General features: G+C 38.5%; 9 protein-coding genes across 10 annotated transcripts; 6 read left to right on the forward strand and 3 right to left on the reverse strand.

Annotated features, from left to right (window-relative positions):
• The first annotated feature begins 7,176 nt into the window (after positions 1–7,176).
• On the forward strand, positions 7,177–11,047 carry grk1b (G protein-coupled receptor kinase 1 b). The gene is made up of 7 exons (XM_054625954.1): positions 7,177–7,875; positions 8,729–8,856; positions 9,103–9,260; positions 9,681–9,764; positions 10,216–10,340; positions 10,465–10,666; positions 10,764–11,047. The coding sequence occupies exons 1-7, from the start codon at positions 7,177–7,179 to the stop codon at positions 11,045–11,047; spliced, it is 1,680 nt and encodes a 559-aa protein (XP_054481929.1).
• Positions 11,048–16,121: 5,074 nt separating this feature from the next.
• Positions 16,122–21,395, forward strand: LOC129113855 (claudin-15-like). 2 transcript variants are annotated; one of them, XM_054626337.1, is made up of 5 exons: positions 16,122–16,408; positions 19,906–20,070; positions 20,723–20,804; positions 20,924–21,034; positions 21,124–21,395. In XM_054626337.1, the coding sequence occupies exons 1-5, from the start codon at positions 16,192–16,194 to the stop codon at positions 21,221–21,223; spliced, it is 675 nt and encodes a 224-aa protein (XP_054482312.1). In that variant the 5' UTR covers positions 16,122–16,191; the 3' UTR covers positions 21,224–21,395. The 2 variants fall into 2 exon arrangements, with proteins under 2 accessions (XP_054482312.1, XP_054482313.1); XM_054626338.1 differs by lacking the exon at positions 16,122–16,408 and adding an exon at positions 17,979–18,195.
• A 117-nt stretch (positions 21,396–21,512) lies between these two features.
• On the reverse strand, positions 21,513–25,656 carry sat2b (spermidine/spermine N1-acetyltransferase family member 2b). Its single transcript, XM_054625986.1, has 6 exons — positions 25,506–25,656; positions 25,275–25,326; positions 23,777–23,860; positions 23,423–23,524; positions 23,245–23,285; positions 21,513–23,158 (listed from the first exon to the last, which is right to left on the reverse strand). Exons 1-6 carry the CDS (start codon positions 25,566–25,568, stop codon positions 22,979–22,981), a joined length of 522 nt encoding a protein of 173 aa, XP_054481961.1. The 5' UTR covers positions 25,569–25,656; the 3' UTR covers positions 21,513–22,978.
• A 752-nt stretch (positions 25,657–26,408) lies between these two features.
• taf6 (TAF6 RNA polymerase II, TATA box binding protein (TBP)-associated factor) lies at positions 26,409–32,019 on the reverse strand. Its single transcript, XM_054625549.1, has 15 exons — positions 31,815–32,019; positions 30,301–30,458; positions 30,067–30,153; positions 29,778–29,931; positions 29,622–29,678; positions 29,409–29,528; positions 29,146–29,267; positions 28,914–28,991; positions 28,705–28,806; positions 28,420–28,602; positions 28,242–28,316; positions 28,023–28,148; positions 27,665–27,838; positions 27,292–27,483; positions 26,409–26,972 (listed from the first exon to the last, which is right to left on the reverse strand). Exons 2-15 carry the CDS (start codon positions 30,454–30,456, stop codon positions 26,682–26,684), a joined length of 1,917 nt encoding a protein of 638 aa, XP_054481524.1. The 5' UTR covers positions 30,457–30,458; positions 31,815–32,019; the 3' UTR covers positions 26,409–26,681.
• A 104-nt stretch (positions 32,020–32,123) lies between these two features.
• Positions 32,124–37,251, forward strand: mrps31 (mitochondrial ribosomal protein S31). Its single transcript, XM_054625550.1, has 7 exons — positions 32,124–32,458; positions 33,065–33,559; positions 33,816–33,968; positions 34,125–34,268; positions 35,966–36,042; positions 36,297–36,437; positions 36,522–37,251. Exons 1-7 carry the CDS (start codon positions 32,346–32,348, stop codon positions 36,755–36,757), a joined length of 1,359 nt encoding a protein of 452 aa, XP_054481525.1. The 5' UTR covers positions 32,124–32,345; the 3' UTR covers positions 36,758–37,251.
• A 1,570-nt stretch (positions 37,252–38,821) lies between these two features.
• Positions 38,822–54,943, forward strand: LOC129113667 (forkhead box protein O1-A-like). The gene is made up of 4 exons (XM_054626089.1): positions 38,822–39,629; positions 49,751–49,942; positions 50,267–51,455; positions 51,574–54,943. The coding sequence occupies exons 1-3, from the start codon at positions 39,036–39,038 to the stop codon at positions 51,431–51,433; spliced, it is 1,953 nt and encodes a 650-aa protein (XP_054482064.1). The 5' UTR covers positions 38,822–39,035; the 3' UTR covers positions 51,434–51,455; positions 51,574–54,943.
• Positions 54,944–62,908: 7,965 nt separating this feature from the next.
• On the reverse strand, positions 62,909–63,334 carry si:ch211-215c18.3 (uncharacterized). Its single transcript, XM_054625180.1, has 2 exons — positions 63,207–63,334; positions 62,909–63,106 (listed from the first exon to the last, which is right to left on the reverse strand). The coding sequence occupies exons 1-2, from the start codon at positions 63,322–63,324 to the stop codon at positions 63,000–63,002; spliced, it is 225 nt and encodes a 74-aa protein (XP_054481155.1). The 5' UTR covers positions 63,325–63,334; the 3' UTR covers positions 62,909–62,999.
• A 9,549-nt stretch (positions 63,335–72,883) lies between these two features.
• f11r.1 (F11 receptor, tandem duplicate 1) lies at positions 72,884–83,050 on the forward strand. The gene is made up of 12 exons (XM_054625925.1): positions 72,884–72,932; positions 75,495–75,558; positions 75,685–75,797; positions 78,931–78,990; positions 79,689–79,805; positions 80,317–80,460; positions 80,612–80,814; positions 80,913–81,015; positions 81,317–81,424; positions 81,891–81,903; positions 82,047–82,113; positions 82,285–83,050. The coding sequence occupies exons 3-12, from the start codon at positions 75,746–75,748 to the stop codon at positions 82,318–82,320; spliced, it is 903 nt and encodes a 300-aa protein (XP_054481900.1). The 5' UTR covers positions 72,884–72,932; positions 75,495–75,558; positions 75,685–75,745; the 3' UTR covers positions 82,321–83,050.
• Positions 83,051–84,099: 1,049 nt separating this feature from the next.
• ubash3ba (ubiquitin associated and SH3 domain containing Ba) lies at positions 84,100–103,689 on the forward strand. Its single transcript, XM_054626177.1, has 14 exons — positions 84,100–84,909; positions 97,279–97,332; positions 97,552–97,738; positions 97,834–98,032; positions 98,274–98,443; positions 98,646–98,854; positions 99,505–99,658; positions 99,855–99,975; positions 100,094–100,216; positions 100,380–100,472; positions 100,968–101,112; positions 101,207–101,313; positions 101,782–101,891; positions 101,973–103,689. The coding sequence occupies exons 1-14, from the start codon at positions 84,782–84,784 to the stop codon at positions 102,108–102,110; spliced, it is 1,938 nt and encodes a 645-aa protein (XP_054482152.1). The 5' UTR covers positions 84,100–84,781; the 3' UTR covers positions 102,111–103,689.
• The last annotated feature ends 20,987 nt before the right edge of the window (positions 103,690–124,676 follow it).

A 124,676-nucleotide genomic window follows, 5' to 3' on the forward strand; every position in this document is an offset into this window, starting at 1 on the left:
CAATACTTTTTCTTTGGCATTCCATACTACAACATAGTATACCATGACTTTTATTTGACATCCTATACTATGACTTTTTTTTACAAGCCATACTATAACATTTTAGGACTTTTTTCGACTAATAAACAATTGGGTTTTTTAGACAATATTCTTTGACTGTTTACTACTGTTTTTTAAATGCCATATTCCGAATTTGTTTGGATAAACTATTTTATGATTTTTTTTCGACATCCTATACTATGACTTGTTTATGACTTTTTTGGACTTACCATACTATTATTGTTTTATGACTTTTTACGACCTTATTTTCAAATTATCATTTCTTTTCAACATGCTATACTATGACTTTTTCATGACGTACAATACGATGAGTTATTTATCACTTTTTTCGAGGAATGCTATACGATGACTTTTTTCGACATACTTTACTAAGACTTTTTTAATCTCATTCACATGTCTATCATATTGTACTTAAAGTTGACAAACCAGTTTCTGCCATGGTTTCCTTAAGCCAATCACATCGTTGCTGACAAACTTTAAAAATATGCTCTGCTGCTGCTGTCAGTTGTCATTTCAGCATAATTCAGATATGACCCTCCTTCAAACCCAGTCATCACAGGCAAGCTCGTCAGGCAGCATAAGGATTGCAGGAGGTCCCTTCATCACCACCAATGATGGTCACTTTTCCAACATACTATATTATGACTTTTTTCGACATATTATACTATGACTTTTTTTTTAACATACTATACTATGACTTCTGTTCGACTTTTTCCAACATACTAAACTATGAATTTTTTGACATGCTATACTATGACTTTTTTCCTTTTCTTTGACAAACTATACTATGACCTTTTTTTTTTCTAATAACTACGCTATGACTTTTTTTGACAGACTATATCATGACTTTTTGAGTCTACAGATTAGACTTGCTTTAAAAAAAAGAAACTAGTCAGTCCTAATCCTTAGGAATAAAGTGGCATAAAAGATACAGGTTTTGTCTTACTATACTATGACTTTTTTTCCGACTTTTTTTGACATACTATACTATGACTTTTTTTATTTTTATTACTACACCAATTTTTTATTTTTTTGACATACTATATTATTACTTTTTTCGACATACTCTACATAGTTTTTTCACTTTCTTTGACATACTATGACTATTTTTTTCAACATAATATACCATGACCTTTTTTCGAAATGCTGTACTACGTCTTTTTTTTTTTTTATTCTATGACTTGTTTTCTATTCTATACTTTTACTTTTTCATGACTTTTGACATGCTATACTATGAGTTATTCATGACTTTTTCAGCATGCTATACTATTACTTTTTCTAACTTTTTTCAATAAACTATACTATGACTTTTTAAATCATACATTTAAAAAAATGTTCAAACATTCTATACTCAATACTTATTTCAGACAAGCTATACTATGAGCTATTTGTGACTTTTTTCAACATTTTATACAATGTATTTTTCAGATTCTTTTCAAACTACCACAACCATGACTTTTTCATAACTTCTTTCAACATGTTATACTATATATACTATAATATGTCTTATTTTGGACATGCTCCCTGATGTCATTTTATAACTTTTTTCGACCTGCTATACTATGACTTTTTATGACTTTTTTCAATAAAATACTCTGACTTTAATCGACATGCTATCCTATGACTTTTAAAAAAACATTTTTTATGGCATCCTAAACAATATTTTTTTTAGGGATATGACTTTACTTCTTACTTCATCTATTCACCCTTTCGCATGGAAATATTTAACTCACATGTTTTATCGTTTTTACGACATTTTATGCTTTGACTTTTTTACATTTGTATGGTACACTATATTATGACTTGTACAGCATACTTAACGATGACATTTTCAGGACTTACTATAATCGGACTTTCTTGTGATAAACTATACTATGACCATTACTATAACATTTAAATTAACTTTGTATTACTTTTACTTTTATTTTTTAGAACTTTTTCAATGCTTATAATACCATAAATTGTTCTTGGCTGTTTAACGATATACAAGTCTATGTTGGGTTTTTTTACATGCTATTCTGACGTTTTTTTCATGGTATACTGTACTATAACTTTTTGATGATTTGTATACATACATACATGACATTTCAGACATTCAGATATAGATATACTATACTATGAACCTTTTTGAGTTTTTATGGCATACATTTCAATTACTTTGTATGACATATAACACTGTGATTTCTTGTGAAATACTATACTATTAGTCTTTAAGACTATTTTACAAAACACCTGACTATAACTTTTTTGTACTTATTGTAAGCAGTGGCATATGTGTGTGACATACAGAGTGCTTCATGACATTTTTCAGGCATAGGATATTCTTCTCTATATTACATACTATACTTCTATTCACATTCTATTCACAAAAGACTTTACTTTTACTTTTCATAACATACTATAAATGACTATTTATGACTTTTTTACGACATATGCTGTGACTTTTTTACTACTTTTCATGAAATTCTAAACTAAGACTTCTAACGACATACTCTACTATGAATACATTTTCTGACGTACAACACTATGACACTGTCATGACTTATTACTATGAGATTTTTCTAGACTTTTCAGGAGATACTATACTATGACTTTTTATGATTTTTTTTATTTTATTCTATACAATGACCTTTTATGACTTTTCCATGACATACCACGCAATTACTTTTGTAAAGAAATGTATTGCATACTATATCATTACTTTTTATAACTTTATGTCATGCTGTACAAATACTTCTGAACACCTTTTTTCTTACATGCCATACTATGACTTTTTATTTCATTTTTCATGACCTTCTCAATTAGAGATTATTGTCTGTGGGAGAACAGTGACTTCTAGTTATTTCACTAGCAGGGACCACGCCACAATAATGATAGTTAAGTGATTTTATTATGAGAAGAATTATTGAATAATGTAGATGAGTAATGGCAGAGAAGGAGAAGATGAGGGTAGAGGTCCTGTGATCAGGCAAGTCCAGGTGTCTGACGTAGTCAGCGGGGGAGAAGGGAGACTCAGGATGGGGGTTCCGTCTCGGGTTTAAGTAGGCCGAGCCAGCTACGGACCCCGGGTGGTGCCTGAAAAGAGGAGCGAAGGAGATAGGGCGAGAGGGGAGAAGAGGGAATGGTTAAGGTGGGTCAGGAAGGAGGATGAATGGATGGGAGGGAGGAAAAGGGTGGGATCGAGAAGATGGAAACGAACAGTGCTTGGTGGGATGACTAGGTATAAGTAGACTTGTCAGGTGATTAGAGGAGTGGTTGAGGCGTGGCCCTGCTCCCGAACCTTAGTTAACAAGTTGTTTTTTTTCATTTCGAACCGCATCTCTGTTTAATCAGCTGATGCACACATACGTAGGCCTTCAACTCAGGATCACAGGCATATTGACAACTCCAATGTTTGTCCACATGTAATGGGGATTTTACACATCATTTTTAGAACCCAGACAATTTTTGATATTGATGTCTTTCCAGGTGTGTAAAAGTGTGGTGATGCAATTTCTGTGGTTCTCGTCTTACACTTGACAAATGAAAGGGCAGTGGTTAGATCTATGCAGGTGTACGTGTCTTAGACTGAACTCTTTGTCTGGGTGGGTAGGTTTGTTCTTCGTCACTGAGCTGGATTAGACATAAACATAAAATCTGTTTCACCTCTACTCCCTTTTAAATAGGATGTGTGCTCAGTGTTAGTGGTACTGCTCCAGCCTGAAGCACAATACAGGAAGTGGGTTTAAACGGACCTAAATAGAACTACATGTAATGTTTGGAGTTCAATGTTTCCTGTATTAATCCACCTATTTGTTTTGCATTGTCTTACTGTCCTTCAACCTGTTTTCTTTCCAAAATGTTGATTCAGGTCTGATAGTGAACTGTTCTTTTTGAAAATGCGTTATTGACTATTTTAACAAAAAAAAACGTATCTCTTTCCAGATTCCTTTTACAGCATCATTATTTTCTTTAACTTTTGAAAATCTGCACACATCAACAATTGTTACCGTGTTTTACGATTGTTTGTCCTATGTTCCCACAACCAAGTTTCTATGTGCCAAAATCGTCATGCAAAGAGCCAAAGTGAGTTGCTAAATTCTCACATTTAAAAACAAAATTCTGAATTTAAATACAAAAATTAAAAAACCATAATCCCATGCTCAGTCTTTAAGAATACAGACATCTCATATTACCAGAACTGTCAAGAGTTAAGATTGTGGTCGATGCAGAACTGAAAAATCAACTGATGCAGTGAATCACAGTCCAATATTTTTACCTTGTAATAATGTAAGAGCTGCTATAAAAGTATACTTTCTGGTGTTATGCAAATTGAAACAGGAAGCTGGCTCATTATGTGTTAATCTGCAATCACAGTGCAGCTGCTTACGCTTGCCAGTTTATGTGCATTTCAGCCCCTATCGCATAATTAAATGGCCTACTTTCACGGCTACATTAATGCAAGCAGCTTTGTGTTTGTAATCATAATTAGCTGCATGATCTAAACCCCTCTTCTCTGTTTCCTCAACCACCCTAAATCCTCTTACCCACATCATTTCTCTCTCACCTGCTCGAATAGTATGAATACTTTTGTAAAGATCTGGATTCACATGGAGCATCTACAATGAATAGAAACAGTATGTTCTCATACAGTGAATCTCGTACAGGCTAAGAGTAGAGCAAAGATTATGAAAAGACTTGCAGCATTGTTGTGCTCTTAGAGACATACAGGCTTTAATCCACTTACAATCTGCAGTCTGCGTCTGTGACAGACTGTCACTCAACCGATTGTGTGGCAAAATAAATTAGAATGTATTGATTTTACTTTGTAGTCATCTCAGCCTTCATTATTCCTAATAGGAATGATTCAAAACATAGATTGGACAAGGAAAATAGGACACGTATCAATCAATCCTTAAAACCAAGCATGAACTCTTTTTTGAACAGTCCAGTAATGCCTATATTGAGTGAGTCATCAGTAATCACTCCTTCTGCTGAGTTACACTAATAGCTTCTACCAAGTTGCTCCCTCTAATAATGTCAGGGTGTAATCCTGACCAGCTAATGAACAATCAAGTAGGATTTCAGGTGCAGAGTAAACCTCGAACTGATGCCCCAACCTTTTCACCACACCACACTGTAGGTGAAAGAGGGTGAGAAAAGAAGAGTCAGAGACAGAGATGATTTCTATTTGTTCTGGTTGATGGAAGAAAAGAGGAAGAAAGGAAAATATATGTTGGATGCTAACCGGCTGGATAAAATCTTTCGCCCTCAAGTCCTCATTTGATTCCCTGCTACTGCAAAAAAAGTATACGGTGAGTGCTGTAATATCAGTATGAATTGTGTAACTATGATGTAAAATACTGTCTTTCTTAAATAAAAAAAGTTATTGTTATGGCATTATTAGTTGGTTTTGTCATAAAACACTACACATAAAATGTTCGCTAAATAAATATTTTTTATGATCAATAATATTTCATAATTCAAATTTGAAAGCTTAACCCTGACATCTACAAAATTTGGGCAAAATGTCCTTTTTTCTAAATATTTATCAGTGTTGGAATTTACTCAGGTACTGTAGTGAAGTACAAATTTGAGGTTCTTGTACTTTACGTGGCTATAGATTACAATTTCTCACACACTTTCACTTCAGTGATACCCACGTTTCTCAAAATTTGGGGATTTTGAATTTTTCTGATGAACTGAAGGATGAAATGTTCCTTAATAGGTCGAGAAAGTTGTCCTTCATCTTAAACTAAATGAACTAATTATAAACATCTTGGACTATAACGCCTGATTTAATAAAGCAGTAACATATTTATGTCAAGAGCATAACTATACTTGTATTTTCCTCCAAGTGGGGAAGTGCTGAATGTGTAGCAGTAATAATAATCCAAAAACACAACACTTGCAAAATAAGAACTTTTACTAGTGATACTTTAAGTGAAGTTTGTTGGTAATATTAACTTACTTTTACTCGGACCAACAATAACATTTTATCTGTGTTAAGGTCCTCACATCTGTTAAGTCTTCCACCTGTTTAAACACTTTTAGAAACATGTAAAAGTAGGTTAATTAACAAGGAGGTCAATTATCTGTATTGTAAATCAGCAGTCATTCTTAATTGGATTATGTAGAGGCAGGAAAGCACCACAGCCAACAGTATCACTTTGGTACTACATGTACCAGGTCAAGACAGACAAGCTTATACACATGAAATATACACCCACAAAGACTTAACACAGTGATACAGTGATCCACTTTAGATTTCCTGTCTCATTTTGTTGCAGAGAGATGTATTTTTTTAGCGTTTACACCAGCGTTCAATAATACAGGAAGAATCTGATGAGAATTCCTCTAACTGTGCAACAAAAGCAGGCCAAGAAATCAACATTTCTTCTGTTCATGATATATATGCAGCATTGGACATGCACTCTCTAGTTCAAATTACAACATCAGGGTGGTAATCTGCAGAATGGAAAAGACAGAGAGGATCAAAACTGAGGAAGTGAAAGACTTTGGGCTACTCATCATGAGCTAAAGCTCTCCTACCTCACAGCACCCCAAATCCTTGTGCTTGCTTGAGCTCGTTCACAAGCAAGTGCAAACAAAGCTTTATTTCCTGGCCTTTGTGTAGCATCTAAAATAGAAAGCTCTCTTCTGTGACATTTGTCTTTCCAACAGCAGGGTGCAGCATATCACAACAAGTTACTTACTGAAAAACTACATGATCAAACAAAGTAACCCAAGGTATAGACTAACTATTGAGTACTGGACTATAATACTTTAACGTAATAATTAACTAAGAAAAAAACAAAAAAAATCAGTGTAATTTCTTATATGGCATTTTGTACAAAAGGTCAAGATTATTAACTTTGGTTTTGGTGCAAATGAAGTCAATTTGGAAACAGGACCAAAATACTTTTAACTGTACACGACAGATAAAGTTAAATCAGAGTAGCAACATCTTGAATAGAATATGATAGCAGATTTAATAAAAAATCCCTTTTTTCATGTCTTAAAAATGTCATGGCTCTGCTGTAATGTTGAGTCCCCAGGATCATAATGATTGAAAAGGCATTTTTCAGCACTTTCATTAACTTCTTGGATTTGTGTGTACCAGACAAAGGAGCAGCCATGGACATCGGTGGTTTGGAGACAGTGGTGGCAAACTCTGCCTACGTTTCGGCTCGTGGCAGTATGGACGGAGCAGCGGCAGCATCCATGCGTGACAAGAAGTTGCGTGCCAAGCTGAAGCTGCCACACATCAGAGATTGTGAACACATGAAAACATCTGTTGACACCGCTTTTGATAGCATGTGTGTCAAACAGCCCATCGGCAAGCGCCTGTTCCAACAGTTTCTGGGGAGTGAAACAGCCCATAAAAATGCGGTAGAGTTGTGGAAAGACATTGAAGACTACACCATATGTCAAGAAACAGAGAGAGTGCAGAAGGCTCAAAACATCGTCAACAAATACTATAAGTCAGCTTCAAAGAGTTTTTGCAGCTTCCTGGAAGAGAAGGCCGTCACTCGAGTTGTCGAAGACTTCAAGAACGCCCGTGGTGACCTGTTTAAAGAGAGCGAGCAGCAGCTTCTCAAACACCTGGAGAAGATGGCTGTAGATGGCTTCAAGAACAGCATGTACTTTCTGCGTTTTGTTCAGTTCAAATGGCTGGAGGGCCAGCCTTTTGACGAGGAGTGGTTCATGGACTTCAGGGTCCTTGGTAAAGGAGGTTTTGGGGAAGTGTTTGCTTGTCAGTCTAAGGCAACGGGCAAAATGTACGCCAACAAGAAGCTGGAGAAAAAGAGGCTGAAGAAACGCAAAGGCTACGAGGTAAAGCAATGATATGGCATCTATGTCCCACCTATATCCATTCTTAGTATGACAACTCAAAGTGAAATCATTCCATTGGCAACCTCATTCAGTACTACAGCAGGAAATAAGAAATAACAGGTTGTGAGAGAATATACAACCCAGTGAGTGCAGAGGTTAAGTTGTTGCATTAAGCTAAATGCAAAGAAGCTTGTGAGTCTCTTTAAGACTTCACAAAGCAGCTCAGGTACAGTACACACCCAAGCCTTATGCTTTAAAAAAAGATCTTCAAATTAATCCACTTAATTAAACATGCTACAGTATATTAAAGTCTACTCAAACAGTTACTTTTCAGTTATGGCTGATTAGACCTCTGCTTAGGTTGCGTTATGTACTTGATGTACTAATAAAGTAGATAATTTCTTATAGCACAGATGTAACTAATAGCATCAGTAATGTCTCTGTTTTCTTTGGGTCTGTCAGTAAACTAGGATAGACACCTTTTAAAAACAGGTTATTAAACGGGACATGTTAACTTGTTAAAGAAAGAGAAGCACAGGTGTAATTACTAATTAATTAGTTAATCCTGTTAAACTACAATTTAAGACACAAGATTAGCTTTGCTTCAAGTACAGCTGAAGAAGTCATCTGCTATCACCTGCTGAGGTAAATGGTTGGAATGAAAACCTGCACATGGCACATGGTTGGCCAAGCCTTGAATGAGCCCTGTCACAGAGCCAGCATTTAAAATACAAAGACATTATAAGACAATGTGAGGACATCAGAAGAGGTGAGAGAATATTCCTAATAGTTGACATTGTTAATTCTTCCTTTTGTTGGACTGATCATATTCTGATGTTTGATTTGTGTTTAGGGAGCAATTGTGGAGAAGCGCATCCTTGCAAAAGTTCACAGCCGCTTTATTGTGACGCTGGGTTACGCCTTCCAGACCAAGACTGACCTCTGCCTAGTCATGACCATCATGAATGGTGGAGACCTCAGGTGCTCTATATGAATACAGCTTTATATACACTCACACTGACATAAGCACAATGCCTCTAAATCACATGCTACATACTTGTGTAGTGTTTTACTCCTCTCATCTCTACTAATCAGCCTAAAGTAGATAAACCTCAACGTTGACATGCAGCCCTCAGGGGCATCATTATTTAAGATATTATAGTTATAGTTATACTTCTTGATTTCACAGAGACTTCAGAAAATCCTATAACATACTCTCTCTTACAGGTTTCATATGTATAACGTGGATGAAAAGAATCCTGGTTTTGATGAGAAGAGAACATGTTTCTATGCAGCTCAGATCATCTGTGGGCTGGAGCACCTTCACCAGCACAGGATAGTCTACAGAGACCTGAAACCAGAGAACGTACTGCTGGATGATGCAGGTGAGCCATTACCTCTATTGTCATTGTATGACATACCATACTATGACTCTTTTTACTAAACTTTTTTATGGTATACTATATTATTACTTTTTATGACATATTCTCACTTTTTTTTTACATTCTATGCAGGTACTTTTTATTATATACTATACTGGGACTTTTTTATACTATGACATTTTTATTACTTTTTATGACATACTATACATAAAATGACTTTCTTTAGACATAGTATATCATAACTTTTTATTTACTTTGTTTTTACATACTGTGAGTATTTTTCAAAACGTACCATACTTTGACTTTTTTAAAATACTTTTTTATGACTTTTTAAAACTTACTATACTATGACATGTTTTCGACATATTGGTTGTCTGTTTAATAGCCACATGCCACTGATGTAATCAAAGCCTTTTCACTCAGGACACGTCCGCCTGTCAGATTTGGGTCTGGCTGTTGAACTTCCACCAGGACAAGACACAACTACTGGATATGCAGGAACTCCAGGTAGGTAAAAATACAATATATTAATATTAAGTTAAACAAAGGCACAGGGGAGAGGAAATACTTTTATCCATGTCAATATTACAGTGAAAAAAAACCTGTTCCACATTGAAGAGCATGTTTTCTCTCATCGGTCTATTTTGTGTCGGGGCGACTGTGGCGTAGTGGAGAGCAGGGTAGTTCTCCAATCAGAGGGTCGGTGGTTCGATACCCGGCTTCGGCAGTCGATGTGTCCTTGGGCAAGACACTTAACCCCAAGTTGCTCCCGAAGGCTTGCCATCGGTGTGGACTGGATGATGAATGTTAGTTAGAGTCTGATGGTGGCACCTTGCATGGTAGCCCTGTCATCAGTGTGTGAATGGGTGAATGATATGTAATATGCTACTGATTGTAAGTCGCTTTGGATAAAAGCGTCTGCTAAATGACTGTAATGTCCTATTCACCATAATTATAGGTTTCATGGCTCCTGAGCTGCTGCAGAAAAAGCAGTACGACTACTCTGTGGACTATTTTACGCTGGGAGTCACCCTTTATGAGATGATTGCTGCCAAAGGGCCCTTTAGAGTCAGAGGAGAGAAGGTACTAAACATGCGTAGAACACATACACACATTGGGTGACTTTTATGGAAAATAATTGTTTGCTCTGGTCCAGTGCCAATTCTCTGATGCCAAACCAAACATATATATTCTTCTTTTTCTTCAGGTTGAGAATGACGAGGTAGCTCGCAGAATCTTGAACGATCCAGTTTCATATCCACCAAACTTTAGCAATGGATGCAAGGATCTTTGTGAAGGCCTGATGCAAAAGGACCCATCAAAACGCCTCGGGTTCAAAAATAACGATTGCGAAGAGCTCAAGAATCAGCCATTCTTTAAAGAGATTAACTGGGGCCGTCTGGAAGCAGGTACAGAGGGAAGATAAGGATATAGATGGCATAAACCGTGATGAATCTAAAAAGAATAGGTATTGAATTTGTTTATTCTTCTTTGTTCCATCTAAAGGTATGCTACCTCCACCATTTGTCCCTGATCCTAAGATGGTGTACGCCAAAGATATTGGCGATGTGGGCGCCTTCAGTTCAATCAAAGGTGTGGTCCTGGATAACAAGGACACAGAGTTCTACAATGACTTTGCTTCTGGCAATGTCCCGATTCCTTGGCAGGATGAGATGATCGAGACCGGTGTGTTTGGAGAGATGAATATCTGGGCAGAGAACGGCAAGCTGCCCAATGACCTTGATCCAAACTACGTGGAAGCCAAAGGTGGAGGATGTGTGCTCCTTTGAGCAGAAACAGATGGAAACAGTGCAAAGGGAAGAATATCTACAATTAAACTCATTTGTATACAGTTTTTGCTCACTTTGTGCCACTTAATTATAATTTGTATTATCTGTCATTTGTACAATAATCTGTCTATGTGGTAATAAATTCATACTATTTGCATATTTAAATATCATTATTATGTACTTATATTGTAATATTTATAGTGTTAAAGTAAAAGTGGAAGCATGGTAAATATATATTATAAATGAAATGTATAATAATATATCTAATAAAAAATGTAAACACAAATTATGACGTACCACATATGTCAATATTTTTGTTAGTAATTACAGACAAATTAAATAAAGTTATATTGTATAGAAACTTTATTCAATGTTGATATAACATACATTATTTGGAAAGAGTATTGACATTATAACATTATTCTTTATTTATTCCTTATATAACAAATTGTATTTAAAGACGTTATTATTACGGCAAACATTGTAGAAGAAGGAGGTAAAGCAATCAATAAAATCTTGCAAAGCACAAACATATGTGTTCTGTCTCCTTTCCATGGCTTTACTGACTGCATCAGTGTGTTTATACGATGCTTTCGACAAATGACGACAAGACAAGAGAGAAGAAATATTAAAATAATAAATTCGACTCGCATTGACTCACAAACATTTTTGAAATTAAAATATCTATATCTGGACATTATTATTAAATAGACCTTCTAAATGTTACTTCTACTTGACCAATCAATATATTGTCCATTAATGTATATAAGAATAGTGGTAAATGGTAAATGGACTTTACTTTTATATAGTGCCTTTCTAGTTCTCTGACTACTCAACGTGCAGTTCACTACAAGTAAACATTAACCCATCCACACACACATTTACAAAACTAATGCACATTCATGCAAACCTCACACACCGATGGCACAGCATTTGGGAGCATTTTTGGGGTTCACCATCTTGCCCAAGGAAAGTTCAACATGTGGACTAAAGGAGACGGGGATTGTACCGCCGATCTTCTGATTAGCAGATAACCCGCTCTCCCTCGCCGAAGTGCTTGTTTGTCTTGTGTTTTACGTGTTTTCCATGACAAGACCATGATATTGGACTGTCAGTCAAATCCAGCCATGTTAAAACTTTCAATTAACTCCCATTTATATGATAAAATGTTCAAGTAAACGTAATTTTCCAGTTTGAAATAGTGATCAGCAATAACAATTTAATGAAAAAAAACAACAAGGCTCTGGTCACACACTGTACCAATAGGTTTTAAGGAAAGAGCAGTTAAAATTTTACAGTAAACAATTCTGCCTCCTTTTTAAACAGGAAAATGTCCTATAGTTTCCATTAAAAATTAAACAATCAGACAGACAACCTATTTTTTAATTTAGGTATAAGGAATGCAGTTAGAAATGCAAACAGGCAGAGTGCTAATTAAACCTCCTGAATAAAACATCAAGGATCTGACACATATCATGTATTTCTATCTTTTGTATTTTATACAGATGTTTTATTGTTTCTAAATATCCTAATTAGTATAGATGGTAAAAATATTTAGCAAAAGCTTAGTTTAGAAAAATATTTTCCTGATGCCACTATTATATATCTATAAACCTTATGTTATATAAATAACTGGATAGCAATGACGGGAACTTTGGTAAATTTAAAAATGTATTCTGCATTTGAGAGTGACACAAAAATGTGAATCGGGCACTTTTTGGAGGATCTACCATATATGTTCTTAATATTAACCATTATGTGTTGAACAAACAACACTGACTTCTATGTCGGATTACATATCAAGTTTGTACATGAAACCACCTTTTAAAATCTGTATGCAAAAGCGATTTTGTGGTTTAAGTCTAAGATGCTCTATTTTAGATAACAATACACTAGTGTTTCAGTTTTGGTCAAACAATAACTGAAATCACCAGCATACTTGTTTATTTAAATTGTCTCCGTCTCCTAGGTTACCTTAGGGGTAAATTATTAAACCACAGAGCTTTTCAGGTCTTACTTTACAAGTTAATCTTAAATTAACACTTTGAGTGATGCAGCAGTAAAAGTGACTGTAGGATAACATTTTATTACATACCATTGTCAGGTATACTCTGAAGAATGGTCATACTTTAACACAATTTCACAAATAATTATGCTCTAATTACTGCGAGCACATATTTATTTATGAAGATTGAAATAGTACAGTAAAAAGCATCAATCATCACATTACTATTAACTGTGACTTCAGACTTATTAAAACAGTTGTGAAAAGAAACTGTTGCTTAACAAGACTTTGAGTCTACAGCCATGCACAGCTTTGCTTTGAGCTAAAAGCTTACATCAGGAGGCAAACATGCCCCCAATGATAATGCTAACATGCTGATGAAGGTGTGAAATGTTAAGCATTCTCACCACATTAGTTTAGCAAACTAACACTTGTTTTGCAAGTATTTGTTCTTGAACACACACAAAAAACAAATGTAAACCTGGTAGAACTAGAGGAAAAATCAAGATATAAGTTAAGTCAAAAGGGTTTATCCTCTGAGCACCATGAATGTCCGTACAAAATTACATGAAAATCCATCTAATAGTTGTTGAGATATAAAAAATAAAAAAATCTGAAGCAAAGTGATCATCATCAGACCAACCAAGAGACAGACCAACATTTACATTCATATCCAAGATGAGGCTAAAAGCTATTCTTGTAAATCAGATTAAATGTTGCATTACACCAGCCCAGCCACTATGTGGTGTGTGTTTGAGAGAGAGAGACAGAGACACAGAGTTCATGATCATATTAATCAATAAGACCAGGTATTGAAACAGTGACTTTACCCAAACAGTACACAAATATTGACTGTTCAAAGTTTGCCAATGTCCCATTATTCAAACAGCTTTTACATATAGCACATTAATGAACCAACTCATGAGTCATAATCTAAACTTAGTTTAGTGGAGAAATGCAAGGTTGTTCAAAGTCATCGTAATGGCCGTAGAGCTTACTTTATTTACAGATCAATATCATTTTGTGCAACATCATGGTTAAATGGACAACTATAGCGGCTGCTGTTAAAGTCACTTCTCCTATATAGATTGAATAGATTTAAGAAGAATTTAAGTAATTTAAGTAAAAATATAAGATTTCAAATGTTAAAGCACAGCACTAGTGTTTCTGTGCTTGGGGAAAATGTAAGTCTTCTCTGTCTCTGCCTCATACAGAAAAAACTGAAAATGTAAGGATTTTTTTTGTTTTGTGAGTATTGGTGGGAACTGTTGATTGTTCACCTGCAAACACTAAATCAAATCATAGTGACAAGTTTGCTATTCAAGGAAGATTACTACAACTACTACTAATAATAATAATTTTACATCACATTTTTCTGTTAAATGGGACCGATTCAAACTTTTTCCAAGATCAAAGATCTCTGTAACAATACAGAAGATGTTTACAACCAGGGAATTCACAGCAGAACAAGAATAAAGATGATGGATTCAAAGTTAAAAGTGTTATAACAAATGGTAATTATTTTTAAAGCAGGTTAGCATTTCAAACTGAAAAGTTAGCAACAACAATTTTCTTCTAAAGTATGCGGTCATGGATTAACTTAATGTTTAGAATCAAATCATCCTAATCACAATAAAAGCATGTATTTGTTCCTGATCAAGTAGTTGATGTGACCTTAATAAAGGGTGCTGACTGGTCACAGCCAGTGTCAGAGCCTGACAAGCCTTCAGGTTTGAGTGAACTTTCCCTTTAAGCAGTGAGGTCAATGCGGTTAGATCGAAATAAATCATTCAGCTGACTGAGTGAAGGGCAAGGAAATAAAATATTAACAGATATAAGATTATGACTTAAAGGCTGGATGTCTACTCAATACTGTAAGTATATGACGGTACTTTGAACTTTGCTTCTGATTACTGGTCGACAAAAGAGAATTCACTTTTGATAAGATACTGACTGTTAATTGTGAAGTTTCTAATAAACAAAGAGTAGCACGACTCAGACAAACGGCAAACATCTGTGTTTACTTTTAAAGTCATCTTCAAAGAGTATTTAGGACGTTTTAACAAAGGTTTTGTAAAGACTGAACATAAGTACATCAGTTCTTCTAGATCTTGAATTTTTCCATATGTTGCTTAATGTATAGACACAATCAACATAATATAAGGGTGTGTTACACCTTTGGTTTAACCCACCTTAACAGCCTGGTTTGGTATTCTAGGTGACAGCACTATACTATGTCAACACAACATTTCATCAGAGTTAAATCTTTATGCTACAGCACAAAAAATGTACTTACAAATAGCAAGAATGGCAACGCATCTTTTGTCCTGCAGCAGACTCGTTAATGCTTAACCAGAACTAAAATAGACACTTTCTGCCTTCAATAAATCACCCACCTTACCCAGCTTTCATTGTTTGCTTTGCCCTCTATTCAGTATGTCCCATTAGTATTTGCTTATAGAACTTTAAAATGAGCTCCTTAAAATCACAAGCTACCAATTCCTCAAAAGGGAATACAGGCAGGAGGACAAGATGATGTGAGCAAACAAAAAAAGAAGAAGAATGGTACCCACAGAGTAAACCTTCAGCACAATAAAAATATCAACTCACAGATCACATCATTAAACTGTTCTCTTATCACCCTGATTATATAGTTATAATATGTTTTACAGTTATGACTACAGTGCTTCTTAAAACACTGATAAAACAATGAATTGTCATGTTAACTGCCTCCTGAAGACACTTCAACGGCACATCAAAGCAATCAGTGCCAAATGATTCCAACCATTTGGCTCATGGATTTGAAGCCGTGATAACTATTTTACACGAGAGTATCTATAACTCCACAGCCAATCAAAAGAGAAAAAAAAATCATTGTATACTTACATTTCTATGGTAACATATCAGGCATGTGAAATGTCATGAATTTTGGGCGGGAATAGCAGACTTATAATGTAGGTACAGCCAACAAATCAATGTTCAAATTAGTCCAGGTTTGACTGCATGAGGGGGGGGAAAAAAAATCAGTTCAGTTCTCACACTCCCAAAATGTATATCAGGTACAGAAGTTGGGAATAGAGCTCCTCACAGAGGTATTATCTATAAGTTTTGCTAATTATTAATAGGATATTATTTCAAGATGAAAGAGATCATCGAGGTTATAGCACTTTTCCTAGGTTTTGCAGGATGGATAATGATTTTCATATCACTATATGACCAGTATTGGAAAGAATCCACCACAGACGGCAGCGTAATTACAACCTCCACACTCTATGAGAACCTCTGGATGTCTTGTGCAAGTGATTCAACAGGGATTTATAACTGTCGTGACTTTCCATCCCTTTTTGCTCTCCCAGGTAAGTTAAAGTAAAAGTAGCATTTGTTACAATTCAAGATATTAGAAAAGTCACTTTTTTTGTATATGCTGTAAAAAATGTAAATGTTACTGTTACTGGTAATTAAAAAAACGATTTACTTGGTCTTCTATTTATATTTTTTACATTTCCATATATGCTTTCAGATTTTCTCTGAGGATATAGCTTCATGTAACAGATGACTATATATTTTATATAAATAGAAATTTACATCTGATTAGAGCTTTGTCTTTTTTCTTCTTAGAAACTAATTATGACCTACACATACATAATCAGATAGCCAAACAAAAGAAAATAAACATATGTAATGCAATGCCTGTGCTATAATCAGCAACAGCAGCTGTGCAATCCAACACAATAGCTCGGTAAAGTTTGTGAAGCTTGTAAAGTTAATTGTTGTTAAGGTTGTATAAGAGGAATTCACATCCACTTTATGAGCATTTCTAACAACATAGATTGTACTGGATTACATAATAGTTTTGGTGAACACAGTCTCAATAAAACAAAATAACCTCATTAACCTTACAAGCAGTACTGTAGCGCTATAACAGTATCCTTACATTGTACAGGCGCTTCTTTTTACACCATTCTTAATTGTACCGATTGTATTTAATGCAATACATATTTTGGACATCCAGTGAGCACTGACAATTACAAGTGGGGACTGCATACTGTATTTCATAAGCAGTAAAGCCAAGCTGTTCTTAGTTCTTGTCAAATGGTACTTTGTTCTTGTTGAGACAGTGTTCTCCTAATGATATAATGGCATTCATTAGAAAAACACTGACACTATGTCTTTAGAAGTGTGCAGAAAGTTAACTTTGACGTAAAGAAGTTCTTGTGTTTAGGTTTTAAAAATCTGAAATTTAGTCTAGTAAAATGTTTTTTGCATATGTGGCCAAAAGGCTGCAGGGGTGCTTCATCCCCATGATGTTAACACCTGATAACGAATGACACTACATTTGTAAAGCAAATGTAAACAAGTCTTTTAAGCTCAGTTGTCAGACAAGCAAACAGGTCAATCTGCTGGCCAACAAATCCTGGTCATCTACGGGTCGGTATGTTGTGATGCACCCTCACCCCGCAATGCCTCTAACATACCCATCATCCACCAAACACAGGGTGAAGTGAGGAGCCAAACGTGACTCAAACCCCATCAATAATGGTTTGATATTATTGACACAGTGTTCAAAGCAAATGTCAAAAGGTGACAAATAGCTTTAAGTCTATAGTCGTTAATAAACAGGCTTGAAGTTTTGACTTCACCCCGTTTTGTCCCTTAAGTTGGGTAAACATTTGGAGTCTTTGAAAAGGTTCAATAGAGTTGAGAATAAAAGGTGCAATCATAAGTGGGCTATTTGGAATTAATTATTAATTTGTGGTTTTCTGTAACGTTTTAGCTCGGGGGTTGGTGGGATTTAGTCTGGCAAACTGAGAATTTGGGGATACGAATCCACACGTTTGTGCAGGAAGATAGCTTGGAGTCAACGTCTGAATTAAGTGTTTCTCTCTCTGGATAACTACACGGGTTGGAAAGAAGAAACAAGGGAGTATGAATGCATTAGTGGAAGCTGTGGCCTTCCTACTGGGGTTTCTGGCCTGGCTGATGGTTGGGATCGCCCTTCCAAATCGATACTGGAAGGTTTCTACAGTGGACGGTAACGTTATCACCACATCAACCATCTATGAAAACCTATGGATGTCCTGTGCAACTGACTCTACAGGAGTTCACAACTGCCGGGATTTTCCATCTTTGCTCGCACTTAATGGTATGTGGCCAACACAGAAATAGTTTTATTTGTGTTGATTACTTCTTATCTGGCTTAAATGATAATCCACCCACTCAAGGACGTAGCAAACTAGAAAAACTTTCCTACTCAAGCAGTATGGTATGAAAGTTATGTAGGGGGGAAAAGAATCATTGTAATTCATCTCCAATGTCTAAAAGGGTGAGCATGTTATGTACAATAATAATAATTATTAACTGTTTGACTCTAAAAGATTATTATTGAATTCAGCTGAATCTTCTACCACTGGAACAAGCACAAAAGTGGAGAAATGGCTGTCCTTATTTGCCATCATTTACTTTGACTTAGACAGGATCTTCATGTACTTTTAAAAGCATATCAGGAGCAATTTACTGTACAGGCTATAATCTGTATTAAAGGCGGGTAATATAAGATATGATAAGCACAACAACGGTGAACCCAGACAAACACAATACCCATAAATTAAAATAAAAAACATTTCTAAGAATATTCATTTCAATATGTTGTCGACTGTTAACTACTTTGGTCAAAGCTACCTGTTAAGGCATCAATTTAAGTGCTGTATCAAACATGAAACACATGAAACACATGAAACCTTATGCCTAGCCCTAGTCTTGATCCCTGAGGTATAACATTTTCATCTCATCTCAGCATAAACATGCTTTACAGTTCACACACATATATATATTTCTGTTTATTCAAGAGGGGATTTAAAAGGTTTCTGTATTAGTTAGGAATCAAACCTTTGTGGCATCCCTTCAGCCAACTGAGAATTCTCTCAGTGAAACTACAGAGGTATCTACAACTACGACTATAATTCATATGTTGGAAAATACTGGACGTATGGATCGTTTGAAGAAAATATCTTTGTTAAGTGTTGTGGCTGAAGTTCTATTTAGTACAGGTTTTGCCCTCTAACATTGTCTGTTAAATGGCTCTGCCTGTGCTCATAGGACAAGGGTTACTATCAGCGAGCCTCAAGGGGGCTCCCACCTGCATCAACAATGGTCTTGTCCTGCTATAACAGTGAATGTCATCTCGGTTGCTAAAGCATGCATTTCTAACACAGTAACAAAATGTGATACTTCCTTTAATAATGCAACTATACATTTTATTTGTTTCAATGTTTATCTTGTACATATATAGATTTATGCGTAACATGTTCTTACAAGTGGGCATGGGACCATTTGAAAATTTTATGTCACAATTACCCTGTTCAAAATACTTAAGATTCACAGGATTACTCCAATTATCATAGAAATATGCTTAAGACTTCAGAAATGGCACTAAAACATACTGGAACCAATTTACCTTACATTTCTATTAAGTAACTAATATTTTGATTGTATTACAAATTGGACACAAATCGATATTTTGTGAATATTGTTTTTAGTGAAAATGTTAAATAAGATAATCATAAATGATAATGTTCCCCTGCATACATAAAGAAAAACAATAGCAACAAGTCTGGTCTTTTTACATAACTCTTGATTTTTTTTAATCAAATTATATTTTTCAATTCACCAATTCACCACCATGTGACAATTTTCAGGATTTTCAGGATTAACCTAATTATCCCGCTAATGGAAATTCCCCACGTTCAATTTATTGTGAGTTTTCTTTTATTGCGATCCGCAATATAATCCTGTATTGTCCCATCTCTAATTACAAGTGCATATATCAACATGTTTTTTTCATGTGTGCACACAGGGTACATTCAGGCCTCCCGGGCACTCATGATCGCTGCCATTGTGTTTGGGACGTTCGGGCTCGTGGCTACTCTTGCTGGAATGAAGTGCTCAAAAATAGGAGGAGAAAACTACATCCTGAAGGGAAGGATCGCTGCGATTGGAGGAGTGTTCTTTTTACTGCAGGGTAAAGACCTGGGGATGGATGTCATGGCCATGTAACAAAAATACGCATGAGAAAATGTTTGGTTAGAAGTTCATTAAATCTGTTGTGCTTAATGTAGAAAGGTTCCTGCGTTTATAGTACTTTAAAATAACTAAGGAAAATTTCTAGTTCTCAGGAGGACACTCACAGTCACACAACACAAAAAAAGCTAGAAAGGAAAGTCATGTCTGGCATTCCAAGCTATCAGAAAACTAGTCATCAGTTCAAAAGGTTATCTTTTTGTCCACAAACAAAATACTTTTGCTATTATTATGGTTTAATTTGAAAGGCTTTTAAATGTTAGAACTATATTGTTTTTTGTATCCACAAAGGAATCTTATAAGATATATGTTGTAGAGTGGATATAAAGGAGTAGTCCTTCATTTCAACAAGCTTCATAATTAACTAATTATTAGCTTCATATGACTGGCTTCATAAATAAAGTCATAATATTGTATGAAATGGTTTTAGCCCAATTAGGACTGACAATCCTGACATGGCTAACGTCATGTTACTAAGTATAAAACCCCAGTTTGACCGTGTTCGTGTTATCTTAGCTTGTCACTGTGTTCGTTGTTTGCATTGAAAAAACATCCCACTTTGTCTTAAGTAAACAATGTTTTGTGTTTTGTAGGGATTTCCACCATGATTGCTATATCTTGGTATGCAGCCAACATCACACAGCAGTTCTTTGACCAGTTTTATCCAGGGACAAAGTAAGTCAATAGTCTCTGCACCAGTATGTCACTAAGTTGAATGGCACAAAGCGTCGTTGCTGTTGATCAATTCAATAATAAAATAGTAAAAATGCATGTTCAATGTTATTGTATCACAGGTATGAGATCGGAGAGGGCTTGTATATCGGCTGGTCTTCAGCCACACTTGCCATTTGTGGAGGTGCATGCCTGATGTGTGCTTGCAAAGTCAACACACCCAAGGAAAAAATGTGAGTATGTTTTACTGAAACGTTTGATTATTGGGTATAGTAAAATTGGTCCATAATCTCTTAACTAAGAGTGCTCTTTTGTTTTCCAGTCCATATCCATACCAACCATCCTCCAGAGGACATGTGCTGTCGAATGCGGCAATGTCTCAGTCTGTCCCCAGCAACTATGGTAGAAACGCATATGTCTGAGAGGTGACTGTGTGGAAATGAAAGCCAGCTTCCAGTCAATTCACTAGATTGATGAACTATGAGAGGCAGGATTTACAATGGAAAACATCATTGTAAAGCATCATGATCACTGTATAGTAGTTTAAGATCAGCAACCTCGATTTGAAATATTAGCTTTATCCAATCTAAACCCTATATATATATATATATATATATATATATATATAGATATAGATATAGATATGCAATTTACCTGCTTGCTGTGGCCTCACCAAGAGAAACTGAAAAAAATATAAACTGTGACAGGGTAAACATTTGTTACAGTGTTGATCACTGCTAGTCTACAGAATATGAACATATTATATGCTTGACTACATCTCCAGAATGTGGTGGTGATACCAATATTTTAAAAACTGCCTTATACAAGCACAGAATTTAACCAAATTACCTTTCCTTTCTTTTATTTTAATGATTGCTATAAGATGACTCCGATCCTCTGACAATGGAGGATTGTGCTACTTTGACATTATTTTGAAGGTTTTCAGATTATTAAAAAAAAAACTTCCCTATCACTCTTACTAGGACTATGAATAAAACAATCATATATATTTAATCCTCAGATCACCTTAACCTTTTTTAGAATTGTGTTCAAGTCTATGAAGTTTGTGTTAGTATATAAAGTGTTGTAATCTTTTGTAATATCTGTGTATCCGCAAACATGCTAGAAGTTTTAATGGTCAAGAAATATGAGATGCACACACCTTCCACAAAACCCAACATGTCTTGTGGCTGTGCTACAAATTCAGGATAATTTCTCTGCAAAAATGTTAAATGCTCAAGAGCCCATTCTGAAATTCTATTGCAAACCTACCTGATCAATAATCTGCCTGGTTTTACAACTATTAGTAGAATTGTCTTATCAAAATATATCAGTAATAGAAAGTAAATCTGATTATGTAATTTGACTGTTCAAAAGTCACGGAGGAAATGTGTTACTCTAACTTTCAACAAAGGCTTTCACACAGTGTGATTCTATTTTGACTCTTTTAAACCAGAACACCTGACTAACAAGGTAAAACACATATCACCATAGCCTTTGTACGTTTTGTGCATTATAATCTTGTTTAGCTCCAAGTGTATATTTCAAATGTAATATCATAGTTTCTCTTTTGGCTGATTTTACTTGTGTTCCTTTGGATTTCAGTATGTTTTATACAAAAAATAAACATAATTTCCAGTGACTGATTGTAAAAAAACAATGAAATGTTAACGAGAGGTTTTGACATAGGGCTGAAAGTATGATGCATTTAGCCTCAGCATTGCCACCTACTGGAAATATATGGTATTACATCTGAGATTGGATTAAATTGTGTTGCTGGTAAATTTGCCAAAATCTTCACCAAGCATCATCAGATCCTACAAAGATTAAAATCATCAAGGGCTGGACTAATAAAGGCAAACTTTCTTTACAGATTCACAAAAATTGATATACAAGATGAAATGATGTCCACAAACTGTTTTTGCATGCTGCACTGAAAGATGAAGAAATTAATGATGGTCAAATGTACTTTAATGGATAAAAGAGTATTTAAAATCATATTTCTAAAGTATATATAGGTCCTTTCAAATAGAATGAAACAAGATTTTGTTAAACTAGGAGAACGACAAGGTAGTGACGAATTGAGTACAGTTTAGCATTTTCTGGCACTGTCTTCAGGGTTAATGTTTAACAGCCAAATTTTTTCACAGCAAGATACACAGTTTCATGGCAAATTTCTAATCCTTAGGAGCTTCATTTGCTAAATTGTCCAGGTCTTGTCCGTCAAAACGTAGAAAGTGCCAGCCTTCGCTGACGGTGAGGTCCTGAGCTCCTTTAGCAGCGTAGAAGTCTCGAGAGGGAGTATTCCAGTCCAACACAGACAACTGCAGCCGCACACACTGCATCTTCTTCCCCACCTGAAGAAAAAACAGTCATGCACTGATAGGCAGGACAGATTCCTCCTAGAAAACCGTGATTTAGGGGTAAACAAAGACATTCTTACCTCAGCAACTTTGCTCAGTAAACCCTTGCCAATGCCTTTTCCTGTAAAGGGAATCAATTAAAGAAATATTTTTACTTGGGGACAAACATTTACAGATATGCATGTAAGAGAAAGTTAAGAAATTATGATTTGCACAAATAGCAAGTGCTTCGTTGATAAGAATTAATACATATTTTACCCCTGAATTCTGGCATCACGTACAGGTCCTCCAGATACACTGACCGCCCTTTCCATGTACTGTAAGTGTAAAAGTAAAGGGCGTATCCGACAATTGTGAATCCTACATGGACAAAAAGTACAAGCAATCAAAAAGATGAGCAGGAATAATACCAGAAATATGACAATATGAAGGAATATTTAATTTAATGTCTTGCATAAACAAATGGTAAAATGGATTTCAAGTTAGTAGATGCTCAGTTACTGTGCAACGCCGCTTACCTACCTTCAGTTTCAACTCTGCATAAGATGCCGACAAGTTTAAAGCTATCTGACAGGGAAACATACAATAATAAAGGCCTTGATCAACACTTACCTTCTTTAGATTTATGCTCCTCAGGCACTTCTGCAACGAGGCATTCAAAGAAGGGATTCTGGCAGAAACCGTCCCGCTCCAGTTCTAAAGTAAATCAAGTCAGATAATTTACCCAAATGGTAACATTTTATCTTCACATTACAAGTAATATTATAATTAATCAGCACCTAAGTTCAAGAAACATTTGAAGATAAATTCATTACTTTTTTCAACTCTGCTCTTATTTGATATTAACAGCCAAGATCAAGCTCATGGAGACATTGACAAAGAATGTTCATAAGGCAAGAAGCAAGTAATAAAAAAAATCACATCCTACATCTGAAAATGTTACATCTAAATCTGCAGGTTTGATCCGGACTAAGTTGTTTACTCATAAACATTTTGAAAACATTTACTAGTTCATTGAACCATTGCATAGTAATATCCTGAATGTTTCAAACCTGCATGCATGTCTTCTTCAATTCCTCTTTTACGGGCGCATTGCTTTCCAACACTACACCACCACTTGTTGGTACGTATTATCTTCAGATAGCAAAAATGTCTTTCGCATCATCCATGTGCTTGTGGTGTGTGGCATACTTGTGAAGGTAGAACACGAGATACAAACAATTCGGGGACCTGCTCTGAAAATTGTTGCTGTAGAGCGCCACGAAAAAAAACCTCAACCAGGCTCCTTTAAAAGTACTGTTTGTATGTAGCACATCAAAGTCTTACTTTGTATTATTATCATCTGGCTGCTACAGACACTCAATGAAACAACTTTCAATGAATGATACAATTGTATGGGAGACTGCTTGTAGTAATTCCCAGTAAGGCTCACATTGCAAGACAAATGATTTTAAAAAAGAGCAGGAAGAAGAATGGTCCCTGCCCACACCTATACAACCACATTGTTGATTTGATTTGACTTCAGATTCAGTACTGCTGAACTTACCCTCACTCCTACTTAAACTAAAATATCATTAGAGTTGCATATTAGTACACTCAATTTACTTTGTCTGGTTGTAAAGTTTCCCACTGCTTACTCTATCCCACACTGCTAATTGTACACTCAATGTCGCACACATTTATGCAAATCCAGTTCAGCTTCTGTCATGGAGTTAACGTTACTATACAGTACCAGTCAAAAGTTTGGACACACCTTCTCATTCAATGGTTTTTCTTTATTTTTATTTTTTTCTACATTGTAGATTAATATTTAAGACATCCAAACTATGAAGGAACACATATGGAATTATGTGGTAAACAAACAAATGCTCAACAAACCAGAATATGTTTTATATTTTAGATTCTTCAAAGTAGTTGAATGAGAAGGTGTGTCCAAACTTTTGACTGGTACTGTATATTAGACCTTTTAAACAGCTGACATTGATTTCCCCTAGCAGGAAAAACACAGATGTAACTGTTCAAAACATTATCTTTGCATATCGACTCTTTGGTGTGGCTTTCAAGGACACTTAAAAAGTTGGATTTTCTATCATATTAAGAACAGAATTACCTTCATGAGTAAGCTTCACTTGGTCGGGCATTTTCTCAAAAACTGCCAACTCCTGAGGAAAGGGGGGTTTTAAAACGTCATGTGTGAATGTATTTTGTAAACTGTGTAATTTGACAAAGTGCATTCAAACACTACTCACAACATAACGTTAAAGTAAGGTGCATTTCATTCTGCATGGTGAAGCGGAACACGTTTTTGTTAGTGGCATTAAAAGGAGGGACTGAGCCTCACCAATATCATTCTCGATATTTCTTTGCAGTCTTCTTTTGTTGAAGCCCGGACTTTGAAATGCATGTTTGTTTTATTCTACCAGTCCTCACTTAACACTGATTTACCGGCTCCCTCTGCATAGAGAAGTGAAATACTGCAAACCTTAACCGCGTTGCTGACGACAATGAACACACAGGAAATGATTCCGGTGTTACAATTTTGTCTTCAAAATAAAAGATAGATCATTCAAAAACGAGCACGTTTTAAAAAAGCGAGGAAATCTACTCTACAGCAAGTCCATCTAAAATAAGCTTTTAATATTGGCCGAAATGCTCAGTTAGATTTGTAGTTCATTATTGTGGTCTTGAACTTGGAAAAACTTTTAGTTCATTTACTTCTGGAGCTCTGGCCTGCCTACTGACCGGAAGCAGGGCTGACATGCAACCAATTACATTTACTCATGTACTTTGAAGGATTTAAAATGTTTACATTTGTTGCCAGGTATTCCTTTTTACTCCGCTACATAGATCTAATAGCCATAGTTAGTGGTTTATTTTCATCCACTGGTCCTTAATATACAAAAAAATGGAAACCTGGAAATATATGTACTTTTACTCATGTGCAATTATGCAAGTAGGATTATATTTCTGTTACTCAAGTAAAACCATACCACCGACAGGAAGTCCGTAATAGTTTTTTATTTAAATTTTTCTTCTTTTTGCTGATTTTTTAGTCATGTGGTTTAAACTGGCTTGTGATCCGTGATGACAACAAGCCAGTTGCAGAATAATAGCAGTTTGTTTAAACAGTTGGTTGTGATAAACCGGGATTTTTTTTTTTTTGAATGGCAAACTGTACACAATATCATTTTTCTTAAATATCATAATAGAAATATTAAAAAACACATCCAGACAAGGATTTCATACAAAATCTGATTTATTTTAGAGTAAAAAAAAGAACATGGAATCAATTAGAATATAAGCTGAAACATTACAGATCTCACAGCTGGACCTGAGTTTTCATTGGGCATTAACATATTTACAATGTCTAGTCACATTTGCTCTTCATCAGTCAAGCGTTCAGATATTCCCCTTCATACCATGTCAGAGTTTAACCCCTTTATGTTCAACCCAAACAAACCACTTTGTGTGTTCAGCTGCGTCAACATGGTAAAAATCTCCACAGCCTATACGAGTCTCAGTGTGGCGACTGTGTGCTGGCTCCAGGAGACTCAGACCGGTCTAGCTTCATCGCTGCTTCGAGCGGGTTTGAGGAAATTGAGGTTGGTAGCACAGAGCTCTTAGTCTCCAAAGAGGACGAGGCAGACGAGGGCAGAGATACAACTATGTACTTCTGCATAGGTCGTGAACCGGTCAGTCCAGGGCCACTGCCAGACTCCAGTTTTACCAAAGGCTGCAAGGTCGAAGTGGCACTGGGAACAGTGCTGGTGACTGGTGAGGCTGACTGGGAAGAGCTGAGGGTGATGACCTAAACGCAAGACAAAAAGCCAGATGTAAATTCATACTCTTATGATTTTAATGAGATGGGTTTCAGTAAATCCCCTTAAATTTGAGACCTGTTACGTTTCACACCAATCACATTAGTTGTTAATGAAAATATATAAATGTTTCATGGCTGTATTCAAGTTTTAGTACTACTTTTGTTTGTTGTTTTCATATTGTACAGTCGATATATGTTGTTATAAAATGTCATCACTCATGATGCTTACATTGTTATTGCAGCTATTTCTTATCAATATAAGAGCAACGTTGTGATGAGTGTAAAACTGAATCAGATATCAAAGTACCTGCTGAGTTGAGGCGGTTCCAGCACTGGTTGCCATGACGATGTATTTTGTTGCCGGGGGAGATGGCTGTGATGGGGTCCCTGGTCGAGGAGACATCAGGGTGAGGGAGCTTGGAACTTTAATGATGCTGGGAGTGCGCGGTCCTGCCGACCCACTTAACCCACTTTGTGACACAGTAAGGGTCGGACGAGGCTGCAAGAAAAGGATTCATCATTCATAATTAAACAGCAGTGTGATGGTTTAGTTACATGTCATTCTGCAATGGTTCACATTAACTCTGGACTGTGAGTGCAATGCCGAAATGATACATAATATATCAATGTTTTTATGGCATAATATAAACATAATATATTTATATCAATATTAAATCTACCTGTGTGATTGTTAATGTGGTTCTGTTGACTTGTTGAGCTTGCAGTGCTGCTTGAGTCCTGGCCTTCATTACGTGGGAGCAAAGCATTGGTCCAAGGTAACCATAGTCGGTCCGATACTGTTCCACGTTGTCAGGCTGAGGTCGGATCTTGGCAATAACACTTGCACAGTGTTTCTTTGGAAACAAAACACAATTTGTTAATAGTGAACATAACTACTGGTCTAATACAAAGTAAGAAACTATTACTGATGAACGTCATGTTGTTTTAGTGAAATGCTTTGACTGTTAAAGTATACAACTGTATTAATCTGTGGGAAGCCTTCTACTTTTCAGTGCAAAATATCAAAAAACTTTTTACCAGTAAGAGGCTTTGGACATGGTCAGCTCCTATCTTATCAATATTGGAGACCACTGGTCCTTCCATCACTGATTTGATGCGAGCACCCTCTACAGTAAGCCGAGGAAGGATCAACGTCTTAATCACCTGCAGGGGGGGAAAAAAAATCAGGAGGTTGGTGCTGATTGAAAAGAGTAAAAATTATAAAGACCTACTTAAATAAAACAGATTCATAGTCACATCAGGTCCTAGTTCAGAAAGTCCAGCGATGCAGCCGTAACGTGTGGTCCACTGCGTTTTTTCATCCAGCCAACTCTGAGGAAACATGTCAGTCTGGTTTAGTATGTGAAGTGTTTTCAAAATAGATGTAATGTTAAACTCAATGAGGGTAACAGTTATCTATCAAAAAGATGATCACCTTAGTAAAGGTCTTGGTAATACGGGACTGGATGTTGTTGGTCGTAGTACTGAAGGTTTTACAACTTTGGGCCATGAGGCGAGCAGCAAAGTCTCGTAGAGCCCAGTGGTTGTCAACATCTGGTCGCAAACACAGCTGCTTACTCACAATACAAGTCACCACAGCTGGGATGAGCTCATGCAGCTGCAAATACAGATAGAACAATTAAAACATGAGCATAAAAGTAAACATTGAGATTATACCCTTAAAAAAATAATATAACATCTGCTGGTTTTCTGCACTCACGTATTTCTCCAAATACAGGGTGGGGTTGTCCATAAGAGCTTTGACCATCCGCATTAAATAAATCAGCAGGGCCAAGTTGTTTTGCACCACATTCACACGAACCTTTGAGGAAAACATAAAGTCAGTACTTTTAGCACAGATATGCTTGGTTAATTTATATTAGGTGAGTAATGTTTCAGAACATTAGGGAAGATGGAAAAGATGCTCACTCCTTCAGAAATGAATGTGCTGAATCTTGGAAGCATCTGATACAGTCCAGGATCTGTGGCAATACTCTGTAGAGCTTCCTGAATGAGACAAGAGGAAACATTTATCTAAAAAAAAAGTGATTTGATCATTTTTTGATCATTAATAGCCAATTAATGAAACACACAATATCATTTCAAGTCAAAATTATTTACGAAAATGAACCATATATACAGACAGACAGGCAAGACTTACAGCTCTTTTAGCCTCACAGGAGCCAACACACGCTTCTGTGATTTCCTTGTAGTAGAGCTGCTGTTCGACAGACAGCTCATGAGTGCTGCGCGGCTTCAACCTTATTAGACCCTTATCCTTTCCTGAAAGAGAAGAATGTTAACATGTTATGGTGGAGGCAAATATAATAATAAAGGATTAGGAAGGAAGGAAGGAAGGAACGCAGAGGGACAGGAGAAGAAAATAGAGAAATGTTTAATTTTGAAATAACACAAGACACTGACCTTTGGCATCAGCAGAAGTTGCCCCCTGACCTTTGCCCTGAATCGTACCTTCCTCCTCCTGACCAGGTTTGACAACTTTGAGCGGCTCTGTAGATTCCACCTTTTGCTGCTCTTTTGGTGCTGAAAAAACGTAAATAAAACCCAATATTAAGTTTTTCCTGCAAATGTAAAAAATGTTTGGACTTTCAAGAGAAAAACATTTAAACAGGTCACCTGGTGGTGGATTTTCTGGAATAGAAGGCTGCACCCCCTCAATGCTTAACCAATGGGCTGTGGATTTAAACAAGCATGGTGTGTTAGCTTACAGTAAAAACATGACCATACAATATCCTTGAGTGTAACGACATGTAATACTGGTCATCCGCGTACCTTTGAGAGACACATCTAGTGGAACTCTTGGGAGAGGTGTGTTAATAATGTCACTGAGGTCGACTTCCTTTTCCTCATAGAAATGAAGCTCTCTTCCACCACCACTTGCAAAGCGAAAAGGGATGAAGTCTTGCGACTGGAACCCATACAGTGGCTATAACGAGAGGAAATTTACTTAGAACACAGAAGTTAAAAAGAAACCAGAGCAAAATACCCACTTCAAGCTTCCTTTAAATAACATCTATCAAGTGCTCTAATAGAAGTTAAAAGTACAGAAGTTCTCCCTTACCTCCACGTTTTTTAGTTTGAGAGCACTATCTATGTCACTGGTGGTTAATTTACGTCTCTTCCCATGATGCATAAATTTGAGAGCATCCTAAGCAAAAGGGAGAAAGAAAAGAGACCAAAAAGAATTAAAAATATAAAGATAATGTATCAGATATGTCAAAGACAATCAAGCACGTAGTTTGAGAAATTTACAGACCCACAAAGAAATTATCTACATCTATCATTCATGATTTACCTGTGCAATTTCTTTTATTCTGTAGCTGACTTCTTCACTTAGGGCTGCACAGCTTTCCTCCTGTAACTGCCCCACTCCCACAGACTCTGCCATGGCCTTCATGGACTCTGTGGGCAGGGAGACCGAACACTGCTTCTGTCGACGTTCCTCCGCCATGGCTACGAAAGAACACAGGTCTGTGAATATCACACCTCAAATGTACACAAAATAATCAAATTCAAACAGATGTGCTTATTCGGGACACTCCAGTTTTGCATCCTTATTTTTGGCGGTAAAAACTTTCAGTTGTACAATATTTAAGATGTTCACAGACAGTATTACCCACTAAATGGGTCTGAAGCCACAAACACAGCATGTTGGCATTTTATTTGACAAGCAGTCTTGATATAGTTAAGTTATGTATTTTACTTCTATTCCATCATTACTCCAATTCCCAAAATGCAAATATTAGGATGCGTGTCTTATTGCATCTCATCATTTATATATTTGGGCAGGCCATCATTAAAAACATAGTGTTCATGCATGGAGTATATGCAACTTTATAGGCCAATCACACCACTCAAGAAGTTATGGGTATCCAAGACAATGTGCATACACCTGAGTGTTTCGATGCAGCTTTGAGGGATGATGACAAAAAGGAAGTCTATGTTGAATATGAAGGATTTATGACATCTCAGCTAGTGTTTGCCAGAGAGCACACTTGAAACTAAATACATAAAGTGCAAGAAGGCTCTCTGGTCTATGAGACCAAACTACACTTTTTAAACTAATTTTACATTTGCCATAAGCCCAACAACTCTTTAACATGGTAACGCCAATGCAACAACAAAACAAGCTCAAACATAAAGCAAAAGCTATACATAAAGTCAAAACAATAATGTTTATGTCTTGAGCGGTCCAGCCCAGGAATGTAACGTGAATCGGTTTTGACATTGTAAATGAATTTGTGGCAGACATTGAAAAGCGCAGTTACTTATGCTTATGCAAATGATCAAACATGTCTATAATACAACAGGAGTGTTGGGATAAGCATGCAGATGTCTCATCAGCATGGACGGAGGCGGTCGTTTCTAATGCAGAGGCATCGGGGGAATAACGTTATCGACTTGATGGATACGTTACGTTACGATATTTCACATCTTACTAATAATCCTGGACACCTCCACTTTGATTCTACGTTGAGTCTTGTTTACAATGCACACGTGAAAAAGTTCATGGAATAAATACTTTTTAAAAGGTTTTATACTTCATGTGTGTAAATAAACACAGTGAGCTCGCGGAGAGCGGGCTATCCACTCTGACGGGAAACAATCAACGAGCCGCGAACGAAACTCCAGTCACTCCTAAAGTAGCGATGTCTCCATGCAGATGCAACGACCTCACATACTAAATAAAAACAGCGATTTTTTAAGCCACTTAAAGACTGCATACTTCTTTAATATAAACTTACAGTGAGCGAAATGTGATGTGTTTTAGCTTGCATGCTAGTAACTTAGCTTCCGATGACATTTTACCTGTGTGAAGTTGTCCTCTCCTTTCTGAGTTTAAGCAGGAACTTAGACGAATAAAAACAGTCAATGTTGAGATTTGCAACAGTAATTATTCCGCAAAGCTAATTCATCTCTGTGAATATCCATCTTTCGATAATATAACTAACTAATTCACGGATTGCAGCTGGGACCTCCTTTCGTGAAATTAGCGCTTATGTTCAATCGCCATTTTGAGTCACGTTCAGTTGTGATATCGCGAGACTATGATTGAGGCAGTTGGACAGTTAGGGCAGCCGTTCATCGAAAGGCAACTTATTCAAAATCCGTTACGGAAAGTGTGTTTTAAATGGCAAAATAACCAATACCATAATTAAAATAGTTTGAATGTATAACTTAATTAAATGCCCCTTCCTCTAGGGAAATAACCTTTTACACCATGGATGTATGAATACGGTGGCCGGAACCAATGACATCCTCGAGTTCACGTCGGTGACCTTATGATGTAGCAACGCAGACAAATGTCAGGAGCGTGGAAGGACATCACAAGAGGCAATCATGTATAGATTTATAATCCGGACAGTGTGCGCGTCTCGACATTCGTCGGTCAGTGTATTTGAGTCGTGCGTGTCGCCAGCTAAATGTGACAAGGCTGCAGCTCCAGGTTTAAGGTGAGTTTGGCTGCGAGCGAACGGGACATATAACTAAAGCACAGGCTAACGTCAGCTACTCACTGGGCTGTTATCTGGGAGTCATTTTGGTGAATAAGAAGTTTGTATAGTGACAACAATGTACATTCGAGATGTCTCAAAAAAATGAGTTCTTGCCATGAAAGCTACGGACAGCTAGCTAATGTTAGCTGTTAGCTTACCTTACCTGCACTTATGGGGGCGGGACATTTTGATTGACGTTTCTTTGAGAGGTTCCGGTGCATCACCATCAGGTAGTTCCCATGGTAACGTGTAGATGAAGTTACAACTGCAAAATGATATTCATCTGGAGGAGATGGTACCAGCAGTCACCATGTGACAGGAGAACTTAACATCTCGCTGACACTGCTACTATTCATTTAAAAAGTCTCTATCTCCCACCATGCACCGGCTCACACACTTTGCTATTATATAGAGTGATGTATATAAAAGAGCCAATTTAATTAATTATTAATTATTTAAAAAAGAAGCCCTGCTTTATCATGTTATTTTAAGACGGCATTGCTCACCCCTAATACTAATTCCTGTGTATTTTGTTTTTACCTCTGTTTTATTCTCGTAACACAGGTTTGCAAATGGAGTTGGAGTCAAAGCTCTCAGCACAAGTTCAATCAGACTCTGTGAAAAGAAAGATGAAGTTGCCAACTCTAATCAAGTTGAGAAAAGAAATGCAGATAAAGACACTGAGCCAACAGAACCTCCAGCTGTGGTTACGCAGAAACCTGAAGATGACAGCAACATTATCAAGATTTCTGAAAGTAGGGAGGAGGAGCCAGTGTTGTTAAAGACAGATGAGGGAAGTACCACGCAGCGGCAGGTGGATGTTAAAATTGAGGAGGTCGTGGAAACGCCAAAACAAGTGAAGACTCATGCAGCTAAGAGTGGGAAAGAGAGTCTCCTAGACCTTCTTGGAGCCATGAAGGTGGAAGTAACTAATAAGAGGAAACTCAAAAACATGATCGTGAAGCCAAGTTATGAGTCTGAACCGAAGTCAAAGCCAGCAGCTATGGAGAGCACTATCAGTATGTTTCAGAAGGCTACAGTGGAGGCTTCATTGCAGAGGTGAGAGGGGTTTTGAAGTTATTCATCAGCTTGTATTGTTAAAGTCGAAGTTTGTTTGAGTTGTATGCTGTATCACAACATTAGCAAAGACATTACTTTTGTCTCAACGTGATGAGATGACCACACAGTCACTGCTGCCATTCATTCTGTTTGTTGCCTGTAGTTTGTGCCTGTACACCCGTTAGTTACTTTGCAACCTATCCTTGTGAGGATAATCTGAAGCCCTGGTCTCTCTTCCTCCACTGTGTTTTTTTAGAGAGACACTGGATCCTGAACTGGTTGCAGCTGCATCTGCTGCTGCCTCCACTCTGCCTGACCGCAGCCAGGCAGAGTCCGAGCTGCTCAGGCAACTGAGGCAGCATGAGACCATAACTGATGCCCAGAAGAAAGGGGACACGAACAACCTCGGGTATGTGTCTAGTATAGTTCTCCAGTACAGAAATATTAATGGACTGAATATTTAAATGAGACTAATATTTGATCTGCTTTTTCATTCTGTATAATAGAAAAGTGAAAAAAAATCATTCACATGCAATAAACGTTAATCCAACAATTTTCTTCTCAGAGTTTTAATTGCTGACATGAAAGTAGGAAAGAATCCCAACCGACATAATGTTCGGCCATCTAATCAGATCCGTTTTGATGATGACGGGCGAGGATACACACATGACAGAGGAATCACTGCTGAGCTCGACAGTGTTCGGAGGAGGTAAATACTTTCTTCATGTTTTTACTGATATAAGTTTTGAGATGGACCTTGTATTTACATAGGTGCAAACTCGTCACCTTTCGGCGAAATTCGCCGTTTTTGATCCAAAATAGGTCATTTGTGTGATTCGTGTAGATCTGCAATAAAACGTTTTTTTGGGGGGGGGTCCTCCAAGTAATCTGCGAACGCAAGCTGTCATGAATCTAATATTTTTTTCAAGCTTGTTCGTTTGGCCAACCCATGTCATCATGACACATTTTTCCGAGTCTTCGGGTCTGTTCGAAATGGAAGGTAGCTGCCTCGATGCCGTAATAGACAGGTGTATTACAGGTGACGTAATAGACAGGTGTATTACAAGACATGATGCCGTAATAGACAGGTGTATTACAGTGACGTAATAGACAGGTGTATTACAAGACATGATGCCGTAATAGACAGGTGTATTACAAGACATGATGCCGTAATAGACAGGTGTATTACAGGTGACGTAATAGACAGGTGTATTACAGGTGACGTAATAGACAGGTGTATTACAGGTGACGTAATAGACAGGTGTATTACAGGTGACGTAATAGACAGGTGTATTACAGGTGACGTAATAGACAGGTGTATTACAAGACATGTCTTTCGGGTGAAGGCATTTTCATAAACCGTTGGTTTCGAGCGGCCTTTTTAAGATAGCATTGACGGCAACGTGTGACGTTGGTACGCTGCAAGAACGTTAGGCTCTCTAACGTAGGCCAACGTGCTAATGTTAGACAGTTGGCTGACAGACGCCTCGCAAATCACATCAACCATTATTGCTGGTTACAATAACGGTGTTATCGGATAGTACAGTGTCTATTTCTCGGTAACTTTTGAAAAATCTAAGCGAAAAATGTACATTTACATAAAAGACACGGCCGTCAGCGGAGTTTGGTCCGGAGTTGAGCTGCTAATAAGTTACATATAACGTTAACATGCTGATATGAATTATATGGTGTGTCTGTAGAACATGAGTTGTTGTCAACATAAACAATTGATTGTTGTTTACTTTGCACATGAACATATTTGGGCCAAATAACCCACTGTGTATGTAGTGACGTGCGGTGAGGTTCGTGGCTGGTGAGGCACTGACTCTTTCAGAGTCAGATTTACAAATATATAAACCTCTAAGTAGCTATAGAGTAGCTATATATATATATCTATATATATAAAAATATAAACCCAATAGAGTAGCTTAAATCACCATTAAATTGGCAGCTTGCACATTGACAGCACCCTGAGGGTTTCTACCTTTTCCCATTATAATTTTATGAGTTAAATCGCAGAGACTATAACATCAGCTAGATAACTAGCTATCATTTCATGCAAATTGAACTCTTCCATTTAAATTGTTTAAGGTTATTAAAAGTATACTTAGCTAGCTAATTAGCTAGCATAGCAACTAGATAACCATAGCAACCAGGAAACACAACTTTAGCTGCAATTTCAGTTTAATTTCTCAAAATCAGCTCACCAATAAAAAGCAGTCTTGTGTGATGTTAAATGGCTTCACATTAAACAATCCATAATCCATAATCAATATATATATATTTAAAAAAATATATTCCCCGGGGAGCATGCCCCGGACCCCCCTAGGGGGTTCGGATCCTTGTCACCTTTTTCATCCCTGATGAGTTTGCACCCCTGATTTAATGTGCCTTTCCTTTTTTAAGGAGGAGCTTGTTCTTGGGAAAAAGACTTAACATCTTCTCTCCCACTACTGATGAACATGGAGTTGACTCAACAGTTGGTAATAAGGAATTTTGAATTTGTAATATTCCTTCTTTTATTTATTGACTATTTTTGCTTACAGTGGATGATTTATGGTGGTATTTGTATAGATACTTTTTAGAAATAACTGTTGCACTAGAATTGAACCTTCATTAATGCTTATTGTCATGAATTGTTGTCAAGTAGGCGGACACTGTATCTACTTAATGTGACATTGCAAAAGCTCTTGGTTCATCAGAACATCTGCCCATAATGCTGCTGTCGTATTTTCAGAACGGCCAACTCTGTGGGACGTGGACTTTGCTAATCAGTTGTCTCAGTCGACCAACCACACACCCCGCAACGGGCTTGAGGAAATGATCCAGTGGACAAAAGAGGGGAAAATGTGGCAATACCCAATCAACAATGAAGCTGGTGAGTAATGAATGCTGTATTCTAGCTAAATGCACAGAGAATAACAAAAACACAATCTGACAGAGTCTTCTTTCTCTATGTTAGGCCTTGAGGAGGAAACCAGTGTCCCGTTCCACGAGCACATCTTCTTAGAGAAACACTTGGAGGAGGGTTTTCCCCGTCAGGGACCAGTGCGTCACTTCATGGAGCTCGTGGTGGCCGGTCTGTCCAGAAACCCCTATGTGACAGTCCAACAGAAGAGGGAACACATTTCCTGGTTCAGAGACTACTTCCACCAAAAAGAGGAAGTGCTGAAGGAGGCTGATGTTTACCTCAACTGAGCTTAAGACAATTGCATACATGTTAAACATTTGTTGAGTGTGGACACATTAACTTAAGTTTGCATATATGATCATCTTCACTTATACAGGTTTGATTTCTTAACTCTTCCAGGAGGCCTGTTAGAGTGGACTGGCATCAAGTTTGTGTCCTGGTGTCACACATTGAACAGTATGTACTGTCTCTAAAATGTTGATCAGACTATAGAACAACTGTTTCAATGTTGCTTATACAGGTGCTTGTACAAAGTATACAAACAATATAAAGAAAAAAAAAAGTACAGGGATTTTTGCTTATTTCATTCATTGCGTAATCCAATGCCAATGCAGATGTCAATAGTGACACAAATACATGAAAAGGCATTTGGATATCGGTCTGGATTTTTTTTGTCATATCAATCCAATTTTTTGTGTGATATGCAGATGGTATTAAGTGATATGCAAGCTATGTTGTGTTGAACTATACTATAATTATAAATAAAAGGTTTAGTTTTTGAAAGAGGAAGGTTTGGAGATTTGGTTGCATTAAAAAACAATGGTGGACTGTTTGGTTGGATGAATGGTTAAAGACCTTCACATTCAAAGAAAACAGGTTGATAAAGACATTTTAGTATTCTTTTGTGTAAAAGGTCATTCAAACACCTGTGCTCATGATTAATAGTGTTTTCCCAGGCAGGTCGAAAAACAAGTGTAACTTATTTGCAGCATCTAGGGCCTCAGATCAGGTTTACAGTAGTAGAGGAATAAGACCTTGAACCTTGTGCCCTTTGTAAGGGAAGTGCTTTTAAAGTTACAAGAAAACATGGTAACAATGTACCACTCGGATTCCTTCTGGTCTAAAAACACTTGGCAAGCTATTGTCTGAGAAAGTGTGGAAAATGAGAGCTTGGCAGTTGAGAGTGCCTCATTTCCACATTTTGTTCACTTTTCCTTAAACACATGATTGCCATGATAAGATTTTGGCAACACTTCCCTACGTGTAGGAGTATGAAGTACAAAAAAAAATTGTTTTTGTGGTGGAAGGCACCTGGTTCTGCTCTTGTATGCAAATAACCCACTAGATGGCACTACTCACATCTATGGCTAATATAAGAGAGGATGTATAAGAATTTTACAATAAGACCTGGACCTAGATATTTCAACAAAAAGCTGACTGCAGTGTAGTACATGTGTTGGAGTGACTATATTTACAAGTATGATAAAACTGGATATGGTGTCAAAACATTTTGTGAAATAATGGCAATGTTTTGATGTAAGAATTAAAGGTATCTGGCCAAACATACCAACTGATGGTTGGACTCTTAAGGAAAACAAGTCAATTTGTTGGAAAATACCAACTACACAATAAATATATGTCACTATTCCTTAACTAGGACATACAAAATAATAATAGTTTAGGACCAAGGGTGCTATTCAGGAAAAAAAAACAGTTCCCTGTGATCAGGTGGGCACAATATCTCTCAAAGAAAACTTTATGGTGCATTTAGGTGCCGTCAAAATGTGTAAGTATATAATCCAAGAATTTGACAGCGACACAGAGACAATGACAGATATGTATTAAGATTTAGTGACTGGAAAAGCAGCTATAATGATTGATCACTTTTATTCTACGGTTCAAATCTGGCGTTATTAATAAGGAAGCCAACTGTATTTTCACACGCTGCTGTGCCGATACAATACAATACATTTTTGATATGGTTGTCATGCATGACACCATGGCTAAAAAATGAATCTCCTGTTTCTCCTGAATCCATAGCTTCTAATCAGTCTGAGAAGCCATTAAGACTAATGTGCTAATTAATAATTGTCTACTTAATTATCTAAGCTAAACTTAAAAATAAAGAAATACATTGCATATAAAATGCACTTTTCATTTGAAACCGGGTCCATTTAGGAATTTCCAACCAAAGAGCACTTGAACAACGAGTCAATATAAGTCATTGACCTTGAACGCCCCGTCAAATTGTACAACCCAGAAGACCGAGTCTGTTCGTAGGCCTTGAAAGCAGCATCAGACTCTGGACGATTGTCATTATTGACAGAGCGGCAGACTTGAGAGTTGCAACCAGTCGGTGCAGGATGGTGTGAACTTCAGTGAAGACCTTGAACGGAACACTTCTCTTGACTTCTGAATTACAAACCTCTCTTTATATTGACTGCCTTAGAACTGCAATCTGGTGCGTGAACGCATCATTTTACCTGTTGATTTTACACAAATTATTTTTATTATTATTATTATTTTTTATGTGAGTGTCTGTGTGACAGTGATAACGACTCAGACATGGCTGAGGCACCGCCACAACAGCCGGTCGAAATAGACCCGGAATTTGAGCCTCTCTCCCGCCCGCGGTCCTGCACCTGGCCGCTCCCCCGGCCGGAGCTCAACGACCCGGCCAGCTCCAACACATCGTCCCCGGCACCGTCGGTTCAGCCGGAGCCGGGAGGAAACCCCGAGTTCATCAGCAACCTCGGCTTGTTAGAGGAGGACTATGAAGAGTATGCAGAGCAGAAACCTCCCGTGCCCTGCAATGATTTTCAGTGTCGGGAGGCAAACTGTGTGCATCCACACCACCGCCACCACCCCCATCACCATCATCATCGTCCTCTCCAGCAGCAGCTCCCCGGTCCGCAGCTGCCGCCTCAGCAACAGGTGCCTCCTCCGGGCGTCGCACCCCTGGGCAGCTCCGGCCAGAGGAAGAGCAGCTCGTCCCGTCGTAACGCCTGGGGGAACATGTCGTACGCAGACCTGATCACCAAAGCGATAGACAGCTCACCCGAGAAGAGGCTGACCCTGTCTCAGATTTACGACTGGATGGTGAAGAATGTGCCTTACTTCAAGGATAAAGGAGACAGTAACAGCTCCGCCGGCTGGAAGGTGAGTGTCTGTGTGCATGTGTACTTAAGCATCAAGATGAGTAGGATGAACTTGAGATGGGTTTGATGTCGAGATGTGACCATTAACTCCTTTAACGCTAATCCACAAATATAAACATTCAACATAAAAGTAAAGACAAGTGTAATTTAATGCTGCAATTAGCAGCAGCAAGATATTGTCCAAACCCTAATCTGAATGTGCAGAAACCAGCAGGCAAACATTCTGATGATGTTTTCTTTTGTGTCTGACTGCATCGATGCACATTTAACATTTTTTTATTGAAGTGAACAGAGAGAGCAAAGTTCTAAAGAATCTTCTGCCTTTTTCAGTCTTTGGTTCATTGAATACCATGCAGATTAATAACAACATAAGGCCTCTTAAATCACTGCAATCTTCAACACAGCAGTATAAAAACGAGCTCCATCACATTCTGCTGAATATTGTTGTATAATAGGAAATATAGGGAGGCATGTCACAATAGGAAAGTCACAAATATTAAAATGAATAATGGCTGAACTCCATTTGTTATATTTCACTTGTGTTATACCTACTTCCCAAGCAACTGTTTTCTGTCAGCTACCATCAGCAAGATATACCTGTTGTGACATCACTGACTGTAATGTGGTCATGACTGAGTGATTGAACCCACAGAGAGAAAAAGTGCACCAACTGTACAATATTGAGTGCACATTCAGTGGTGGTGGTGGTAATTCATTAGAAAAGATTAAAAATAGGGAAACAGTATTTTTTCTCCCATCTACCAGGGTATAATATATGTTGCTTTTGTAAAAAAGTTTATAAAATGTAGTTTTTGCCAGATCCATGAACATGGTTTCAAATTGTCAATAGTTAAATTGAATTCTTGCTGCTGAACTTTGTTACGTCGCTAACCTTTGAAGTTTTGGAGTGGTTTCCTCTGTCAGTGGTTGCACATGCCTCTCTGCTGTGTCAGTGAGGAAACATACAGCTCTGAAGCAGCAGAGGACCAGCCAGCAAGTCTGACTGTAAACATCCCATACATGAGCTTAAGAACATTTCTCTCTGTGCAACGCTGGAGTCCAACACTGCAAAAATAATGGACATGTTCAGTATGGAGAATACTGAGGACTTCAGAAAAATCTTATGCTTTATTGTACACCTGTTGACTAGATGTCTGAGACTAGATGCTGGTTTAACTGAGCAATGGTGGAAATCTGGTTTGACTAAGCACAACAACTATGTGGTTCAACACAGATTCCAGATTTTTCTTTGCTATTCCAGAGAAAATCTATCCAGTATAACCACAAAACATACTGACTCATGGTCTATGCAGCATTTCCACATCCATGGAAAAACTAGTACAGTCCTGAAAGTTTACAAAGTTGTTCTCTCTGGCCTGGAAATGTAATGGAAATATTTAGCACAAGGCAAAAGCAGTAGCCTAATGCCTGTGCAAACATGCTAATCCAGGTCTTAATATTGTCTCGCCGGTTGAGGAAGTCACTCAGCCATGAGGGATAGAAATTAACTCAGGGCAAAAGCAGAGAGGGAAAGAAAAGAAGACGCTAATTAGAACCTGCACACCATAACAACATTTGAGTCCAATTCATATTTCATCTTTGCAGCCCTTCCTGTAACCCCTGCATTCTCATGAGAGGTAATTTTTAAGATATGTCAGGAAATGCCTTTGTTAACCTCAATCAAATATAGATTCCATTGTCTAACACCCTCCTAGTGAAAAGCTTGATCACAGCTTTTATCATGAATTATGGCTCTGCTAAACCTCCCTTTCCTCCTTTTCTGAGTCTTTCTGCAGTTCTTTCTCGACACATTGTTACATATACAGTAGGTGCACTGGCTGGTGGGAATGTAGTCAGGTTTTTGGGAATCAGCGTGGAGTAAAGTGTTCGACAATAACAGGAGGCGACACAAACAGCTCAATCAGTGTTGGGGAGTGTGTTGGAGGGGAAGGGGCTTGAGAGAAGGGAATGCTGGGAACAACGTCAAACATCCTCCATTCCTGAGCTGTGTGCTCATATCTTTGTGTCCCTGTCTTCTAGAGTTTCCTCAGCGGATGCTGCAGCTTGGAGAAAGGGATTGCTGCTCTTTATCCGTACACTTCCTCCTCTGCCCCCTTTCAGGCCTATTGCTGAAGGGGCTCATAGAGTTTTTCATAGGCCAACTGTCCTTTCAGCACCAATATCTGTAAATAATGGCCTGTTCTTTCTTACTTTTTTATTTTTTATTGATTGATTGACAGCAATCAATGACATCTAACCGAAAGTTTATCCAACCTCAGCCATCATGCCAGTGTCTGACTCGTCATACTGTCATTTTTTACTCCACTTCACCCTGCTGCCCCTGATGTTTGGTTTTAATTTTTTCCCCTCACTTTATAAGCCTTTTCCTCACAGGGTTAGACAGAAAGGTTTTACTGTAGCCCCTGTTTTCATTGTGTGACGTTCATAGAAGCCTCAATAACAATAGCACCAGCCTGCTTATCTTTGATATTAAATCAACACATCACCACTTCAACCTCTGCATTCCTAAATGTTGGCATGCTCGGCTGGGCCTTGGAACCACCGGCTTATAGTTATTTTTACACTTTCCTGTTAAAAAAACACGACGGTCCCCTCACAATGAACTATGATGCATTTCCTGCAGAGTGGATGGAAAACAGTGCCATGTGTTAACATTAACCCGCCTTGCAAAACATGAGGGTCAGGGCTGGAAAAAGAGGAGGAACCCATAGGAGAGACCATACATGGATCATGTTTGTGCTTCTAATTCTATGTGAAGTGTTTTTATTACATTTCAACGTTCCTGCCGCATGCTGAAATAAATCATTAGCTTGCCTTTTGTTGTGATTTATGTCACATCCTGGCCCATGTATTGACTTTATGGTCCACATGCATGAGGTTCCCTGACTGTAATGACAGATAGCGGAGACCCCATGGTGGGTGGAGGGCGTTGTGTTTGAACCTCAGTGATTATACAGCTCCACCTAGAAAACTGAAGGTGGGTGGAGGGCAGGGCGAGGGCGACGCTTCTGCTGCTGCAGCTAGAGCTTCCTGTCTCCCTCATGTCATGGGGATTTTTTTTGTTTTCCCTCTAAAAATTGTGTGGTGATCATCAGGCCTTTACCACAAGAGAGGGCCCCCCTTCCAACTGGTAGAACTGGTTCCCCTGGGATATTGGTGGGTCTATGAGTGGCAGTGTGCAGCACACAAGGTACTTTACCATCTTACTGGTAGTGCCACTGTTTTTCTCAGTGAACTGTGACCTTAAATAATGGGACAGGACATATTTCTCTGAACTGAGGATGTATTTCTCTTTACTGATGCAGAGGTTCTGAAGTGTTCATTTCAAAACATGTAAATTGCAAGAAAGTATTTTACCAGTGTGTAAAAGACATTGGTTTGTAGTGCTACACATATACTGTATAAGGCGGTTGGGGTATTAATGGACCAGTGCTTTTTGGCTTGCAGTAATGTGTGCATCACTGTGCCGTTGTTTTTCTTTCTGTGTTTTGACACGGATGTCGAAAGTGCCTTTCCAATACAAATCAGTAGCCTTTCGAATGTGCTGTCTGGCGCCTGATGTTTGCATATGACCAAAACTAAGGACAGACAACACTGAGGGTATTTAATCAAGATGATCTGAGTGTAAAAACTCACTGTACCTACATTTGAACATCAACCTCCAGATCAAATGACAGCTGGTCAAAGTGCCTGCTAGTGAAAATGCAAGTTAGATGTACGATATTAGTTTCATGACTTAAAATTTCAATCAGAAGGGACAAGTAATTGAAGAAAAGATAATTGTTTATTATTATTAGTATATATATAATAAAAATGATGAGTGATAATGGCAGAGTCTTTGGCGTTTGCACTCTACAGGGAGATTTGTAAAAGAGGGGGGCCTGCCCTGAGCAGCAGCAACATCCATCCCCTCTTGGAGTCCATACACAGGTGGTGGTGGTTGATGATTTTACTGACAATTGAAGGCTGATGAAGCAGATCTCTTTGTAAATACGAGCGGTGGAGGCCTGAAAGTGCTAAAGGCGGAGAGACAATAATATTTAAAAAGCAACAAAAGCATGATAGGATTACAATGTAGGTGTGTCACTGTGCTATTGGATAGACAAGCACGTTTGATGATGAAGTTTAATTAGATAACCCCAGTAAAAATGCATTAGTCATGCTATTATGAAGTCAAAATGTCTTGTGAGCAAATATATACTGTGGCAACTGTTAGTATTCTTATGCGGTAATTTAAGATATCTAACACGGTTACCATACTTGGGAAACATGAACAAGTTTGAATTGATGTCAGCATGCTGACCTGTGCCTTTAAGTACGGCTGTAAATTATGCGTAACGGTCTATAAAATCAGGGAAAAGTTAAATTTTTTGTTGATTAAAGGGTAAAAATGTTTCATTTAATTGTTGGTCTTTGAGCTATGTTTAAGGACACATGCCTGAAAAGCTGCCAGCTATTTGTATTGGGATCACAAGGTTAAAAGCTTCAAGTAACCCCATGAAGAAAGGGAGGCTTGGGGCAGGGGCTTTCAAAGAGGAACGACCGTGGCTTAAGGGAAGGAGGCGAGCAGTCAGCTGACTGGCTGGCTGTGGGCTGAGGCCTGTGTACAGTCTGCTGTCTACACGTGTTTGAGCCTGTGGAATCTGTGGCATGTCGATTTCTGCATTGTCTTCCAGTCCTGTGCAGGGTAATATTCCCCCTCTTTATTATGTTCACAGAAAAAACATGGCCTCAAATCCATTATGCAAAATATAAAGGACATGGGTGCAGAGGGAGGCGGAGAAATATGGTGTGAAGAAAGAGAAACAGGATCAGAGGTGACTGAGATTAGTGTCAAATCCTGTCGGAAAAAAAAAATCTATTTGGCCTTTTTACACTGTAAAGTGTGCAAAGAATGTGTGTCACTCTCAAGATTAGGCTGAGAAAGATTAGAGATCAAGTTTCTAATCAGCTTAGTGTGTCTGAATATTTAGTATCACTGATTGTTTTTTTAATCAATGGCGCATCACGTGAGGATGTTTAAATGTTGCTTTCATTTTCATGTGCCCCCTACTTGTTTATTTAAAGCTGAGCTTGTAACACAAAGCTCCCCATTCCTTTTCATGGTCCCAGTTTGAAGCCATTGCAGAAGTAGGTCACTCAGTTTGATGCTCAGTGTTAATGAAGTAGCCTGCATTGTGCTAGGAGCCGCGAAGAGGCGACATGGTCTCCACACTGAGCTGGATGGCTCTTCTCCTTCTGCAGCGGCACTCGCCTTTTTACCGCCCTGTAACAGAAAACTCAGGTCCCGCACACTCATTTTAAACTTCCTGGGTCAGAGGAGAAAGGGGGAGGGGTGCACAGGAAGACAGTGTCAGGAAGTGGCTTGTCCTTTTTACTGCAATCTCTGCAAGTTCTGTGCTCTCTTATTCTCTTATTTACACCACCTAAATGCTTTGAGGAGGGAGGGCTATGACATCAGTTATTAAAGATAACAGCCATTATTGATTGTCATCTGCAATTGTATTTTTGCACCCATAAGATTATTTTTTCCTTTTTTATTTAGCAGCTGGAAACATAGCTATGGTCAATAAAATACCTCATGTGCCTGTCTTGCATTTAAATTTGACAGAAAAAAGAAAAATGGCTGCAGAATTGTATCGTTATGATATCAACATATTGTTTTATAATCCTGCAAAAGTAATGAGATGGACCAATTTAGAATAACAATTAACATTTTAGATATTCATGTTTTGCATATGTGAAGGGATGTAATGTTCATCAGTGGATCACACTGAACATCAGCTTCATTTTATATATGTGATGGTATACTTTTGCCATAATGTGATATATATTACCATAAAAAATTTTTTTATTGTGATACTGATTTCAGATATATCACCCATATATTACTAATAGGAAGTCAGTCTTGGCATTGGCATTGTGAGCTACACAATCAACTAGTAAAAAGTCTCAGCCAACAAACTGGTCATGAAGTGTACCACAGCTGAACTCCTTTAAGTCAATGGCAGCCAAACAGATATGCATACTTCCTTATTTCACTGTTAATGTGTTGTTGATTTATGGGCAATTGTTTCATGTGTTACCTCATTCACTACAACTTTTGTTTAAAAACCCTTAGGCAGAATCAACCACTAAAACAATGCATTGAGGGTGATTGCACCCGTCGCCGAGGTCACTGAAGCTCTGGTTAGAAGTAAGAAAAATGTATGTCGCTTTGGATAAAAGCGTCTGCTAAATGACTGTAATGTAATGTAATGTGTGTCATGTTGGTATATCAAAGTGAAATAGTCTACATGATGCAGATGCATGTATGTAAGTTTAAAGGGGTTCTCCTTTTCCCTCCAGTTTTTAATCTCCAACTCAATATCAGGCCTCATCATTGATATAAAACTGAGTAACTGATTTGAGTAGCAGTTAATCTCCAGCAGTGGGTCTCCTGGGGGATCCTCTCTCCTGTCTGTGGTTGTTTCTATTGCAGTACTGTATGTAAAACGTTGGGACAGTTGCAAGTGAGGCCACTTTCACTGTGGCTGCACCTGTCCCTGCAACTGGCCCTTGTTTGTTTACTTACCCTGCGACCGTTACTGCAAGCCTCATGCTTCACTTCACAAGAAACAGCAGCTGTGTCAATTTGATTGTTTTGAAGTCCAGGAGGAGGAGTTGCTTCATGCTGCAGCAGCTTGTCTCGATGACATTGATCACAGATGATTTAGAGTACATTGGGTGCATTTGAAGTGTTGTACGATGGTGGATGATTCTCCATGACACTGAGTGCAACCATGTATTTGAACTGGTAACAGCAGGTGGACTAAGAGTCTGTAGAGAGACAACTGCTTTCTGCTGCACTGCACTTACAGCTTGCTTTTAAACATGTTGCATTTCTGAGGGCAAACTGAAAATAGATTTCTGTCAGAAGCAAAAAGACCATTCATGTCAGGCTTCCCTGCAGCAGCTGACATAGGATCAGTGTGATGTTAAAATGCACATATTCTTCAGTCTAAGGCCAGTTTGTGTCAGATGCAGCAATACATCTTGTTCCCTTACAAAGTTTGATATAAACTAATATATTTTATAATATATTTCTTCTTAGCACATAAGATTAATACAAGCGCAATAGCATGACTCTGGAAAGATTTTTGGTAGCTACAAAGCTACAATAGGAATGATTAGCACACAAAAAAATCTAATGATACCACCCCACACACAAACATAATACAATATATTTTATCCTCAAGTCAAGATCGGCTAATGCTAAATAAGCATTATATTGCAATATTTTGTAATGAGATACTGTATGTAATGCATCTAAACTTGTACCGAAGCTTGTGTTGGATCCCTGCTCACACTACTCAATATATCTCCTCTCTCACACATTTATTTCACTTAGAGGCCTACATAATCTGTCCCTGGGAACTCCCCTGGTTGCCATGAAAGGTCAATAGAGAGCATATATATTTCTGAATGCCTCACATTCACATGAGCTGCCATGCAGCTACAGGTGCACATATGTCACTGCTTCAAAGTCAGTTAAAAGACAATATGTTTTATAAGGAACTTCAGCAACAATGAAACTTATAGGCCACCTTGGGTTGGGCTTTCAGAGACATAATGTGTGAATGGGGCACCTCCTGAACTAGTGAGGCAGGGATGTCTTTTGTTCTCTTTGGGCTGAGGTGAGGTCTGTCTCAGACAAGGATTATCCCTGGCGGAGTAGAGAATTCCCCTTCCCAGGGCCCAGTCATGCAGCCCATGATCTATTGTGGGCACTAATCAGAGGCTGCAGATATTTGCATATCACTAGTGATCTCAGCCGTGTCTGAGCAAGATATGTCCTCTTGGTTGGTGCAATATAAGTTAGTTCACAGACAGAGTCTGTGCATCACACTGCTTAGATCTCAGGTCTTCTGCTAATGACTCATTTCCTGTCTTCCTGTTACAGATTGAGATCATGTAAAAAGAGAGAAAACGGGGGAGAAAGGTTAATGAATCAAATGAACACGAGTCAGATTGAGCCTTGCATTTTGAGGCTGTGCAGTGAGATTCAGTCTGCATGTGCAGGATGCAGGAAGCCTTATTTTAAAAAGTCAGTGGAGGGGAAGGGAGGAGTCCGGTTCACAAGGGGAGGCGGGGGGCAGACAGTCCGACCCGGCAGCACGTCACATCTGATGCTTCTCCTCCTCTCTCTGTTCTTGCTCCATCCAACCTGTTTGCATGTCTCTGTCAGCGCCAGCTGAAGAGCTCGTGTTCAGCACACAGTGAACTCATTGACCCCTGCTCTGCCGGCAAAAACATCTCACTCTGTTCCCCTCCCCATCCTCACTTCGAACCCTGTAACCTCCCCCCTGCTTTCTTTTTCAGTAAAAATTTCTCATTCATGCACAGCCTGCTGCCTCCACTCTGAGGATCAGGCTTCACAAGTTGATGTATAGTTTGAGGTTGGACTTGCTGTGGTTCAGTGCCTTCGTATGGGGACAGTTAGACAAACAATACTCTTATTCTTAGGCTTGTTCTATTTATACAATTATTTGAAGTGTAATTTCGGTCTAAGTCTTGGTTATGCAGCTACATGAGATTCAAATTACTTTATTTTGATCACTTATAGAGCCATTTTCAATATGAAATAAATCATATTCATATACTAAAATATGAGTTACATTCTGATGATTAATATGCACTGAATGCCCAAAACCCAAGACCAACATTTTATGTCCAGAGGGACCAGGCTATACAGTACATCTGTGTCCTGTGTGACCGTCTATCTGTTCCCCGCCATACTTGTTTTTCTTCCTGAGAGAACTACCGCAGGAGGCGCCTATGCGTCCTTTTTAGAGTTCATAACATAGCATTAGACAAAATGGACTGAATGAGGCTTTAGGTGTATACATGTTGGCACAAGGACAAATATGACCGCATACAAGAGTTGGTTAAACCCAAAGTAATATAGCCTGTCTTATTTAGGAGTTTTTTTTAAATCTGTTCTTTCAATAAAAATAATCTGCTGTACAGATCAAACATGTTGTAAATCACAGGAAACCTGTGATTATGGCCTACAGTGAGGAGGGAGTAGGATGACCACTAAAAATATAACATCTAGGAGTTTTCTAGGCAAGTGCTCAATTCATAGCTTCAACTACAAGTAATTAAAGGACAACAGCTAAACAACATCGACTTAAAAAGTTAAAATACTTCAATGTGATAGAAATGCGTCTTGACATCATACAAGAAGAAGCTAAGTTGCACAATCATGCATAAGACTCATACAAGTCCTGTGAAAATATCAGTATAGTTTTATGTCCACAAACATGATCCATATGTTGTAATCAGGCTAAATAGTCAAAATGCGCTAAAGTGCTTACTTTAAATCGTGATCGTGGCACTTGTATATACTGTTTGTACATTTTGTTAACACTTCTTTCATCATAGGTTCTTTAAATTGGAGAAACATCTTTTCAGTTATGTCATTGTGCATTAAGTCTGTTTGATGCCATGTTTTATTTTGTTGTTCGCCGTCATATTCAGAAACAGATATATTATACTCTAGCTGTACTGACTTCTGTCTTACAAGGGTAACACGTGTTTATTTTGTGTAAAATAAACGACACCACATGTCCTGTCCATCCCTCGCTCCCTCATGCCAAAGTAACTAATGTCTTTTGCTGGAGAGCGTGAAGAGTGATTGGAAAATGCTTAGTAGACATAATATTTTTGACGGAGGATATGGACATATGCATACTTCCTGTTCATCTGCTGGCTTTGACATCACACACAACTACCAGCTTCTTCTCCATTCAGTATGAAAAATGACAAACATTTCCTCTGCAGCAATACACCTTCTTATGTAATTCTCAGGGATCCCTCACAGTTGCTTCATTTAGCACCAGAGAGTCAGTAGTATTTAAACAACATTTATAAATGCACTACAATAATTACTGAGAAACAAATGGACTTTTGAAAATGTTGAGACTTTGCATACCAACATAACAACATCTTTGGAAAATAAACCTTGTTGTTATTTGGATTCTTCTAGCTGCATTGTGGCATCCACATAACTGTAAATCCACAGATTACTTACTAATGATTCACTTGTTTCCCATCCAGAACTCCATCAGACACAACCTTTCCTTGCACAGCCGCTTTGTGCGCATACAAAACGAGGGAACGGGTAAAAGCTCCTGGTGGATGCTCAACCCAGAGGGGGGAAAGAGTGGAAAGTCACCCCGACGCAGAGCTGCCTCCATGGACAACAACAGTAAGTTCACCAAGAGCAGAGGAAGGGCCACAAAGAAAAAGGTAAAGTCTCCCTTTTACACTCAAGTTTTAGAAAAAAAAGATATTTGCTATCTTCCAAACAGTTACAGCAGACATTTTGTCACCATTGGACAGAGCTAGGCTATCCAGGATATTCCCAGTGTAATGTTAAGCTAAGCTAACCAATTGGTGGTGGGAACTTCAGATATGAGAGTGGTGTTGATATTCTAATCTAACTCTTGGCAAGTGAGCGAAGAGTGCATTACCCAAAACATTGTACTATTTCTATCATTCTATTGTAAGGTAATAATACATTAGTAATTCTTATGATATCCTGTGTAACCTTTAATGTGTTTCTGTCCTTAGATGTCTCTACAGGAAGCAGCTGAGGGAGGAGCAGGCAGCCCTGGTTCCCAGTACTCTAACTGGCTGGGAAGCCCAAACTCCCACAGTAACGAGGACTTTGAAGCCTGGAGCTCCTTTAGGACGCGCACCAGCTCTGACGCCAGCACCCTGAGTGGCTGCCACTCACCTTTTCCTTCTGAACAGGATGACCTGGGGGAGTCTGATGGCCACATGATGTACCCTGGAGCAGCGGGAAGCAAGATAACCTCCACCCTACCCAGCCTGTCCGAGGTAGCTGGATCCATGGGCCAACATGGCTCAGAGGGCGTCATGGAGAGTCTGCTGGATAACCTGAGTGTGCTGTCTCCTAAAACCCAGCTAGGTTCTGACTCCTCACATTCATCAAATGCTGCCATGCTTCAGAGTAGCCCCTACAGCTCCACTGGCCTGACCTCCCACCCACAGAAGGACTACCATAAGTGCATGTACAGCCAGGTGAGGATGAACTCCATGCCCCCCGCTCCCATGCAGACGCTTCCAGAGTCCAAGCCGGGCTTTAGGGCTTATGAGAACCAGTATATTTGCCCTGCTGGCCTCCTCAAAGAGCTGCTGACGTCAGATGCAGAGGCCAGTAGGGATATACAGGTGTCTCAGGTGGGGAGGGGAGGTTGTCTAATGCCCACTTACAGCCGCCAGAGCCACATGGGGGGTCATAATGGAGTAAAAATGATGACTCCTCCTCAAAGTCACCTAGTTCATCATGTAAATCCACAAGATATACATAGACAGGGTCCTTCAACCTCACAAGATTTGAATAGCTGTAACATGATCCCCCTGACTAGCCTGACTAGTCTTTCAGGGGGCCCTCCTCGAATGACCAGCCTGAGGACATGCGTGCAGTTGCCCCGTGGACACCCAGCACACACTAATGCTGTTTCGGCAACCTACGGCAACAACAACGGCTACAGGGAACTCAACTTGATTCACCCGCACAGTCATCACCAGGAGCGGCTGCCCAGTGACCTGGACAACGTGTCCATTGAGAGGTTTGAATGTGACATGGAGACGGTCCTCCATGACACCCTCATGGATGGCGGGGCACTGGACTTTAACTTTGACCCCACAACTGGGCCTCTAGGGTTTCCCCAGAGGGTGAAAACCACCACACATAGCTGGGTGTCAGGCTAGGACGCATGGTAGATCACAACAGGTGAGACTCACAGGTAGTCTGGCAGTAAGTACATGTATTAAAATCTGTAACAGATACAATTTACCTGTTTTCTTGTCTATATTTTTCATCCCTGAACATTTTCCATTCTCGCTCACAGGTTTTTCTCAGCATCCCGCCACTGCTCTACTCCATTCAGAGACTGGAAAATGTAAATCAGCCACCGCCGTAACTCTCCACAGAGCATTTGGCAAAAACTCATTTACAGAAAATGTACATGTCTTGAGTTGCAGCTCCTTTATACTTTATATGTAATAGACAAAACTCAATAAGATCCAGATACTTAAATAGACACAAAACTGTTAATTCATAACCGCATTGAAGCTCTGCAGAGAGAAAATGAATGAGAGACAAGCCAGCATTTGCAAAAAAAGACTTGTTTACAATTCCCTGTCCAGAACTGGAAACATGTGTATATTTGATATTTTTGCTGATTTTTGTTCATATAAACATATACATTACAGTATATTACATAATACAGAACATAGAATCAGAGTGCCTTTGTGGCCAGTCCGACATTAGGCCAACATTGCAAATTCATCTTTTGATTTAAGAATGAACTTTGCAGCAGTCAATAGGCCCAGTTGAGCCCTTTTGAGCCTACTTATAGGACTCGAAATTGCAGTAGGGACACAACAAGACAGTTATAGTAATTTAGGGTGTGACCACACTGCTCTGTAAGTGCTGTAAGAAGTTTTAAAGTCAGTTCTTTACTAACTACCATCCAGTGAAATTTGTCAGTTTTTGAGTCATTTGGGGCCAACGGAGCAGGATATATTGAGTTAAACCATTTAGCTGTGTTTTTTTCCAGTGCTTAATATGTAAAGTATGAGTCTAAAATGGCACCCATATTTTAAGGGATAACTTGATATTACATTCTGGTGGAGCAAAAACCTGCTAATATGTTCTATATAGTCTGATCAGTTAGTTTATAAGGGTTGGATGAAAAGCTCATGATGGCAAATGAGTGTTCATCCAATCATTTGGATCATTTGGCTGGAATATTAGATAAACCGGTGTATCATCTGCATATTGATACATATACATTTATTACTTTATTATCTCCAACAGGCGTGAGCCTGTGTGTGTGTGTGTGTGTGTGTGTGTGTGTGTGTGTGTGTGTGTGCGTGTCCACGGCTGATCTCGTATACTACTGGACCAATCAGCCTAAAAGTTTTGGTGCTTATTTATGACTGTATGCTCAAGGACCTCCCATGAATTGTGGTTATTCACGCTTTTTGACAAACATAATTTATTGACTGTTTTATACAGTTTATCTACTGCTGACCCCTCACTCTTAACCGGATGATAGGGGTCGCAAGTGATCAACAACTGCTTTAGTAGCAAAAGGCATTTCCAGCCATTAGCTAGAATAAAAAACCAAGCCTTACCTTATCTGTTTTAGGCCACGTTTTGTCCTTTGTCGAGGCTCAATATATGACATCCATTGAAAAGTTTGGTCTAATTTTAACTGGAAAGGTTATGATCCTCTCAAGTCAGGCATGAGACAAGATGAATAACTCCATGATTTTGTTATCTTCACTGCCATCTTGACTCTTAGGCAGCTGTGAGGGACAATTGTGTAATATTCAACGTTTTTTTGTTTGAGAGGTTAGGGTATACCTGGAGGAGATCTGCACTCTACTGAGGGCACTTTTCTAGCTAAAATGGTGAATTAAAATGACCCAGACAAAATTTTCTGTGAGTGAGAACAGGAAATGTCTAGGAATAGACCTCTGGACAACATCACATAACAGATTATTAAACAAACACCAATAAATAACAGATGAAATCTTAGTACAGTGCTATCAAATTCAGCACTCAAATTGAACATTAGCCATATCTGCTCACCATTAGATTTCATTAGAGATTGTGAGACAAGCTGCATCTCTGACTGAAATCATTCATATACTGTATGAAGGTATTTATTTATGTTTTTGTTTTAATTGTAGCTTATAATTGGATTATTGCTTTGTACTTTCTATGCTTGTACAAAATGTGTGCCTATGCTGCGTACAATGTATATACTCTGTTTGAATTGCATGATTTGCTGTATTTTCTTTGTTACATCAAGGTAACATTGAAGAAGTAAATTAAAGATTCATTAGAGACGTTGCCTTCTAAAAGCTGTTCACTGAAAGTCCATATCAATGTAAATTATTGTAGATAAGGGCACTGTGGGAATGCTCCCTGATACATTAATAGTGTTAACATGTAATATTTAAAAGTTTAGAAAATTTGGCTGTTTGGGAACACTGATCAAGAATAAACATCTTAATTTGCATTTTGGGACTCAACTTTGCTGTAAGGGGAAAACTTCCTAAATCTAGTCTAGGCTCAAATGAACGTCTGTGACATTAGGACATTCTCCCACGCTTGAAGTTTTAAAAAAAAAAACGATGGCATGGCAATCAAGTTGAAATCAAAGTTGTTTTTTGTCACATTCTGAAAAAGGGACATTTTTTGTAGAGTTTAGAGATTTTCACCTGAATTAACATGTATGATACAGTGAAAGAAGCAGTAGATAGAGAGGCTGATGACAGACTCACTAAACACACTGGAAATGGATGATGGCCTTCAAAGTTTATTTGAAACAGCACATGATTTGATGCTGTTTACCTCCCAGCAGCTACAGTTTTATGCACCAAAGAGTTTCCACTCTACCACACATCAAAGAAAGAGTGCCAATTCAATGTGCCTACATGGTCTCACAGACGAATAATTCTGTACATATTATATTCCTTAGTAATACATTTTTGTATATGAGGGGTTTAAATGGTTTGGTAGGATTATATTGAAGTATTTCACTGTATGTATTATTGTGTTAAAATTGTTGTTTACATATCTGAGTCCAAACCATATCAATAAATTTATGAACACTCATACCTCAAAATATTTACCTCTGAAGTGTTGAAGGAATTATTCCTGCCATTCTCCTCAGTAAGTAATGTTGAAGTAATTGAATTTGTCTTCATTTTTGACAATTGTTATTTGTAAATAGATTTTGTTTTCTTTTTATGAATTTGATTAATACTGTTAAGACCTTTTCAGAATTATGCAACATCTGCCTTTGTATTTTTAACGTGTTGAAGGATTATAGCCATTAGTTTCTAGTAAATATTTTGTGATAGCACAAAGTAAGTAATTTTAAATCTGTATTGTATTTGTGTGAAATTATACATTATGAAAGGTTTTCTTAAAAAACGTTAATTCATCTGTTCAGACAAACCTCAAAGAAAGGAATTCAGTAAACAGAAACAAATTATACTTTAGAATAATGCTACTACTTCTGTAGTTGTGAAAGGTTATCAGAAATAAATGTGTGATGGGAGCATTTTTATAATGGGTCAAATTGCTACCTTGAACAAATGAGATCTTTGATAAAATAATCTGTTAACTTTTGTTTTAAAAAAGAGAGTATATTGCATTTTTATATGTAATTGTTGACATTAAACAAATGATGCAACCCACTTATGTGCACACATCTTTGATATCCACATCCGGGTATTTTTGAAATAATGCAGTAATCTATGTAATCCATTCAGTGCATAAATCACCATGTGCACATGCAAATAAAGGAAGAAAAACAAAACATTAAATGTGTGTCTTCATCATAGTAGTATTTTAAGGCAATATGATGACACCCTAATGCTATAAACACATCAGTGGCATCTAGCACATTTTCTGTATTCTCTTCAAGTTGAATTGATTGATTTTTTCCTCAGTTCTGACTGCCTGTTGTCAGTGTTTACTTAGCCACACAGGTTGTTAGCTAAAAAAAAAAATTTCAATTTCACCTTCCCCACTAGCTGTGCTACCATATCTACATTTGTTAGTTTATGTTGCAGTCAACAGACATCAACTCTTACTTCAGTCTGAGTGTTTTGGATGATCTTTACTTCATTGTTTAGTGGTTAAGGGAAGACAAGGACTTTTGACACCTTGACCTAGCGTGACTTGAAGTTATTCTGCAACTCCAGAGCATCTTGAACAGTGAAGCTGGCTGTAAGGAATGAGACTCGTGATGGATGGACACCCGTCATTAAGCACACATGCAGCCCACATGCTCTTATCCAGATAGTCAGGGGTCATGCCAGGTCACACAGGTCAGTAAGGTCTTCAAGTGAAGGTTGCTTCCATTTGGGATTTTTAGGATGTGAAATGACAAAACAATATATATAGAATCGTCAAATATTAATAATTTGAAAGAAGTTTATCTAGAATATGTCCCATGGTTATTCAGCTGTCCTTAAAAAGCCTTTAGAAAATGTTTCCTACAATGTGCGAGACAGTAATGAGTCACCAATGAAGATGTGGCCTCTCACTACAGGCTTCAATAAGTGTATTATCCAGCTCATTAAGGCAGGTGATTTGATTAGTGTTTATTCCCTAAAATTGCAAGCATAATTTTCTTTCATTGCTTGAATAAATATATGTGTGTGTTTGTGTGTGTGTGTGTGTCTGCGTGTGTGTGTGCAAGTCTTACAGCAATAAAAGCACACCATTGAGTCATGCGGCCATTCGCTATCCTAAAGGACATCTATGCATTTACTATTAGGAAGTAGAATAAATGAATGAAACGAGTTATTGTAAAATCAAATTATGTTGGGTAACAAAAAAATTGCTGTACCTCTAACACACCGCCTACAAATAGTTTCCAGGTTATCAGCCCAGGGCAGGCCCCCAAATAAAAGCTCTTTGGTTCCTCCACGACTTTTGATTACTATCAGGGCAAATTTCCAATCCTTCCTAATGTGACTTACTCAGTCCCAAATGAGTCTTGACTAACATTGAATGAGCAGTTACCTTGGTTCTTGCTGTAAGTGCCCTAACTGAAGGTTTCTGGCAGTATATAAACATTTAGCATTTAACACAATCGGAAACCATTAGTTTGAAAAGATTGGGCTTCCCTTAAGGCCTAGGTACTGTACGCTTCAAACATAAAGTCTCTTTGCAGTCTTGATCCAATGGACAGTCCTCCTTCGGAAATAGTCAAAGTGATGCACTTAGTTGTGCAAAAAAAGTGATGGAAGTAAGAGAAAGAAAAAGTTAAAATCCAACGTACTTTGCCAGCTCACCTTGCCAATCTGGGCATGAAGGGGTTGTGATTGTTGGAATATAACTTTCTGAAAGTACACTTTTTACAGTGACATTGTTTGACGAGGGACATTTTTATCTGGTCGGTGTGTGGTTTGTAATATATATTTTTCACAGGTCTCTCAGTGCTCAGTGGTGACTGTCCTCTAACTAAGTTTTAGTATGTTCTTAATAAATAACTAGTTATGGCAGGTGACCTAATCCGACTGTTGTGACCTTTTTTTAAAGCCCTGTATCTCAGTTCAGTTGTTGATTTTTGTATTTACCATTTAAATTAGTTACAATAACACAATGACCATACTGAGAGGAAAACAGCACATCAACATTATATAAACATAGAGCTTGTTGCAGGTTGTGTTGTAGACTTCATAAGATAATGCGGTCCCCATAAAGATAACCTTTTAGAAAAGAAAATAATCACAAGGCATTTGAGGTATAATCTTAAAACAGGAGTAGATGAGCAGATTAATCGTCTCCTTTTTTATCAACAGGTGTTAATTAAGGATTCTTGAGCAGTTCCAGTTTGTAATCGTGGGTTTGTCACTAAACATCTGTGAAACTGGCTGAAAGATGAGCATTCACATGAACTGGCTGCAACACATGACAACCCACAATGGTAAAATTACTTCCAGGAAACCGAGACAATTTTTAAACGTAGCAAACAAGCTAACGAATTGTAAATTAGTCATCTTCCATGTGGCCTGTTTCCCGTTTCCACCTGAAGCTTTTTCTGTTATTCAAAAGAATACCTGGTTTAATTGAGGAAGGGAAATATTTAAGCATATATTGATAAAACAAATGGAACAGGACTGAAAGCAGGTCATTAAAGTGTCACAACATCTATTCACACTTTGGTGTCTGTCAAATGTGACAAACTTGACGTCAGTGTTACACGTTGGTTTCCTGTTTGAAATGAGGCCACATAACAGTTACAATGCGAGATGTTGTTTAGTGTCTCCAACTTTGTTCATTAATTTAATAGTTATTAAAAAGTTCTTAATCATTTAGACATGTTTTTGTAAATGAAAGATACATTCTAAATAATCAATATTGAATAGTCAGTTTTAATGCACACAGCAACCCATCCCAAAGGCCATGCTTTCATAAGGAAACATAAATTAATGTTATTTTATGTAAACTAAAACAGGTACCTTCATCATCACTCTATTCCTCCAAGATATTCTCTTGGTAGCCAGTTTAACATGCACAGCCTGCTTCACACACAATTAATCACATAATGAGAGCCATTGAACAGCAGGGAGGCAGATCACAAAGCCCATACCTCTTAAGTGGTTGTTGTTTCCAAAGCCGTCGGGTCACCTCTCCTGCCTGGCTGCTCAATAAAGTGTATTAGTAGAAGCAAGGTGGGTGGCTGAGTGGGGTCAAAGGGACAGCCGCTGTCATTTATTTGTTTGACTGGGGCACGTCTTGTCAGCCTCATTGGTTACAAAACATGCTCTCTAACATACTTATGACCCAGCTCTTAAATTTACAATAAAGATCAAGTATGAAAAACTTGCATCTTTTTTGTTTTCTTGTCCAGAGGGTGTTTACAAGGAAAACAAAGACCCATTAGCATAAAAAGTTGATGGAAGGATACAAATTCGCCCAACTAAGATTAGCTTAGTTTAGCATAAAGGCTGGAAGCAGGGGCAACGGAAAAAAGTTAGCCTGGCTCTGTCCAAAGGTCAACAAAAATGTGCTTAATAGCAACTCACTGTGAAACCTGAACTTCAGATTTTTACATTTCCGTTTGTTTACGAAATAAACACGGTGCAAATTTTTTAACTTTTGATGTGCTGGTAGGCAGATATTTATTTAGTATTTTTGGGCAGTGCGATGTTATCTGTTTCCCTCTTTTGCAAGTCTACTCAGAACCGCGTATGATTTATTCATCAAATAACAAACATTTGTCTTTCTTGACTCCGAATGCAGAGATCATTCTCCAGCACAACACGTACAACAACATCATTACCTCATGACACAGATGTGCTTTAAAGGTGTCCTCCTACCCTCCCACTACCTGGTTGATGCCCTAAATTGACTCATATAAAAAGCAGCAGAACCTCTAATAACATCTGCACGCAGTGGGAGATGAAGGCTTGTTTAATGCTCAGAGCTGATGCATATTAGTCCCGCCATGTCTGTGCGGCCTGGTGGGGCTTCACAGCTTGCTTGGGGCTGGGCTAATTTATCCGTGTGGCCCAGGCACAAAGCCAGGATATTAGGTGGTCAGGGCCATTGGAGCCTTGCTAATGTAAAACACAATATGCACATGCACACCCAGCGTCAGACCTGCAATGCATCCCTGTATCTTTCAGAGAAGGCCCGGAATGAAGATTCATTCATGATGACATTAATAAGGCAGAAGCCGATCAAGACCCAATACATGATTTATGAACAGGAAACAGAGGAAATCAGGTTGGTCCGATAGGAACAAACAACTCTGGCTGGATCTTGGCACAGGGTGGTAGAATCATTGGTGCTTACAATTTTAAAAACTGCTCCAATGAAATGCTCCTTCAGAAATACGCTACAGTGTATTTTTCAGGCACAATATAATACAATGTTAATAACAAGTACCGGTAGGTTTTTTTGAGAGGAAGAAATGGTCGAGAAAAAGGTGGCGATCTTTACTCTTGAAGGGACACTCCAGCCATTTAGTAACACTTATATTTATGGGTTAAAAACATGAACAATAATACAGTAATTGTAACTGTCACAATCTTGTCACTGATTTTTACTGATGTTAATTATACCCATATACTTTGCAGTTTTTCAAACAGCAGTCACCTGGATAAAAGCCCTGTGTTTTTTTACCCATCCTCACCCCAACCCCCGACATATAGCGGTTTCTGCAGACTCATTTGAAACGTATTATGATATTTCAAAAGAAAATGTAATCCACGACAAAATAAGTCTATCCATCTGTCTATCTGTCTATCAGTCTATCTATCTACAAATTAAAAAGAACAGCGCTGGGATGTTTTTTTGGTCTGGTACTGACTGTGTTGACGTATAGTTGAAGGTTATTTATAAGGACAGGAAGCCAAACGTAGTATTTGTTCCTTTGTACTAAGAACCGCAAGTCATTTCCATTCAGACAATCATTCCACTGGTTTGTCTCATCTGCACTATACTTATTATCACGGGAAGTGACATCAGCTGCAGCTGCTTTATGTTGTTCTTTTATATCTCTTTACCGTTAGTGACACTGTTGTTTTTGCAGCACACTTTTGAAACACTTTTGAGACACACCTTTTGAGAAGGTAGTTTGTAGCACTTATTGTATTCGTATTTGTCTGTTCCAATTATTGTTTTCGTAGTAATTTGCCTCTGCACTATACTTTTGCTCTGGTTTATGCTTTTAGATGCTTGTTTAAGAAAGGAGATGCACTTATGACTTCTGGTGTCTAGTAGTATAATACACTTCCTGTAAGTCGCTTTGGATAAAAGCGTCTGCTAAATGACTGTAATGTAATGTAATGTAATGAAGGGCCCCATTTCTTCAACTTCTGTCCTTTTAGACTCTTTAGCTGCACTTCTCTTTGAACAATCGCAATAAGAAAATAACTAGAATGTGACTCCATTGTTCATCTAGTATTTGCCTTTACATGCACACTCCCTCAGTCCCTTGACCATTAAAACATCTCTCACAATAAAGTTAAACATTTATAAACCCACTGCAGGGATTTGATCACCATGAATATAGTTCTTGAAACTGACATGAAGTCCTGTCTCCTTTCATGATACTCTAGAGACATATATGTGAGATTGTGTCCTTTTGGCAAATATCAAGCACTGAGCTGCTTAGGGGTTTCAACATTACATGCTTGTTTATTTTCATTGTCATCCAAGAATTGATATCATACTGTTTTTCGGGAATAGGCTTTTCCCGGTAGATTGTTAAACTTTTGTGCACTGGAGGAAGAATTCCTGAGATATTTTACTTAAATGAATAAGAAGCAATACCACATTGTGTTGAGCTAATTTAATTTTTTTATATCCTGCTGGATGATTGAAAAATGACAATCCACCATATTTTTTTAAGCTGACCTATTTCCAATGTAACCAGCAACTATACTGTAGGTGTCAAATAGTGAAGTGAAAAGTACACATTTGCCCTCTGAAAGGTATAGGCCGGTTTATATCAGATGTATCAAACATAACATGTTATAATGAATCTGTTAATATTTAAATGTCCCGGTAAATCATGACAAGGAGCAGCATACACCCTACCACCACCCCGGGATTGAATATAACTCAACCATTTTCATTATTGATTACACTAACAGCATTCATTATTGATTTCTTACAATAAGATTGGTAGATCCTGATGTACGTAGGGGTTCAACTTTATAACTTCAATACCATGAACACACTCTATGCTCGTAGGGGGCTGTCAAATGTTAGTGCTAAACAAGGGTTCCCCCTGCAGGCCAAAAGTTCAAGCAAAACTGTCAGTAAAGCTACAGAAACTAAATGCTTTGAGGACATCAAGTGTAAGAGGAAAGCCAGATTGATACACAATCAGAGCTTCAGACCTTTTAATTCAGTCCATTTCTAATGCTGATTAGGCAATTGTTTTTAGGGTCTTGGAGAGCATATATTTTTAATCATCTAGAGCAACAACAAATAATTTTGTTGTTGGCAAGAACCTATTCTATATAGAAATAGTGAGTTGTGCAGATAGAACACAGGAAACTTTTAAGTGCATAACCTTTATTAGTTATTATAGTTTTGCTATGGCATTTAGCACACCTTGGGTGGTCGAAGAAAATAAACAAAAACAAGCTGAGTTATCTATTTGAAAATATATATATATATATATTTATATGTAAGTAATCTTTGCAAATAATACTTCCATCATGAAAGAATTGTAATATTAAACAGAAAAGCAGTGCGGACACAAATATTGCTGAAAATGTGACATCAGAGAAAAATATAAAATAGCATTCAAAATAAATTGGCAGCATAAAGAGAGCTTACAAAGGCCCTAACTATGTGTATGGAAGGCATGTGCATTGTAAACATAAAATATTAAAATAGAAGCAGCTTTGAAAAAAGACGCAAAGCTACAATATTCTTTCATACTACACATATTCGGTGTACATTAAAACATGCGTACTTATACAGTAGGAAAGCGATGTCTAATTTAAACAATATTTTTTTCTGTGCAAAATATAACACTTTTCACCACACACCAACCTTGGGCGATGTCTGTCAATCAGTTATTACTTGAGCTGAATAAATAACAATTTCATCATTCAGCACCAGTATCACCATAAATACAATACTGCAGCGCTCAAACCTCCGCATCCTCAACATCATTACACAGACTTTGCAAAATAGCAGTTTAAACAGTTGCACATCTGCATGTCTTTTTAGGCTGTATGGCAGATGTTGCATCAAAGCACTGAGTGAAACATGGTTCACTGACATTAGAGTATTTTTCCCAAAGGTCATCCCAATCAAGTATTTGTCTTATTGCTGTCCAAGGGGAGTAGAAAAGAGACTGTAACAAGGTGACCCTCACACGGGGGTCCGTTATTACAGATGTCTTAATTCTATTTAAAGGTACTGGAGGTATCAGAGATTAGCATTGCTAGCAGGAAAGGCAGTGTTTGAGCAGTTATCCATTACTTTTACTCAATAGCCATGTCAGCCACCTGAATACCTGTCTAGGTTACATACTTTATAGCTATAGTTGAGCAAACTGGTGAGACTGTAATATAAACCAAGTTAAAATAAGCGGTTGAACTGACAGAAACTCTCTAATGAGTCGGTATCTTAATAAATCCAATCAAACAGCTTTCTGTTCCTTTAGTGTTTGAGGGAAGTTCTCCATTTTAATGCCATCGTATATAATCAACCCGTTTGTCTTCAGAGCATTAATATAAGGTGCACTAAATCTATTGGAAGCATTTGTTTTTCTTAAACCAAATATACAAAAAAACACAAAATATATATTTGTTCGACCCTTAACGACATGATTTTTTAATGTCCCAAATCATCTTATTTACAAGGGGGACCTCATCAACGCAACAGATTATAATAGAAAATAACACTGTTCACTGTTGCATTTGTTTGTAATGTTTTTCGATTTATATTGTCATGATTTATTTCCCCTTTCAATAGCATTGCTAAACAAGTTGTGTTCAAGGTACGGTGGTGGAAATGAGGCCTGTTATATAAAATCTTTCACACCACAAAGGGTATGTTTTTAAAGAATAGCCCAATGGAAGGTTGATTTCATCCAGTCGGATTTATTCAGAGGAGGTTTCAAGGCTTCTACACTCTGCCTAAAGAAATGAAAGAATAGAAAATAAAATCATCCCACACAGAGTCAACCACCTACTATCAAACCACAGTGAGTCACAAATCATGTAAGAAAGGTCCATTGAGTCGATACCATGTAAAAGTGAGGGTTCACGGGCTCAGGAGACCCACAGCCATCGGAAGTGACATGACCAGAGACAAAAACCATGGTGCTGATTGGAACATCACACTGATTGCAGAGCAGATCGGAAGAAGCCCTGCAATAGAGGAGAATTAAAGTTTAGATATTTTTTCAGTTGATGTTTCGAGGAAAAAAACAAAGACCCAAATAACCCAAAACATCCAAACTCTACTCACTGTGGTGGACGGCCATGCTGTTCTCCTTCCAGCTGCTGCCCTGGTAAACCCTGCAGGTGTAGGTGAAGGGCTTCTCGTCATCCAGCGGGGCCCAGGTGAGGCGGCACAGATTGGGCATGACCAGGCTGACGTTGCTCCTCCTGCGGTCGTCCATGGACACGTAGACGACGGCATTGGGGTAGGTGCTGCCCACCAGGCGGCTGTCCTGCCGATACTCACAGTAGGGTCCGGGGACCTGGTAGGTGGGTGGAAACTCACAGTCCACCCTGACGTTTCGCTCCAGGTAAGTTAGACACGGAAACATCTGAGGCCCGCGAGGAGTGAACAGAAACGTATACACTGGGTTCACTGAAAGAGATGCAAACAGGATGTGAATAAAAAAATGATCTATTTTTCAATGTTAAATAAAGGTAGCAACATACAGACGAAGCCAATTCTGCGCAGTCTGCGAGAGCACTGTACTATGGGATTTGTTTTACAGAAGCACAATGATGATCCCAAACATAAAGCCAAAACTACACAAGGACCTATGCCAATATTTAGTAAAGACATCTTGGACAGCAATGACAGCCTTGAATCTAAATGTCGACAGATCTGTTTCAGTTTTGACGCATCAGCTTTAAAAAAACCTGTTATGCAGAGTTTTGCCAATTGCAGGCACAAGTTATTATCATTTTAATATCATGTTTATGATATATGTGGTTAGTTTCATGGTCCTTGGTTTTTGTTTTAGTTTGATTTCTTAGTTTGAACGTTCTCATCTCTTGGGTCTTGCCTTGCTTTACTTCCTGTCTTTGTGTTTCCCGCCTTTGTGATGATCTTCCCTGATTTGTTCCACCTGTGTGTAATCACTCCGCTCTGCTCTCCTTGAGTATGTATGTCTGTGTTAACCTCTATCAGGTGTTTGGTCGTCTGCATTTGTTAGTGAAGTTTCCTTCTTCTTCTTGTCATATTGGTTTGTCCTCAGTTTGTTTGTTCTTTCTGTACTTTGTATTGCTGCTGCCTGGGCCTTCAGTTTTGTTTTGGAACCAGCTTTTTGCTGTTAAAGCTCAAATGTTGCCGTTCGGTCCTCTTTTTGAATTGAAACATGACTGAAAAAAGACACTCTTGTCATTTTGCTCTTCAGTTGTCTTTCTTGTCTGTCATTTTAAAGGAACATCTTTAAAATTCAAACTGTGGCAGAAGTAACTGGATTAACCAGCCTCCATTAGCTGCTGTTAATACTATCCCTTCCCCTTGATGCTAACTCATTAACAATTATTTATGCATTTATTTCATATTGAACACTTTGGGGCTTAGCAGAACTTTTGAATATATATGTTAATCAATAAAAAAAAAAAGAACATGAAGATGTCCAAGGAGATGATGTCACTAATACAGTGCTGCGTTGTTACATTTTTGACTTCCTGTCATGGACAATCTGAACTTGATCTCACATTGACTGAGGCCTACTTTAAAACAATAAAACAAGCGTTTTATTACGTTTCAGTAAGGCTACAAGACTTTTCTTTTGCAACTATATCCATGTTTTTGTCATAATCATCCATTGGCCGTTAGAAAGCCAACTTAGAATGGATGAGCACAACGTATAACTGACTTTTGGCTACAAAGACACTAGCCTAGATGTAACAATCTGAAAGAGAAACAAATAGAAAAAGAATGACACATACTGTGAGTTGTTTGATGCGTTATCATTATCCTGCCAAAGAGGAGACAGGCCGTGGCGAACAGCTGCAGCTCCATGGCGACTGCTGATCAGATCGATAACCTTCACACCGCCTTAGAGCCCCTGCAGAGTCCAACATGGGCAACATGAGAAAGGTGCACATGCAGCCTAAGAAAACTACACAAGATGCTTAGCACAACACTTCAGAGACACAAAAGCATGCAACCTCTAAGTAGCCTACAACTGCACCATAGGCCACCGTGTCCTCTAGCGCAGTGATGGCGGGCCTGGATGTGCAGCTCTGCAGCCCAAACTGCAGATACAGGACTACGCCCATGCAGGGTCTCCGCTCTGCAGCAAGCTGACTATCTCAGTTCGGTTAAATTGGAAATATATGCACAAAGTCGGACTTCCCGGATCAATAACTCGTTAGCGACAAACGATGCGTCTCTGTAACCCGTAGTAAAGGTTAACAACGACAACCTATCTTTCCAACTTCACCGGGCTGCCTATCATCCCCTGACTCTATGCGCATACTGTGTCCTTATTGCCCGGACAGCCGTGCAGACATGCTCCAAGATACACGTCAAAAATGAAAATGTTCCAACACTGACACGTCTGAACCTTATTTCTCCTCTCTGCAGATGAGACAATCGGTCTTACCTGATATGTGGTCCCTGTCCCGCGTTAGAGCAGCGCCGATGTGCCGCTATGCAGGGCAGCAGCAGCATCAGCACCAGTAGAGCAGCACTCACTGTTGGACTCAGAATACTGTTATTGCTCTGTAGACTGCGTAGTCACTTAGACATGCACACATACAGATCGGCTGTCATCCTAAAAAAAAATACTAAAAATCCAAAAAAAATACTATAATTGCACAGCAGGAATCCAGGAGCAGGAAAATTAATTTCACTTTTATTCAATTCATCAGGGAGCAAGGTTTGAGAGATGTAATGCTCATTAGTTTGTCATGCGTACCCTATGTTTGAGTCGATGAAGTGAAAATGTATACATAATGGCAATCATTTTAGATTCCATAGCGCTACTAAACACTACACCAATTATTGTTTTTGGGAAGCTGTCCTATCTTGATGCAGAGGAAGAGTTCCCTCTGCAGGACAAACATTGGAACACCAACACACATATGACAACGCGAAATATTTTTGGTGACATCTAGTTTTAAAATTGGTCAAAGTGTGGAAAACATTCAAGCCTCCTATGGCTTAAACAGCCCTGAGTTTGAGAGTTAATTTAATTCTAGATTTGTTCATACCACTCATTCATTCCAGGCTTGTGGAGGGATTTAGCTTCTTAAAAGTTAACATAATTTACCTGGAGCTCTGCAGTTGGCTAGTTTCTCCACTGCAATAACAGTGACTTGCAACTGTTCTTGTTCTAATCATATCTTATTTTTGCTCTAGTTCCATGATAGCACATGTACAAATGTATTGCAGTGTATTTAATATCTGCTGTAGCAGCAGGAGGGATTTTATTTATAAATGTGAATGAATTACATTGACTTGCAATGATCTGCAAAATACGACATTGGACATCATCAGAAAGTTGGACATGCAGCCCTAGAATACCATGATTAAAGCAGGAAAAAACAGAAGATGCTTTCAATCCACATAAAGACACAAAGTAAGCATGCAAACAGAGTGCAAACTACACCATACAGTATATTACTGTATCCAACTGGTGCAGTAATAGCAGGCCTGGGTGTGCTGTTCTGCCTGCAGCCCAATGCGGGCTGCAGATGAGACTACACCTACGCTGTGTCTTTACACTATGTACTGGGTCAGTGGGACATATAACAAGCTATTGCAAGTGAACACATTTAAGAAAATATATATATATGCATTTACATGGATACCAATATCCAGTATACATATTTGAAGATTAATAAATAGGATGGTATTGCTATTGAGGGAAATGCTATTATCACTTAGAAGTGAAAATGATTCAAAACTGCATATTTTTAAAAACAGGTCATCCCTGCAGTGTATTGTCCCCAAAACGTGAAATACACAGATGACACCTTCATAAGCAAAACTTAAGTAGATTTTTCATTTTAGGAAAACCGGTCCGAAGCATATCATTTAAACAGTCATTTATTGATGATCCAAGCGGTTGTGTGTGGGGGTTTGGGAAGTTTACTACACAGATTACACATGAATGTCAAAGACCCAGCTGTGCGCTGTGTGTTCATGTGTAAGACATGTCTGATCTGGATACTGTAGATGCGTAACAATGTGACAGTATTCTACGTTTCCAGTGTTCCTGCTTACTGTAAATGAAGTGTGCTGTTCTGAAATAAAGGCATAAACAGTACAAGAACAAACTGGGGCAGCATAATGCTTAGAATAATTTCCTTCAAAATAGAAGCTTTCTTTATACTGGGAAAGCATTAATGCAGGAAATGGAGAGTTCTTAGTATGTTTTTGGTGGCCAATCCTTATATGTTGAAAATACATTTCTTATAAATGCAGGAATTCCAACTATATCAGACAGTTTTAAATCAATGCATGTTGCAGTTTGATAGTATAATAAAAGTATAGCTTCATAATATAGTACTAATAGTATAGTGTACATTGACGAGGCTCTGTGTTTCATCTGCAGTGTATCAACAGCAGCGTCAGCAGAGGAGCAGCAGGGATCACAGCTACAGAATCTTTAATGAATACTTTTGGCAGGGATCACTACACCTGCTTAATCTGCTTTTGATAGTGAAAAGGGAGGAGACAACATTGTACAAAAAATGTAGTGTTGATATATTAAATAGAGTACAGTGCAAAGGGACAGATACCCTCTGCTTTTATTGTTTGCTGTGGGCTGTCTTTCAGAGACCTCTGCAACACTTCTGTCAGTGTCCTGGGAGACTGCTTCAGTATGGCAGTTGTTCAGCAACTGTCCAAGAAGGACCTTGACAAAATGGATGAGCAGTGTGAAGAGGATAGGCTGCAGTGGATAAATAGGATACAGAGGAGCCAGTGGGTTTCGCTCAGTGGATTTGACAAGATGAATTTCTGGTGGATGTCTTAGGCAACACTAACTAATATAATATCATTTTATCAATGTCCTTTAAGTTGAGATGAACATTTTGCCAAGATATACATAGGCTATATACCTCTCATTTACTAACACTTGCCAATCAGTGTTTACCTACCTAGCCATGCTAGTGGTGTTGGGTGAAATGTCCCCAAAACTATCGTACTGATTGCCAAAGAATTTGGTACATACATCCACCTGGACTCAAGAAAGAACTGATTCGTCTTTGGTGATCGAAGGTCAAAGGACAAGTTCACTGTGACCTCACGTCCGTCCTCTTCTCGAAATACCTTGGGAATGCTTTGAGTGCACTTCCACTTGGACTGAAGGACAAGGGTCATTGTGATCCAACAAAACACGCTATTGGCCAACAAAATAATGAATATGCTAATTCCGAAGAAAATTCTGATAGGATAAAATTAATAAGTGATAACATCTTGGACAGACATGGATGTAAACTGCAACTATGCTGGTTGGAGGAGGCATACAACTAACTGAAAAGCGTTAATTCAAGTGTTAGATATACTGTGTATATACATATATATATATATATATATATATATATATATAAAACACACTAAAACACCTCGGATCTCTTCATCATTCTATTTCAGTAAATTTTTCAAAAAACAAAACTGTGCTTAACAGTCAACATCTGGTAAGCACAACGCTTTCAAATTTAGTGTGGACATCCTAAAGATCAGTTGCGCTTTTGACATAGCCCTCTTTATTGTCTAATTCTGGCCCTCTGACTTCTTAAATGTAATATTAATATACTTAGAAATGATAAGAATATTAGCAGAACACTCAAACACTTATTATATCCTCCTGTGTGTTCTTTTGTTTTTTTATTTAATGCAGACGTTAATGTAGTATACATCTTCAATTTACATACATTAAATTTAAATATCTGCGTATTTGTGTTTAATATGTAAATTTTAACTTATGTAGCAAACGTAGCTGAGAAACTGATGCCACGTATTGCACTCTCACACTGAATGAGGAGTAAATGTAGAACAGCTGCTGAGGTGTCTCAGCTGATCATAACCTCATCACAACATTTCCCTTTTCATTCTCATTCAGCCTGAATTCAATCTTTCAATATGAGGCCAGAGGTTTGTGTATTGACATGCGATCCTCTGTCCTGTGGTAAGACAGAGGATAAAAATCAATGAAACTCTTATTCAATACTGAGAAATGTCCCCAAAGTCCACTGGAGCAGCATTTTCTCCCCCCTTCTCTCTCCCCACTCCCCTTTCTCTCTGTCCCCCTCCCCTCCCTCTCTCTTCTGTTTCTTCTATAAGCCGACCTCTACTGTATCTACCCCTGGCATCACACTGCAGAGCACTGAGGAAAGCTCAAACTGCATCAGACAAGGTGAGAATGATTCATGCACTATTATTTACTGTATATGAGCTATGGTAAAATATTGAACTGTGCTATGCACAATGCTTTTCTTTTAGTCTGGATGAAATATTAGGTTTAACACTGGAGTCAGCACTAAAGCAAATACTTGAATGAAGGCGAGAGAAGCTTTGCATCGAGCAAACAAAATAGAGCTGAACTGCTTTATGTATTTTTTTAACATATTAAACACAAGTAGGCAAACAATCAGCGTGTGCACTCGACAAAGGTTTTGCACAGAAATGTGTCACTGTTGGCAATTCACCAGTGAAGTTTGCAGTTCATCTCTTTGCAGCGTAAAAACAGTGGGGCTGTAGTGTGTTCAGTATTATGGAACAACGACTTTTCTACAGTAACCTCTGCAGAAGTGTGGTACTAATGTCTGTGAAATCTGACCCTGCTCGATACAGCAAAGTCAGCTATATTTGATTTGAACCTCAATAATGTAAAGACCAGACAGCTAAATAAATAGGCTGGCTGTTTGGTTCTGATGTAGATTAATTACCTGATGTTAGTCAGCTCTGACACTTTTATTCAATATCCCTTTTTTTTTGCAGGAAACTTGGGAGAATGTTTTTCCTTGCCACAATTTTACTTTTTGGTAAGATCATTTATAGTTTACATAATGTGAATAGGGGACTTTTTTCCTGATATTGCAAGTTTTTTTATTAGATTATGATTTATTTATTTTTTGGGGTTTGTTAAATATCTGATCCTCTCTCTGTGTTATACTACTCATAGGCTTTGCATCAGCCCAGAAGGTGATTCAGTTGAACTACTGCTCAATAGATGAGCACAACCTTAGGATGGATTGCAAATATGCAGTTCCCGCTGAGTCACCAGAACCGTTTTGCAAGTATACAAACGGTGAGAAACTCTATGACACCACCGACCCCAATGAGGAGCAGCATGCGCCCTTCAAGAAGCGCGCCAGGGTTCGCATCTTCCCCGGCAACATCTGTCGCCTGCTGTTTAAAACCTTGCCCAACGGCAAGTCCAACTTCACCTGCAACATCAAACTTCCTGACTCAGCCACTGCGTCCAAAACCTCAGTGGTTGAGAAAAGTAAGCTGCTTGTGCTCAATGTCATTGTTAACCAAAGCTTTGCACATCCTGTTTTTTTAGTTTTTTACAAAAAGAAAACATTTGAGTGACTGCCAAACAAAACGCTCCTCCTCCTGAACCTGCATTATTTTTTCTGATTGCAGAGCTCCTCCTCCCATGCTCAGGGTGGAGTGTCCTATTACAAAGCTGCAGTGGTCTACTGCTGACCTTGATGACACTTCCCATGCTGATGGAAATTCACTGGCTGTGATCAAGGCGCCAAATGGCTGCATACGTTAACACTGCAACCCCATAGTCATCTGGTGACGGCTGTTGGACTCGCCTGAAGTTGTGTGTATGCACAAAGTGCAATGTTTTGAAATTAATACGATATATATATTTGGTATGTCCAAGGCCTGCTAACTCTGCATCATGCACTCAATAGTAAGCACACGTACTACTGCATAAACTTTATACTCTACAGTACTCCCACATATAAACAAGTTATTGAAATGCATAGAAATCTGTTGGATCTGTGTTGACTTCTGACAGAAATGTTTAACAGGGTGATGAGTAAAGAGCATGAATGTGAATTAGTCTTAAACTAAAAGTCTATATTCTGTAATATTTAATATTTACATTCGGTAATTTTAGGGATTTTATTAAATGTAATGAAGGATATTCAGTCTCAATAACAAGAAGGGGGGTGCTATGTATGCAGCAGCAAATAATAAGAGAGATGAAAACTGCTTAACCTTCGAGTAATTACAATTCTCAACTCAAAAGTGATGCAACATTGCGCTCCGCAATGTGACTATAATGCCGAGTATCATCACTCTTTAAGGTAAGCAATCTATTTCTCCTGACTGAAATCTGTCCCCTGTGTCTTCTTCTTGGCTGCCAAACAATGAGGGCAGACAGAGGCGACCTTGTGCCACACAGGCCCACAAGTGGAAGATTGCGTTGTATTAGTCGATAAGAACTGGGTAGGGTAACGGAGATAGCTTTGGCAGGGTCTAATCTAATGACAAGCAGAGAAACAAAAAACTTTAAAACTGTTTGTGACGTACTACTTATGGATGCATGAGCAATAAAGTCTCTATTCTATCCTATTCTATTCTATTCTATACTGAGGAGAGGATGTATAAGCTCCCTTGATTATTGTGACACAGAAAAACAAAAACACAAACTCAGTTTTCATTTTGCCCTTCACTTGTGCCTGAAACACATGACCCATGTTCAGCCGAGGCTTGTTGTCATACATATACAGTAGATTTCTGAGCGCTATAAGTTCAGTCAGATCCACAAGGTTATATTTATACATGGACACTGAATATGCTTTATATGGTGCAATGTTTTCTCTGATAATGTAAAGGATTTTTACTCGTACGTATGTATCATAGTTGAGTTGGTGGTGTGTAGCCAAAGCACAATCATTTAATTGCACTAAGAGGCACTGCTGTACTATGAACTGTATTATGACAATAAAGTGAATTCAAACTAAACGGCATCAGAGAAGAATAATGCTCATTAAAAGAAACCAACCAACTTATTAAATGTGTTCGAGCTCTAGCATGCATGTGCACAGTTAGTGGGTGCATTTTGCTGAAGGTGCTAGCGGTATCCTGTAGAGGGAAGCACTGGGTGGAACTTGATTGTACACGAAAGTGTCAAAAGGAAGGAAATGATTGCAGGGACAACAGTCATGAGGAAATACCAAAGTTTCAAAAATATGGAAAGCAAGGTATTGTGTCTGAGCAGGAAGTTTTGGGATTATCAGCAATAAATACATTTAACTGCACACACAGGCTAAAAGAATGTGTCAGTGCTTTACAAATGTGGGGATTTCTCTGTGAAGAGCAAATATTTGTCCATGTAATCACTAGTATGACTATGAGCTCTAATGTGCTGCTAAAACATCATCCACACTTTGGAACCTGGCTGCTGGGAGTTACTCCCATTCAGCCTCAAGAGTACTAGAGTTAGCTTTGGGCTTTTATGATTGGGTGATAAGGCCTCACAGTTGGTGTTCCAGTTCATCCCAAATATGTTGGCTGGGGTTGAGGGCTCTGTGCTGGCCAGCCAAGTTCTTCAACAATCTCAGAGAAACCTTTCTGAATAGATTTCCCTCTTAACATTGTCATGTTAAGACTTCCCTTAACTGGAAATTAGGGGGAAAACATGAAAAAACTTCCCAGATAATAATAAAAGCACCCAAAAGTATGTGTCTGGATGTCCCCATTTTTAGCCACATGGTGTAACCTACATTTACAGAGTGAAAAGATGGAGAGTGACAATATCTTTTCTTGTAGAGGAGTAAACAGACCAACTGTTCAAACAGGTCAGACAGTTTGTATTCCTCTTGTGGTTAATTCGACATTGTACAGACAAAAAAGGAACTCCTCACAGATTTGAGTCAGCATGTTGCTTAATCATGCTCTTCAATTCTGCATATATAAGCCCTTGTGTACCACATACTGTTAGAAATTACTGCTGTTTAGTACTGAGGTATTCCAGACGACTGAATCCAGCAACGGAATTCTATCCACTGAATAACAACCCAGGTGAATATAAACCCAGGCTATGTTTATAGAAATTTCATTTTCACACTTGAATATCACAGGTGATAGATAATTTGTATAAATGAATGCTGTTCTTATATAAAATGTATTATATATATTAAAGAATACAGCTCTGGAAAAAATTAAGAGACCACTCCAAATTTTTCTTAAATCAGCATCTCTATGTGTATGGCAGCCATTCCATTCCAGTGTCTGTTGAATTCCAATACAGGCACACCTGATTCTACTTAATGAGGTACTGATTAGGTGATCACCTGAACCAAATCTTATTTAATGAAGAAAAGTATAAAAAAACAGTGCTGTGGTCATCACTATCCTCTTGCAATAGGACCAGCTGGATGGCAGAAACAGTGCTAGTAGTACCTCAAAAGTAATTGGAATATGACTAATATATATATAATATATAATATGACTATTGACCATGCCAAAAGAGTTAAAAAGAAAAGTTTTTTGTGAGGAAAAGAAGGGTTCAATTCTGGTTTTACTGGCAGAGCGATACAGTGAGCGTCAGGTTGCTTCCATCCTTAAAATTTCAAAGACGGCGGTTCATAAGAACAAGGTCAAGCAGCAGACATTAGGGACAACAAAGCTACAGACCGGCAGAGGACGAAAACGACTTCCACTCACCGGGATGACCGCCAACTCATTTGGTTAGAAACAGGCTTGTAGGGGCAGGGCTGAAGTTGTCTAAAGCTAGAAAAAAGCCCTTCATCAACGAGAAGCAAAGAAGAGTCAGGCTGAGGTTTGCAAAAGACCATAAGGATTGGACCATAGAGGACTGGAGTAAGGTCATCTTCTCTGATGAGTCCAATTTTCAGCTTTTCCCAACACCTGGGGAAAATGGTTAGACGGAGAGCCCTACAAGCCACAGTGTCTCACACCTACTGTGAAATTTGGTGGAGGATCGGTGATGATCTGGGGGTGCTTCAGCAAGGCTGGAATCGGGCAGATTTGTCTTTGTGAAGGACGCATGAGTCAAGCCAAGTACAAAGTTGTCCTGGAAGAAAACTTGCTTCCTTCTGCTCTGACAATGTTCCCCAACTCTGAGGAGTGTTTTTACCAGCAGGACAATGCTCCATGCCACACAGCCAGGTCAGTGAAGGTGTGGATGAAGGACCACCAGATCAGGACCCTGTCAAGGCCAGCCCAATCTCCAGACCTGAATCCCATTGAAAACCTCTGGAATGTGATCAAGAGGAAGATGGATGGTCACAAGCCATCAAACAAAGCCGAGCTGCTTAAATGTTTGCGCCAGGAGTGGCATAAAGTCACCCAACAGCAATGTGAAAGACTGGTGGAGAGCATGCCAAGACGCATGAAAGCTGTGATTGTAAATCAAGGTTATTCCACCAAATATTGATTTCTGAACTCTTCCTAAGTTAAAACATTAGTATTGTGTTGTTTAAAAATGAATATGAACGTGTTTTCTTTGCATTATTCGAGATCTGAAAACACTGCATCTTTTTTATTTTGACCAGTTGTCATTTTCTGCAAATAAATGCTCTAAATGACAATATTTTTATTTGGGAGAAATGTTTTCAGTAGTTTATAGAATAAAACAAAAAAAAAAATTTTACTCAAACACATGCCAATAAATAGTAAAACGTGAGAAACTTCACTTCATTTTGAAGTGGTCTCTTAATTTTTTCCAGAGCTGTATATATTAAATATAATATAAAAGAAACATATAATAGCCTATGTTAGTGTTGTACAACTGTATGTCTGCTGTCTTTGGACAACTATCAAACATCATTCAACAGTCAAAATGCATCACATTTACCTCATTCAAATTTATTCAACCTTGATATGAAATTTTGCATTTATCCGCAGTATCAATGTTACAAATACATTCTTCATGTATGTAAGGTTTATAGTCAATGTATAGTGCTGTGCAATCATACATTTTTTTAAAAAACTTAAAATAGAGGTCCCATATCTCCAAATAAACATACTTACTGTATGGCAATTTAACCTTATAATGGTAAATAAATAATAGAAATGATAGTCTAACAAAAGTTTCATTGCAATTATTGTCACAGAACTTTTTTGTCACTGATTATTAAACATTATAAAATCCACAGCCCACATTAAGATATATTAGTTTATTGTTTTTGTTTCCAACATCATGACTGAGTTGATATGATCTTACTTATCACAGATATATTTTGATTTTTATATATATATTTTTTATATTTAAACATTTTAAGAATGCGACCGTATTTAAATTTCTGCTTGGTGCATGACAGTTTACCTTCTGCTGTTATCTCGGCGTGCGATAGACAACCCCATGGTTCACCACAGCCTTCATCTGATTCATCATGGCAATATATTTAACCCAGTGTGAAGAAGGAACCGAAGGAGCTTGAACACACGAACATTTTAAATGTGTGTCAGTGGTTGAGGGTTCAAAGACCTGAACTGGGTCTGTGTAAATATCACCTGTCTCAATAAACGACCAGATGCCATTGTTTTCCTCTCCATGTAAATGTGCTTTCTTGTTTTCTTCTGGTCAAACCTGTTTTTCCACTCTATGTCGTCACCGAGGCACCTGAGAGGATCCTGTTACCGGAAGTCACCCAGCTTGTTGTCACCTGGGCGGACTCCTCAGGTGAGCGCGCTGTTACTGCGGACAGAAACGTCGAAACTGTGAATTAACAGTTGGGAACTACAGTCGCCTGGTTGTTTATTCGACGCAAGAAAACAACATTTCTGCAATTTCTTTGCCCTTTTCCAGGAGTAAAGTTAAGAAGGGACGTCGTCGTGTAGCAGAAAAAAAAAGGATCAAACTGGTCAACATGTTTGTCAGCTGGCTGGTTTCGGTGGCTTTGTTCTTTTTCGGAGCGACAGGTGAGTGGTTTTTGGCGAAGTTTGTAGAAAGTTAACGCTTAAAAGGTATTTATTGTTGCACAGTTTAACTCCAAAAACAAGAAGAAGAACAGCACCAGTAGAAGATATGTTGTCCCTAAACGTTAAAAACCAAATGTTGGGAGCTTTGTTGTCGCTAATCATCCTCAAATTGAACTCCGGCCTGGTCCCTGAAAACAAATGCTGGCCTGTTCTTCTCAGCTCAGAATGACGAGGTGAAGTTGACTTCAGTGAGCATGAAATAGGATTATCTTTTTGAAGCCTACAATTCTTTTTTTTTTTAAATTTATATTTACAATGTCTCTTTAAAATAAAATGACCGCAACAGAGCAGAAACTGTAGGCCTGCTAAAAAAGTTGAAGATGTTGTAGTTCCTCAATTTGCATTGTCATTTCAGCATAAATTTAGGACGAATGCCCTACAAATACAACATGTGCTTCCACATTCCTGTTCCTTTTAATGTATGGCCTTTTACACAAACGGGTAGATAGGATTATTATAGAAGTATAATGTAAAAGCTGAGGCCACAGTTGGATCAACGATGAACACACTAAAGGCCCCTGAAGAGTTGATTTCCACTGCATCTTATTAGGATTCATACAGTACTATCAGTGGGTGTGAACACAACCCAGGGTTTCAGCTTTCCTCTCACTTGTCAGTGCAGTAGCTCTATACATTTGTGTTAAGATGAAACTTGTGCTCTCTGAATTGTGATATATTTACTGTGTTCACAAATCAAACTGCCACTCATCATATGATCAAGGTATTTACATTTTTTGCATATTTGTGGGTGGATGGACCATTGTTTCCAGTGAGTAACCTCTAAATCAGGCTCTGGTTACTGATAACAATTTATTTTTAAATGATTATTTTGACATAACTATGTAGTAACTATCAACCTCACATTCACAATCTTGACTTGCGACGGTGTAGAGGTTTTCATGAACATCAGGAAATCTACAGTATAACTAGTTCACTTGCTCTGTGCTAGCTCAAAACCTTTGAAAAACAAACATTTTTCATTCTGCAGCAAACTCTACTGTTTGAAATGGATGCTTTAACATTGTTGCGTTGAGCAGAAGAATTTACTGCCTCGCTTTAAAATTGAGGCTTTCCCAACCCTGAAACTCGCAAAGTATGCAAACAAAGAAGTCATGGTGGACTCTGGTTTCATTTTACACTGGAGGCTTATCTCCAAACCAAAACTGTGACGTTGCCTTATCTCAACTGTGAGAAACATCTGCAGGGTGCCAGGAAGTCTGAATGTCATTTAAATAGCTACAATAAAAATGCCATTTGTAAATTTGAGTTACAGAGAAAACGCCCACTGTTGGATACACATATTAATTTAAAGTCTTGCTATTTGTATATTTTCATCTTGTAGTAAATTTGGGTGATGTGTACAATGAATGACTTTGCACACAGTTAATGATTAAATGGCTCCTGCTGCTAGTCCCTGTAGTTGAAACTTCTCCGTACAACACAGGGCTGTCAGACAACAATCTAGTAGGTAAATGGCGTAACTCCCAACACTTAAAATAATTGCAGTGTGTTGTTATGTGAAGTGGTGCGATAGGTGCATATATTATGCGACTGTGTCTGCATGCATTAATAATGTAGTCGATCGTGTCTCTGTTGTAGAACCACTGCTGTGACTTAAAAGACACAGTTTCAGACAGAACGTTGGGAGTTTCACCGGAGGTTTTCTGGCTCAGCGGACAGGAATGAGTCTTTTTTTTATTTTTGTCCACACCCTGTTGACTTGTGAGCATGCTCAGCGCGTTTGACAGGGGGTGTGATCTTTAACGTGATGTCATACGGTTGGCATCTGAACTTGGATAGCAGCCTTTCAATAATTGGTGAAACAGTGCTGGGTCTTTTTACATGAATGAAGACCAATGCAGTTATATTGTGTTGGGCTGCTGCTCACTGTTATTTACATTTTTAACTTTATTTCCCAATCAATCAAGTGATTAAGTTTATAAAATGTCAGAAATTAATAATAATTTTCTCATTGGCAAATTGATTCATTCAAGTTGCTAATTTTATCCAACAAACAGTCCAAAATTAAAATAGTTATAAATAATTCAGATATTCCCTTTAGCATTATGGAAGATAAAAAAATCTTGTAAATATTTACATTTTAGGATTTGGAACCCGTATAGTATATAATCTTTGGCATTTTAAAAACAACTCATTGAATATCAAAACAGTTGCTGATTAAGTTGTACTGAAAATATTCAGGTCTGAAATTGCTGCTCTTGAATTTTTTAAGCATGATTGTCGGTTCTTTCTCCTATCAATCATCTTTTGACATAAACCTCTTCCATGTTGTTGGCAAGTGATTCCACTTTTCAGAGCAGAGCTACGATCTCAGATGTAATTCTCTGATGAAAAAAATAATGTAGAACTGAGGCTGCTCTCCATCCTGACTGAATCAGCCTCAGTGCTACCGTCCTCATTTCTGCTGCAACTTCTTGTGTTCATACTTGAATATTACAACACAGTGCTTTTATCTTCTTCCTCAATTGGCCTTAACCTCAAAAATACCAGCTTCCAGATGTCATTTCCACTTTAAAAAGCATGATTTCCTCAGTCTCCTACTTGTGAAATACACATTTGTCTTTAATTTGATGTCATTTCGTAAATGATGAAATATGTTAATCCTTTTTTTTGTAACATGGTTGATTTAACAATGTTAGCTCCCGCAAGAGCCCAGTTACTACAACTAGACTGTGTCTACTTTGGATGGGTAATGCTGCTCCTCCCACAGAGAAGACTGCAGTCACTGATTAAATAATCATATCCATCAAGACTAAAAGCAATAGATGTACTTAAAGGAAGTGAGAATTTAGACTCCACATCCTTTTTGTGGTGATAAACATCTGTCATGCAAGTCTTAAGAGGCAATATTACACCCTCAGCAAACTCCAACTGAATGAAATATGTCATGTGACTAACTTTTGTGTAAAGTAAATCATATATGCTCATTAAGTTTGTCTAGTCTACTGTAATATTTGTTCACCAATGCAAATTACAGGGATTTATTAACAACAGCATGTTATGTTACTCCAAAGTCTAATTATGTGTTTTCTTTTACTTTCTGTGTGTCCAGGTGTAAGAGGCTTTTCAGTCTCCACCAGCGACCCAGATGTGCGGGTGAAAGAGAATGAAGGTGAGTCCGGAAAATCAAAAATGGTTTGGATGTAGTGGAGCCATTGGATTCCTTAATTATGTGTCCCAAAGTCATTGTGTTTCCACTCTTTAATTAGCTCTGTTTTAAAGAGCAATGATGGGATGGTTGGCTTTGTCTCATTTCTCAATAGGAGACTATCGCCGTGCAGTAATCCTGCTCACAGTCTTTCATTCTCTCCGTGATAGAGAGTGAAGTTTTGCAGTGGAAATAACTTTGCTAAATGTGTGTTGCTATAAAAGGAGAACAGAATTTATTTTACAACAGGTAGTACATTTTAAAAATCTCCACCGGTTATGTCTGTAGCTGCCATAGCCTCAACCTATAGTTACATGTTTGAGGAAGAGCACATCAGCTACAGCATGGCTACGGCGAATGCATTGGTTCTGTTGGGACTTTGTAAATTGCATACAGACTTTTTGTAACCTGTAAAACACCAGAGTGCAACAAAGTAGATAGTGTACCTACAGCATGCTGATCTTTGTAACACCTCCTGTCTTACCACTGGAGTAAAGAATGCTTATGATTTTGACTTATGGCGGCCTACGCGTGTTTAAAGTTTTTTTTGTAATAATTCCTTTTTTTTAATTTCATATTACACAATTTTAGTGAAAGTATTGTATACAGTACAGTATAGCCATGTGTTCATTGTGGATTTAATGTGAACTCTGTTATTTCAGGGACTGACCTTACATGCACGTATTCAGCCGACTTTGGTGCAAACGCCAGAGTTGAGTGGAAATTTAAGGACTTGAAAGGCTCACAGACGTATGTCATTTTTGATGGGAAACCAACAAGTAAGTAGATGCACAATAATTTGTATTGCCTCCTTTTGCATCCTATTTGTCTTAGTTAGAAATAATATCTCAAAAAACTACTTTAAAGATTTTAATTACATTTGGTGGAAAGTTGGATCAATACAGAACTGATCAATGTTGGTAACACGGAATCATCAGCAGCCTCACCATTTATAAAGCATTTCATTTTTTGTGCCCTTAACTCCTGAGCTGTGAGGTGTAGAATAAAAAAAAAAAATTCTGTCTCCTTGATTCCTTCCCAGTGACAACACAGTTTCCCTGTAGGCACTGCCCATGCGTACATATCCATATTTAGAATTTTCTTTAAAAACAAACTCCATATCTCAACCAGTCTTACATTTACCTCCCAAAAAGGTATTCTTTAAAAAGAAGATAACAGTTTCTTCCTGTGGCCAATACTGTATGACATAACATGATACGACGCACAATTCCTAAATGTGCGCTCTGAATGTTTTTGAGTCTGTGATTTGATGCTGCCGCTCTTCCACAGCGCCATATTCCAACCGGGCGACGATGTACGGTAGTACTCTGAGATTCTCCAAAGTGACCCGTTTGGATAACGGCATGTACGACTGTGAGGTGTCCGGCAGCAACAGCCAGTTTGGGGAAGTCAGAGTGAAGATGACTGTTCTGGGTGAGGATCCTTTGTAGTTAACAAACACGTCTCGTATAATCCACCCAAACTTTTGTCCCTACCATAAAATATAAGTTGTGTACTGTAATGGAGGTTGTGTATTACTGCACATGTGGCGACCAGTTGAAAACTCATGTTTCATGTCCCACAGTGCCTCCGTCTGCGCCCTTGTGTCGGGTCCCCAGCTCGGTGACGACGGGCAGGACGGCCATGCTTTCCTGCCACGACAGCGTTGGCTCACCTCCGTCCAAATACAAGTGGTACAAAGACGGCATCCTTCTGCCCACTGAACCCAGCAAGAACGCTGGCTTCAAAAATGCAACCTACAAGCTAAACACAGAAAACGGCAACCTGGTCAGCTACAACCTATTACTTTGCACCATCTCTACTGTGACAGATATTGTCCCCATGGCCTTTAAAAATTAAAACTATACCTCCGTCGGTCTCTTCAGGAGTTTCCCACTACATCAAAGAAGGACTCGGGTCAGTACCTCTGTGAGGCTTTCAACGATGCTGGACCTCCTCAGCGTTCTAAACCCATTACAATGGAAGTCCGTAAGTACTCTTTTCTTTAAATACATGCTTTATCCTGAGCTTACATATTCAAGAGACAGACATGTTTAGACCAGTTTCAGCCACTGCATGCCAACACTTAAAGGATAGTAAACAGGTTTGACAGGATCAATGGAGCCAAAAGAAACTGCAATGCTCTTCATTAAGATACTACTATCATTTTCATTTGATCAGATGGGTGTCACAACAGTGTTAGGTTTTGATTCTTCAGTTTTTGCCACACCCTGGTGTTTGACTGTAATTCACCTCAAATTGTGATTTTTTTTTTTTTTTTTCCTTCAAGGTGACCTGAACACTGGAGGAATCGTTGCTGGAGTAATAGTGGCTCTGCTGCTAGTGGTCCTGCTGGCATTTGGCATTTGGTATGCCCACAAGAAAGGATATCTGCCCAGTGAGTTTGTCGACATTATATTTAAATCATTGCATTCACTGTGATCAGCAATATTCTGATAATCATAGTTGATATTAACGGTTACCTTAAACATTCTTAAACAAGTCATAGAAGGTTGTCAACTCCACACATTTTTGGCCCAAAGTTAATTTGAAAAAAAGCAATATTTTGGTCATAAAATCACTATGAGGCAAAATTTTGATTCTACTGGCTACAAGCTGGAACAACCAAAACATGAGTCAAATCACAAACTACATAATGACACTATCTACAGTTGCATACATAAAATGACCAAAGCTAGGTATCTCAAGATCAAGAGAATATTCTAGAAACCTAATACCAGATCGGCAATACAAAATACGTGATACTTATTCTGACTGTTATATCATTATTATACTGTCTGACTATTCTAATATGTACCATGTACTTTATCACTCTGACGTTGTTTCCTTTATTACCTTTACAGAGAAGACTGAAAGGTGAGATTTTCTTTTTTTAATACCTTCTAGACTTTAGCACATAATCTACAGACTGACTTAACACTATTTCCTCAGTGAATTGCTGGTTTAACTGGTCTGCTCTATGACTAGCTCAACCTGTTCTTTTTTTTTTCTCCCTTTAGCAAACCAAAGCCCAGCGTGGTCTACCAGCCCGCATCATCATTGTATGGTGGTGGTGATGATGAAGATGTAAGTATGAAGGTTGTTGTTATTCCAATATATTTATATCTTATTCAGGCATCTTTGTTGTTAGTTGAGGACAGTCTATAGTTTTTTTTTTTTGTGTCTATTGTTTTTAGTTCAGACTGAGAGCTGTTGGAAAAATGTTTTGGTTCTGATGTTTGTAATGTTTGTTTTCAGGGGGAATTCAAACAGAAGTCTTCATTCGTGGTATAGTCTTCATAAACGACAGGGGATCACAGTTTTTATTGACATCTTTCTTTTTATTTGCTCCTTAGCTTAGTGTGCTTGTTGAGCTGAACTGTCGACTTAAGTGTCTCAGATGCATCAGGCAGGATATGAGACCTCTTTTATATGTTGATATTTTAATAGAATGAGATGTAGCTATCAGAGGCCCCCTTTAGCCTCAGACATGTTTCCATCTTTATGTTTGTAGTGTGTGTTTCTGTGTGCTCCTGATTTTCTGTGCTTCCTAATGCTATAGAACTTTATTTTATTTTATTTTTTTTGCCAAATGATGCATCTGCATGTACATCAAATCAAATGGAGTCAAAGAGGAAATCCAGGTAAATTAACTTATTTTCGAAGGAAAATGGACTCAAGAGTATAATAAAGCTTGATAAAAAGCTTTTTACAGACACATTTTTATTACATTTACTGACCCATCGCCTTAAATTTCTCCTGGACTACTCTCTTATTGGTCGGTGTGTGTATGTAAGCTGAAACATTGAAGGAGCTAATATTTTTTTATTTCTATTAAAACGCTTTTTGTAAATACAAAACTGTTTTCACTTTTTTTTTTTTTTTTTTAACAATGTAAAGGGTTATCTCTGAGCATCTTTACATTAACCGGAAAATCGACTACTGCTCGTATGAAATAGAGCTGATGAATCAGCTCATGATTGTAACGTTGCCTTATGTATTGGTTAATAAAAAGTTAAACTGAGTTTACTGTCGTGTCAACAAGGTAATATTCTGCTTTGTACAAACACAGTTAACTACTTTATAAAATGCTTATCTTTGCCACTTAAGTTTTTCTTTTTGATGTGTGTCAAAAAAATTACCCTTTTACTGACAACCCTGGCTTCAAATTAGAGAATTTGAGGTGAAGACTGACTTGTTATTGTAATTAATAAAATAATCATATGACAAAGGCACCAATAAACAAACAAGAAATAAAATCTGAAGGACCAAAATAATAGACTGACAACTGCTGCTGGACTCTTACAGCTTGGACAGCCTGACTGCACATTTGAATTGGCAGTGATTAAAGTATAAATACACCATCAAGATTTCCCACATGCTGCATATTATCAACACCCTTTAATGTCCATAAAGTATATAGACCTCTAGTATGAAATTGAAAACACAACACAAAGTATGAAATTGACAAAAGTAAAGTTTACATCTACCTTGCAAATTGTCAGAGGACATTGAACCCAGTTAATATTGACATTCAGTTCACACAAGAGCGCAATATTCCCATTAAATGCCATAATACAATTAGACACTTTCCTTTTATGACCCACAACAATATTTTCAGTTAAGGAAATAATACAAAGTTGTGCAAATCCATGATGTCACCGCAGACAGGTTTCAAAATAAAATGTATTCACTTAAATGTAGTATACAGTACTATCTCATAAACAGTAGTGTCTGCTTTATTTGTTACAATATAATTAGGCAACCTTTTTGTTTTTGTTCTTGTGCCCAGCTCATATAAAACTGTAAATGCCTCACCACAGACACATTTCAAAATAATATGCATAAACGATTGAATAGGTAACATTAGCAGATAAAACTACAAAATTAAGATTTTTATTTAATGTAAAAAATAATATATAACGATTTATTTACAAAGTTTGCCTCCTTTAAATTGCTATGGCAACTGAGGATAGCGTGGTGCTCTCCTTTGCTGCGCACTGCGCATGCGTGGTGTGTCGACACCCACGTTCGCAGACAGGAAGTGTGACCAACTTTTTCACAACATCCAGCCCTCCCTCCCTCGACGCTTTTCTTCCTACTGCCTCCACCAGTGTGATTAATTTTACAACAGCGCATCCAACCGAGCAGAGCGTGTGTTACTCTCAGTTTAGCCCATATTCCGCCCGAAAACCACCAAGACTTCCTGTCCCTCTCACAAATCCGCGTACTGCCTCTTTAACTAAAGGGGACGCGCAGTTGAGAGCTGTAACATTTTACAGGCTGAACATCCGCTCAGTCAGGACCCATTCATAAATAAGACATCGTGTGGAAAAGAAAGCTCATATAGCATCTGTTTTTTTCATTCAGTTGGTCGTATGCTAAGGGGGCGAGCAGGAACCAGACATGTTCGCCTCGGTCGGGTACTGTGGATCGGGGCCACGGCTGAGAGGGCAGAAGTGACTTCCCATGGCTGACCCCCTGCCGATGGTTTTGACTTTATGTGCGAGCCGTCAGGAGGCAGCTTGATCTAGCTCAGGAGCATTTGTCAAACCCACCAAAAAAAAAAAAAAAAAAAAAATGCTCGTTCTTCTTCGGAAGGTTTGGTGTTTTGTTGATGATTCCGCCCTACTCAGGGCATCCTCGTTTAAATAGTCTACCACTTCCATCTTCCTTTTATTTTTTTTATTTTTTTAAATAAATAAAAACACACCAGAGGAGACGAGGACCTGTCATACCGATGGAGCTGTGAGTTATGGCAGCTAAAGAGGACCTGTATGCCAAAGTGACGCCGCGGAGGCAGCGGCAGAGCCGGCCGAGCACCATCAAACATGGGTCCACTCTGGACGTGCTGCTGTCCATGGGCTTCCCCAAGACCAGGGCGTGAGTACACAGCTGCACCGTCCCGACACACACACACACACACACACACACACACACACACACACACACACACACACACACACACACACACACACACACACACACACACACACACACTATTATAACGAGGTTAAATCAGGCTTCCCAGCAGCATCCCTGATACTCACTCTCCAGCCAGAGTTGCGTGCCTCCTTATCTGTCTCTGCGTGTTTCGGTATCATAATCAGCTGATCTGAAGCATCTCTGCAGCTGAAAAAGGAGACATAACTGCTGTGCTGTGCATGTCGTTAACACATATCATAGCCTATGGGGCCATGGACAAATGACCCCTTTTAAACTGTAGTTTCTCTGGAATCCACAGCCATATTGCATGTGCCACAACAGGGCTGTGCAATATGATTCAATTTATTTTTTTATGTTGTACATTAGGTTGTGAAGCTGGAACCATTTTATGGTGTCACGTAGTTCAATGTGCTGTATTACAATGCATCATATTTGATACGCTTGTTATACTTTTTATCTGCAAGGTTACCTGTAACTGCAAATAATTGTAGTCTAAAAGTAAAGTACAAAATACCCCTGAAAATACTCAAATAAATACAGGTACTACTTAATAATTTGTACGTAATACATTTGCTCCAATACCGTTAATGTACTTTGGTTACTTTCCACCACCGATGATTCACTGGCATAGGAACAGTACTTGTGTGGGTGTCTATACATGTCTATTTCTTTTTTTTGGGACATATTTCCCACTACAGAAGCAGAATACGAGAGATGCTCAGTGTTTTCTGAGTCATGCTTTTCCCCTTGCCAGCTCTCCGTAGTTGTCAATGAAAAACCCGATCCTGTGGGCATTCCTGCATCTTCTTCTCATTCATCCTTGAGAGAAGAGTTGCCAGGAAACAAGCACTGTTGGCTTGTGAATGTAGTGTATGGATGATGTAATTGTATTAAAAAACGACAATGTGCTGTCTGCTTGCTACAACTGTTTGTGGGTGTGCTGAAGTATTTGGTTTACACTGAGGGACAGTAGTAGATTGTTAATAAGCATTTAATGAGAGTTTTTTTTAACAGTATTTGGCATGAAGTTTCAATACTTGAGACCACAAGTCAACAGAAGCATTCCTCTTTTAATACCAGAACCCAGAGAAATGATAGAAATGTGAAATGTAGAGATGCTGAATTGTCAGTGAATGAAAGGGTGACTTTATAGACATACAAAATGCAACTTTATGTTGTAAAGTATGCTTTTGTATCTTAGCCTATTTTCTTCCTGGTACCTAAAACTATTTAACACCAGCTTGAATCCTTTGCACCTAAATATATATTTGATATTGTACGTATGGCCACACACACTGAAAAGGTTTACATTTTAATTGAAGTTCTGCACTGCTCAGTTTTTACATCTCGGTTTGCTTTCACTGTCTGAACTCTATCTAATGGCATAATCATTATGTCCTTTCTCATTGTTTGTGTTGTCAGTGACACATTATATATCTAGCCGGATGATTTGCACAGCCTCATCTCACACAAAAGCCTTTCTGCGTGTGCAGCGTGCCGCAAAATTGTGTCCCATGTAACAAAAGAAATCTGAAGTAGTTCACTTTGAGCCTCTGTCAGCTGCAGCAGTAATCTCAGAGCTCCGTTATTAACCCCCAGATATATTTCTTGTTTCAGTAACTGAGATGTAGGATGTAAAACTGTCTCCCATCTTTATAAAACAAGAGAATAACATTTAGGAATGACTGTTGGCAGTTAGCTGAGTTTAGCTAAGTACACCAAAAAGTATTGAACAGTCTTTTCTTCTTTTAACTTAACAGATACATTATCTCCAAAATTAAGCCTTTTTATCTTCCGCAAAACCTGCTAAGGTCATCGAGGCTTTCGTTGCTCCAGACTGCATCTCTCTCTCTCCTCCTGCCTAATGAACCACTGCAGACAGTCAGAGTGAATGTGGTCGGTTATATTTGCAGACTCACATCTCTTACTGATGACGGACTAATACATTTTGATCAAAGCTATAAAATAATAATGAAGCAGAATAATTCAGCGTCATTACCTTCAAGCCTGTCTGGTCTGATGTCAGTGGAGACACAAAACTAACGAGATGGTAATATAGATGAAAATACAGATAATTACGTAAGACAGGTGTGGCTGCATGATGTTTATGCATATCATCCTGGGTTGGTCAAGTTTGTTCTGTTGGTTTGGCTCCATTTTCTGCCTTGAGCTTTATAACAGTAGCTATTACCGTAGTAATATACAGAATTAAGTGACAAATGGGTAAGGATATTTAAAAATTGTCCATACTAGTACAGACACAAAACCTTGCTAGCTTGCCCAGGCAGGCTAGCTCTAGTCTTTCTTTATTCTATCCCTACTGTCCTGTTTACTTCCCACTTATACTTTGTTTACCATCTCAAAGAATTTCGTGAAAAAAAAAAAAAGTTATTAAAGAGGGATACAAATGATCTTCTCTGAGCTAAGGAGCTTACTAATGGTCAGTCATCTCACATTAATCTACCTTTTACCTTTCTTGCAACAAAAAGCAGACAAACCAGGTCAGCAACTAGCTGGGGATTGTAGTATTTAGGAGCTTAAAGAGCGTCAGGAGTTGGTTGGAGACCAAAAAGAGAGTGATTATTTGACACTCACCAGGTGGGATTATTAAATGTTAATAATAAGGCAAAATATGTGTCAGTGTTGTGTTTAAGTTTTTTTTATATTTTGTCTTAACGCAAGCAGCTGTGCAAAAACCTTCCCTCAATAAAAATAAATTTATAATTCTGATTAAAATAAAAAATCAATATAATAAATGAATTAGTAAAGAATAGTACGACTTTGGCCAGACATTTAATGCCAGCTTTCAGCACTTGACAGATTTTGATACTAAATTCTACAGACATATTTTGGTTGGTACCAAAAAAAAGTATTCAACACCCAGCAGCACTCTGTACTCTGTAGTTCTACTCTTTGGTTCAGCAAACAAACCAGACACAATACAGTAAAACTTCAGAATAAACATCTGATTTGCACGTTTTGCTATCGGGCCCTTCCCCGAGAGAGGAAGAAGGAATAATAGGAAAATCAGTTATCAGGCATGGCTTCAGGGAACAAGGGCTTCATTGTGTTTGAGGAGTTTGTTTAAACCAGTAGGGAGCATGAAACACACACACACACACACACACACACACACACACACACACACACACACACACACACACACACACACACACACACACACACACACACACACACACACACACACACACACACACACATATAAACAGTAACAGCCCCTCTAACTTAATTGGGGGAATTTTCTGCTGAGTCATTCAGGAATTGACTATTGTAATCAGATAGGAGCTGGATGGACAGCGGTCTCTCTGCCTGATGTTCTGATGGTCGGAAGCAGGTTTGGAAACGACTGACCTTTAAAATAAAGTATTGCAGTTCAATCTCTCAACATGCTGTAAATACAAAACAATTATTGAGTCCTTAATTTGTTTTTATTTCTATTTTTTATTCAATCTTTAATCAGGAATTAGCCTGAGAAATACTTACCAAGTTTTTAATTGTATGATGTAAACTCTGCCCAACTAAAACACTGAAGGCTGGATATCAGTGTAACCTTTTTCACAGTTAGAATAACTCTGTTAAATTCCAGTGAGCATCTTTATGAGATTAAAACATTTCCTGAACTTTAGGGCTGGCCAGTCACTGTTGTGATGTTATATAATGGACTTTACTCCCTTTGATCCCTGCATCGGCTATTGATAACTAATCTGATTTCCCTATAATGTGTAAACTATGTGTTCTCCAACATCTCCTAAACTACACTTGTGTAAAGGGGACTTCCTTCTATCATTGTGACCATAGTTAAATATAAATTATTTGTTGTAGTTTACTTTCCTTGATATTTTCTAATCTTTTCGTTTACTGTGCTTGTGCAGTCTGAACCAGTGTCCCCAAAAAGGTCCTTACTTTGTCATTCCTCATTCATCCTTATTTAAAGCATGACTCCTCCTTGACCTCCGAATGAGAAACACACAGTATGATACGTGTGTGCAGTGTTAAATGTTGTGCTTGTGGCCAAAATAACTTGGCATACTGGAGTCACACACAATAAAATTGTAAACAACACTTAAAACCCTGAAGAGTCCCTGTGCTGGTTGGCTGAACTAAGGAGCCTGAAGTACAGTTTTTTGTATTTTTGAAACTTTTTCAGTTGATTTTATACAAATGACGTGCTAAGTGGTATTAAGAAGCAAGCAAGCTTATAACACCAAATTTAAAAGACGACATATCCGCTGCCTTTGAAAAAAACATACTGAAATACAAACCCATTTAACGAATATGTTTCAGGATACAGATTTGTACATAATCATCTATTTAAGCTTTGTTTTGTTTCATTACACAGAGCTATACTGTGCTATACTGTGGCAATTGTGATGAATGGAAACAGGAAGTTGAGGACCAAAATGTAACAGAACATCGACTGGAGTGTTGGAGGCCGAGGCCCTTTTTTACTCTATCTGGCATAGAACAAGATAAGTTTCCTGTAAGGCTATACAGCAGTGTCATGTGATATTTTAGACCAATCACAGATGCTCTCACTGTGAGGCATGTGTGTGGAAAATTCAACTGCTATACTTTGGTTAAGTAATTAAAGTTAATGCTGTTCAGGATTGGCTGATTAAAGAGAAGAAACACAGGCATCACTAATATTACCACCTAAAATCTGAAATTGGGGTTAGTTTTATATTTATATAAATGTCCATCTAAACCTTGACATCTGAACCAAAATCATATGTTTTTTTTCTTACTTTTTTGGGCATTAAAAGAGGTGAATGTTGAAATAATAACACTCGGTTGAAACATCATGGCCTGTCAGTGATGTTCCACTGATTAGTGCAGGTGAAGAACTGGGCGTTTCTACCGTTGCATGGGGCAACTCCTTCACAGTAATTTGAGATTAATCTTTTGGTTATTTTCCATTAACTTGTTTGGTAAGTAGAATGTGAGAACATTTTGAAAAGGCCCTTCACAACTTCTAAAAGCCCAATTCATCACTTTAATAACAATAATAATAATAATACATTTTATTTATAGAGCGCTTTTCAGAGTACTCAAAGATGCTTAAATTATTTTGCCCAACCAACAATCTAAAACCCAAAGATATTCAATTGACTATGGCATAAAATTGAGAAAAGCAGCAAATCCTCATATCTGAGAAGAGTGGATTTAAATCTTCTGCTGATTAGTAACTGATTAGCTGACAAATAGTTTCTGCTAGACTGATGGAGGCCCGTGGGACTGACTAAGCCTGGTGACATTTGACACTTAAACACAACCGTGAGTGAAAAAAATTGTGGTTTGGGTGATTTTTACATTTCTGCTTTCAATTGTCAACATATTTTTCCTCACTGGTGGATTTGAAGAGAATTAAAATGCCATGTCATAAAGTAATTTACTGCTATGATATTTAAGAAATCTAAGAAAAATGCTAACTGATTATGTGAAAGGACACTCTGCATTTAAGATTATGGACCCTCATCTTGGTTGATAGTGAGCTTCAGTTTATAAAACAATGGAAAAACCTAAAGGACGGCTCTGTTTTGTGTTATTTAATGATACACCAGCTATCGAGGTAGCTATTATAAAATGCTCATTTCATACAGATCAACTTGTTTGGTCTCTGACATGCTTATTGTCTGTTTCGTTGTGCTTCTCGACTGAAGACTTCAAAGCCACTGTGGTTCCTGAGCTGGAACACAACTAGCTGAGATAACATAATGTACGGTAAATTTCCCCCCCTGCCTGTCTGCGAACCCTTCTGTGTGTTAAAGAGGAAGTGAAGTCCGTGTGCATGCAGACTTTTCTCCTTTCGACATCAGTTTCATAACTCCTGGCATAACCATATTATTTACACGTCTCACACATGCAAAAAAGGCATCACGAGAAACCATTTTAGTTCATAGAAGGGCTCTACATAATAATTTTACACATAACTTATGCATACATGTGACGCTTTGGTGTCTGCGCGTGCAGCTTGCAAGAACAAACTCTGAGCTTGTACTCAAGACAGCCAAGAGGAAGTCGCCCATTTCCGGAAGTGGCTTGTGACCTTTACTGAGCGCTCTGTTGAGGCCGTGGTTTAAGGGCGGCTGAAGCAAGGGGATTCACATGTCACTTGATGATAGGAAAAAAAGTTTGGTGTACTGACTAGGTCTTCAAAGTTTTTCTCATTAAAAGGCCTGAATATTGCAAAACATACACCTTTTATATATTGGACATATATATATATATATATATATATATAATTTACCATGTTTAATCAAGATGAAAAACTATTTTGGTATGAAAAGTGTTGTTTAAAGGCATCCACATGCCTACAAACCACTGCTGTAAGTCTCAAACATATGCTGTTAGCCCAAAGAGTGCCGTGTGATGCATCACTATTTTGGCACTGCGCCTCATGAATTCCTAGTGAAACATTTGCTTTGTGCACTTTGACTTGTTTCCCTGACGTCACTTGTGCAGCGCTAAAAATAACTTGTGCTTAAACAACACACTTCAGCTTCAACAGAAGCATTGATAATCATTTGTTCAACCTGATAAGTTTGATGGACACCTAGCGAGGAATATTATGAACATCCTCCACAAAGGCCCGCACAGTTAATTTAATGGTGTCAATCTCTGACTTGCTCTGTCTGCCCCTGTGGACTTCTCAGCTCTCTTCTCCAGAAATAATGAAGTGAGAAGAGGAGAAGCAGTTTCAGTCACAGGCTGCACACAGCTAGCATTGTTAAAGACGTGGTGCTGTAACATCGCCCTGTCAGATTGAAAGAAAGGCTTTGTGAGTTAGCCTAAACAAAATGTTGTGGTACCAAAACACTCAAAAAATCACCACCACTCAGTCTCACAATTAATGGTATAGTTTGACATTGTGTGTAAATGCTCTTATTCCCTTTCTTGACAAGAGCTGGTTCAGAAGATTGATACCACTCTCAATGTTTGAACGGTAAACAAAAGTTACTGATAGCAGCGTGTTTTCACTCCCTGGGACGTTTGGGACAGATATGCAGGGCTGTTGGGGACAGTATTGTTCCTAGTTCCTACCCTGATACGAATCAACAAAAAGCAGCCAAAAATCAAGAAAAAGGCTTTTCCTAATTCAATAAAAACCACTGTGAAGTCACTGAGTGAATACTTACTCAAGTGGCAGATCACTGGATGGATGAAAATATAATCATTTAACGAATGTTTCCTTTTTTCAAAGAAACATGGTAGCAAGTGGCTTTGTAAATATAAGATGTTCAAATTTAGTCATAAGAATTTAGCCATTTTTTTTATTTTATTTAAATTATATTTTGTTATCCCAGGCAGGTGGGATTTGGGTGAAATGCACTCCTTGTTCATTTAACGAAATGCTACCTTTTATGTTTGGGTTGGGCTCTAAAACACTTTCTAGTTAGTAAATAGTTTGCAGACACCTGTATTTGTTCAGTTATCACATTTTTTCAGTGAGTAATGGGAGTTTAATTATTTTGTGTCGATACAAAAGTGTCCCAACCAACTAATTATAATATCATCAGTAAGTGTTATTGCTTTGCAGACATGAAAACATCAGCCATGTGTTAAAAATATTACAACTGGTCACACCTTTCCCCCCTGTCTTTATGTCCTACATCACACCCTGAACTGATCTGTTGCAAAGCCATAAGCTTTTTTCTTTTCTTTTCCTTGGCAGTCAGTTAGTGAAAAGGTTGAAGAAAAGGGCGTTAACATCTGGTGTTAGCCTCTGCTGACGGGGCTCTCCTTAGGTTGTTGGGCAGCAGCAGTGCTCTCAGCGCTGTATGAGCGATAAGTGGTTAGTGATGAGTGTTCGCTGTCGGCTTGTAAAGAGGAAATGTGGATTCGCCCATAGAGCTGAGTCGGGGAGGGTGTACTGTAGCTGTGTGTGTATATGTTGAGACCGGGTGACATGGTTTTGTTAACGTCAGTTAAAGTTCTAGTGATTTGTTACTTTTGCCTTTAATTTCTGATTTCTTTCTTCCATCTTGGCTATTAAGTAGCCATGAAATGAGATTCATTCTTGACACAATAACTTCAAAGTTTGCAGGAATCCGAAGTGCTCACACTCACAAGAGACTATGAGAAGTGTGCATATTGCCTCATTTACAGCAATAACTTTGTCTGAAGCCTGGAGGACATCCAAGTTTAGCAAAACGGGTCAACTGTAATAAACAGTCCAAAGAATGTTTACTTGTATGAAAAAACAGAATTGCTGTTCATGCTGTTTAAACAGACAGGCAGCCAGCTCATTGTTTATCTGTAGTAGAGTTAGATGTGGGAACAGGAACTGAAAACACTTGCCATATGTGGGTAAAAAAAAAAGAAAGACTGCTTCTAATATCGCCTTCAACAGTGGTAAACATGCAAATGGAGTAAAAGCCCTTATCTAGCTGATTTGAAGCCAAACCAATTCTAGAGTGACTTTCTCCCTACCACTCTCAACCTTTTTTTTCTAGCTGTGAACAGGAAATGCAGTTTATAAATAACTTGCTCAGTTTTTGCTAAGAGCAAAGAAGAGGCCCCCGGGTTAGCTGGAATTATTGAGGACAGTTTCAACTATGATGGAACACATTGGAAAGCAAATTGAAACATGAATATTCAGATCCACAAAAACAAACTCTAACAAAGATTTATTTAAAAAAACCTCTAAAGTGTCAAACAGCAGATGTTGTACACAAGGCTATGGTGCAGGAGGTGCTGTATTCCTGGCTAAACATGGACCAGCTGGCCCATAAGAGAGAGACGGCGCCTGTTAAACTGCTGCTAGCTCTACCCAGCACTGCTCCCTCAGGGTGTTGCAGATGTCGCTTTCTCGCTTTCTTTTGCCTCAAGAAGTGGAAAAAAAATAGAATTGGGGCTGAAAGAAATCCAAACACATGTTATCCTTAACACTCTGTGTGAAAAGGACGCTTTGCATGCACTGTTTGGCAGGTACACTGCCACAATGTCACCCATGCAGCATAAATACCAGCAGGGGCAATGATGTGGGGTGAATAGTGGAGCTAGGGCCCCAACTAGGGAGGACCCACCATAGCCTGGAGTATAATAATTGTTTTATTTGTTTAACATTTTTACGGTCTTAGAATCATAAGTAAATTATTGTTATTGGCACAAACATTTTTTTTGGTGTAAAACTATGTTGAAGGAGGTATTGCTGTGTAGGTGACTTTATTTACTGCATCCAAAAAAGTTCATTTTCAGAGGATGTTCTTAGTTCAGTACTATACAACTAATATGTGTAACAGGGGATTCTAAGGATGCAGCAGCAGCTTTAGAAAGCATCTCTGGCATTGTTGTTACATCGACAAGAAAAAGCAAGTATAAAAAATATCAATCTTCCATTAGTTTCCCTGTGAGTGAAAATATGTGCTAAAATGTCAAAGGCCTACCATCAAGCATGAGGGTGTGAACACGCATTCAAAATGTTGGTCAGCTTCAGAAAAAGGAAAAAAAAAGCCCACAGTTAAATGTGTGCATACAACAAGTCAGAAGTGTTGGCTGGCGGTTATTCACCTGGGTGGGGCTACAGGCTCTAAAATAGCTCCTGCTAACACACTAACAGTGTTATCATCTATAAAACTTCAATGCAACTGTAATGCAGAATGTACATGTAATTCACATTTTTACATGAACTGTGCAGCTGTATTTTTTAGGGTAAAATGTGATAAAATATCGAGGATGTTGACTTGGCAACATTTTATATTTTGACAACTTTGAAGTGTTGGTAGAGACAGTACAAAGTCTATTTCCTCTGATTATAGCCGTGACAAGCCATTCGCGGTTTAGTACTCGAGACCAGTCTCAAGACCACTTGTTGAAGGTCTCTGTCTCGTCTCGGAATCAACCGCTTTTTTACTCGGCCTTGTCTCGGTCTTAGGCGAGGAGGACTTTGGGATTTTTATATTAAAACCACGACTGCAGGGGTAACACACATAAACACACATATACAGTATATAAGGCAATAAAAGATGTGAATGAAGAGGAATCTTGGCCTTGCCCTGCCTTGGTCTGGGTCTTGACATGGTCTCAACCCCTCAAAGTCTTTGTCAATAATCTCTGATCTTGGTCATGACTTGGTCTCTCTTAAGGTGGCCTTGGCTACAATACTGTAAGCCATAAAATCAATTTACTTTTCTGAAGCTAAACCTCCAGACTCCTGCATTACATTTTAAATCAATGAGTAAAAATGGCAAGCAACATCCCGCCTTAACTCCTGCTTGATAGTGTGTTATCATTGATGCCTGGAACAGGGTCTCTAGTAATTCCAGCATCCCAAAAGCTGATTAAATTCAAGTAAACCTCTCTGTGAGCGTAAGACCTTTTCTATTATTTTATGTCTCAAGAGTTCCCTCTGATAAAATAACCCAGAGATTAGAAACAAGCAATCCAATGTTCTAGCCTGGATTGGATTTTGTGACGTCTCAGTCACATCTGCTTGTAATCCCATCATGCTTTCTGGGGGGAAAAAAATCCCCTTCTTTTCCTCCTCCACACAGCACCAGGTGGAACCTCTGAATAAGACCGCTGTAGCCGGAAAAATGACTCTCTGTCTTTAGCCTTCTACATGCTGTAGTGGTTTATACTGTAGGAATAAAAATGGATCACAAAGGTAAAATGCTGGTATAATCAGCAACAATTGTAGGCCTGACAAGGTCAACGGACAGGAGAGTTTTTATCAAAGTTTTGACGTGCTTCTATATCTTTCATTCATCTTCTCCCTGCATATGTATTTGCGTGTGCATGTTATAGTAGTAGCCCTGTGTGAGCCATCTGCTACGTTGCTGTAGCCTTGGCGTTCCCATGCTGCGCGCTGTGCTGTCAGGGCCCACTGCCCCAGGGTTCAGGGACTCTGCCGTATCTAGGACCCTCTCACTGGGACACATTTAAAAATAGCTCATCGAATTCGATCGGTAGAGTGGCACAATGAGCACTGTCAACGTCGGCACACACAGAGAAGCTGCCACACGTCTTTATCAGGCCATGAATTAAGTCAAACAGAGGCTCTACAATGGTACAGAAAACCTACATTTCTGCTTTTTCTATTTTCCTTCATGTCATTTGTAGAAAATATATGTTACGTTTACTAGGACAGTGACAGTTATTGCAATTAGTGTTACCATAAGGCATGATTACTGAGGTTTTGTTCCGCATAACGCACTAAGAACTTCAACTGAAAGGAGATGGAAAAGCATGAGTCTTAAAGGTCAGATGCTGTTGAAACAATGTGCAGTTACTCAAAATGCATTTCCTGTTGCTTAATAGTTAAATGAGCCATTTTCAATGTCAAAAAAACATGACTTACTTTAGTTACTTGTCAGGGATCCAAATTGTTGGTTCAGAAAAGGAAATCAACAAAGATAAAGTATCAAAAGATTAATCTTTGATACTAGGTGTTCCTGGTGTTTTTTACTTATATCTGCTTTGCATAGAGAAGCTATAAAATGAAGGAACAGACACCTCACTGTCTGTAAAAGTTACTTTCAGTTTCCACCAACTCTCACTTCATCATTATATATATTTATAAATATTAGGTGTAAACTTTGCAGACGAGGCTTTACATGTTTAAAAAAATAAAGTATCATCTAGATACTCTGTTAGATCCTCTCGTAACTGGAGAAAGCTGCTGGAATCAGTGAATCCCTTCAGAGGCGGCCCACAATACCAGAGGTTTTATAAAAAGACACTAATTAGATTTTGAGCACTCAAGAGTAATCATGCAATCAGTCTCAACAAGTTATAGTTTAGGAAATGACACGGATAAATCACGCTGTAGGCCTTTTTTTTTCCTTTTTAATGTTCATTACACCAAAACACAAGGCATTATTGTTTTTATCACTGACATATTTATGGTGTCTTAATATTATGACATTATGCTGCTGCAGAAAGGAATTGTTAACCAAAACTGTGAGCGGATTTCTGCTGTCCTCCATAACACAGTGCTCGCTTGATACTGATTTGAAACATGTTCTTCGCTATGAAAATATCAAAGAATATCACAATTCAGTTAGAGGTGATTCAGCAGATGATTAAATCAGTTAGAGGTGATTCATCTGCTGAATCACCTCTAACTGAATTGTGATATTTTTGATATGTTTCAAATCAGTATCAATGCTGTTTCATGAAATTTTACTGCGCTCCAGGGATGTTTGCTCTTTGTTCATTGTCACGTTGAAGCACAGCAATCTCCTCCTAATAAACACGGTCCGGAAGAGAAACTATGGATTTTGTGACTGTGCTTTGATCTCCATTTCTCACTCTCTCTCTCTCTCTTTCTCTCTCTCTTTGCAGCTTGAAAGCTCTGGTTTCGACAGGAGGGAAAAACGTCCAGGCAGCTTGTGACTGGTGAGAACAACAAGCACTTTTTAATCACACGCTCTGCCACAGTTATTAATGCACAATGCAAACGGAAACTCTTGTAATGGAAAATATAACTACTGACCTACTGAAGTGTCACTGTGCCATTCCAACTGTATCTCCCTCTGCTGGACATCAGCCGTCCTCTCTCCTACTTATGTCCCACTTATCACTCATCGCTGTGGGTCTTCCTGTGTGCCGCTCCAGGCTCTTCTCCCACGTGGATGACCCGTTCTTGGATGACCCTCTGCCCAGAGAGTATGTGTTGTATCTGCGACCGAGTGGGCCACTGCTCCAGCAGCTCACGCACTTCTGGCAGCAGTCCCGCCTCTCCTGTGGCAAGAACAAGGCACACAACATCTTCCCCCACATCACCCTCTGCCAGTTCTTCATGGTCAGTGTCTGTTTGTGTTTCTACGATCAATGTTCTGGCTGTTTATAGCAGTTATACGTTTGACGACCTCCTGTTTTTGTTGTCTCTGTGCTCAGTGTGCCGACGGGAAGGTGGAGGCTCTGACCGACGCTCTCCAGACCACCGTGACCAAGTGGAAGGGTCGCATACCCATGCCCCTCCCGCTGGAGCTCTACACCTCCTCCACCTTTATTGGCCTCTTTGTGGATGAGCAGATGGCGGAGGTGCTGAAGAGTTTCGCGTCTGATTTTGCAACTGAAGCAACAGCTAAAGCAGGTTTGAGACCCCCTTTGTCCATTTAATGGGAATCACAGTAAACATGAACACTGTCTTGTAAACACAGGTTACATTGTTAATTTCCCCAGACCTGTTTAAGAATGATGCTGCTTAAAAGGCTCTCATTTTGATGTTTATATGAGGACAGTTGTGGACTAATTGCGTTTAATTGCGTCAGTGGAGTATACGAATACACATAATACATTTACTGTGCTCATTTCTCTCATTGTCCTTTGCCCAGATGTCCATGTGGAGCCTCATAAGAAACAACTTCATGTCACTTTGGCGTACCACTTCCAAACCAGTCACCTTCCAATCCTGGAAAAGTTGGCCAAAACGGTGGATGTGTCTTCCGGCTGTGACTGGCTGGCTGTGCTCTTCTCACGGGATATTCGGTTCGCTAATCATGAGGTTTGATTGGCTTACTTTGAAAATTTGTACTTTCTCTCAACGTGTATGTTTCACACTTTTGCGTCCAGTTTGATATTTCTGACATTAAGGGAAAGAAATGTTGCTATAAACACATTTCCTCCTAAGCAAAAAAAATGCAAGATCTGCATGTTAATTGCACAGTGCCTTTGTCTAATGTCTGTTAACCATCCGCCCCCTTCAGACACTGCAAGTCATGTACCCGTACGCGCCTCAGAATGACGACGAGCTGGAGCTGATGCCAGGAGACTTCATCTTCATGTCTCCGGTGGAGCAGAGCAGTGCCAGTGAGGGCTGGGTGTACGGCACCTCGCTGGCATCGGGGCTGTCGGGCCTGCTGCCAGAGAACTACGTCAACCGCGCTGATGAGTCCGACACCTGGGTCATCCACGGGTAAGGAAAGGAAGCACGACAAATCCATCAACATGTTTCTTGAATTCAAAAAAAAAAAAATCATGATCTTTAAGGAGCCGTAGTGGGAGGCCCTGCGATCGGGATTATTTGACCGTTGCACACGTATTACAAAAACAGAAGAAGCAGATTACCACTGATTGCCCGTCAAAACCGCCAAGTCCCTTTTTACAACCACTTCACAAAAACATCAGTGGGTGTTATCGCAAACTGACAATCCACAAATCCTTTCAGTTTAAGCAAAAATGTACACCAATAAGGGGATGTTTCTAATCTGAATTAAAAGATTAAAGGGAAAGAAAAGAACATGAATCATCTTCTTGGCCTGCTTGTTGACAAGCCCTTAAACTGGATTATCACCCACACCACTACACTCCTTGCACAGGTTATGTTCCCTCCTTCTCTCCTATTCATTCTTGTCAAGACACGAAAAACACACTTTTACTCCCTGACTTTTTACTGTGCCCTACTTTTGCTTATTCCTGCGTTTCTCTATGGTCACATAATGAAAGCTGTATGTCTTTAGGAGTTTGTTGATTGTGTGTACATCTTTTGTTTCTTTCTCTGCACTGTAAAGCTGTCGTATTAAAAGTGCAATGTGACTAAAGGTTCTGTGTGTGTCTGATCCTCAGGTCTCACTCGATGCTCACCTGTGCCTCTCCATCTAACTCTGGCAGCAGCGTGGCTGGGTTATTATATGATGGACAGCTCAATGACAGTCTGTTTGACAGTCTCATGGATCCTCCCGGCCTCCCTGGCCTCCCTGGCCTCTGTCTTCCCATGCAGGTACGTGACTTTTCCTATGGCTTGCAGAAAAACAAATGTATGGTCAGGCTGCATGCTGAAGAGAAGAGAACCTCATGAACACCTCGAGTGTGTTAAAACCAATAATGACGGTGTATGCTTTTAAGAGGAGCTAAAGATGTAATGTTGTGAAACTCTCTATAATGCCTCAAGATTTAAAAATGATTCTTTATCTCAGGTGTCGAGGCCACCCAGTCAGTCGTCCCAGTCCAAGATGAGACTGTTTGTGTGTCGCCATGGCGAGAGGATGGATGTGGTGTTTGGGAAACACTGGATCACTCAGTGCTTCGACACTAAAGGTTTGCATGGATGCAAGATTAATGACACTTTTTTTTTTTAAGACTTGTGGCTTACATTAGACACCTTTTGAGTGTAGTATTTCCTTCTTCTGTAAGATTTCCATTTGTTTTTGTGTAGGCCGATACATTCGATCTAATCTCAACATGCCATCCAGCCTGCCAGCTAGAACCGGAGGGCACCGAGATTATGATAAGGATTGTCCAATTACTGTGTTTGGCTCCACCCAGGCCCGTCTTGTAGGTCAGTACATTTTTATATACACTTTATTTTGATGTTGATGTTAAAAAGTTACTATGATTATTTAAGGATTTAGCTTTTCACCAATTGTTAAAATACAGCAGAGAGTATGTTTACATAAAGATTAAAATGCCTTAAAATCACACTGGGTTTTGGTCCATTTCAGGTGAAGCCCTGTTGGAAAGCCAGACAAAAGTAAACTTTGTTTACTGCTCTCCGTCTCTTCGCTGCGTGCAGACAGCTCAGAACATCCTGCAGGGTAGGACTTCATCATTACTGCAGACAAGTTATACAGTGTCTAGTCAGGTTCTTCAGCTGGCATGTTACGCAATATGCATACATTTAAAAAAGGTTACTGCTGAATGATAATGTTGGATTCTTATCATCGTTGGTTTTGGATCTGAAACCTTTCATCCGGCTAGCATCTCAATAGGATGTGTCCAGTTATATCAAGCTTTCAAATCTCTGTAGTACCTAGAGGCATCATTACGAAACAAAACAAAAAGAGAAATAGAAACTAATTCTGACTTATTTTTCCCATCACTTACTTTCTTTCAACACAGCAAAACACCTAATGTCTTTTTTTTTTTCTGTCAAAACCTTTAAACGTCCAACTAATTTCATGTTAGGGCACATGGGACTAACGCAATTTCATGTGAAGATGTGTTGAGCAAGACAAAATGACATGACAGAGTAGATGTAGAGATAACTTATCTTCTTCTACAGTTTATCTCTGTGTCTCACGCTTTGTCAGGTCTTCAGCTGGAGGGAAAGACAAAAATCCGTGTGGAGCCTGGATTGTTTGAGTGGACCAAGTGGGTTTCAGGCACATGTTTACCCGTCTGGATTCCTCCAGCCGAGCTGGCTGCTGCTAACCTGAGTGTGGACACAACATACAGGTACACAGCAACACCAACGCTAAAGCATCTACAAGCTTTCATCTGTGATGCTGCAAGTTACTATAATCTTTTCGAACTATTGTTTTGTCCCTAGACCTCATTTTCCCATAAGTAAGTTGGCGGTGTCGGAGTCTTATGACACCTACATCAGCAGGAGCTTCCAAGTAGTCCAAAAGATCCTGGCGGAGAGCAAGAACCTGGGTAAAGTGGTGTTGTAAACACGTTTTCAAATGAATACCAACTGGCTGCAATGCCCACTTTCTTTTTCGAGATGATTAGATTTGAATGCTTCTTGTTAACTGTTGTTTTCCAGCTCTATATTATAGCTCTCGTGGTTATACGTTACATTGAGCATGAGCCAATAAAATCAAAACTAAACAATCATACGGATCTGCATTAAACAGGCTCCTGCTTTGCTAGCCCTACACAAAGACTATATAGCTGACTTTACACACAATAGGGTGACGCAATAAGCACTTTGTTTTTATCCTGCTGGCCTTCTGAATCGAAATGTTTAATTTGGATGATGTCCCAATCTCTATATGAAAGGACATGAGTCAAAGAACATTTCAAGCTGCATATTATGGACTACTGAGTGCCCATAGATAGTATAAAAAGCTAATGGTGTTGCTGGAATGTGGTTCCGCGTTCCCTACCTCTTTCACACAGGAAACACGGTCCTGATTGTGGCCCATGCTTCCTCCCTGGAGGCTTGCACTCGCCAAATACAAGGCCTCAGCCCCCAAAACTCCAAGGACTTTGTCCAAGTGGTCCGAAAGGTCAGTTTTATGATTCAGTTTCAGTGCTTTTTCATTTCCCACTTCTTTGATAACATTCACATCCATCTTGTCTTTGTGCAGATTCCTTACTTGGGCTTTTGTGCTTGTGAAGAAATGGGAGAGACCGGGGTGTGGCAGCTGGTCGACCCACCCATCTTGCCCCTGACACATGGACCCAATCACAGTTTCAACTGGAGGGAAATGCTAATGCAAGACTGAAGAATTTGCTGCCTGGCTCTCTCTATCTTTTGGCAGCTCTGAACTGCTGAAAAATATTTATTTTTAACCCACCCTTTCTGCTATAAATTTAGCCCAACTACCAAAAAAAACACGTCTGGCTTCCGTCAAAGACATCATGCAAAAAATATATTGCAATTTTATTCAGACGCACTGCTCAGGAATGAGAAAATACAGTCTGTATTGAGATCGCTGCAAAAAATGAGCTACAGATCGGGCGGCAGTCCCTTAACGTTCCAATTCTTTGCCCATAGCGGTGCTACAAGAACTGTGGACATTTCTTGATTGTTGATGATGAATCAGGTTTTATGCCACGAGAAGCTGTCACTTAGCTCTGTCTGTGGCTACTCCGCAGGCGGGACGGTTAAAGACTCTGTGTTCTGCCGCCTTCTCACACACTGTGACAAGAAATAGATGAGAAAGACTTGTACCACAGAAATATTTTTACATGTGTCAGAAATTATTATTTAACTCGTAGCTACGACCCTCCTGCAAAAAAAAGCACAAAAGAAATGTTGACAATCAGATAGGGGAGAACTGATCTTCATTGTTTCTGGTGCTGAGGTGGGAAGTTTATGATACCTGTTTTATTCCTGTAAATGTCATATCATTAAGTGGTTCTCCTGAGTTAACATTTATGTGCACACATAATTGTTTCACCTTCCTTTAATGCAGTTTTGATTGCCACCACAGGAGTAACCAAGTCAATATGACTTAAAAAAATTAATATAATGAAATGCGGACTGCTGTCGGGTGCATTGACTAAAACGTTTGTTTTTTTAATCATGACCCTGACATTCTTTTAGCCTGATAACCACACTGCTTTTCAAACACTTGTGCATTTAATTTGTTTTGGTTATGTCAGATGATTTAAGTGCTTACCGTCTATACCACTTACTTGTTGTATGACTCAGAAGTTCTATTGATACTGAATAAAGCAAGGTTGTGGAGTTATGAAGGCCTGTAAATATATGCCGGTGCCTTATGTTCTGTAAAAAACATGATGTTTTATGTATGGGAATTAAGGTTACTCTTTATCTTTGGTTCCGATTTACATAAACATCACAACATTTGAACAACATTTACAGCCCCACCTTTTTAACTCTAACCCACCAAATTTGAAGACGTTTACAATCTGTCTTGCAGCAGTTAAAATGTGCACTTAATGTTGAAAACATACCTACCAATAGGTTTGATTGCCTTTAACTCTTACTCTACTGAGCACCAGTTGCAATATCTGTCACATGCTGAAGAGCAGTATTGAAAAAATACATTAGGGACAAAATTATAGACTTTTTTTTCTCATTTTGACTTGTCATATCTTGAAAAGCACTGGTGGAATTATAAAACATGATGATTAAGTTTCTTAATAAGTTATTCCATACTGGAATTTCCAGTGAACCTTAGTATATAGTTACCATATCCTCTATTAACTGGAATACAACCATCATATTTTAATTTTTTCATTAAATACACCTGTGTATTTGTTTCTATGGTATTAGATGGCAAAATGTCTGCTTGGTTTATCAGTTCTTCAGAATCAAAAAACTACAAATGAATTAAAGAATTCAGCTTTTTTTAATGTAAATATTGTTAAGGTACATTTCACATTCCTGGCTCTATTCTTAGAAGTATTACATTTGACCTAACTAAGTCTCTTTTTTTTCCCTGCAAATGTTTTGTCAGGCTTCTCTATCTGAATATCTCCCGACAACAAGAATGGTTTTGGGTTACCCTAAATTGGAATTATAACTACTTTAAAAAGCTTGAAATGTTTGGGGAAAAAATGGATAAGGGTTATGAATACTTCGCATTTACTTTTGCATTTAATGAACTAGTAATGTAACTACAGTGAGACAGTATTAACTAGTTAGCTAACGGCTACTAGCAAAAAGTGATATTGCTAACCAGAGCTTCATATCTCGATAATTCAGGTGAGGCATTTTATGTTCGTTCATGAAATGTTGGTTTGTTTTTAGGCTGCTGAAATGTTATTGTTATTTGTGGAAACATGAACAAAACATTAACTTGATTATAGTTAGCTATTGTTAACGTTAATGACAGAGTTACCTTTAAAGGTATTTATATGGTATTACACCTGTAAAGCTAGGTGTTAGCATTTAGCACTGCATTGAGCTAACAGCGTCACTGTTAAATCACATGTGCTCCTCGTGCTGCTAATTGTGTAGTGTAGTTAAATATTGTGGTTTAAGAAAAAGGTAGGTATTATGTACACGGTTTACACAATAGTTTGGCCGTTAATTGAACATTGGGAAGCACTGTTTAGTGTAAGAGGTTTGATAGTTTATAGGTTTTATAGCCCGACTTCATTATTTAAGCCAACAGTTCTCTTGATCTCTTACTTGTGAGTACAGTGAGTGATGCTACTGGTGGCTGTGTTTTAGTTGATGAATCTTAAGGAAATGCTTTCAACATAGATTTAAACCTTATAAATCACTGGTTGTGATTAAACACAGGTTTCTGTTGAACCACATTCATTACATTGTATAATATATTTAGTCATGTTTTAATGTGATAATAATTCATCCTTTTTTGCTTAAACTTGGTGCACTTTGCAGAATGGTAGCAGCATACAAATCACTCCTTCACTTTATACATGAATTCAATTATGAATTTCGAACATACAGCCATACTATTTTGCCACTCATAATCTGCCTAAAATACAACTCTCTGTTTGAAGGGTAAAATGTAATGTAGCAGAACATCTCTCTGGATTTGTTTTGGTTGATTTAAAATGATGAAAACGTTTTAATTGACAATCTGATAGTCCGTCTCGACCTTGTGAGGCATCATGATAGTTTTAATTACTTTCAGAAATGCTGAGGGAATCTTTTGTGCACTGAATTGTTACTAACCGTAAACTCAGAACAGCTTGGTCTGCACACCCATAGAAAATGTAAAAACTTCGTTTCCTTCACAGTAAGCAGGGTCCTTAGATAACAGTCCATACACACAAAGATTGCCATCTCAAAATACTTTAAATTAGAATTATAGTTTTAAAATACTATGAAATGAAGTGAAAGTGATTAAACTGTCTCACTCAGGCATTCAGGCCTTGTACTTTCAAACAGACTAATAGTTTAAGAAACACTAGATGGTGCTATTTGATGACCAATATCAGAAGCAGTCCTGTACCGGCCAGCCTCAATGTCTAAACGTTTTTTATGTGAGTTATGTGCACTAAATTCTAGAGGTATTTTTATTTATTCTTTATCAGATGAGACCAGTAGTGTTTTGACTTTAAATTTTGACGGTTGAATATTTATAAAGTTACAAACAGCATATTTGCAAAGATAAAGACATCAGAAAAAAGATTATTGTAATATTGTTTAAATCATAATGATAAACTCAAAGCAAGTGTGGATGATTCTTTGGAGAACGGTCCCTCAACAACCTGCTAACTAATCCTGCTGAAACAGCTGATACTATAACATATTTTATAAAACATTTACATGCATTCCTCTTGAAATAGCATGTGTAAAATAAGGTAGCTTGGGTCTTACTGGTTATGTTGGTTTAAACTTCATTGATGCATTTTCCTGCAGGGGTCACAGGGCAGTGGCAGCAAAGACCAACATCCTTGCAGGCAGCAGGTAGGTGTTTGGTGACACGTTCTCCCCTTTCCAGATTGTAGTTGAACACTTTGATTGAGATTGGGTCTCTGTTTCCAGCGTCCAGGATCAATGAAAGTATGAGAAAAAGGAGTAGCTGTACTGGCGATTTGCATATCGGACAATTTTCTTTCATACATGTAATGTATATGGTACAAGTTAATGAACAGATTATATTATTTTATTCAATACATATATATTTTGTTGGCAAGTTGCCATGGGATAAGCAGGATCCAATTAGCCCTTACTTATAGTTGTTTTCAATTAATCAATAAATCTTAAATATCAGTTTAATGTATTAAATGGATTGTAATTTCTTTTACAATATTCTTCAAATAAATAAATATGTATTTACACATTTTTAAGCACTGATCTTAAAAAATGATTTACTAATTTGTCATTGTACTCCATCTACTGTTTACAGTTTGCCGTTTATCAACATAAAAAAATAAAAAATTCCTTCAAAATATGCAGCCGCTCTGCCATGCTTAAATTAAAATAAAAACACCCTTGTAAAAGTCATTCGAGCAGTCATTGGCCGGCTATCTTTTCCAGTGAGAAAAAAAGACTTTCCTATGTCCTTCCACCTACTGGATTTTCTATCATCTAAGTCTTTCAGACTTAAATGGGAACAGGAACATGAACCTCTGAGCCATAACACTGCTGTGCTGTATGATCTAGAACAGATAATAACCAATGTCCCTCAGCTGTGTTCTAACATGGGACACAGGCTGAGAGACAATGTTAGATGTTTTTTCCTTTTACCTGCATTAACTGACTTTTGTTGGCCACTTGGTGGCAGTACAACAAGCTTTAAATACAACACTGACATGTTACATGTTACAGTTGATAGGGTGATTGTAATTGCAAAGAGCTGCCTATTTACACATCCAGCTAATGCAGAACACAGGTAGCATTACTTTGAGTGCAATATTCTTCATTTAGATCTGTTTTGGTCTCCACCGTCTCCTGAGGGAAATATCTATCTCTTTGGTTGCTAGATGCTCCAATGTTGCTTACTTTATCTGCTGATCAGAGCTTTTATGATTGAAAACTGCTGCCTGCTGTGGCTGGAAGCCAAATTGATGAGAGCATAAGAGTAAATCAAAAGAGTAGAATTCAATCATAAAAGGTCAATTTTAACTATGATTTGATCTGTTGCTAATATAAAAAAAAATGTATTACAAAATGTGTAATGTGATGTAAATGATTTATATAAATGTTTTTTTTATGTATTTTTGTCCATGGACTAATCAAATTTTAAACTTATTAGTAGCTATTTTCGTAGTTTGTTTTACCAATCAAGAAATCGTAAAATCAAATCCTAGATCTGTTATGATCTTTTTGAATTAGAGATTCACAGTATATAAGTGCAACAGGCATTGTACGCGTTTAAAATGCACGGTCCCTTTGATCTATTGCATGCACTGTTGCTCCCTCAGTAAACTATGGGCTAAGGTTGTTTTTTTGTTACTACAAAATTATAGAAACTATTACGGTGCTGAACCACTGCTGTCCATGCACATGAGAAACAGATTGTAAAAGGATTTTGGGTAAGCAATTTAGATTGAACACCATGAGTGGAAAAATCAGGGATGAGCATAAGGCTGTTTGCTGACTTAAATGCAACAGCTTTCTGGTATGTCTACACAAACAGACATTTCTATTTTTCATTTGTCCGCCTCACTCCTGCCTAACAGAAGCTATACGCTTGTTTGACCAATATAGCTGTCTACACAGGCCCGTGTAGACAGTAACACGAGCGTATATGCAACCCAAAGCATATTTTTATTTTTACTTTGAGTACATGGTGTTACACTAACATTACCATGACAACAGTCATCTGTCAGTGGGCAAATTATCACTGAAAATGTTTATAAATGTCAATTTAACAACAGAAGTTAATGTAGAATTAGGCTACATTGGCGGAATGAAGTGTTGGATCTCATTCATTAAAAATGTTTTTTTTTTTTATAAAGAATGACACGGCCACTTACTGTAGTAGCAGTGAAATATAAATATATCTGGAGATGACTCAAATTATTTGATCACAGATTTAGACGTTGAACAACGGAGCTAGTCATCCTGACCACTAATAGGGTTTGACACAGCTGTCACGAGTTAGTGAGGCCACTTCATATTCTCAAGATGGGCTAAACTGGCTCCAGAGATACAAGAACAGAGAGATGTGAATACACTGCAGCAGTGCAGCAAATACAGACGCTCAGACAGAGAAGACATCTTTAGTAAAGTTTGACTCAAATAGCAAAGGCTTTACCTAAAACTATCAAGGGCTTTTTTTGACCTGGATTACATGCTGCACTTTAATTTAATACAAATAAATAATTTACTTTTTTGATATCAGAAAACATTTGAGTTCTGCTTTGACCCCTGTAAGCACTATTTGGTCTTTCAGAGTATTAGGTAAGTGAGAGCTAGCAGAAGCTGTTTGAGGCCAGCTTTTGCCCAAGGGAGGCATTGAGTAATGTTTCCAAAAGCCTGCATGGGTCCACCCCCTTGCCTCTTTTTATAAATCTGAAATAACAACACCATCATGATAGGCATTCTTGCCTCGCTTGCTTGCTGGGTAAAAATAATACTCGTCACTAATGCATTGTTTCTGAATGTCGTTTAGAAAATTCGTAATGAGGGTCGGAACGCATTTTCTACAACACAGCAGCTGATTATTACTACTTTTACTTAAAAGATGTGACATGCTCAATTACTTTTTTTACAGAACTACATTTTGCATTTCATTGTATCTCTATAGCTTTGACTCTTACTCAGAAAGAGCATAAAATATATGCTTTTCTAAATGGGAACAGGTAAACAAGTTGTTTTGAGAGCAACATCAGATCATTTTATAATGCTGCATAACTTCCAGATGAACATGAAGAACATCAATGATCTCATTTCACTTCTAGTCTCCATATCAGTCGGTACAAAGGTATTGGTAAGGAACAGCCGAAAGTCTGGCGATGGGTTTTAATCTCTAGAACAGTTGCAAACATTAACTTAGTTTGTACAAAGCTTCTGGTCATTCTGTCAAGAAAGAGTAGCTGCTTTTTTGTTCATAGCTTGCTTTGTGAATTATGCAAGTAAGAAAGAAAAGGGCTCTGTATTGTACCTACAGCTGCTCAAGAAACAGCAACTCCTGAGTCCTTCTCTATTCTGTCCTGGAACTGTTGGGGAGAGAGGGAGGAGAGGAGGAGGAGTAAGGTTGGAGTCCCACATAAGGGGAACCACTGGCAAAGGAGCCGTTTTGTCCTGAGCTCCTCTGAGCTGCCTATGCCTCTCTGTTTGTATTCGCTAGGAGTCAGCATGCACCTGTGTGTTTGAGCTCTCACTGGTCTCTCTCACTCCTACGGGTTGTTTATCAATGCTGACATGCTAGCAGCTCGTGCAGCAATCAGCAGGAGAGAAGCAGAGCTGGACCCGGTGGACTCAAAATAACATGAACTCAGAGCAAAGGAATTGTGCTTGGAGAGTTTCTGCCTCCATCTTAAGACGAAACACTTCTGAGGAGCAAACTTGCCTAGCTGGAATGAAAGACTGTCAACAAGCAGACTTGTGTGGATAAAGGGTGAGTTACTCACAAACAGCTTAAATTAATCTAGTTTATGTGGTTTCAAACAGGATCAGTATAAAAAGTTTGTACCTACTATTACAACTGCTGTGACGCCTTTAAGCAAACGGTACAATACAGTTGCACTCATACGGTTGAGCTGTTATTTCTTTCTTTGTGAATGTGTGTGCACAGGCGTGTGTGGGGGCGTGTGTTGTGTTTGTTGGATTTTATGATGCCTCAGCTGGTCAGTGGTTCATCTCTGGATAAGACTCAGCTGCTCCGATTCTCTGAGGGTATGTCTTGTTTTTTCTTTTGTTCATTTGTCCAGAAATAAACACACGCGCAAATGCACACACACAGGAAGCAACAGGGCAGTGTGATGTCTCCAGAGCAGACAGCATTTACTCCTGCTGGTTCAAGTAACAGCAGCCTACTTGTAAACAAGTAATCGATACATTTATTCCAATCCTGATAACATTCTAAACAACTCATTCAGTCTGGGTTGTTGGTGGTAGATTATCTCAGACTTTGGAGAGGACAACATTGTTGGCAAAAACAAGGCGATTTTTCTTTGTAAAAACATACACTTGGAATTTGTAACAAAAAAAGTACATTTTAAATTCCTTGCAAGTTTGTTGCAATAGTCAGTCATTCATTCAATTTGTGTTTTGTTCGAAATTGTTGCTTTATGCTGTTTTTCATTGGACCTGCTATTCTAAAATAATTATTTTATATTTAAGCATGATCAGGAGCTCAAAGGACATGGTGGATGTTTGTATGCTTTGTGCTGTACACGATGAATGCAATAGAGAAACATTTAAGGTTAATAGCCAGTCTTCTCGCTGCTAGAATAGTGCGGCTGCTTGTTTAAAGGTGCAGTGTGTAGGATTTATCGTCATCTAGAGGTGAGGTTGCAGATTGCAACCAACTGAAACTGTTCCCATGTGCCTAGTGTGTATTCCACTCTGTTTATGCCAATAGATCCCCCTGAATGCTACACACTGTTCGTTTAAGTGCAGACGTGTTGCTGGCAGCTTAAACAGATGTTGACAGACGAGGTCGGAGTTGATCACTCTGGCGGTAATAAACAGAGAGTTACAAAGAAATAATTAAAAGTTAAATGAGTATCATGAGTTTTAAACCACATAGTGGTTGTAGAAATGTTTATTAGAGCTGAAAATAACGATATTTCAGTTTAGAAAAGAGAAGTGTCAGACAACAAAATCTGGGACCCGATCGGAAAAAAACCCGGTGGAAAACCCGCCTGAGCCTGATGTGCAATTCAATGAGCCGCCTTATCAAAAAGAGTAGCAACAGGTTTTTCTCTAGACTTCACAGTTCACATTCTCAGTCTTGCCCCAAAAATCGAGTTTTTGTCCTGTATATATAGTAAATTAGCATTAGTAACATACAACACATAATTTGGACCCTGGCCTACTCGATTAGAATTAGTAACATTTAGCCATCGTAGCCTTCTGTTCATCATTTGGGTAACATCCAGGATGTAAAGAAAATGCTGAAACAGAAAGGCTTCAATTGACGACTAAAATAGCTGCTTGAATCCATTTAAGCCACGAGTGGGCAGAAAAGCAACAAAACAACCTTACAAAGACACAACTCCGATGTATTAATCGACTTAAATTGGGAACATATAAGAAAACAGTTGCCTATTTACACATCCAGCAGACATGGATCAACGTAAGCATTCATTTGGGTCTTGCCAAGTGTTACTCCAATATTCCCTTTTTTTTTTTGTTGCCTTGTTGTTTCCAAAAACTCCTGCGAAAAATATCTGGGTCTTACGCTAACTAGATGTAGATTTTCTGCACCAGATAGTCTGATTACATCAAAGAAAATCATGGTCAATGAAATTAAATTGATCAGTAACTTTGCCCTCAATTGTTAGCTTTGTTCCAAACTGTAGCTCTGTGATGAACAACCCATGTTGTGATATCTGGTACATTGGCTGTCATGTTTTGTAATTTTACTTTTTAATATACATTACAGTATCTCCATGATATTCATAATGTATCAGTAAATACCTAAAAGTAGCTGTTGGAAAGTTTATATTATAGATATTAAATTATATTAAATTATATTAATGATAACCAAATGAATAATGCATTCTGCATCTTGTTTTTTTGTAATTCTTAGTTTCATATTATAAACAGTTTAAGGTAAGGTATTCTTAGTGTCTATTGTGAGTTAGGCAGAATGTAAATCTACATGCTGTCCAAGGATATCCTGCAGGGTAACAGGTTAAAATAGCTCTCCTGTCTTTCACAGGTCTCTCAAATAATTACTACTTTTGGAAATACTGACCAGCATTATTGATTATGATCTTGCTCACAATGTCGTGGACTACAAACCAATGAAAACTAAAGGTGTTTGATAGGCATAGCAGGAGACAAGACTTGGATGTATGGAGTATGATGATGGAGTTACTTTAGATATACTTAAAAGAGTAAATCTATTACAAACAGAAATGGAGGTACTGTATAGGAGTAGCCTCAAAATATTAACACAAACGTGGTGGGGGTTATTGGGAAGAGAAAGGCGTGTTTCAGGCTCTGCGTGCTTCACATTCTTAGCTGATGACCTCTATGGAAAATAACAACAGCCGGGTTTGAAGGTTACACTGCCGTGGCCAGCGCCTGAGGCTCGTTACTGGTACCAAACTTGATGTTTGTAAACCTACTGCTGTTCTGTTCTGTAAATGTATGATCTGTTAGGGGAGATATTGCACAGTGATGATGAAAACATTATATATAGTTTTATTTTATTTATTTAAAACATGTAACAAATAAATAAATAAAATAAAAAATGAAATATAAATATACCAAAGTCTATACCAATCTGTATAAAAAGGTTGGAAGAAGTATACACTTACATGGTCCCTCTCCTTAATAATATAAGGAGAGGGAATAATAATAATAATAATTCCAACTGAATTAACTCAATTTTAATCATATATACAACTCATAAACAACTAACCCAATTCTATTATGTTCAACCCAAATATGCACTTATTGTCAATCAGTTTTAACTTGCACAATAGTTTCCTAATGCCTCTACCTCATAAAAATATTTCTTTGTACATCTTACTTGATTCAATCATTCAACTAAGAGCATCTGTTTATCAATATGTTGTCTCTCCAGAGAATGAAGAAGGTGTATATCATGTTTCATTGTGGTGTGTCATCGGTATAAGATTCATTATTGCAATCAGGAAAATGTAGGGACTGAGGTCTCTGTCACAGGACAGAATTAAGCGTAGGGCAGGTGGAAGGATGTGACAGAAAAACATTTTCCCTGCTGTAACTGGCACGAGGCTTAGGGCTGAAAAGACAGTGTCATTGCAGTGATCACACACCATTTCACTAAACTGTTTAGAGTAATCCTTAAACAAACCAAAGGTCAAAGCATTAGTGGCAGTGAAACGCTCTGCTTGGCAGTGAAAATATATCTCTTAATGAAGATAACCTTCTTGTTCTTGTTCACTGTCATGATGAGGCAACCATGTCATAAAGTTCAACCCAAATAGTAGCAATAGATTAAAGGAATATGTGTGCTTGCCCAGTGTGACAGTACAAGTTTACAAAATTCCTCTCAGTTCATCCAACCATTTTATGTTATTGTGCTGTGAGCGGTTTGAATGTGAATAATAAGAAAAGATTATAAAAGAAAAGAAGAAAAACAGGTCTAATAGGTCCATCCAAGAATATTAATCACATGGAACCGATACTGCTAAAATCTCTCCAGAACGTTAAAGCTTTAATTTGACGTAGTTTGGATCAGGAACTGTAAACACATTAACACATTGTAGTCACATTAGTGCTGATTGCTTTTTCATTAAGGAGTGATTTTGCATTCAGATGTGCCTGAGACCCAACAGCCCACTTGCAGGTGTCAGGAAGCCTTGTGATAATACTATATATATCCCACTTATCAGGATTAATAGATGTCTGTGCATACAGTTCTCTAGCGTACACGTGAATCTGTGGTTACATATGGATGGTTCATATGAAGAGGAATAATCAGTATAGTATGGAGCCATATCCTTGTGTCAAGACAGAAAGTAGAGATGACTGGTCTGAACCTGCTCATTTTTCTAAGGTAGGACAGCCCCTCGTAAAAGAAACGACTCTAATAAACTAACTCCTGGTGTGCCTGCCAGACCACACGCTCGCTGTCAGATGAAAAATATGACCATTCTGCTTCCCTTTTTCTCTCCTCACTCTCTGCCCTTTTGACCCCTTCTCATCTTTTTTTTTTGTCTCTCCCTATCCCCTTACGTTTAGCTTTTTTCTTTCTTTTCTGTCTGTTCCCATTAGGCCTCTGTCGGCCTTTGACAACTTGCCTCCTTGTAGGCTTCTTCACGCTCTTCCCTTTGTCTGGTTGCAGCATGTGGTAGTTCTTGCAAGGGTTGATGCAGGGGAGGTGTAATAGTTGCCATACCTTAGCATAAAGAAAGCCCACATTGTTATTAGAATTGAGGGCAGGGTTGAATCAAAACCTTAGCTAAATATGATCTAAAACACTGAATGAGTAATACAGCTGCATCCTTGAAGTCACTACTAATGTATTCAGTATGTGTAGTTCATTCAGTCAAAATGGTGGCAAATGGCAATGGATGGATTGACTCTTGCTACTACTTCAGCTCTCTAGTGACCTACTGCCTTTTTTATGTTTTCACTACAATAGTATTCATGCTGTAAAAGCGTGTACAGAGGAAGTTGAATTATGTTTCTGTGACAGCAATTTCAAAGAAAGATCTTATGATCTTATATCTTATGATGTATTGAATCTGAGCTCAGCTGATTTTCCTGGAAATCAAACAAAACAACGTCTCAACGTTAATGATGTTGCATAGAGCAGACATGAATTGAACTTACAAATATGCTTATTTTTCTGGTTGATACTTCTTTTTAATGGGAAAGATGGCTGTGTTCACTGTACTTGAGGAGTGCGTCCGTACAGACTCCTTTCTGCTTTGTGGGGCCTCACGGTGTCAGTCCCGGTGACCTGGTGGGTGCTTCTAAGAAATCTGGCTATTGACGACCAGAGAACAGGACCAAAATAAACAACATACTGTGAGGGGATTAAGGGGCTTCTAGAATTACAGCTCTCAGAACATATCCAGATGTTGCCTTCCTGGTCCTCCTCAGGTAACACACGTGACAGAGCTGCAGTGTGCAGAGGAGCGAAGTGGCGAGAGTGGCTCACGTAGAGCTCCCCTCTGGGTGAAACTCTTTACATATTTTTGCCGTCCTGGACTCCAGCTGGTGGGATCAACCTGCTAACAGGCAGAGGGTCTCACATGTTTTACTTTCTTATAGAGCTTAGAAGGAGCAGGGGTGTTTGAACCATTGTTTAAGATCAGATGCTCATGGAATTCATGAATGTGAATCACTCACTATAGAGAATATGATATCACTTATGTGGCATAATCCACTTGATAGAGTTCATGCATATACATTTTTTATTTTATATAAAATGTCCAGTATGCAGCCAGATTGAAGTTATATTTTAATAATACATATAGATTTACAGTAGATGTGAAGCATATATTTGTACAGTAAACTACTGGGAGAAAGAGTCATAAGAAACTGCATCACCACAACATCCTGCTGTGTCCTGCCTTCAGTAATTCACCCATTCAGTTTATTATGTTTAAATTAAGACAATCTCAGGACCCATTGCCATCGTTTGATGACAGATAAGCCTCTGGGGTCAAGCGGCTATATTTCTTGGGTTCCAGTATAGACAGCAGATATCCGGGTCAAGACTTCCTTTTCAGTGCGCTGCTCGTTGTTTACGGCCCCATTAGCGATTTAAGATGCAAGACTGGCGTTGAGAGACTTTGTGCACGACTGGATTGGTCACAAGTTGCCAGTTTACAAGCTACTTTAAAAATGAATAAAAATCGAAGCCATTGTCAGACCATGATTAGTTTGACCGTGGTTTCCGAGGTTGCATTTCGGCCAATGCGTGCTGGAGCATGATTAGTTGATAATACTCGGACTACAAACGGAGCCAGGGAGCTTCCAATACCAAAATCTTGTCCCGTTGCCTTTTATTTATAGAGATATAGATTAAGTTATAGATGGTTAATGTTTGGGTATGGGCTGGATGGAGTTTGGGTGTGCTTATCCTGGCTATTGAGCCGGGATTTGTATGTGGTTTTAGAGAGCGTTGTCTCTCAGTGGACCAACAATGGCACCAATATCCCTTTCAAAGAACAATACACAACTAAGCCAATATCTGAAAATCAATGGGGTCTTTATATTCAAAAGATGAAACTAGAAAGCATCATAATGAGCATAGTGCTCCAGATTTGTCTCTTGATTTACAGTGGGGACCTCTTCAAGAAGTACTACCCTGAGCCTTCCTCGTAGCACTTATTGCATTGTTGTTGCACTTCGTATCAGTTCGCTGCACTTATTGAATTCCTTTACTGCACTTATCCTATTCGTAGTAGTTTGTAGCACTTATTGTATTCGTATTAGTCTGTTGCAATTATTGTTTTCGTAGTAATTTGCCTCTGCACTATACTTTTGCTCTGGTTTATGCTTTAAGATGCTTGTTTAAGAAAGGAGATGCACTTATGACTTCTGGTGACTAGTAGTTCTCTTGAATACCTATGTTGAATACACTTCCTGTAAGTCGCTTTGGATAAAAGCGTCTGCTAAATGACTGTAATGTAATGTAATGTAATGTAATGTAATGGGTCCGTTGTACCTCCGACTTTGAAAAGTCACAGAGTCATTTGATTTGGTGTTCCTGTGAAAAAGCTTGTTGCAGGTTTAAAACAAATACAGTGTTTTCCAAACCTTCTTTAACACCAGTGTTATATTCACATGTAATCTAGTGTATAAATTAATGTTAAGATTGTTTTGGATGATCTTTTATTCTGGTTACGTCTACTGTATTATGGCCCCACCAGTACTGGAATCTTTAGGCGGATACCAATATCGATAGACCAAGATATATACTCTCTGCTGGACAGACTGTATAATCAAACATTTCTTTGGCATGTCTGCACTGCAATATTCTTGTAACCTGTTGGCTGACCGATACTATATATGTGTGATAAGCTAATATTATTCAATATACTGGTCCAGTCGAGTTATTAGTTTAGCTCTATACCATAACTTTTGTGGCTGTGTAAAAAAATACAAAATGGAAACAGTTGTATCAGTGAGTGAGGGATGACCATATGTGAGAATAGAAAGCAAACACTGCATTAACCCTGCATTTCCTGTTGCTCTCCATCATCCCTTAGGAGTGGCTGCATTCAATTATCCCTTCAACCACAATAGTCTCTCATTTCTTTTTTTTGTGTTTAACTGTTGTGGAAAATGAAACTGTCAAGTTAATAAGGTAAAGATAAAGATAGCAGAATATATATTATTTAAATGACAGGGAATCGGAGGTTCGCAATAGAGTACGGTTACAGTTAAACTGAGGGACAAAGGAGAGTTGGAGCGAGGCCTATTACATATATATATATATATATATATAAATTAAACAGTATCATAATGTTCCACTCCAACAGTCACACTATGAATCCTGCATATACTCTTTGGTACTTCCCATCCTAATCCTAATTCTGGTCCTAGCCTTTGTGTACCCAGAGCTACTACATTCAAATAACAAACTTCCCTGACTTGCTGCAGACCCAACACTAGCTCAGAACACGGATCTAAGCCGTGTAGATAATCAGATTTAGCAATAAGGTTTGCCTGCGTAGATCAAAAGAGGTGAGCAGTGTGTACATGAAGATTAGATTTGAAAGTAATGGGGCCAGGCCAAATATTTGTAGTTGCTATGATGTGCAAAGGGTGGCAATTGTCATTGTCTCAAGAGAATGAGATACAGCGTCTTTGTGAAACCAGATTTTACCTGGGCCAAAACATAGAAAGTTTTTGGACATGTTTGTTTTCAATTTGTTAAATAGGTATAAAAATGTTTGGAACTTTGCATCTGAACATTTGGGAAACTAAGTTTGGGAAACTACCCTTTCCTTCACAAAATCCATGCAGAGAATAATGATTGTCATCATAACTTTATAAAAAGATCACAGAGCGAACATTTTTTTTACTAAAACATTGGCCGAGAGATGGACATTCCTCTTGAAGTTTCTCAAAACTCTACTAGATAGCTCTGTCCTTTGTGATGTAGATACAGTATTCGTACTATGATTGTCAAAACCAAGTCTTCATGACAACAGTACCGGATCATTTATCATAAAGTAACATGGAGCAGGTTTAAACTTTGTATACTGCCCTTAGGAGTTAATCTTTTATCCATTAACTTCATATTAAAATGCTCTAGGTTATGAAATGCAATCTTCCCCAACATTTTCCTTTCCATCCTGCTATCCATTCTTTATACAAAATTTCTGTATCATGGGCTGAATCAGCATCATGAGTGGAAAATACAGACCCTTTGGGCCAGGGAAACGGCTTTATATCTGCTTCCAGTTTGTGGGATATCCTTGCTGAGTGTGCATTTCCTTAGCTGGCAAAAAGAAAGAATTCTACATTTCCAAAGTTCCTCCTAATCTTGGACAGCACCCATATACAGTATATTGCCTGATTTGCTCTGAAATTCCTAAATTTCTTAAAGTTGTAGTTAGCTGCTCAAAACAAACATTAACATGAATAAGTGAGCAAAAAGGGATGCAGGGAATAGTAACTTGTCTGCTTATTTGTTTTATCTGAACATCACATTTACAGGAGCTGATAAAAAATTCATCCAGAGTCATGATGCAGACTAACTGAAAGCATTTCAACTGGCAGATGCATTAGACTTCTGTCGTAGGCTCATTTTTTACTTGTCACCGTTGGCAGAGACTCCCGTCTACAGTGCCCACAGTGAGTTGAAATAAGTCTAGTTTCACTTCCCTCTGTCTCTCAGGATGCTCACTCACAAGTTGCATCAGTCCCTCTTTATGACTTGCAGTAATGGAGATGGGTAAATGCTACTGTATTCTTCCAGTGTCAGTACATACCATATCACAATACGGCAAACTAAGTAGTAAGTAGTGTAAAATAATATAATTGATAACATCATTTTGTAAAACTATGACAAGATATGATCATATTATCATGATATGAATCCACTGAAAGTCAACAAACAGTAATATTGACTTATCACCATCCCTTGTAAATACCGGGTTGTTCCTGTGGACACAAAGACCGAGCACAGCCAGCCTGGCTAAGACTTAGTCAGGATAACCTAAACATTTATCTGCATAAATCCTTGTGTTTTGGGGCTTTTTTGCCTTCATTTGACAGGTGATAGTACAGGGACACACATGAGACCAGGTGGGAGAGGGACATGACATGCAACAAATGTCTCTTGCTGGAATTCAACAGGGGACGTCACAGTTAAAGTGTGCGACTTATCCACTCCACCATCGGGACCCCCCTTACCCTGAAGCTGTTACTTTAACCTATGTTCCCTCATGCATACAAACGCTGTAAAATGTCAGACCTCCATGTAATTCAGTTTAGCATTGTTAACAGAACGACAAGAATGGAAAACAGGTATTTTCCGGATGCATTCTTTTGTCTGAAAGGAGTATTTGGGTGTTGTCTGAGGTTACCACATTTGTGCGAACAATATTCCAAATCAGTGAGCCTTTCATGAAGTAGTCCTTGTCAGTGCTGTAATGTTTTATGCTCAACTAAATATCGGTGCATAAAGGTGTAAAAATGCCACAGGGCATTTAGCTGAGCAGCCAACACCCAACTCTAAAAATGTTGTCATGAATGTGTTGATGTCACCGGAGGGTTGTAATGCGATGAGCACATTTTGCTTCCCAGCCCAAAAGTGATTCATGCGGCTTTAAAATGTTTCCAACCAGGGGAAGCTGATAAAGAAAACCTACAGGGCACTGTATTTCCTACCAGTCTTAAAAAAGATGGAAAGCAAATTCTCAAAGGCTTTCTACAGTTGCTGCCTCAGATCAATGTTCCACACATCAACTGAAAACTGCATAGAGTATGTCCCATATCCTGAAGAGTACATTTCACATTACTCCCTTTGTCCTGCTTTACCAGAATTTGTAATGCTGTACCGCTAATTCAGTCTGCTTTAAGTGCTGCTAAGTACACTTTTCACATGTTGTCATTACCTTCTGCTGTCAGAAATCACCGCAAAGTGCTCCTTTTCCTCTCTTCTGCTGGAGTGGTGAGTCGTTGTATGTGGTGGATTGACGAGAGATGCCATATTAATCCCTGTTTATGGAACTGTAGCTATCAAGTTATTTTTGTTGGCAGTGGTATTATTGTTTAGCTAGTTGATATTTTTCCATTTTTAGTGAAACATCTCAACAGATATTGGATGGATTGGCATTACATTTTTCTACATGGACATTTTGACTTCCATGCCCCCCTCAGGATTAATCATAATAACTCTGGTGATCGCATAACTAGTTCCATCATTAGCTCAAAATGTCACCGTCTAATAAATGTTTTTGTTACCAAATACCCATTAGCCTTATGTGTACTTTGTGTTAAAAGCTTTTTAGAAAATGAACTGTAAGATGGTGAACATGGTAAACATTATACCTGCGAAACATCAGCATTGTTATTGTGAGCATGTAAATATACTGAAATAAGCATTGAGCATAGTTTTATCCTTGGTCTTTCGGTCCGGCATTTCTTCCTCTACCTCCATCCTTCGTCTTTCCTCTTCCATTTTACTTAGAGGGGAACCCATGTTTTTGGGTCTAAGTGAGTAATGGGGACAACAATTTTTGAAATTGGTTGATTATTGAGGGATAATGCTGCAGAGAGCTGCTGCAAAACAAGCTGTGGGAGCAAGTGAGCAGAATCAATGTAATTTTACGCCAACTAAAGGTGCTTGTTTTTTTTCGACGCTGACACTTATGATAACAATATGAGCGATTATTATCATAAGTGTCTGACAACGTTATGGAAAGGACCCTACAGAGAAATACATTGATTTTCTTTATCTTCACTAAACCGGTCTGTTTGTTAGTGTGTCAGTGTACAGCTCAAGGAGAAGACTCCCCCCAGCCAAATCTGAATACCCTTATACTCTGGCTCAAATAAAGACGGATGGCCATTTCATTTAAAAACCTTATCCACTTTGTAAAAATCTGCTAAATATTCATCCTTGAAAATTGAAAATCTTTTAGATAACATTAAGCTACGCTTTCTGTACTCCTGTACAACAAACTCTGCCCGGCCGGCTCGCATTGATTCCTCCAGTCTTCCAGCATCATGCTACTTGCGAGATTTCAGAACTAGACGTTTACTTTAGCAAGACTCTGTCTATAATTTCAGACACCTATAATAACAATCATAGCCTGCCATGGCAAAAACACACACTTTTAATTGAGGTCAATGACGGTGCCAGCTTGCTACAATAGATTACATTTATTTATGTGAGCGGCAGCTGTAGAAAGCGCTTTCACTCAATACTGGACCAATTTCAGAAATTGCTGTTGCCATTAGTCAGTTAGACACAAAAACATGAGAAAATAAACCAAAGTTACCCTTTAAGCTCCTCGTTTGTATATAAATATGGTGACTTCCCATGGTCCTTGTACTAGTCCACTGGATGCTAGTACAAGGACCATGGGAAGCAGTGCACCTAGTTTTCTTGAATTTCCTGAGAGAAAAATAATACTAAACAAATCTTCTCTCATTTAGTGTTAATAATAACTATGGCCAATTATCTTACACATAGTTTGTCTAGTTTGACTTCAAGTTGTTTAACCAGAGTCCGTTTGCCAGATTTCTATGATGAACTTTTCAAGTGCAAAGTTGTTATGACCCATCTAATTATGAAGCAAGGAATCCCTGTCTGCGCGTCTGTATGGAAACATATTTGTGTGTCCTTCCCGTGTTTCTAGAACCGTTCATCCAATCTACTTCACATTTGGCAAGTGTATCGCTGGGGACCCAAAAACATGTAGTGTCAAAGTTGGTGCTACGTGGAAATGTGACATGTTGAGTTCAGCATGTCGTTCACAGTTGGCGTTTACATTGACTGCAATTCGCCTTTGCTGCTGGATGCTGCATATTCTAACATTACAACCAAACTCATCCTCACTTCCCTGGAGTCAACGATCGATTATCGTTTCTCAACGTCGCAGCAAGCAGCAATACATCCCATCCAAACGGCCACAACCCGAGCTATTTGCCACAATTATGAGAAGAAGACACAGGTTGAAAAATACAAGAATTTCACTTTAACAGTCACATGGTGCGACTCATTATTTACCTCGCACTATTTGCATTTAATTGGCTGCAGCTGTTTTCACTCTCAGCGGACCGTAGGTGCCTCTCTTTTTATGAATTTGTGTGCACTTTTCATTGTGTGCTGTTTGCATTGTGCTACATTAAAAAGCTCAGCCTACGTCTCTTCATAAATCTTACAGATTAGTTTGACATTTCATTTTTTGTACATCTACATTTTTGCTTTTTCCCCACACATGTAAACTAACTAACAAACACACACACATTTAAACTGTACATAACTACTGGTAAATGGAACAGAGAAGAGCCACCTGGTTCCTGTGTGTTTCAGAGAGCTTTTAGGGCGAGCCTCACTACTTAGTTAAACAAAAGGGCCTCCATGTTAGTCCTCTAGATAAACACACTTTCCTGAGAAAACACGGACACGGTTACACTTTAACCTGCCCAGGGAGGCCGCAGCTTCATCCTCCTGGACAGTTTAGGTCAGACTGGGCTATAGTTCAGACCAGCAGCGAGAATCATGTGCTGCACATGAAACCATGCAGGCCTGTCAAACAATGGAGCCTTTGACAGCCATACCCCCCTCCCCTCCCTAGTCCTTAGTACAGTCAGAGCACTGTCTCTCTAGGGCTTGGGTGTCACTCCCCATCTCTGTTGTGCTCCCCTGGAGCCGACCAGCTGGCTTCTAGGCTCTGGGATGTGAGAGCGGCAGCACAGAGGAGCTACAGTCAAAGTTCAGCCCAGATTAGCCCTGCAGAGAGGCCAGCAGCATCTCAGCTCAGCCACGTCCAGGCTATCACTGCATAAATAGCCTGACTATGAGTTTGGGTACTTGAGAGGAGGTTGAACTGGTCCGTTTGAGTCTGACCCACCGCAGATACTGCTTCAGGTCCGACCCCTTTGTCCTGCTCAGAGATGCTTTTCACATTACAACTTTGGGTGCTATGTTGGAGCTGGAAAAAGTGTGTTTTCAAACAAAAAAAATATTGCAGTACACACACACACAGTACAGTATCAAATCAATGTAGACACAATATGCATAATTTGGTTTCTGAATTATGATCTCACAATGACAAAGATGTTAAGTCTACTCTTAACTGCGAGCCAACAGTCATGATTAGATAATAGAGTACAATTATATGCCCTTTAAGCAAACTTATGTCAATATAATTGTACGTGAGCAGCAACATATTGTTTACGCTTTATTTTTTTGCATATACTTGACCCAGTTGACAAGGTTTCAGCTGACAGGGGAGGCATGCAAATTGCTCTGTGTGCTTTATAGGTACTGTCTGCTGTGTTCCGGTTGAATCGACTTTATACAGTACAGTCATGTTTTTCCACAGTATCACTGTGCAAGTCAAACACAAAGGTAAAAGGAGGGATCATACAGTATATCACTATGCCTATATAACTGTACAAACAAAGGTTTGACTGTATATACAAGGAGGCAAAAATCCTGTTTCTTTGTGAAAAGTCTACTGCCAAGCCGCTGTGACTGTTGGGGTTTATGTACAGTAAGGAGGAAGGATTTAAATGGAGTTAAACACTTGAACACTTCTCAACTTTTGAAACAATGGTCCTTATCTCCTTGGTAGATGATGAACATAAATACAAGCATTGACTGTTATCTGATGGTGCAGTTATGCAGAGCTGCCACCTCCTTCTCTCCCCCCCGGCCCAGCGGCAGTCGTGTAAACAGACAGCGCTCTAGAGGAATGCTGGACTCGGTGACCTCACGCCCCGAGTGCTGTTGCAGTTTACTGAGTTCAGCTGAAACAGCCCGCCCCACGCTGCGTCTCCCCAAAGCTCCGCCTCGCCCTACCCCAGCCTGAGGCCCCACAGGGTGGAAAAAAACACACCTCTTTCACCCAACACCCCAGCCTCCACACGTACACGCACATACAATAACATGAACGGACAGACACACACACACACACACACACACACACACACACACACACACACACACACACACACACACACACACACACACACACACACACACACAAGTGCTCAAGTTCTCTCTTTCTTTACCGCCACAGCTGTCAGAGCACCAAGTCCTTGTAGTCTTAACAGCTTTTGCTATCGACATTTAAAGATCTCTTTCAAGTCTATTTTACGTACTTCTCCCTTGTGATTCATATAATCTTTTTGAGAGAAAAATTGTGCGAATTGTAGTTGACAATTTTTTGAGCTTTAGGTATTTTTCAGTGAAAACGTAGAAGTTTAGTCTTTGGTAAAAAAAAAAACAGTTTACCCCTTTACTGTTTTCTCTTGTCAGTCAGTAGTTGATATTCAGTTTCCTCTTTATGTGCTGATGTACTGAGCTTGATTGCACATGAGTTTTTTTGCACTTTTAAATCCAAAAGGGGAAAGGTCAGTGCCTGTTTTCTGAGACATGGATCTCTGTCACTGCTCAAAAGAAACTTACACTTTATGTAGTTTGGGAGAGGCATAGTGTCAAGCAGACACTGCCCTCTGCTGGAGTGCACATAGAGGAGAAATGGCAGGTCAAAATGGATGAATGCCCTAAGATGTGGTTTTGTGAAGTCACAAAGACCCACATTTTACACCAAGAAGCAGCAAAGAGGCAAAGTAGAGACACTGAAATCTAAGATTGATAGGCGTACTACTCGAATATTTGCATTCCAGATATAACCCCGTTCACATCTCATGAATAAATCAAGTAAGTCATCAGCTGGATTTAAAACATAGCATGGATTTGATTTGTGGCTGCTCACCTTTCATGGATTATCAGTCTTAAATGGATTTTATCATTGATGGCAGCGAAAGCACAGCCAACCACACACTGATGATCATCACTTTGCTGCACCTCCTCAAACAAGGGGGTCTCACACATGTGTGCATTGCTCGTGTACACAGTCAGACGCATTGAGGCACACACACACACACACACACACACACTCAGTCACACATGCTCACACAGACACACAATAACGGTTAGCCGTTGTCTGAAGAAAAGAGGAGCTGTCTGGTGCCATAGCAACCAATGCGGATATCCCACCCTTCTAGAGCAAAAGAGACAAAAAAAAAACCAGAAGTGGCAATGACAGATTGACAAGACCCTAATGAGATTCTAGATACA

The sequence above is a fragment of the Anoplopoma fimbria genome, chromosome 24 (genome assembly GCF_027596085.1).
Source record: "Anoplopoma fimbria isolate UVic2021 breed Golden Eagle Sablefish chromosome 24, Afim_UVic_2022, whole genome shotgun sequence".
Lineage (NCBI taxonomy): Eukaryota > Metazoa > Chordata > Actinopteri > Perciformes > Anoplopomatidae > Anoplopoma > Anoplopoma fimbria.

Bases quoted from the DNA above. Each gene is read 5' to 3' on its own strand.
- grk1b (XM_054625954.1), top strand. From the start codon at position 7,177: ATGGACATCGGTGGTTTGGAGACAGTGGTGGCAAACTCTGCCTACGTT. The intron at 9,261-9,680 runs GTGAGCCATTAC...CTTTTCACTCAG, and splicing joins CGTACTGCTGGATGATGCAG to GACACGTCCGCCTGTCAGAT. The intron at 10,667-10,763 runs GTACAGAGGGAA...TTCCATCTAAAG, and splicing joins CTGGGGCCGTCTGGAAGCAG to GTATGCTACCTCCACCATTT.
- LOC129113855 (XM_054626337.1), top strand. From the start codon at position 16,192: ATGAAAGAGATCATCGAGGTTATAGCACTTTTCCTAGGTTTTGCAGGA. The intron at 20,071-20,722 runs GTAAAGACCTGG...TGTGTTTTGTAG, and splicing joins AGTGTTCTTTTTACTGCAGG to GGATTTCCACCATGATTGCT. The intron at 21,035-21,123 runs GTGAGTATGTTT...TTTGTTTTCCAG, and splicing joins AACACACCCAAGGAAAAAAT to TCCATATCCATACCAACCAT.
- sat2b (XM_054625986.1), bottom strand. From the start codon at position 25,568: ATGCATTTCAAAGTCCGGGCTTCAACAAAAGAAGACTGCAAAGAAATA. The intron at 25,327-25,505 runs GTGAGGCTCAGT...CCCTTTCCTCAG, and splicing joins AAATATCGAGAATGATATTG to GAGTTGGCAGTTTTTGAGAA. The intron at 23,861-25,274 runs GTAATTCTGTTC...GATTTACTTTAG, and splicing joins AGTGAAGCTTACTCATGAAG to AACTGGAGCGGGACGGTTTC.
- taf6 (XM_054625549.1), bottom strand. From the start codon at position 30,456: ATGGCGGAGGAACGTCGACAGAAGCAGTGTTCGGTCTCCCTGCCCACA. The intron at 29,529-29,621 runs GTGACCTGTTTA...ACGTTTTTTCAG, and splicing joins TCCAGAAAATCCACCACCAG to CACCAAAAGAGCAGCAAAAG. The intron at 29,268-29,408 runs GTCAGTGTCTTG...CTTCTCTTTCAG, and splicing joins AACTTCTGCTGATGCCAAAG to GAAAGGATAAGGGTCTAATA.
- mrps31 (XM_054625550.1), top strand. From the start codon at position 32,346: ATGTATAGATTTATAATCCGGACAGTGTGCGCGTCTCGACATTCGTCG. The intron at 33,969-34,124 runs GTATGTGTCTAG...TTTTCTTCTCAG, and splicing joins GGGGACACGAACAACCTCGG to AGTTTTAATTGCTGACATGA. The intron at 34,269-35,965 runs GTAAATACTTTC...TCCTTTTTTAAG, and splicing joins CTCGACAGTGTTCGGAGGAG to GAGGAGCTTGTTCTTGGGAA.
- LOC129113667 (XM_054626089.1), top strand. From the start codon at position 39,036: ATGGCTGAGGCACCGCCACAACAGCCGGTCGAAATAGACCCGGAATTT. The intron at 39,630-49,750 runs GTGAGTGTCTGT...TTTCCCATCCAG, and splicing joins ACAGCTCCGCCGGCTGGAAG to AACTCCATCAGACACAACCT. The intron at 49,943-50,266 runs GTAAAGTCTCCC...TTCTGTCCTTAG, and splicing joins GAAGGGCCACAAAGAAAAAG to ATGTCTCTACAGGAAGCAGC.
- si:ch211-215c18.3 (XM_054625180.1), bottom strand. From the start codon at position 63,324: ATGCCCAATCTGTGCCGCCTCACCTGGGCCCCGCTGGATGACGAGAAG. The intron at 63,107-63,206 runs GTGAGTAGAGTT...CCTCTATTGCAG, and splicing joins CAGCATGGCCGTCCACCACA to GGCTTCTTCCGATCTGCTCT.
- f11r.1 (XM_054625925.1), top strand. From the start codon at position 75,746: ATGTTTGTCAGCTGGCTGGTTTCGGTGGCTTTGTTCTTTTTCGGAGCG. The intron at 78,991-79,688 runs GTGAGTCCGGAA...CTGTTATTTCAG, and splicing joins GCGGGTGAAAGAGAATGAAG to GGACTGACCTTACATGCACG. The intron at 82,114-82,284 runs GTAAGTATGAAG...GTTTGTTTTCAG, and splicing joins GTGGTGGTGATGATGAAGAT to GGGGAATTCAAACAGAAGTC.
- ubash3ba (XM_054626177.1), top strand. From the start codon at position 84,782: ATGGCAGCTAAAGAGGACCTGTATGCCAAAGTGACGCCGCGGAGGCAG. The intron at 97,739-97,833 runs GTCAGTGTCTGT...CTCTGTGCTCAG, and splicing joins CCCTCTGCCAGTTCTTCATG to TGTGCCGACGGGAAGGTGGA. The intron at 101,892-101,972 runs GTCAGTTTTATG...GTCTTTGTGCAG, and splicing joins TTGTCCAAGTGGTCCGAAAG to ATTCCTTACTTGGGCTTTTG.